The following is a 114,167-nucleotide window of genomic DNA, read 5'->3' as shown; positions in this document are numbered from 1 at the left end:
ACTGCACATTGTTTACTGTTTTCGGACAGGACAAAGCTGCTTTGGTTTTCTGGTCGTTTCCTATGCACATAAATATGGTTTTAAGCGGTTGTGTTGTCAGCGTACTTGTGGTGGTTCATCATGGCCGCCAGATGGCACCAAAGCACAGGAGGGGAAATGTTTCGGACATAATATTGAGAATGGCTGGATAAATCAATTATCCTCATTTAATCAGGAAAATTACTATAGATAATTCTGGGTTGAGCTAGAGACTCGACTCTAAACCACTGAGAAACACAGCTTTTAAAAAAATACTGCCCTTTAATTACAATATAAACCATCCATTGTTTCCTCTAGTGTGAGTCAGTCCTCTTATCTCATTTAAATGCTTCAAATAGGCCTGTGTTTCTCAACATCCTCCTCTTTCATTTGTAAATTTTTTATGTTGAGAAGGAATAAAATATGCATGCATAAGTGTCACACTTAGACAGCGTATTATTGATGATATTGATATTATTATTGATGCACTGTGGGCCATTCTCCCCAGTGTAAACACACTTACCGTGATAATGTTTATCTGCTTTATTGTGATGGCAAAGAGGATAACAACATGTACAACATAGTGACTGTGAAAAACGTGATGGACTTGAAATGGTTTAAACAGGAACAACAAAGTGGACCACACACACACACACACACACACACACACAGATGCCCATAAAAGCAGGGCCGTTGCCATTGCAGTTGCTCAAAGTTGAGAGGAAATGTTGCATGAATTTATTACTTCCTGCACAAGAACTCTTGCCTGATATTTCTGATAATAATATATCAGCTTGTCTTGAATTGAAACGAAACTGCATTTTGAGAGCGTCTTGCCTCACTTGAGAGGTTTGTGTAGATTTTTCTGTGGAAATTTGATGCAGCAGCAGCCAATTATGCAGACAGGAATTGTTCATATTTTAAAGCAATGGTATATCAGTTAAAGAAAGAAAGACCCTTTCATTTATAGGAGGTGTTGGGTCTTGGTCAGAATGAGTTCTCTTTTTGATCAGAAGATTGTGTCCAACATGCAAATTTCTAAGTCCAAATTAGGTCTAAAAGTTATTCTCCTTCAGGTGGAAAAATAACAACCAGGATTCATCAAAGTTGGCAGTACATTAGAGCTTTATTATCTTGACAGACAAACAAAGCCCAAGCCATCCATGGGAAGACTGAATTCATCCTCACAAAGCTTCTCCTTATATACTTTTGCCCTCTGTCACAAGTCCTGCCCACCTTCTACCTTTTCCATCCATGACATAATGGTGTAAATTCTACTCTGGAAAGACCCTAAATCTTCACCAGTCTGTGGGTCCCAATTATTTTGCCTTTGTTGGGCCCATGCGCCATCCTACTGGTGTCTTACTCGCCTAATTATCCTGCACCGTCAGGCCTATGTTCTTATCACAGAACCCACAGGCTTCATGGCCTACACCAGTTGGCCATGACATTTTCTTTTTACTCTCCTTTCTTCAGGATTACACCATTAGAACCTAGTTTACTGTACTTCTATTTTTTAAAAACCATTTATTACCTTTTCCTTACACCATTATGTCACAGATGTCTTTTACTGTATTTTTTAAAAACTTTATAAACTTTATAATATGATAAGAAACTTGTGTTACAACCACACACATACATTTGGTATAATCAGTGCTAATTTCTTTGCTACACAACTACACATTCTATATGTTCCACACATTAAATCAAACTTTTACTAAAAAACCATGGTGCTTACTACTTCATCAACAGTATTTGTATTTGTGCTTATCATGAGATCATATAAACTTAAAACATAATGCCTTCATTAACATCCTTGTGAGCTTATATAAATCTATTCTACTTAACACTCAAAATCATCATTACTTAAAACATAGTGCTCTCTACTTGATTTCCAGTTATTTGTGTGAACAAACCATAGTGCTTACAACATAATATCCAAACTTTTGTGTGATTAATTGATTACTAACTTATAATATGCACTAACCTACACTAAATTTTATACTACAGAGGAACAGCTGGGGTGTGGATTGTTCTGAAATCTGATTGACCTACTATCATATGAGGTTACCACTACAGATACAGTGTATTCCAGGAAAAAAACAACAGCACAGTGTTGCTAATAATGCCATTTTCTTGTCACTGAAATTCAATTAAAGCAAAACTGCACCCAACAGTAGGCCTCCCACAGAGGAGTAGCTGTGATGTATTAGGTTTGTTGTATGCTGGCAGCTGGCAGTAGGCTTACAGTGTCTCACCACACATGAATCATAGAGGACATCCTGTTCTGCCAACTTAAATCCACTGGCACCTTTACTAGCCATCTCATCTAAATGCTGCAGGGCTGTCAGTCAGGGTTTGTTTGTCGGGGTTTTTGTGGATTTAATTGATGGCTAGGGGATGACACGCAGCAAAGGGCCACAGGTCAGAGTTGAGTCAGGCTCAGCCTTGGCACACGGGGCGCCAGCTCTACCAGGTCAGCTACTTGTTGCACCCCAATGGATTCGCTATTGTAGACACCTGACAGTACGTTAATTCTCCCCAGCAAACACTAACCTGCCGATATGTTTAGGCTCATATCTGTTTCTAACACATCTTTAAAAACTCATTATTGATCTCAACAACAATGAGATTATGTAATGGCTGATATTTGTGTCCTTGTCCTTATTTCACAACAGGGGAATCACAGGTGGAGCTAATGACTAATACTTATGTCTCTGTTCTAGCAGTCATTGCAATGTAATGCAGCAGTTCATTATCTTATTACACTCGTATTTATCACGTCAAAATGCTGCTTAATTCTAGTTTCCCTTAACATTTATCCCCCTGATGCCCACTAGTTTGGGAATAACTAGTTGTTATTTGGCACATTTTATGTTGTGATATTGACAATGTGATGCAATAGTCCAGTAGTTCCTTATGAGCAAAGTCTGACCTCACTCGCCTGTTTCAGGAGGTCAGAGGTCAGTAAACTTTTATTTAAATTTAGTTTTTAATATCCAAAAAGCTGCATTGCTCCTGTGCAAAGCAAGTGAGTAAAGTCCATGTTTGCAGGAAGGGATCACAGATAAAGTTATTCTGTGATGGGTGTACATGCATCCACTGTAGATTAGACAGTAAGTGGCTGTGGATCAAAGTGGTAGACTAAGCACGTTGGCTGCACTAAAGTACCTGTCAACCACCACAGAATTAAACATTTTAGCAACGAAAAAAACGTGTACAGCCTATTTGTGTTTTATATCTTTACACAAATATGCAATACGAAGAAGAAAACGAAAGGTGCACCTCCTATTATTTGGGCCTCAGGATGTCGTGAGAACACCCACAGATCAAACTGAGTGAAGGAGGCCGATAATGGGCTTACACACTCCAAGATGAAAGGAGGGAGAGTGATGAAACAGAAAATGACAGGACAGACTGAGTGAAAATAGATGGAGACATGAGGCATAGACAGGGAAGCAGAATCTAACAGATACACGGTGGCACAAAATATTGCATTATGGGACATTCATAGGACGTTTATTGTCCTCAGTAGTAGCGACTTTATACCTCGTTGTAAATGACAACTGAAGCAGTGGACAGTGCATAAGGAAGCATGACAAAAAATACTTTACACGTCAGCCTACAGGAGCCAGGCGCGCTCCCGATGCTCCGTGAACTAACTAGTTTACAAAAGGTGCGCGTGTGTGGTGTGATAGCGCGGGTTGCGTTCAAATACTGTCAGGAATATGAAAACGATCCACAAACAGAGTGACCATACAGGAGTTACCTGCATGTTTTTAAGCTGCCACCGTATGCAGCTTCTTACATGTTGAATCCTTCATAAAGGAGTGCTTGAAAATAGAGTTTAAAGTTTTACACCACACAATGTAGGTCTCTTCTCCTTCCACAGCTACCTGTAAACTGGCAGGCCACGTTTGACATAAATAAATGTACCAAATGGGAGCCAGTTGCTGACATTTCAAAACAGATCTGAATTGCTTCCAAAGGTTTGTGCTACGCCTTCAGTTGTTGGGTGTTTTTATCTACAGTTAGTTGTATAACATTCAATGGACAGATTTCATGCACCACTATTACATTACTGTCGGTGCAACCAAAATTATTGTGCTCCCAATAACAAAATATCAACATATTATGTTCCCAAAATGTCATCCACTCAAATTCTATCAATTCTATGTGACCAATAACATAAATTAAAGCTGTACTCGATGTATACCAAAGCAAACATGTCAATAATGCTAATGTTACCACCTGTTTCTGATTAAGGTTAATTGGCTAAAGTGTTATCTGTTCTCTGTTTGCAAGAAATTAGATTTCTGCTAGTGGTTAAAAACTCCAGTGAGACCCTTTAAAAATGTTTCATAAAGCAACAATCGACAACAACGTGAAGCACTGCAGTATGAAGTAATTACAACAGGCACACATAGCACTATTTATCGCAAGTTTTCATTCGGCTATAACTTTCCAGCTCAAGCAAGATGAAGGGGGAAAAGTTCAAGGAAAAAAACGTCCTTAAGGCAGAGCTCGTCTCCCAGCTCTGCCTTACGAGGAGCCCCTAAAGGCAGCACAGGGAGGCGTTTCCACTGTAGCAGCCGCTGCGTCGCCTGCCTGTTCAGCCGAGTAGCCTGATTCCTCCTCCCATCCACCTCCTCCTCCTCTTCCTCTTATTTCTCACGGACCGCATCCCCTCCACCACCTGCCACAGCAGCGACGCAGCGATGGAGAGCTGCTGCGAATTCATTTAAGCCCACGGAAGAAGACCTGAGAACTGAGAGACTGAAAGAGAAAGAGCGAGAGATACAGGCTGAGGTGAAGACAGACACAGAGGTAGACATAGAGGAAGAGAGGAAGAGAGAGAGAGAGAGAGAGAGAGAGAGAGAGAGAGAGAGAGAGAGAGAAAGCAGAGTGACAAGCAGGAACACAGAAACATATGGCTTGTCTGATGAGCGGCTGTTTCTGAGGAGGACCCGGGCTAAAACTTATTCAACCACGGTGACATTTGATTCGTCCATCTCATTTTTGGACACTTCTTTGCCTACATACATATATATATATATTTATATATATATATTGCGTGCTCTCACCTGTGCGAGGCTGTGGCTGATCAAACACCTCAGATTAGTTTGTGCTGGGGCTGGATTGCGGCTGTTGTAACCTCCCTGTACGCGCACACATCCACACGCACACTGATCATCACAAGACGCGGTGCAGCCCTACAAAAGCTTCTTGCAAGGAGGAAATTGAATTAGACAAGTTATATCCCCACAGCACAGGAGGAGGACAAGAGTGACTGGCTCTCGGCTCTCCCTTCATTTGTTCACCGGCTCATCGTGCCTCCTGCGGGCCCACCAGGAGTCTCTTATACCCCCTCTCCTCTCCTCTCCTCTCTCTCCCCCCCTTCCCCTACACCGGTAACCATGTCTGGACAGACTGTGACCATCCCGGACGACCGGGCATTTGCCAGCTTCAAGGCGGAGTGTCTGTGCGAGGAGGGCTGGAGTATGAACTACAACAAAGAGGGCATCACAGTGTGGAGCCAGAGTCTGGAGGAGGGAAAGTCCGTCCACAAGATTAAGGTAAGACTGTTTAACCCCCCATCCTAGAGTATGTTAAATTTAATTCAAACTTAATTCAAACTAATTCCAAATAAAAGACCTACAACAAAAAGTGCCTCGCATCCTATGAAGTACTTGGCACATAACAAAGCTTTACAGGAATAATAGAAAGTAGTGAGCCAACAGTAATTTGCAACACAAAGGGAAAGAGAGGAGAAAGGAGACCCTGTTTTACTGTATAATACAGTTGGCAGTGAATCTAAATTCCCATATGATTTAAACTGCTGACTTGCTTTAACCACTGGCTTTGCTGCATGGTAGTTGCAGGGGCTTCTGCAACCCACTTACAGCCTGTTACATTTCAAAGAAAATGCATTTAGATGACACAGCATCCTGCATGTTGTCCCCTCTGCAAGCACATAAACAAAAAATAGCCCCAGTATGATGATAACATTGCAGCTGTAAAGCCTGCAGTAGATAACTGTTTAGTGACACATCCAGTGTGAGATTCACTCCTCTATTTATAAATGTGTATTGCGGTGAGGTTGTGAATTTATGCCTGTAACTGTAAGAAATTCCCTGTACTGAAGAGAAGTGAGAGGAGGAGTCAGCCTCAGGAGGCAGTTTTAATTCACAGGGGACACCATATTCCTTTTGTCAGTGAAACTATTTTTTCAACTCTCTACCCTAAAGCATATGAGTTAGTGCTGCGTATAATGCGTCAGCATACTTTAGTTGACTGCTTTGGAGTTGGTTTTGCATTAATTTAACACATGGGGAAGTGAACAAAAGCACACACTGAACTAGTACAACAGACAATAGAACTGACTTGGGCTGAAATGAATAGTCAATTAGCTGATAGGTCAAATGAATCGATGTGTGTGAGTGTCAGTCTTTTATTCAGTGGTTACAGCTTCTCAAATTTGTGTATCTTTGGGTTTAGTGACAAAGCATGCAGGTGAAAGACATTATTTTGATAACTTGTCATTTGTAATTACTTTAATTAACTAAATGATTAACCAGGTCTAGAACTGCTTCAGTGAACAGAACACATGGTGCATTAGGTGGAAAACAAATGTAGTTCCTGATCATTGTTTGGGTAAGGTAATAATGTGACAGGCATGTGAAAGTACTTGATCGGCAAACTTTGTTATCTAGTCAAATAGCAGTCGTGGCAGCTTGTGTCAAACGGGAATGTTTGTCTTGGGAGTCGGTGTGGAGGCGTCATGAGGACAGCGATGTCATTTTAAGCCATGGAAAAACTGCTGCGTACAAGCTAACGCATTATGTTTGACCACAGTCATTAATAATGCTTTGTTAGCGTTCTGGGGACAAAGGCCCAGAGGAAAAAATACATTCAGACTCGGCCTTCACAGCACATTTGTGGCAAAAACATATTGTCTCTCGAAAGAGGAAAACGTGATTAAAGGAGCAGTTTGAGTTTGCACACATGTTAAGACGCAAAGTGAAAGTTTAATACGACCTTCAGTTCTGCTTTTATATGGTGAACAACATCATTGAGATAGTGAGTGATGCAGTTTGGTAGGTCAGGTGATCTGTCTTACCATTGACTGGCTCAGGTTGCCTATTAATATATCAAATGTATATAAATACCTACTCATAGTACATTCACACAGTTATAGGTTAGAGGTCACATATAACTTCTTGAATAAATGGTGAAAGATTTTCATCCTAACCACTGCTACTACTCTATACTATAGATTTATATATAAAACATTATATCACCATTATACTTGCAGTTCACTTTGCCAGTTCACCTACAGTCTCCACTACAGCTTCAAACCTGACTGACTGGCAATTTAGTGCTTAACTGGCTCAAAACCTCTTGCAGTGTTGTCACTTTCACTTTAAGACAGATTTGGCTTCACAGCTGACAGTTTTGGGAAGGTTTCCTTTCACATTTTCAACCTTTACAGTACTTACTGATCTGACCTGACATAAATATCTGCTTACTGCCACTTATACGTTATTCCCATAGATAGAGATGGGAATTCAACACATTCTCCTCTGTGTAAATGTGTGTGTACTTTCCTGCTGGTGTATCCGGATCTGAGGAGCGTCAGCCAGCCACCAGGTGTTTACTTGTTAAATAGGGGGTGTGTGTGTGTGTGTGTGTGTGTGTGTGTGTGTGTGTGTGCGCATGGGTGTGTGTGCGCATGGGTGTGTGTGCGCATGGGTGTGTGTGCGCGTGGGTGTGTGTGTGTGTGTGTGTGTGTGTGTGTGTAGGGGCTCACAACAGCAGAGGACTTTTCCCAGCCCCCTCTATCTATCTTTGTACCTGTGAGGCAGTTACTGTGTGTGTAGCGTGGTTAACAGGCCAATCAGGATTGTATTTTCCTGTGTGATTCCTCAGACTATGTCGTGTGTGTGCTGAGAGGTGTGTCATGTCTGCATCAGCAAGGGAATAAAGTGTGTTTGTGTGTGGGTGTGTGTGTCTGTGTGTGTGCGCACAGAGGATAAGGTTCTGCTTGTTCATGCTTTTTCATGCAGGACAGGTGTGTTTCCTTACGACAGCTCTGCAAACAGAGAGATGTAGAAAGTGGACACACACACAGACACACACATTTTGAGTGGGTGAGGCTTATATATACAACTGAAACTTTATCTTTATGTAAATATGACCGTTACAGGAGCTTGATTTTGCATGGTACATCATTATCTATGTGTCGTTTCAAATCTACACAAAATTATTACATTAATTGTAGCTGTATGTAAATATGGTAGTGGTATGTGTGTATCATGCTCATAGGTGTGTGTGTGTGCGTGTGCGTGTGCGTGTGTGTGTGTGAGGGAAGGGAAGGAGCATTCAGCGATGCCACAGATACAGCTCTTCTATTTATAGACAAAATAAAAGCATGCATCTTTGCTGATGCATGTCGAATGATTAATGTGAGTGTTGTGTGACTTAACATGCTCTTCCTCTCTTCCTGTATGATTTTCCCCTCTTTACTACAGCATTAAAAGCAGTAAAGAAGAAGTGACAGAGAAAGAACAGACTGGCAATCATCATTATCATTAGCGGTCCAATTATCATCAGTCTCATTATTATCGTAATCTTTGCGGCTGCCATATTCATCAATAATGACTTTTATATCACGGTGTAATCGCAGCTGTAATCACTCACACTAACCACCCTTATCATCCTCATCATCATCATCATGATATCATTTGTCAGCTCCTGACTCCACACACACACAATGAACAATGTGTGGGTGTGTGTTAGTGTGTAGGTGATTTTGTTTACTTTTAATAGTTTTGACAAACTGTCAGACAGCTCACACACACACACACACACACACACACACACACACACACACACACACACACACACACACACACACACACACACGTATATATACTGGAGACTCCTGGGTTTGTCTTCACCCCCGCTGACACACAGGGAAGCCCGACTCTGAATCATACATTCACCCTCTATTTTCTTTCTTTATTTATTTCCTAATTGTCTTCCGCAATCATGTATCAGCACCCACAGGAGCAAATGAGAGCTGACAGGTTGGTGGGACAGAGGGAGGGAAGGAAGAGAGTGGCAGTGAGAGAACGAGAGTGGGTGAGACAGGGAATAAGGGAGAAGTGGGTTGGATGTGCGCCGGTCAGAGTTGGGTATTGTGCGTGGGCAGTGGGCATGGTTTGGACTTGGACCAGGCATGAAGAAAAGGCTCCACCCACACACACACACACACACACACACACACACACACACACACACACACACACACACACACACACACACACACACACCCCTATTGTTTGTGTAACTACTTGTCCGCCTTTTGTCTCCCTCTGTCTCTGTTTTATCTTTATGAACTCTCTGTCACCCACTTCTCTCTATCTGCGTCTCCTTGCTTCATCTGTTGACTTCACTGTATTAGAGCGTAATAGAATTACGCACACGTGTACTTAGCTGGCTGTATGTCTTCATCCTGTACTGGATGTCTTTCCCTTCCTAGAGTTCTCTTCTTTCGTCTTTTCATTTGGTTTTCCTTCTTCCTCCTACTCCTGTTTCAGTTTGCCCATGGATACAACACATCCATTATTCTCTCTGGTCTTTTCTGACCTACAGGTCCTCAGCCAATCTGTCTACACACACACACACACGCACACACACACACACACACACACACACACACACACACACACACACACACACACACACACACACACACAGACACACACACAGATATCAAGTATAAGGCCTTACTGATACTGGTGTACTGTCATTATTTGCCAATGGTGGCCTTTTGTAGACATTTGCAGTATCTGTTTTTTCTTCTGATGCACATCAACAAACAGGGCTTTGGCACAGTCAATGTACACTTTATTTTTTTTTAAAAAGCCCATCCTACTGTGTATGTTGTTCTAGTTCCAGTATGGATAGTTCCTATGGAAGAGTTAGATAATTGATTATCTAACAGAATATTTGTAAAGGTTTTAACTATTGTCTTTATTCGGCTGGCATTGCATTAGTTTAGACAGATTGCAGAGTCCCACTCATTTTACCTCTGCTTACTGCCATCACAGTTTAGCTCGTATTGAGCTCGTAACTAGTCGTGGATGCAAGTTCATGAATGTGACTACGTAGCAGGCTGATTTTGAAACAAAATATTACAAAACATATATTTTAAATTACATTTCAACTATCTCATATGTATTTTTATTTGCATACCACTAGAGGCAGCTCATGTGATACCAGTGGTACACATACCATAGTCTGAAAACCAGAGATCTTTAGTATCTTCCAGATATCAAATATGTGCCTTGATTTATTTGGGATCTTTGAATCTTTCAGACATAACTCGCACTCTTGATTGCTGCCCAATTGACCTACTCATCTGATACCTTAGTATGAATAATTAGAGTCTAACAGGACATTTCCCCCCAAATGATGTATCAGTCTACCTCTTAAACAGAAGCATAAATTAGCTACTAGGATGTCCTTAATTAAGATAATGATAGACCAGCTAACTCTGATGTCACATTCATGTCTTGCTCTCTGCACCCGTTCTTCACTGCCTTGTTCTCAGTGAGAGTTTTGTGTTTGAGGGTTGTCATTTCAATTGAGCATTTTCACCTTCCTGTGCTATACAATGTGACTGGTTGTGAAGCCCTGTGTTGTTGTGGCTATGTCTAGGGCTATATAAATAACATTTATTTAAACAGCAGTGGTGTAGCAACAAGTGAGCATGGCTCTCACATACAGTTCACACGGGGACAATGTTGTATGTGTTTAATTTGGATTCAAAGGTAGTAAAATAACATTTAACAAGTGGGTTGGAAGCCAAAATGGGACACTGAGAGTTATAATGGTATCTGGTCCCCGGACAATAAACCAAATTTGGGTCTTTGCCTGGAAAAGTTTTTCTGAAATGGTGATTTTTTTTTGTGAGTTCTCCATCCTCACTTTTACCTACCCACTTTTCCTCCCCTTTGTCATTATTTCCCTGCATCATCTGTTATTTCCTCCTCAGTGAAACTTCCAGCTCCAAAGAAGTAAAGAAAATGCTCTTAATGATCCTTTTATCCAGAATTAGTATTTGATTTGAAATTTGTGTGTGTGCGTGCGTGCGTGTGTGTTAATAGATATCTGCTGTAGTCTCTAGGGATGGCAATGTCATCTGTTGGTTGGTCGGTCCACCATCAATTAGCAAATGTTAGCATGCTAAGATGCTAAACAAAGATGGCAACCCTTATACCTGCTAAACAGCAGCATGTAAGTATTGTCCGAGCATGTTAGCCGTACTGTGCCTAAATACAGCTTCACAGAGCTACTAGCATGGACACCCATGACTCTTAGTCATACTATGTTACTTGTGGATCTGCAGAATCATTTATTAATCTTTATATGAGTGAATGAATGATTGAATGAATGAATGAATGAATGAATGAATGAATGTCTTTAAATGACAAGTGCAAGTGTTGTGCTGTTACACCTATGGTGTGTGCAGACTGTTTCACCAGCTATTATTATTATAGGCTGAGAGGAGTCCTCCCGTTTTAACAGCTGTACAGCCAAATGTAGAGTGAAGTTGGTGATCATCTTCTTAAATTAAGCCTTCAGGGAACAAGGGGAAGAAGATAGTGCAGACTGAGCTTTAAACCCTCTGGGACGGTTTGTAATGGGAACTAAAACCATCTGGGACAGGCAACTACTCTCGCTCCATTTCTTTCTCATTTATTCTTCGTCTCCGGCTCTGTTTTTCTCTCTGTCCCTCTTGGTGTCTCACTTGTTCATGGTGTCTCTTTATGTCACGTGTCCTCCATTGCTGTGTCCTTCTTTGTTGTTGTTATTAAGACTAATTCCCCCTGACAATTGTAACTGTAGTAACAGGTTTACTCCAGGGCTGCAGACCTGTCTTTACACTGGGTGCATGTACAGTGTCATCTACTGCAAAACCTGATAGGCAGGATGGGTTCATTAATAAGCTGTGACACACCTACACCAAACATCCAAATCAACAAGTATGAATGTAGACGCACTTAATTCCCCTTCGATGTTATGACTATAATTTAGCTTAAATCTCTAAGTAGATTTTAGGATCCAAAATGCTTCCTTGCGTATTTTGACCTACATTACTTTTTGAATAATGTTTTAATGAATCTGGGTTGCAGCATGAATAGAGTCAATCTCATCTTAAAAATGTGTATATCTTTCATGCGTTTGTCCAAACAGCAGGGGACCTGTGGAGACAGACTATGATTTCGTCTATCTGTCTGTCTTTTACTAGCTGTTTTTTTCCATATAACAGCTCATGTCTAGTAATGAATCATCTGTGGTCAGTGGCCTGTCTCTTGATGCTCTTCTTTTTTTCTCTTTCTCTCTCTGTCACACACACGCACTCACACACTCATGCACGCACACACACACTCACACACACACACACACACACATCTCTTTCTCTGCTTTCTCTCACCATCTAATGTCTCCCAGGGACTACGGGTGGAAAATAACAATTTTCAAAAACCCAGTGCAATATATCTCTCTTTGTTATATACAGGGTTAATGTTTTATTGTGCACTGTCCCTGTTCAAATTAAAGAAGATGTAATAATAATAATAATAATAATCATCAGTTGCCATATTTGTGTGTGTGTGTACAGGATCTCTCAACAGTTATATTAACACACACCCTCTTCATTTATTTGTTCTGTTTGCATATCAGATTAAGTATGGATGTTTAATTTTGTGCTCGTCTTTGATGTGTTCGACAGGGTTTGTTTTAGTTTCACACCCACCTTTTGTCGGCATGAACACCAACAAACTCAACTCTTCCTCAACAATGACACAGTACTTTGCTGTGCTTCATTACAAGCTAATGGATTTTCCTGCTTCATAGCTTGCATTGGATATAGCTCTGAAATGTTTTGCATGTTGCGATGGTTTTGCATGATCAGTAGAAGCCGATCAATGTGGGAGTTTTAAGTGAGATACCGATTTTAGAGGGAATGAGAGTGGATCTTTTGTGTGTGGTCTGTCCAACAATTCCGCAATTATATGACTATACAAAGGCACTCGGAAGGCTGCTTTCTTGAACAAATAACTTTATTAAAGAATGTTATGTGGGTTATTATTTTCCTGCCTTTATTTGAGAGCATGCAGCAAAAAACTATTTACAAATGTGAGTGGAGAGTTGTGTCATTGTATCTTAAGCCGTGTGTTCACAATCACAGTGTGTAAAATAATCTGTAAATATGTTCTGAAATTTGTGAGTGTGTACAGGCATCGGCAAATATGTGTTCAGTATCTGTGTATGAGTAATCAGAGTTGTAAATGTGCAGACAAACCTGTAAATGCGTGTATAGATCTGAAAATGTGTGGACAAATTTATAAATGTGTACACAGATCTGTAACAAAAACATTTCTCCTCACACACACAAATCGCAACACACAGATTTGTGTACACATTTTCAGATCTATATACACATTTACAGATTTGTCTACACATCTACAAATCTCAATACATTTGCAAATCTGATTACTCACACAGATTCTGAACACACATTTGCAAATTCCTGTACATAGTTACAGATTCTTTTCCACATTTACAAATCTAAATACAGACACACAGATTGACAGTTACATAACTTTCCACTCACATTTGTAAATAGTTTTGCTACACACTCTTGAATAAAGATAGGAAAATACCCTAATAGAATATAATAAACATGTTAAATAATTTAACATATACATTGCCAACCCATTCTAGTTGACATTGCTGAGAGCTACTTGCCACGTAACATATCAGTCACATTCTAATCATCAGTGAAATAGCACAAGTTATGATCTATAAATCTGACTTAGTGTATGAAACACTTATGTTAACTCTGTGTACATTTTCTTTATTGCCTAAAAATGAGCACTGTTTTTCTTTCTGTCTGTCTCTCTTTCTCAGTGTCAGATGGTGTGTAAGGACGTGTCAGCTGAAACCATGTACGACGTTCTCCATGACATTGAATACAGAAGGAAATGGGACACAAACGTCATTGAGACCTTCGACATCGGGAAACTTACGGTCAACGCCGATGTCGGTTACTACTCATGTATGTTGCACACTCGCATGTAAACGTGCTATTTCCAAAAAGCGTCTGCATTCATTTGACAATAATATAGTTTGTGAAGGGAAGCAGAGACACCCAATGAATTGCACATTGATCTGTAAAGATTTATTTTGTTTGTTTAACAGGGAGGTGTCCAAAACCTCTTCGGAACCGCGATGTCATCACACTTCGCTCTTGGCTGCCAATAGGGAAAGATTACATCATCATGAACTACTCTGTCAAACATGCCGTGAGTATAGCCACAAAAACGGGGGGCTTACATATGCTCAGCTTAGGCCTTATCCACCCCTCTTATAACTCCATGTGTGTTCAAAGGTGCATTGTGAAACAAATGCCCTGTTTTTAAATGAGCGCACATTGGCTGAGCCGCAATGAACGTTGATCCAGTTTAGCGAGCTTAAGGGCGTCATGTTGTGTGAGGAGGAATCTTGAAGTGTGTGTGTGTGTGTGTGTGTGTGTGTGTGTGTGTGTGTGTGTGGTGTGTGTGTGTGTGTGTGTGTGTGTGTTGTGTGGGAGAGTTCCTTTTCAAAAAAATATGCTTTCCTGGAGTGTAATCTTGGGTTTAAGTGTAGGATAGCAGATAGATTCAGTTGAATACGTTTTTTTTTTTTCCGTTTGGCTTCCAGTCATGCTTTAAAGGAAAAATGCCAACGGCCAATAAAACAAACAGACTGATTAAAGACTGTGTGAGTGACTTTCAGTTTGGAATCAGGCCCAATCCTTAGCCTTTAGTTTGGCTATATTTCTGTGTTTCTTGTCCAACTGGAAGAAGAGGACTATCTCTTGTGAAAGCTTATACTCATCACCTCACTCAACACTACAACAACTGATCTCTCAGTTATTTCATTACCTGGTTTATAAACTGGTTTTAAAATAGTAAAAAGTAAAATTGCTTTCATGATGTTATAAACACCATGTTTTGTCTAACTAACAGTAAAACGATATTTAGTTTACTATCACATAAGACAAAGAAAGCAGTGAATCTGGAATATGTACTAGAAAATGACTTATTTGATAAATCAGTTATCAAAGGTTTTGTCAGTCAGCTGTATCTCTCTCGAGCTGCCTTCCTGTCTGCCTGTCTCCTCTCGTCTTAAGTCTCATTTTCTTTCTCTTTTGTCTTTCGTGTTTCCCCTCATCTCTTTTCCTCTCTTGTCTTTTTCCCTAATTTTTCTCATTCTCAGTTTCGCTCACTAATATAATGTTTACAAAAGGATAAGACCTCTCATGTGACTGTTAGCTGTTGACTTCCGCCTCGCCTTCCGCATTCCTGCATCAATAAGTGGTTACGAACATAATAGTGTGTGTGTGTGTGTGTGTGTGTGTGTGTGTGTGTGTGTGTGTGTGTGTGTGTGTGTGTGTGTGTGTGTGTGTGTGTGTGTGTGTGTGTTATTGAGATAAGCCAAGGTCACTCTTGTTAGTCAGTAGAATTTGAGAGCTTGACTTGTGGAGTGTAGCTTAAGGGGATATTTAATAGAGTGCTGAGTTCATGTGCCCACTGCTAGGAGTCTGTCTGGGGTCTACAGGCAACTGCATTTGACACCACGTTCATCTGCGCTCTTTTACATAATTACTAAAAACTGCTTTTTCAGTCATACATTTGGAAAAGTTTTCAGCAATCAGTCTTTGAGATCCATCTTCCACTGACCTGTAGTAACTGTTGATTGCTCCACAGCAATTGCCATTGAGCAGATTGTTATCGAGTCTCACTTGGACTTGCAAGAGAGGTCTATATATTTATATTAGGGCTACAGCTAATGACTACTAATGACTACTCTATCAGTTCATCTATTAAGTACGTTTTAAGCCATAATGGTTGCCTTACTCCAGGGTCAGTTGGTCCATCACTTTGGACTAGACTGAAATAAACTATTAATATGGATGAAACAGACATTCAGGGTTGCCATAGGGTCCAATTATGGTTTATGACCAAATAAAAATTTCAAATTCAAATTTCAAATTCAAAAAACATTATTTACAGAGACCCAACAGTTCCACCATGAGCAAGCACTTGGCGACAAGGGCAAGGAAAAAGTGCCTGTTAAAAGGCAGAAACCTAGGACAGATCCTTCGGCTCTAGGTGGGTGGTCGTCTGTCTCGACCAGTTGGGGGGAGAGAGAGAGAGAGAGTATTGGCAATGGCAATCTAGCAGGACCATGGCAGGAGGCTCCACCAGGATCGATAAGAACCTGCGAGACGAGAAAGCACAAGAACTCCGGGGAAGAAGTGAAGTTAGTAACATGCATTAAAGGGACATGAATGAGTGCAGAAAGAGAGAGGAAGGGAGGAGCTCAGTGCACCATGGGAAATCCCCCGATAGTCTAGGCCTATAGCAGCATAACTAAGGGATGGTTCAGGACTCACCTGATCCAGCCCTAACTATAAGCTTTATCAAAGAGGAATGTCTTAAGCCTACTCTTGAATGTGGTGAGGGTGTCTGCCTCCCGAACCACAACTGGAAGCTGATTCCACAGGAGAGGAGCTTTAGCTCAGAGTGAGGCTGTGTCTAAGTATAGCCTCACAGAGCTGCTATGGCTGTAGACTCTTATCTTGTTGATTAATCATTAGATATATAAAATGTCAAAAATAACAAATATCCTTTCCAAGTTACCAGAGTGCAAAGTGATGCCTTATAATAGTTTGTTTTGCCTACACAGCCTACACAAAGTTAAGTAAATGTCTGTTGATTGACTGATTGATTGATTGATTGATTGATCATCAGTTACCCAAGTTTTAAGATATCATAAGATAAGAAGTTTCCTGGTATGGTGAATGGGTCGAAACTCTAGAGAGACACCTCATTGGTGGCTAATGCTTAAACTTTTCCTTTTCTACAGTAGCTCAGAACATTGTGATGTTGTCCTTGATTTCCCAGAGGCCTGCCAATGTAATGATTCACAAAGGTTTTCATTGTACTGCACAAAACATGCTGACATTCCTACAGTGTAACCTAATAGTAGAGAGGTGCAGGCACCAAAATATGAGTCAAAAAGAAAAGACAAAAGCTGTTATCTGAACTTCTCCCCTGATAAAGGTTCTTAAGCCGACTGCTGCTTAGTGTGCTTCTTAAGTGCTCCGCAGTGTGCCTGTCCCAGTTAGCACAGGCTAACCAGTACTTCATCATCATGAATAATAATATTTGGATATATAGTCAAAGGAGCCAGCAGTGGAATAGTATGCTGGAGCTGGCCTTTACTGCTGTGTTAGTCACAGAGTGGACTGGATTTGCATCAGAAAGATGACTGTGGAGCAGAATATCAGCTTGACTGGCAGCAGAAAAACACAACACAGAAAAATACCCTGGTGCATACCATGCACAACTTATGTCAGCCATTTGATAGATGGTCACAGAGAGCTAAAGACAACATTTTGGGGTTTTTTTGCAGTCATTTTTGAGTCTCTCTGCTTGTGCATGTGTGTATTTTTTGCATTCGTCCATGTCATGAAGTCACATACGTGATAATAAAAGAAATCTGGAGGAACGGGATGCCTTGTCCTGATACATGCACTGAATGAGGACAGTGTTAATTTGAATAAGAATCTGTATATAAGTGTGTGTGTGTGTGTGTGTGTGTGTGTGTGTGTGTGTGTGTGTGTGTGTGTGTGTGTGTGTGTGTGTGTGTGTGTGTGTGTGTGTGTGTGTGTGTGTGTGTGTGTGTGTGTGTGTGACTGTTTTCCTACAGAAATATCCTCCTAAAAAGGACATGGTGCGAGCTGTGTCTATTCAGACTGGCTACATGATCCAGTGCCAGGGACCCAACCGTTGTATCCTCACATACATGGCCCAGGTAGATCCACGAGGTAACTAATACACACACACACACACACACACACACACACACACACACACACACACACACACACACACACAGACAATCAACAGAAACAACACACAAGGACAACCTTTCAGTTCATAAATAGAAGTACATATACAAAAGAAGGCCGAAGCACACCGGTATACACACACACACACAGACACACAAACTCACACACTCAACCCAGGTGTTCGACGCATGCTCTTCTAATAAATGATTCATTGCCCTGCCTTTATGTCAAAAGGAATCGCCATAGTAACCATATGAAGGACAGTCTGTTTCACTCTGCCGCCTCTCTCTCTAGCTCTGTCTCCCTTTCTCTCTCTCTCTCTCTCTCTGTGTGTGTGTGTGTGTGTGAGAAAGAGAGAGAGGCATCAGTTGCAGTGAGTTGCACTTTACAGTTACAAAGCTTCATTTTGATCCTGGATGACATGACATGTAATAAAGCAAATTTTAAATCCCTTCTTCCTCATCCTCCTTCTACTCTTTTTCTCTCGCTTTCATTCTCTGTCATCATCGCACTTTTCTTCATTGTCCTCTGTGCACTGTCTCTCTTTACAGGTTCATTACCCAAGTGGGTTGTCAACAGGTCTTCACACCTCCTCGCTCCTCGTGTAAGTAATTTGCAAATTTACAAAGATTCCGTGAGTGTGTCATGTGGTTGTCGACGTGTTAATCTACAGGCACTTTGAGGTTACGAGCAGCACAGTGTTTGTCAAGATGAGGACTGTGCAGACCTTATATGCATGCATGACTTATAATCTCCTCTACGCATTCCAGAAACATACTGTTTATGTATTTGTTTGTCTGTGTGTGTGTGTGTGTGTGTGTGTGTGTGTGTGTGTGTGTGTGTGTGTGTGTGTGTGTGTGTGTGTGTGTGTGTGTGTGTGTGTGTGTGTGTGTGTGTGTGTGTGTGTGTGTGTGTGTGTGTGTGTGTGTGTGTGTGTGTGAGAGAGTGTGTAATTGTTGAAATAGGGCAAAGAGAGCACCCTGGGATGGAAGAATCCCTTGATGATAGTCAGAAAATAGCAGCTCAGTGAGATGCACAAATCCTCCTGACAATAACCACACTGATGATTTCAACACAGTAAACACAAGAATTCCTGTCTGGGTTTTGCAGATTAAATAAATAAATAAATCAGGATTCATTTAAAACTTAAAATACAGTTCACATATACATAGAAATATTACCATTTGATTTAACATTTTAAATCAATATTCCTAAATTAAACCTAAGTTCTATTTGAATTAAACACACTTGGATGTTCTGGTACTATGAAAACTGTATGAAGGTACTTGATGATCTGACTTTTGTAGTTCTGCACAGGATCCCTGAGTATATAACGGAAGTTTTTTTGATGATGAATAAAGATACAGTTCTCGTTTCTTACTTTGCGTCATTATTATGTGTTATCTATTTTGTTCTTTTTAGGCAATGAAGAAGATCATAAAAGCCTGTTTGAAGTATTCAGACTGGAAGAAGAGACACAACCCTGGCTTCAAGCCCTGGCTCTACCCCGAACAGACTACATTACCCAGCATCCCTCTCTCTGAGCTCAGCATCCAGCATGCTGAGAGCCTGGAGAATATTGATGAGAGCTCCCTGGCTGAGACCCAGGAGAGAGAAGACAGCGACTGACACAAAAACATACACAGACACAATCATGTATTCATACACACACAAACAGTAATGCAGTCTTACATGCATGCCTGATCCACATCCACAATTACACGTGCCGGTATGTATATGTGATTCTGCATGTAAATATGTGTGTGTATATACATGCACGCACATACTTGCATACATACTGTACATGCAATTGCATGTGCAGGCATACCAACAGGCCCATGTATGTAAGCATTCATGCACACAGACTCATACTTGGTCAACTCCATCTACTTGCATACATAATGTATGAACACATACATACACGGACATGAAACATAGATGCACTCACAGATACACACCCACCCACTTATAAGGGGAAGCGAAAATACGTATTTTTACAAGTCAGTAAACTGATATTCATCCTATGCAGATTGTCATAGCAAAATATATTTTCAGTAAGATTTACTGGTACAGTCTTACCAAATAATCTGACATATCAAAATATGAACAACAGATTTCAGAACTACACTATCCTCTTTTACCTGCAAGTTATTTCTATCTAATCTAATGGGAGGACCACTCTGTGCAACCCCCAATGATTGTGTATACAGTGAGTACATACACACCTTCATTTAAACTACATGTAAGCACTCACAAACTCAGTTTGTGTTTTTCTTCCCATTGTTGTCTCCCTGTCAATCATTATGACTCCATCGCATTTTGTAAGCACATGATAAATGCGCAGGTGTGCAGAAGGCAGCTGGAACCCCCATCCCAACCTGCAACCCTCTCACACACACACACACACACACACACACACACACACACACACACACACACACAGACACACACACACTTACTTACTTACATACATACCCACATATTTCACACTCACACGTACTGTCTTGCTCCTCTATTTGAGAGATGTATGAATGTATGTAGAGTTTAAAAAATTAAATACAGATTCCTACTAAGGTTTTCAAATTCCACTGGCGATCTGAGTCTTTTTTTATCTGTGTGTGTGTGTGTATTTTTACATGTGTCAACGCCTTTGCTCGGGTTGATGGCTGATGCTGCCTGCAGGTTTGCATGGTTGTGCTGACACTAAATGAGGTATAAAGAGTCGCTGACCTGATTAACTGGTTGATCTGCTGTCATTCACACATTCTTTTAGTGGCACACAGATACACAAAACCATTTGTTATAAAATGGTGCTGCCATGATTAGAAGAGGGAAACACCATGATATTCAACCTATTGGTAAACAGTTTTTCACTGGTTGGAAAGTGTGCGCAGTGGCCTAGATCAGAATTAGGAATCCCCCAATCTGTTGGCATGGCAACTCTGAGATCGACTCAGCACCAATGAGAGACATTGAGAGATGAGAGCTTGCTTGTCACAGAGCAAGGGACTTATTGCAAGGTGTCCACCCCTTCCTCCCTATGTAGAATTAGACTAAAGAGCATGTATACTGGAAATGCACCACATGTACAATTTCTGTCTCCCTGTGGTGGGTTAATTGCATAACATAAACTCACACTAACATGGCTTTAAGTATTTCTAGAGGCGGCATTGAACATTTTTTTATGCATTTCTGTAAGAGGAACATAGCATTGTACTCTATATGTAACGTAATGCCTTCAAATGTTTGGTTTTTTGCATGTCATCCTCTCTGACGGTTCCCTTTTTACGACATCCGCCTCTGCATAGGAACCACCTAATGAAATATTAATGATGAAGCAAAGAGTATGCGAGAGATGCAAAAAAGGCATGAGGTGTATTGCGGCTCCAGCCCTTTTTTTTTTCTTTCCTACAGCTGTCCTCGTATAAAACGATCCATCCATTCTCAGAGTCTTAATGAGGCCTCTCGTTCAGCCATCATCATCATTATGTGTGTGTGTGTGTGTGTGTGTGTGTGTGTGTGTGTGTGTGTGTGTGTGTCGGAGGAGGAAAAGGGCTGCTTGTGCACAAGTGTGTGTGTGAACTGTGTGTCCCAGTGGCATCCCTATATTGTCTTCCACCCGCCTCCACAGCAGGAGGAGACATATAAGCAGCATGACGGCCGGCTTCCCTGTGTGTGTGTTTCTGCATATGTGTCACACTGCCACCCCCACAGCAACCCGGCCCACCAGGGCTGAGATCCTGGGGATGACTCATCACCGCCCCACCTCCTCCTCCTTCTCCTCTCCTACTCCCTCTTCCCTGCATCTCTTGTGTTCTCTCCCCTACTCTGTTTCTGTCCCTTTATCATCTGCTCCTCGTCCTTTCCTCGATTTCTCCTCTTCTCCGTTTTCTCTTCCCTTCTCTCATCCATCCTTTCATCCACTTCTCATCCAGGCCTCTCTTCTCCATTGATCCTCCTCTTTTCTTCAGTACTTTTCCTCCCCTCCTATTCTCCTCGTCTCCCTCTAAACCATTTGTTCTCCTTCATGTATTCCCATTTCGCCTCCTCTACAGCCTTCAGCTTTATTTGCTTTCCTGTTTCTGCTCTTTTCACCTCCCTCTCATTCGCCCTCAACTTTTACTCCTCGTTCTTTCTCTGCCACTTCTCACCTTTTACCACCTGTTTCCTCCATCTGTCACCTTTCATCTCCTCTCCTCCTTCCATCTCCTTTCCCCAAGTTAATCTTTCTGACACAGCCCCCTGATCTTTATCCCAGGTCGGAAGTGAAATGAGTAACACACTGCCAAGTCACTGACTTGTCACAGAGTCAGTGTATTGTTCATCCAGGCTCCTGAACGCTAAAATATTACCCTTTTACTCACTGACTCTTTGGGGCAACAGGGCCTCTGACTGTGACATGAGGGAACAGGACTGAATCACATTCTCTATGTTAAACACACAGGGGGCGAAATAATAGGCATATTTCCCCTTCAGCTTTCTAAACAACACGATGATCAGTGAAGGTTTTACAAAGCATAGTGACAAATGTGACCTTTTATATTCATGTAGACTCGCAAGTGGGATATATTTAGTTCATAAATGTTTTATGTTTGGAGTCTCCTGGTACATCATGATACATGGTGTGGCTGTGATGGATTCCAATTTGGGGCAGCGTATTACTTTTATTGCATGCCAGCCTCCCTCTCTCTCAGTCGCTTTCATCTCGCTGACTCTCTTCACTGTGAAACTGCAATCAAAGGAACCATCTTTAATAATTTAGGGTCTATTTAGATGCAACATTCTCTTTCTGCTGTAAATGCTGGTTTCCATTTATTACTTGGTGCTTCTTTTTTTTAATCATGATTCTTTTTAAAAATGTCCTCTCCCTTCTGCAGGCTCGGTATCTTGATGGTGAGTGGTTGCCCTCTTCTGGTTCCTATGGGAGCTTACAACTAACAACTCAGCCGCTTGTCTGAGTCAATAGCTGCTGATCTGAATGCCACATCACTGCCACCTCCATAAAAATATATATATCTGCTCAGAATTTTTTCTAGTCACAGTCACGTTGGTGACTAGATAGTTTCCAAGATTATACCTGTTTATACCACCAGGTGGGCTCATGGACTGGACTGGAAGCTATGCAATTAAATAGCTTCTTCTCATTTGACTTATATACTTTTACACTTTTTTGTTTTGATTTTGTGATTAAAAGTATGTAAATAATTTCACACCCCCCCTCCAAAAAAAAAACCCCAACCCTTTTTGTATTTATTTCCTTTCTTTGTCTATTTGTTATTTAAAATAGTTAACACTATTCCTCTCCAAGGAATCAAGGAAGGAAAACTAGTGTGTCTTATATACACTGTGTGTATTTTGTCATGTTGTGTGTGTATCATTGTCAATAGTGAGTAAATAATGACATTTTCATTTTCTGTAGGCTATTATTATTATTTATGTGACAGTACTTTTAATATTTTGTAATAGATGGACTAGCAATATGTGTGTATTCGTTACAAATACAGCCTCGTGTGAGCTGTAATTCTTCTCAGTGCTTAGTAAGTGGGATAATATCTAGTTAAAGGGCATTTGCATGAAAACAGACTGGGCTGTCCATGGTTTTTCAGTGGTCACATGACGGCCGCACGGAAGTTTTTGCAATTTCGCTATCAAGTTAACCACAACTAGCAAGCGAATTACCGGAAACGCATAGCGATAATAGCCTTCAAAATAAAAGGCTACATACTGAACGTATATAAGCGTGTATTTATTTTGAAAGGTACAGTCCGAACTGTCACGCTCCGTGTCCGTTAACTTAACCCTGGCTGTCTGTCGCTGCTGCTGCTTTTCGTCCGTGTGAAAAATGTTATCCGCTATTCGGCGTCGCAGTCGTGGCCACTAATTTTTACCTCAAAAACCAAACGGCAGCGTACTTCAGTGAGTTGAACACTTGGGAAGACTTGAAAAGGGTAAGTGAAGGACAAGAATTCAAAACTTTTCTTCCGAGAGAAACTTTCCCCCCCCACCAGAGCAGCTGATGAGAGTAAAGTTAACAACATAAATCCACACAAACGCCGGGGTGGAGGTTTCAACTGAACACTGTTGTCTAGGTTACATTCACGCGCTGACCGTTAGACCTGCGGTGAAAAAACAAAACAAAACCGTTAGTTAACGTTAACTACAATAACACACTCAGTTTATAGTCATAGTCAGTCATCTGGTGAATCAGGCTCTGGTTTTAACAGCTTATCCATTAATGAAGAGGGGGAAATAATTATCGACCAATAATTGGTTAGTGTTAACTTGTTGGACGGTTGTTTTTCTGAGCCGCCACAGAGGAAATAGGCTGCGTGCGACGGGGCTGTTTATCCCCAGTGGAATTCGTTATTCCTAATCTGGCTTTAAACTGGATGAATTGACTATTAAATTGGCGTTTTTAAACTAAACTCGCAGATAGAGTAATTGGTGCTCGCCTGTCGGAAAAGAGCCTATCATATATTTTAGTGTGCTAGCAGGTGGACTTGTGACAGGTGGTCGTCCAGGCCAGTCGGTATCAGACAAAGTGCAGGGCTTTTGAAGGTAGGACCCTTTCACACCACCACAGCCGACAGCTACAGTACTTGTGATGGTTGTTTTTTAGACGCTTATTTCTGCTTTTTGTGTGTTGCTTTTAAGGCAGGGCTCCTGCATGTGTGATTTCATGCTTAGAGGTGATAAGGTGTGATCAATACTGAAACTGTTTGAGTAGCGTATGCTATCAGATAACTTATTAAGCTAAGTGGAAACTGTGATGTTTGTGAAGCCCACTCTGTGTCAAGTACAGTCGTAGAGGAAGACTTTTTGTTTTGCATGTGGTTCTAAAAGCCTTAAAATAGACATTTTGCATGACTGGCTTGCTCAGTAGACCCTTATATGTAACGTTAGTCAATACATGAATTTGTTGGAAAGTTCAGGGTTTTCACAGAAGCAGAGCTCTTGAACCATGAACATTATGTCTGTTGTGGTTAAATAGATGTTTTTCTGTCCCACAGTTGAAAAGCTTTGCGGTATAAGAGGAAAACTTAAGCAGGACGTAGGACTTTCCCTGTGCAGTCCTCATGTTAAGGCGTTTAAAGCAAGGATGAAACAACCTATGTGCATTTTGAAAAAGCTGCGTCACTTCGAAGAGCAACACTAAATGTGATCCAGTTGGCAGAAATAGCTATCAAACCACATACCACAAATACGGACATATTGAATATTACTGAATACACCTATGGCAAAACAAGCCAAGTTTTTGGCTTTTAAGTGCACACTGAGAGCATCATCATGTAGTGTTACAGGATGTTGCTTATCAAACCAAAGATTAAAGTATCGCTCTACCCCTCAACCTAGGATTTTTATCTACTTGCTATACTGACTTGAGCCAATTCAAATTCACAATCTTTGATTTTACCTCTACCTCTTATGTGAGGTCTGAATTATTTATTGGTTATTGACATCAAGTTGCAGCCGAAAGCTTTGTCTACCTGTCCCTGTCTTTATATATCCCTCTTGTGTCCACCACGTTTCGGCCTTTTTTTACTCCTCCATTTGTTTCCCTACTCCTGTCTGTCTCATACACTCACATGATTACTCGCTACTGAATCACTCCATAATGAGGTGAGAGGATATCACTGGTTCAGTGGACACATTGAGGACACGGGGCTAAATGAAGAACCCAGCTGTGCAAGAACTGATAACTGGAGGCTGTGACTAAAATGACATTTTCACAAGGGAAGAGAAAATTTAATTTTCTGATGAATTTGTGCATCTTGTGAAAATGAGATAAGCTTGACTTGGAGGAACTTGTTTGGTTTTATTCATACAAGGAACATAATTGTTGAAAGTGGAACATTAATAATGTAGAGTTTGGTTTCTTAAACCTTTTCCACCCAGTTGTAAGAGCATGTATATGCTGTGAGATGTACCATCAGTTCCCACTTTTGGTACACCGAGCTAAAACTTATGCAGTCTAATACGACAGCTCTGCAATGAATCCAGGCTTCGTGGAGGGTATAACTTTCAGTTTTAAAGACGTGCCGATTCAAGATTATGGTAATTTTGGATGATGTACTTTGTGGTGCTGTTGAATTGTATTGTGAAATACTTAGAGGTGTTTCAAATAGTTTATCCGACCAATAATATCATTGAAGGTAGACAACTTTCAGTATATCTCTGTGTAATTCATCAGTATTTTGTTGGATTTTTTGCTAAAATGTTTTTTTTCAGCAAAAGTGTTTTTAGAGCTCGCTTAATGATGTGTATGAGTCAATTCCAAAATCAGAAAGTCAAAACTGAAGGTCAAGTAATAATTATGATTTGATTTCATGAATAGGAATATGTGAATAGTAGTTCAGTGGGTTAAAACATGCTAAACATAATTTATTATCTTTTACATTTGTTGCTGCAGTGGGTCAGGGAAGGGGGGGAGGGGAGAAAACATTGCCTGGATATTTCAAACCTATGCTGTTGTAAGTTTGTGGTATTCAGTGTGCTTGTGGTAATATCAGCTGACATCCACAGTTGGAGGAAAACATGATGACCAAACATTGTTGTTTTTTTTTTGTCACAAGCTGATGACTTTGGTCCCATTAATTGACTCCTAGGTTAAACATGGTCTGTTACCATGGGAAACATCCTCCTGTGAAATGTTGCACCCTGGAGAGTAAGAGGCTTGTTCACTATAGGACATTGTTCAGAGGCATTTCTTTACTGGCAGGACTGAGTCACTATTCAGTTGTAATTGAAAGTGGGCTGAAAGCAGCAGTGTGCCTGGTGGTGGGTATATGAGTCATGTCCCATGCGTATGAATGTATTTTTCAGTAATCCTTACAAGGACGTCACCTTAGTAGAAATCTGAGGGTCTGAGGAAAATTTTTCTTTTGTGGCTACGTAACTACTTGTCCCAGGGAAGCAAATAGTGAATCATGCAATGAAATCAAGCCCATCCTGCCGCAACAGATCATAACTCACAGTGCTACCTGCCCAGCAAAGTTAGCATCTGACTAGTGAACATTGTGAATATTTTGCACATACATTCATCAGGTTGCCTGAAAGATGACTTCAAATAAATTTTAATTTGCTCCATGTCTGCTGGATGTGTAATAGTAGGCAGTGTCGAAGCAGTTAACATGGTGAAAGTTAAAAGCGTATGTACACACTACAGAGCTGACACTTTTGCATATCTGTGGTATGACAGCTGCAACACATCTTAACAAGTTTTGGTTAAAAAGGTGGCGACTGGGCGCCCGGTTAGCTCAGTGGGTAGAGCTGGCAACCCATGTACAGAGGCTTAGTCCTTGCTGCAGTGGCCCAGGGTTTGAATCCAACCTGTGGCCCTTTGCTACGTGTCATCCCTTCTCTCTGCCCCCCTTTCCTGTCTATCTCCAGCTGTCACTATAATAAAGACAATAAAAGCCCCCCCCCCCAATGCACACACAGCAACATACAGATGTGCTCCCATTCAAATGGTAAATAGATTAATAGAATACAGATTTGATATAGGTACTGATTTAAATGCCTGTATTAAAAAACAATACTCCTTACTTGTGTGTATCGATCACAAAATATTTCTATATTGATGGTTTGTTCTACCCTTAGTTGTGGTTTTGGCACATATGAATATAAGTCTCCTCCTCCTCTATACTTTTCTATGATGTAGAGAAACTGATCATTTTGTTGTTGTCCAATCTGTAAGAGTAAAAGAGGACTTTCTCTGTCCTTGTTTTACAATGGTATTTTTGTTGAAGTTTGTGACTGAAAATGGAGGTTTTGAATTCTCCACATTCCTGGTCTGTTGGTATTTGTCCTACATCATGGTGACCGATTTAAAAAAAAAAAAACCCATTTCCCTTCCCTTGACCCTCAAGAGAAATGGGTTAAAGGAAATTGTACTTGTTTTGGAGTATTTAAAGTAGAGGGGTTGTGTGGTCTTTAGAAAACTGATGCTAAGCTGAAGCTCTGTAAAAAAGCTTGCAACACAGAGCAGCAAGGTTACAGATCATCAGATTGTTATCATTCAGCACCCTTTTGTAAATGAATGTTTAGCATTAATTAGACTAGGTTTTCCAGAATGTCTTCATGAATTATTAGATGTCATGATAATCCCGACTTCATATGTGTGTCTCAGAATGGCCGTGCGTGCAATTATTTTTTAATGCTCTCAAGATCACAATTTAACTAGTGATCTTGAGCAAACAAAAGTCAGATTTCTTGAGATGACGAGATCATTTATGACGAGAAAACAACTCTTGTTTTCTTAAGACCAAGGCGTAATTATGGAAAACTTGTTTGGTTCATTTGATCACTCCTAATTTCAGCCTTTAAGATCACTGCAATGATTGCTGGGAAGGATTCCTAACTACTGTACCCCTGAGATTTAATGTAAGCTTATAATTTCCTGGCAGTGTGAGGCAATACTGAGAAAATATATCAGGAGCAGATTGAGATTTCTTTTCATAAACGTTTTCCTGGCTGCTGGCTCATTTTGGTCAGTATGAAAATAATTATTATCTGGCATTTCATTCCTCCATGCATCATCCATTATGTTGAACATCTATAATACACCATCCATGCAGGCTGGCATGGCCCTCCTGATCTGTGACAAACATTATAAGCAGTGAGAGGAAACAACCTTTTGTTTTCTCATCACAGGGGTTGATTATCTTGTTATCTTGAGATCACAAACTTTGTGATCTAGAGAGGATGGCATTTAAAAAGCCTAGTTGAGAATTTACAGAACGACACTACAGTGTGATCCGTGTGGTTGTATACACTTAGTGGGTTTGACATGAGGAACAATTGTTATAAGGTTAAATAAATAAATAAAATAAAAAAATTGCCTTTCGTCATTGTTTAACAAAAGTCAAAATGTTCTTAAATTGCTGGAGCACTGTAGTCAGTGTGATTTCTGCTTACCCCATAATAAGAGTATCGAAGAAGTCAGCTTTCGTTTGATTAAATGTTTATGTGTAGCTCTAAATATTATGTTCATATTTATTTATTTATTATTTAATATTATGTTGGGTATGCAAAAGTGATAAGGAACTTGGCTGATGATCACTTTTGAACACCTAAAAATGAAATGTTAAATGGTTAATCACTGTTTACTGTGATATAACCATCGCTCTATCTGACAATGTTCTTCGAGACATGTCCTTAAAGCAAGTTTATTGAACATGGCTGTGTTATGACAAATAGTACAAAGAACACATTTTGTGCTTTGCATCCAGTGGCGCCTCAGACGTTAAAGTTAAGTGGAGGCAGTCAGAGCAACGTCTGCCAACACTGCTGACATCTTAATTGTCTGCAGTTGTTAAAGCGAGGAGATAAAAATACAACTTCTAAATGGATTTTTGATAAATAGATAAATACATTTTTTGAATAATAACCCACCTCCACTGAGTATGTTTTTCTTCTTGTTCCTACAGTTGGACGTTTGATGTTTGTGCTTCACTGTGCTTAATGATGTATGTGCAGACTTTGACACTAGAAGGATGTTTTCACCTTCATCTGCTGAAAGTGGAAAGATCTCTGTGCTCACTGAGAAACGGATTTTAACGTGCGGGGCCTACGAGCATGATTTGTGACATCACAGATAGTTTGGAAGTAATTTTCTCAAATTTGCGACTTATACGAGTGTGATGTAGAAACTTGAAGCCGCCAGTGCACACACTGAAGATGGACTTTACAGAAGGGATCTTGTGTCCAGCAGGAAAAGTAAAAAGAAAAAATGAACAAATACCCTTTTTAAGGATTTTAATATGGAAACTGTACTTCTTTTTTTTTTTGATTTTCATCTTCATCATCATCGCAATATGAACATGCCTGATGAACACAAAAGACTGCCTGAAACGTTAATTCATTAATGGAAGTAAATATAATAAAAGTGCCGCTAGTAAAACACTGTTCAACAAGCATCATCATGTAAACGTGTAGAGAAGCAATATCTGCTCCGTTCACTTTCTCTCATCCACTTCTGCTGTTTTACAAAAGCCAACGAGCTAGCTCAGCTAATAGTGAATTGCTACCAAAATAGAAGTTGTCTGCATGTTTATTTTAAAATCTAATTCTTGTTTTAAACCAAGCTGCTGGCTGAGACAAACCAGCCCCCCTCTCTACCAGCATTACCTCCAGGGAGAGAGTCGCATCAGAGGAGGACAGGATGAATGACTGATACTGACTCTATACTTCACTTCAGTATTTTGATGTCAGGAATATTATATATTTCTTTTATTGACATTTTAGATTTGTTTACAGTGAGATCTTATTGAGTGTTTATACTTTCTTTAAAACTCTCGTTTTATTGAAAATATTTAATTCTTATCCAATTCTGAATTTAAAGACAACCAGGCTGACATAGGAACTGTATAGCTAATATGTACTCTTTAACATTTGTTTATTTAATGCCAGTTATAATAATTTGATGTTTACAGGCTGACACTATAGCTTCATCATACTCTTTTAGATTTGTGACATACTGTAAGTGGACAGTTACAAACTTGTCACAATGAATGTGTTATGTATGTAAAGAGAGCGGGAAGGGAGGGCAGTCATGTGTTTTTGGTGTCAGTAATGTGTGATGTTGTTGCTGAGGTCTCATTATAATGTTCAAGTTAAAATGTGTCTTCTGTTTTTTAGACACGTCCTTTTACTTTTTGCTGTGTTGTCTTTAGAAATAACTCAACTTGTGTTGAAATAACTCAACCTCTGTCCGAGAGAAAGATAATGTGCTGACGTCAGCCAGCATTGACCAGTGCAAACGGAGACAAAGTGTAACCTCCTGGATATCCGTGTGTGTTACATTGAAAGGGGATATGAGGCCTGAAACACAATTTCTGAGGCCAGCCCTACTCAACAACTTCACACACACAATATTATTAGGTGAGCACTTGTTTTAGAGAGTGTGACCAGACTCAAACAGTGGGCCCCCACCATGCGTTTCCCTCCTTCGTGTGTGTGTGTGTGTGTGTGTGTGTGTGTGTGTGTGTGTGTGTGTGTGTGTGTGTGTGTGTGTGTGTGTGTGTGTGTGTGTGTGTGTGTGTGTGTGTGTGTGTTTGCCTGGGCCACAGAATGCCCCATTGTGAAGGCTGCACAGAGACCCTGTTATTGGCAGCTTTCTGAGTGGGAGGGAGGGAGGGAGGGAGAGATGGAGAGATAAATGAATTGAAAGCAAAGAGAGCAAAATGCTGGTTGGAAACTGCAGAAAATTAAATAAAAAAAGCCCAGGAAAAAGGAAGTCAGCAGTTGATGAACAGTTACACTGACTGCACAGAAATTATGAAGCACCTAGAGTTTTCTGTAATATTATGTGCTTTCAGGTGAAAACTCTGACACGTTGACATTTTTTAAAATATGCGTATTTCCCATCTTACTGACAGACGAGAAGATCAATATCAGTTTTATCTTTCTGTGTTTATTCGTTGTGCTTAGCCTAGCGAAGCACAAACACGGGAAGCAGGTAGTCTCAATCAAAAGTGAAGTGAAAAAATAGTCCTTGAAACAATTCCAGAAATGATACATCTTAGGTAGGGAACTACTGTAATCATGAGTACATTCAAGAGTTGGTCTGGCTTTGTTCTGAGTTAGGACAGCAGTGGAAAGCTGGTAGTACTGAGATGTAGAATTTATTCGGGTCCTTTGCAGGACCTCAATGCAAAGGGGAACCTGCACTTTCTTTCCAGGAGATGGTCTAGCCTCACAAAGACCAAAACTAACGGTGTGCTTGTTGTCTGTTTGAACTAATTGACTGAGTGCAAATACCACTCGGGCTCATTTGTGGTATTTCATGATACCTGCGTGTACAGTTACATTTATGATGGGAATGGGAAATATATATCCACACATAACTTCTGTTTCCCTGTCATTCCCATGAGGCCCTCCATCCAGTTTTCACCAGATTATTAAGGTGCTATAATCACAAAATAATTTGACGAATAAAGTACAGAGGTGTTTTTGGCTGGGTTTGGCTCCTGCCACCCCAGGGCTAAGTCAGCTAACGTTAGGTTGAGAACCACTGTGCTACAGGATTGATTTATTTGATTTAAAAAGAAAAAGAAAAAAATAAGTCAAAATAAAAATAAATATTTCCTAAGTAAGATCTGCTTTAAAGTTTAGAGAAAAAGATCTGATATGCTGTTGTTTTGTCATCGACTGTTACTATTGCAACAGCCTCTTGACTTGCCTCAATCAAAAACTGAGTTTATCTCACCTTCTTTATATTAGCATTTAACACTGTGCCTCTTAGTGCTGTTCCTTAAAGTCACCGATTCACACATTCACACTGTACAAGAATGATTAGCTGCTGAGGTGTAAATTATATCTATATGTGTTGAAATGTATTTTTTTGGTGTCTTTAGGTCATGAGTAACATTCTAGTGAGGAGTGAAGACCAATTGTGTTTCTGAGTTCCTCAATTTAAAAATAGGAACTGTGTTTGATCAGAGAGCAAGATTCACACTGTCCCTGTGCCCTGTGGTGTCTGCTCTGTTAGAGGAAACTCTTGACAGGAAATGCACTCTTTTCAACATTTCTCGGACTGGATAGTGTCAGTTACTGTGTGCTCAGCCCCCACTTCTAGTCACCAGTCTGGTCCATTAATATTTAAATAATTAAAATTTAGTACTGTACCATTTTGTGTAATCTGTCACTATTCTCGTCATGTGTCTGTGTACTACAAATTAAATTCACAGAATATTTATTGTGTTGTGTTTATAAGTGAAACAATATGCTGCCAGCCTCGGTTTTTTAATTAAATTGAACCACTAAAGTGCTAAAATATAATATTGTGCTTCATGAAGATAACAGAATGTTTTATGATATGGCACATAGAACAAGCAACCCATCCCGACTAAAACCACACTCAATATTAACGTTGTGTTTTGCTAATATGAATCACGCCGACGTTGACAACGTTAACGTAACGTTACCACGTTAAGTTACCTGTAACATCAGTGAATTACTCAGCAGTTAGCTAACCTAACAGTCTGACAACGTTACAGTCTAAATTATGGATATGAACACAAACATTACGTTTGTATGGGTGCTGGCGGGGAGCAGTGCAGAGAGCTCCGGGTCAGTAGCTTGCTTGGAGCAAGGATCACAGCGCAAATTTGAACTATATCGATATATGCGATATGGTCTAATTCCATATCACATTTGAAAATATATCGATATATTTTTTATATCGATATATCGCCCAGCCCTATGACCAGCCATGTATCCTTGAATGCTTGAATGCAGTTTTATCTGATATTCTTCTTATGAAAAAGAGGAATATTACTAATAATTAGTAATGCTGTAAATGAAACTGCACTCTTTCTTATTTGGTAAAATATGGACTATAGTTCTCAGGAGCAGTTCTCCAGCAGGGGGATTAGGCATATTAGTAGACCTTGTATTGAACTGATCTGGCGGTCAAATGTACATATGCTTAATGATAATAATAATGAATAAACATATATCTTAGCCTAGCTACTATTCACTATAGAGTGTGTGCGTGTGTGTGTTGAGGAAAGGCTGTTTGTGGCTCTGCTTGGGAAATCGGCAGCTTCCCTTGTGGTCAAAAGTACGAGGTAGAGAGATGTTATGAGACAGTGTGAACACAGTAGACGTTTGATTAATGATTATATTCAGAATTCAATTTTGCAGATGTTTCTTTTTGATAGCTCCAGTTTCATGCCTCACAACGATTCTTGAGCTATTGCTTACTGCTTATCAGACAGGTTGGCATTATGTGAGTGCAGGGAGCTGGCACTGCCTGCTGTTTGCTAATCAAGGCCTGACATTGTGACTGATCTGTATGTGAAAACTTAAAATCCTCATACTTGGACAGTTTGAACACTGTTGTGATGTACATTATTCCTATCCTAAGACATACTGCAGTGAAAAACAAAAACCTAGAGTGGATGTTCCGTTAAGAGAGTGCTAATGGAAAGGGATGGAAATGCTTGGTAGGAAGCTGATCTTGAGTCCACTTATGCAGCCTTCAAGTGTGCGTTAGAGAGAATTGAGTGAGTCTGTGTGAACGTGCTGTGTGTGCCAATACTTGTTGTGTCAATTACACTTCCTCCCATAGTGGTCTGTTGTGTGATAGTGCTACATAACTGCCTGTGTGCTGGCTTCATAAAAAGGAAGATTTGTGTTTTTCTTCGGTTGATACCGCAGTGAGATAGTGATCAGATACTGTATGTTTGCCTCATATGTATAATACATGAGTGGAATACAGGTAGCAGTTTCCTTCTAAGTTATACTGAAGTCGAATATGATCATCTGACCTGAGCAGTTTGTGAATACACAATTTGTTTTATAATTGTTCAAGCTGTGTAGAGACACAAAAGTGAGCAGAAGTGCTGTTAATACAGTAACAGTTCTTATCAAAATAACTAAGCTGCTAGATGATCTCACTGACATCAACATAGCTTCCTCTTTCACAGAGGTGATTGTCCTGCACCCTGACATTTTATCACACACAACTTTGAGACTGCTGTTTACAGTCTATAAAAATGACCACCTCTTGGATTTATGTCGTCGTCAGCTTGCTTATTAATCATTACTGACATTCAGGAAGCTAAATTATTATTGCACTTCTCATCATAACATATTTCCCAATGCAGGAATTTCTTAAACTAGTATAGTATGTAGGAAGTGATTTTCGTCATCTAGTCTATAATCAGACTAATATGACACATAATTATACATTTTTAGGAACTAAAACAAAGTTTACAGTTTAAATCGGGGGAAAAATCAGATTCATGCATTTTTAGTTGTTCCTATTGAAAGCCCCTGATTACCAGCTTTTTCCATGAATAGATTATTTTTGGTATAATGTTCATATTTTTTTTTCTTCCACAGGTTGCGTAAGCCATGATCTGAGGTGTGAAAAGTCTGCATTGTCTGACTGGACGCTGGAGTTACCATCACTCATGCTGCACGCACACACACCAGCAATGTCTCATCCTGAATCCTGTACGACTGTGTGGGACTGGTTATGTGTGCTGCGTCTGGAGCAGTATTCTGAGGCATTTCAGAGCGCCGGGCTGGAAACGTTACGACAATGTCGCAGCCTCACACAAGATCAGCTGGAGCAGATGGGAATCACCCTGCCAGGTCACCGGAGACGCATCCTGGCTAGCCTGAACAAAACGCATGGTAATAATGACACACAGTCTGACACACATGCTCACCCTGTACAGTCTCAACAAGATCAGAGATTGGAGGAAACGGGACATGTAAAAGTGTTGCAGAGAGAGAGACCTGTGCCGATCCCAGTGGAAGAAAAACCTGTTCTTAAGGAAATGAAGAAAAGAGATGAAGAGACATTGAAACCTACACCCAGGGAAAGAGAGAAACCAGTCCCCAGAGAGAGACAAGTGTCCAAGATGAAAGAGGAAAGTGGAGGAGGAGAGAAGAAGCCAGTTCCTGGACAAAGACAAGTAGTGCCTAGAGGAGGAGGAGGAGAAGAGGAGGAGAGGGATGGGGGAATAGATGGAGAGAGAGAGAGACCTGTTCCTAAAGAGAGGACTAAGTTTCGCCCGGGTCCTACAGTGGACTGTCACTCCAACTCTCTTGTCCCTCCAGTGTCTGACACCTCTTTACCCCCTGTCCCCCCACGCAGCACCCTCAACTGCCCCCCACAGCCGTTCACCTCTCCCCTGAGCCCCTCACTTCCTGCTCGAACCCCTGTCTCCCCTAAACGGGACAGACCCGCACTTAAAGCCCCGGCTATACAGAGCAGATCTGTGTCCCAGAGTTCCTCCCCCACCAGCACCCCTACACATTCCCCGTCACAAGCACCTCTCCACCCTCCCAGTTGCCCCCCTGCCCCAGCTCAGCCTCAGACGTTAGCCATTCAGCCAGCTGGCCAACATTTAGGTAGTGATGAAGGAAGAAAGTCTTCACCTGTCTCCCCCATCACTTACCCCAGTGACGACAGAAATGCTCCACCTCTCCCTCCAAAAGCAGGGGCAGTACCCAAAGGCCCTCCACCAATCCCACAGCGATGTCCTGCACAGTCTCCCATAACTCACAGGTAAGGGTTATTTTTTTAGGGATATTAATGCAGTTTTTAATGCATGTTAAGAGTGTTTGTATTTGCTATAATGGGCTGACTTTTAGGACTTGCCGTACACTGTCTGTAGCATTTCTCTTATGGGCCTTGTGTCAAGTATGTAAACAGGAGTCGAGTGAAGTAGTGGGACTGCCCCTGTCCTCTTTTGTGAATCTAAAACTGCCCTTCTTTTCCTCTGACATTGCCTGTATCTATCTAATATATGTCATAAATGCATCCATCCCTGGGCCACTCTGCCCCTACAGGATGATGCTGTTGCTTTTCACACCCTTAAAAGCACCTATACTGCACTTCCCACTGTGTACTGTATGCATGTTAACTTTGAGCAGAAGATTGTGAGTTTCAGTAATATGCTGTTCCTCTGAGTATGCAAGGCTGCTATACTGAAGGTAAACTGACAAAGAATTATGCAAATAATTGTCAGCGATGTGTGTTTGTGTTGAGTAAGTTCACTGAGAAGTGGTCATGGATTCTCTTCTCCTCCACCTCTGTAAAGTAAGTGTTATTGATTCGTAGGGGATTAGGCTGCCATCTATTGGACAAGATGGAAAAATGCATCTCTTGTTTCAGTTTAGACACAAAACATTTTATTGGTGACTTTCAAACACTTCCTGAAATTAAACTTAGACACTTCCTGAAACTGACAGGCCGAAGCACATTGAGTGACTGAGTGGACCTAAGGCTCAGTGGCCTGTTGAGTACGGAAATATGTTGAGTGCACATCTATGAACCAATTGAGCCTATCTGTGAGGCTGCAGTCTGTTATGTGGTTTCTCATACCTCACCACTGGAGGTTGTGCATGTGTGGGTATTTTATTTTTCAAAGGTTCTGAGGTGACCGTTTCTAACTATTGTATTGCAATCCTCAATATAAAATCTTGTTTTTAACAGGGTTTACATGATACAAAGCACTAGGAGGGTTTTTTGGACTATGATGCTTCAACTCACAAATGTTACTCCAGCAGTCCTTTATCATATGTGTGTTTGTGTTCCTTTTGATTGCAGGCAAGATTAGAAGTACTTTCTTATTTTGGAGTGTTTCGTCACCAGCAAGGGAACTAATGCCTTACCTCAGGCGGTGGAGTAGTTATTGTATGAGTAATGTATGCATGTTCTCTGGGGGGAAAAAGTAAAGGGAAACTAGCTGCACAGAGAGGGAGGAAGTTATAATGGAGAACAACACAGAGCAGTTAAAAACTCTCCTCCTCATTAGCTTCTGTGAGTGACACCGGGAGAAAGAGAGAGTGTGAAATAAAGATAGAGAGGCAAACAAAAGTGATTTGTTACCAGGAACTACCTTTAGACTTTTTTAAACTTCTACCAGCAGACATTCACACGCTCTCTTGTGGCTCTCTTGTTTCCTTGTCAGTATGCTTGGTTGCCTCCTCCCATCTTCTAGTTAACTGGTCATTTCCTCCTCCTTTTGTTTTTTATCTCCTCCGATGTGTTTGTGTGTGCGTCTTTAAGATATTTGTATCAACATGGAAGAGGACTTCTTTTGAACAAGCACGGACAGGTAACATTGATCCTAATCATATCTCTGCGCGTCTTTTCTCAGTCTGTACTTGCCATGCTCGCTCTGTCCTTATTATCCCCCTCCTCACTCTGTTCTGTGTTAGTGTTACAAACAAGGAAGCCTGTCTTTCTATTGTGTTCATCTTCTCTGCCATGTTATAGCCGTGTTAGACCTGTTTTCAGTGAATAGAAAACAAGTTGGTGCACATTTGACCGTGTTTATGTTGCTTTGTTCAACCTTGACCAGAGTAAGGTAGTTACAGATGTCCTGCCATGTCCTGGGGGTGTACAGGTTTAGGGAACTGACAGCAGCATTGGTGTGTTAACTGCATGTCTGTGACAAAACTAGTAAGATAGGCTTTTGCAAAGTTATCCCTGGTGTGTTTAGCTTTCATAGAAATCAGGTGTTTTCCAAGAGAAAAACTGTGCTCTTATCTTTACTGTTAGCACACCCTATCAGCAATAAGACACAGACCGTTTTTCAAAGATAAATTATAAATAATGTACATTGGCTGTGTGGCACAGAATACATTAGCTGTCTGCTGGTCTTGTATGCCAAATTGCAAAATTTAGCTTGTTTCTAAAACCACAAAAGACAAGGGAGCCAGGTGGTAAACCCATATGCTAGCTTAAAGTGCCTCATATCTGTTAACACTGTGACAAAGGGGTCCATCAGCTATTGTCAGTTAATCGAGGGATGAAGTGTAAAAAATTGCCCCAAATAAGTTCACATACACATGGTGTGGGAGGAGAAAAGAATGGTCATTGTTTCTTCGGTCTAATGTCATCTGTTAGGTAGCAGAGAGCCGGTTATATATAGCACCTAACTTGTCCCTCTCTCAGCACTCTTCCTCTGAGAAAAAGGAGGAACTGTGTCAACAGGTCAGTTTCCCGTCATTGTGAGTCTTGTGTATCGTTTTCTGGTTTATTATTAAATAGAGCTAATGAATAGAATATACATTTAGAGTTTTGAATTTATAGTTAGCTACTTCATAAATATGTTTCTCGTGCTGGAACCCAAGTGCATGACGAAGCAGTGTAATATATATTCAGGCTGTCTTTGTTGTATACATGTTTGTGTTCTTTGTCTTGACATGGCACCGGCCCCTTAAACTTAAAATAAAACTAACACAACCGAGCAGTTTATTTTTATGTTAGTTTGATCCCATAGACAATTAATGACGAAACCGTTTTTTAAGTTTTGACAACTACAAATTGAGTATGTTGCCTCTATAGTACATTAAATGGGATAGAGCGGCAAGGAAAATCTTTCTTCTTACTAAACGGAAGATTTGTTTGGAAACAAAGGGAAATTTTATTTATGTTTGGTCGGAAGCTGTTTTCTATGATGTGTGACTTATAACACGTTCTTGCAAGTGTGGGAGCTGATCATTGTGACTGTAATGAAGGAAATTCACAAAATACGGAGGAATAATGAGGAACTTTCACAATACTCGATGGATAGAAACCAGGCCTATGTGCTCACTCTTGACTTTCCTGTCAGCATGGAAATAATGTTGTGAAGGAAGTTTAGCATTGTGTGAAGGATTCCATTTCACAATGGTAAGTGTCTTCATGAGTAACCGAAAGACAGAAAATAATAATAAAGTAGTAAGCTAGAAAATCTGTTAAAAACAGCAGCAAATGTACTGTATTGTGTGGTTCATTACAGTGCTGTATACATAGTATATGGTAGCATATGTATTTGCAAACATACATATAAGTGTGAATTTATATGAAGGAATAAATTGCTGATTACAGTAAGAACATGTTGTGATGCATACCCAAAATACAACAATGCAAGAGATATTTGAATATCTAAATATGTGTGTATATGTATACTGTGCTTATGTGCATTGTCTTCACACCCAAACCACTTTAATAAGGGTGCTGGTTTTTCAGTTTGCATTAATGGTCATCTGTTCATGAGCAGATATATTAATATTTGATGAATCAATGTACAATTTCCTTTCAGCGTCAGGCTCACTGACCCTGTGGGAATGTGTTTTATTGAGAAACGCAATCATATTATTACTGCTGCCAATATTACAATTGCACTACATGAGTGGTAGTGGGAACAAGTGGAGGAGTTAAAAATCCTGAGGTATTGTAGAATAGTGAGGGTAAGATGCTGTGGGAGACCATCTCCCAATTCCCTGCATGCATTATATACATCCATTGTGGCCCTGAAACAGCTTGGGATCACTCAGGAAGAGCTAGAGGAAGTAGCTAGGGAGAGGTACGAATACTAATACTAACACTAACACTAACACCATTGAAGAAGCGTCGCAAAATGAAAGGATGGGTAGATATGCGTGTCACTATGTGTGCATTTAATGTGAGTCCATGCCTGAACGCACACTAGAGATAAAAAGGCCAAGTAATGGCCAGAGTAGCTAGAGGTAGGGCTGGGCAGACGAGGAGCCTGGTTTCCTGGTCCTGCTGTGGCAGCTGTGGCTGTTTGAATGTAAAGATATATTGCCAGAAAGTTCATATTGATAAAAACTGTATCAAGGGTCAAAGACATCAGTTTCACGTTTATAAAAAAAAAGCAAATATGCATTGTCTTGCACAGTTTATAAAAAAGGATTCTAATTCGATAATGAAAATATAAGACGAAATATGGTCTGAGGATTAAAGTCATGTGTCTTAAATTTTATTTAGTTAAAAAATCATATTGTGAACCCAGTATTGTAAAATGTATCAAATTGTGAGTTGAGTGTATTGTTACCTCATCTGCTGTTTGACTAGTAAAAAGGTCAAACAAACCTGCCAATAAAGTGTTTATGGTGCCATCTGAAACAGCGGTAATCATGATAATGACAGTAATAGAAATTGTTGGTGGTATTGTTACGATGAGAATGTTTCTCCAATCACCGCAGTACATGTACAATCGGTAAACCAGCACATCTCTAATGCTCACATACATACTGTGTTTGTGTGTGTTTGTGGGGGGGATCCAGAGGTATGCTGAGTTTACATGGAGATCCTGCAGGATGAGGCAGGTTCAGACTTGTTGCTTACACCAGAAGTAGTGAAGGAAAACGAGGCAGTCATAAGCAGAGCGAAGGGACACTGTATTGCCACAGCTCTGGGATCACTTCTCGTGCCACTGAAGAAGACTGCGGCTCCAGAGCAGCAGTCAGTAATGTGGACTGAATCAGGCAACTGGAATTGTTACCTGAGTGGTTTTCTTTTCTTTTTCTTCATGCATTTCCTGTGAGAGCTCTGTGTAACTTTGTTGCCTACCAGATTTTTATTTTTTTAATTTTTGCATTAGGTGCGCGTAGTAAAATCTCAAATGCTGTTATTTTTGTAGTTTTTACTATGGAATGAGAAAAGACAAGACCTGAGGGGAGAAAGGGAGAAGGGCTTTCTTCCCAACAGAGGATGTATAGAATCAGCCGTCTTTGTGGAATTTTTACCCGGTCTCAGATTACCTCTGTGTCCGAGGACTCATCTCCTACTCTCCAAACCTCTATTGACTTGTCTTGTACCCCTTTATCCCCCAGCCCCTCTCCCACTAAGACAACTGCTGATGAGATGCAGAAAGACCAAACTCCACAGGTCCCACCTCGCATCAGGATACCACAAACTGTCGAAAACACACAACAGACAACTCAACTTGACACTCAGCCGGCTCTGCCCTCCAAGAGGGTCTCCCAACCTCCCCGTGAGTATTATGATCAGCATATAAAACTTATTATATTAATGTATTCTTTTATTATAGAAATAGGCAATACCACAACACTATGAACTGTACAAAAATAGACATTGCTCAAGTTCTGCATTAAAGGTCCAGTGTGTATTTAGTGGTATCTGGCAGTGTAATTTGTAGTTTCAGATTGCAACTCACTCGTTTAATCTTCCCTTACTGGTCACGAGAGAGAAAGATATGAATGGCCCTATCTAGAGTCTAGGTTTGTCCCTTCTGGACAACTGTAGAAACATGGCACTTCGACATGGTGGCCTCCACGGGGGGTGAGCCGCGGTGTCTATAGATAAAACGGTTAATTCTAAGGTAACAAAAACATATTTTCAGGTGATTATGCACTGATAAACACATAGCTTTGAATATTAGATTCCATTTTTGCCAATATATATTCATTAATATTACACAGTGGACCTTTTAAATGATGCTGAAATATCTAACACATTCAGCACAGGATGAAATGTAACAGGAACCTACATTCAGTATATGCAGGAAAGACTGCTATGTATCGCACTTGATCCATTTAGACAGCAGAAGGACTTGAGTGAGGATTAAACCAGATGTAGTTTGTATTGTAGTTTTCGTTATATCCACTGTTTCTCAGAAAACATGTTGTTTGTGTCCATAAACCGAACACACTGAATGTCTTTTTTTCAAGTCCAGCTGGTAAAAAAAAATTGTGAATCATTTCGAAACCTGCAATGTTTCCTTCTGCTACTGGTGTTTCCTGAAGCGAGATAACCAGTTAATGCAAGTTTATCCAGGTAAATTAGGCTTCATTTCACCAAATTAATTTCTGTAAAGCAGTTTTAAATAAGACTAGTTACCATGGAAACGTCATATTAGCCTGCTTCCAGTCTGGCTAATTTTCAAGCTTAGTTCCACTTGAAGCTTAACCAGTTATAAAGTCTGCCCACCAGATGAAAACCCAGTGGTATCTCCAAAGCACCTCCTCTGCTGTCCTTCTTTACTGCTGTGAACAAACAGTGAGTTACAGTCAAACTGCAGTGTGTCAGATTTGTCACAATTTGACATTAGGGCCGCAGTTATTGTTTAACTAAAATGTAGAACTCAGACTTTAAACGATTTATATAACAGTCACACACTCAACACAAGTGCGTACAAATATATCTTGCTTCAGGCTACTTTTACATGAGCGAATAGGTTATTCTGATCCATGGCTGTAGCTTCATAGTGAAAGTAGCATTTTCACTCATGTCACAAATGTCATGTATGAAAATTAAAGAAATGAAACGGACTGTGTCTGTAAAAAAAGTAGTTAAAAGGTCCAGTGTGTAACTGGAGGATCTATTGTCAGAGGTATTTTGTTCTTTATGTATAATCACCTGAAAATAAGACTCGCTGTGTGGTCACGAACACTGCAGCTTTCTCTTTACATGCCTGATCTCCTCTGTGAGTTGGTGTGATCTATGCTTGATGTCTCAGATCTCTGTTTTAAGATCATGAGTGTGCATTTAGTAAACCAGGTTTAATTCAGTCAGATCAGCTGGCATTATAGAACAGGTATTACAGTTTTGAGGCCCACTTGAGGCTGGCGTTTCAAGTTTCAAGTCTAAATATATTTGAACCCATGTAGTACCACCTGGGCAGTTTAAAAGTTATGTTTCACATAGATGATTGAGGTGTTTTTTAAAATATATTTATTTATTTTGGGCTTTTATTGCCCTTACTTGATAGTCACAGCTGAAGAGTGACAGGAAAGGGGGGAGAGAGAGGGAATGACACAGCAAAGGGCCACAGGTTGGTTAATAGAAAAAGCCTCTGTGCAAGTTATGTTTGTTCAAAGTATTTTGGACTGAATGTTTCAACTTGATATTGTTTACTTAATCTCATATGCTGGAGGGAATATGACTATGACTAATATGTGTCATTTAGTTGTTCAACCTGACAGGCTAGTTCGGAGAGAGAGAGAGAGAGAGAGAGAGAGAGAGAGAGAGAGAGAGAGAGAGAGAGAGAGAGTCCTACCAGACTGACTGTTATATGCATAGTAACACTCTCAGCTGTTCGTCTCAGACCATTTAGTTTTTGTACACAAACATAGATTAACGCAGCTAACACTCTAAACCCTAAGCGGATAACTTGAGTAACTGGTATAATCAGTGCTGTTATCAACCACTTGTAACGATGGAAATATGTCTTGTATAATAGCTGAGTGTTGCATTATGGTTAATTGAGGCTTGTCCAAATATGATTGCGTGTTAGTACAGATTGTTTGAAGTTTGTTAAATTCTGGGAAGAATTTTATAGAAATAAATAGTTGAATATTTCCCTCTTGTCTTGATAGGACATCATTATATTGTGTATGTTCTTTTTGTTTCCCTGCAAACAGACTTAAAGCCAACTAAAGCTGTACAACCTCTACTTCTGTTCCCTCCCTCAGGGTTGAATTCACTCAATGATAATTCTGATGAATACGAGGATCCAGATTTGTTTGTCCCCAGTGGTCTTCGAATGAACGCACCAGACACGGTAAGTGAGAATGTTTCCTCTTTTTTTTTTTCACACGATTCTTCCTCTTCTCATCTTTCACAATGTGAATGACGGCTCTGTCCTCCAATAGGATATGTCACTGCAAGTGCCCGGACAGCCAAAGAAACGATACAATTCTTTGTGCAGCGACGATGAGATGTTGGATGATGATGAGTGAGTCATGCATCAACACACAAACAAACTAGCCTATCTAATAGGCAACAAATAACCACCATAAATAGATTTACCCACCAGAATTGCTCTCAGGCTTTGTTTGCTCATTCGACATTAACTTTGTGTTTAAGTATAACTTATGCTTGAAGTGTCTGTGCCAAAAGGTTGTGAATATAATGATCTGTCTTGCTAGTATAATTTAGTGTATAGGCGTGACTATTAGACTGAGCGGTTTGGATGTTTTGACAGTGTTGTCATTGTTCAGTGTAGAATGGTAGAATGGTATTATGAAAGTGTTTGAGAGCTTGAAAGAGTGACAAAGGGTGAATTGAGACATGCTTGATCCTGTCACATTCAAGCAGCAACCTGGTAACAAAAACTGCAGTTCCTCAAACGGCCACTTGAGGCCTGCTACGGAATTGAGTGAATCTCCATAAGTCCCAAATTTATAGCAGAAATAAGCATGTTTACAGCCTGGTACAAAATGTAATTTTGGTCTCTAAGCTAAATTTCCCTTATATGGGTGATTTTTTTTTTTACACATAAATTATATCAAGGCTTAAAGTTATGCATAATTAAGGCCAAAGCCGCTGTGAGTGACAAGTAGGTACCGTCACAGGTGGCTATTTTCAGTAATCAGGCTTTATTCAGTCCGCCCCTGCTCCACCCACGCTCCACATCTTTGACTGTCAGAGTCAAGACTGCCAAGTCTATTTCATCCACGATTAAATCTCCATACACAGGAGCATGATAGTACTTTTTCAACAGTGGTATTTATATATTCTACCTGGCATGTTAAGGTTTAGAAAGTTCAGAGCCTTAAAGCACTCACTGATTTTGCCCTGGCAAACTAATTGTGAATGTAACCAACTCTGCAAATCCTAATGCTAGAGCAAACTAAGGTGTTTTTTGGTTTGTTTTTGAAATAGTAGTTTATATTGTTTGGATACTAATATGCCACGTCACAATGGGGCAGAAACATGTTGGTTATTGGTCACGTCACACAATCAAGTAATAAATATACACAGGTGTGTGTGGTCATTGTCTTTGGAGCACGAGGAGACGTAATGGTTCTTACCTGAAATGGCACAATATAGATAAACAATAGGTTAAATATTGCACAAATACCAACTACTCACTGCAGAGACCACATTCTGCAATGTACAACAACTGCGAGACAGAAGCAAGTGAAAAAGGATAACTAAAGGTGTGCACCTTAAGAACACTTTGTAGCTCAGCCATTGAACTGGCGCAGACCTCAGCAAAAATGTTTTACCAGTGATTCTTTTTTAATGTGTATTGTATTAATACCAGCTGTTGTGTAACTGTAATATAAAACTGTGAAAATGGAGTGCACAGGTCCAAACCAAACTAAACTACAACACACCAGTTAGATGAAATCTATCATAAACAGAAACTTATTATTGGTGTCCTACAGAAACGTGTACGCCTTTGGTTTCCATGGGGACACAAAATGTATGCTTGTTTGTTTCCTGGCTGATAAAGTTCAATTAAATGGCAATTACATTTAACTGAGATTAAACGATTTGTTTAGAAAGAATTTATACAAGATTGTTATCATACATTAATTTCAGGTTTATTTCTGGAAATATAGTTTACTATGTCTTTGTGTGTCTGTGTGTGCTTATTTCTGTGCACATAAGGCCTACCCTATGGCAGGATGGGAGCATTAGCAACCTCCAAGGCAGTGTCTACCTGCCAAACTCTGGCAGACTGTCATCAGCCTCTAAAGAAGACAGCTCTCAGCTGGATGCTGTCATCAAGATGGGCTGGCTGGACAAGAATCCACCTCAGGGGTATGGATGCCAACACATAAGCACACATTCTGTTCTGCTAAAAAGGGCATCAACCAATACTCATATGCCTGCTTGTGTACCTGACATACGTAAGATCAAGGTAGGGTTTCATTGTGAGATTCTTAGGGCTGTTTTTATACCTCAACAAATACAACATAGCATTTTTTTATGCCTTTCATTCTGTTATTCACAAAATTACTTTTAAAATTATACACTTGCTCGCCATTAAGTATTAGGCTCACTATTAATAGTTACAATGAAACATAAAACATAAAAAATGTTATACTTAAAAAACACATCAAAATACTACCCAGTTTTACAATGCAAAACCTTGTATGTGCTTCACACTTCGAATGTGTTTGTGTGTGTGTGTTCTCGTACGCAGGGCCCTTTATTATCAGAGACGATGGGTAAAGCTGGACGCTGACTACCTGAGATACTTTGATAATGACAAGGTAACAACAAACAACAATAACTCCATCACATTAGTCACTATTATTACTGGAACTCTACATCAAAAGCAAGACGTGAGCAGTAGGCAGGCGCTTACTGACTCATCCACTCTGTTCAGTCCACACCAACCCCGACTTATGTTCGGCCATCACGGTCATCAGAACCATCTGTCAGCTCTTGAAAGGACTGCAGCCGGCCAAATCACCACGCTGACTGACAGCAAAAAATTTGTTTTTTATTTTTTTTATTACTGATGATGACTGATTGATTTATTTATAGATTGTATTTCCTTGCTTTCTGTGTGGATTGCCAAATCCGCTCACACTTCCTGCATATATGTTAGATATGGATCTGTTAAACAGAGTCATTATTTCTGTGTGTGTGGTGTGTTGCAGGAGGTGTATTCTAAGGGCATCATCTCTACTGCTTTCATCACTAATGTGACCAGTGTGGGAGAGCTGAAGTTTGAGGTGGTCACAAGCAATCGAACATTTATCTTCAGGGCTGAAAGTGAAGGTCTGTCTATTTTCTCTGGTCATCTCTGTGTGTGCATACATAAAGAAATAATGTCTCTTACTGTTTGCAATATGTCATACCTGCATATGTTTTATATATACACAAATGTGAATGTATATTGATTCACATGTATTTATCCATGCATTTCTTGCTAAACATGTTTATTCATATATGTGTTGGCACGTCCATACAGTCGAGAGAAACGACTGGGTGACTGTACTGCAGGACTGCACCAGGGGGCGCCAGCCGCGCAACACCATGAGTCCTAGCTCTCCTTTGACCCCAGACTATCAGGGCTGTCTGGAGCTCAGAGGCTTACGTTCAAAACTTTATACTGTTGTCGCCTCAGATAAAGTCTTCCTCTACAAAAACAGTGAGGTAAGGATCTTCTGTGTGTGATTGCAGATGAGCAGTCAATCAATATAGAAATATATATTAGATAACTACTTATTTTTTAGTCTTTATTTTGCAAAATAGTATACAGAAGAAATCTGAGTGTTAAATAATGAAAACTGCACCAAAAACTAGTTATGTTGAGTGATTAAAACTCAATATATGATCCATAAGTGACACAGAAAAAAAATATTATGTATCATTCTGCCATTTCTGTTTTTAGCTTTTTCTGCACATTCTGAAAATGTTTAATTTCACAGTGTTATACAAGTCAAAAGTCAAATCGAATATCATCTAAATGTAAGGTTAAATTTGTACTCTCTTTCCTCCAGGACTATCGTATAGGTGTGGGTATCACATCCATCGAGATGAATGTAGGAAATGTTAAAGACACAGATCGTCGGAGCTTTGATCTTACTACACCTTACCGCATATTCAGGTACTGCATGTACACAAAAATGCAACATACAGACTCTCTTTGCTATGTGTGTATAGTAAACTTAAACTATTGACTTACGTGTGTGCTTTGTCTGTGTATCTTCTATAAGTATCTTGTGTACATGCATACATTGTATGCACTGTACATAGTCTGGTTGTTTAAGTTTTCCCATAAGTGCAAACATAATCATCACTCATTGTCTGACTCAGTTGGTTTTGGTGCTGGGATACTTATGGGAAACTAGATCATGTTGTTTTACTGAGAACTCCCATCGTCCAACTATCCTCAGAGTCCTCAGCTGGACATCTTTTGAGAATGTGAAAAGCCCTTTGTGTGTGTGTGTGTGTGTGTGTGTGTGTGTGTGTGTGTGTGTGTGTGTGTGTGTGTGTGTGTGTGTGTGTGTGTGTGTGTGTGTGTGTGTGTGTGTATGTGTTGGTGTGGTGTGTGTGGTCTTTTGGCTGACAGTGCACAGCCTGCAGTGCAAGAGCTCAGCTTGACAGGATGGGGAAATCTGAAAAGACTTGTGTATTTGTATAAGAGTTGGACTGTGTGTCAGTGTGTGTCTCGCTGTAAGTGTGCATTTTTGCAACTCTAGTCGTTTGAGAAGTGTCTGTACGTGTGGGACAGAGTGACCAACGTGTTGTGAGATGGATGAGAAGAGGAAGGATTCAGACATGCGAGACTGTGTCAAGCCACAAATCTGTCTATGTGTGTCTATGTGTGTACATGTTTGTATAGTTTCCAGTCTTGGACTCAAGTATATTTAGCAAAACAAGAGCAGAGCAAGAGTCAGTACTCAGTGGGCTCATGAGCATAAGGAAAAACTCTCTCACACACACACACACACACACACACACACACACACACACACACACACACACACACACACACACACAGAACCACACAGGGCAAACAGGCTTTTTATTTCTGTCACTTGGTAGTTGTTATCAACACCATCATGTCAGCGTTGACACTCGGCCGTGTGTTTGTGTCTCTGCGCAGTTTCATCGCAGAGTCGGAGCAGCTGCGAGAGCAATGGGTGGATGCCATGCGGGATGCTATAGGTGAGGCCTTGTCGAATAGCGAGGTGGCAGAGCGGATCTGGGCGGAGCCTAGCAACAGTTTCTGTGCCGACTGCGGGGCTCCCAAGCCGGAATGGGCTGCCATCAACTTGTGTGTGGTGGTCTGCAAACGATGCGCAGGTTTGTGTGTGTGGTTTGGATTCATCCGTATTTTTGTTTACCTATGTTTGTGTTTTTTTGCAAATAACATTGAACAATGTTTGACATTGTTGTCAGTCTGTTTTTGATGATTTACATATTCATTCAGGTCTTCAAAATGTGTTGAGAATCATACTGGGGATTTGTTGATTTATTTATATATTTGCTGTGTGTTATAAAACACAGGTATATGGATCATAGGTCAAATATTTATTCGCCTCTTGTGGTTGTGGCTAAGCTCTAGAATTTCACAGTATTGTTACACGGTCAAAGGTACACAGGATGCAATTTGTCTTCAAAATGTGTGTGTGCGTGTTTCAGGACAGCACAGAGGACTGGGTCCTAGCATCTCAAAGGTTCGTAGTCTGAAGATGGACAGAAAAGTCTGGACAGAGGAGCTTTTACAGGTACACACACACATACACACAATCTACCTAAAGGCTTATGAGACCTGGTTGTTGGTCATTGTTTTTTTTATACAGATTAAATGACATGTCAAGATCATACAATATTTAACTTAGCTACTTATTCATGACATTTGTTTATGTCATGGCATTCATTTAGTTGCTTTAAGCCAGACAGAGATGTTATGTAGTACAGTCTTATACAATAGCCGTGCAGCTAATCTTAGTGAAGCTTAGAATGTTTTGTTGACACTGTGTCAGGGATTTGGATTCAACTAAAGGCAGTAGTTGTGGTTGTAATGGGCTGCATTGTTTTAATTTACACACAGGAGGGTAGAGACTATTAAAAACTTAATGCAACTTAATCCAATATAATGCAATAAAAATAATAATACTAAAAATGTACACATATACATGATAAACACTGTATATTATCACACATGCTTCCTACCCTTCTTAATGTGGAAACTTCTCCTAAACCCCACCTGGGATTTAGGTGTTCCTGTTGCTAGGCAACGAGCGGGTAAACAGTTTCTGGGCAGCTAACATCCCGCCAAGTGAAGCTTTGACACCCTCTAGCTGCAGCGAAGAGAGGCGACGCTTCATCACCAACAAATACCGCCAGGGCAAATACAGGAAGTACCACCCTCTGTACGGAAACCAGAGAGAGCTCAACAATGTAAGTTGCTTTGATTGTTTGCTTCAGAGTCAGAGTTAGTCAACATACCTTGGGAAAGAAAGGCTTTCGTACACAGGGAGGATTTATAGCAGTTGAGGTGGTTGGTTTAGCAACCCACTATGACTAAGCTGTCTTTTTTTACCCATCATGCTGACTTCATTCATTTGTTGGAGACCGTTCCCTTTGCCTCACAATACTCCGGCTCTCTTAAACTTTTCTGTAGCAGCTGTGTGCATAACTTCATAGAGGGTCGTAGGCTTAGTTGTGACTGGAGAGTGTGTGTGTGTGTGTGTGTGTGTGTGTGTGTGTGTGTGTGTGTGTGTGTGTGTGTGTGTGTGTGTGTGTGTGTGTGTGTGTGTGTGTGTGTGTGTGTGTGTGTGTGTGTGTGTGTGTGTGTGTGTGTGTGTGCACAGGCATATACACACAGGCATATACAGTACATCTGCTTGCTTACTACTCAGACCATGACCCAGATTCCAAGAACAAAGAAGTGACCATATATTGTGTATTTTTAGGTCCTTTGAGTGTTCGTTCTTGTACTGACCTGTTAAGAGTGATTGACTGACAGAAAGACAACAAAACAGACTTTTTCTATGGAGCCAGTTAAAAGTAACATAAAAAAGAAGTGAGACCCTTGATGTAAATGCACTTTTTGGAATCTAATAAAGGAGAGCATTTAATCATTATCAAGTAAATGTGAAAGCACTCAGCATGCTCACCTTAAATGTCTGAAATAGCAAATATGTTGTCACCATTGACAGTATCTTGAATTTCCCTCGGGATAAATAAAGTATCTCTATCTATCTATCTATCTATCTATCTATCTATCTATCTATCTATCTATCTATCTATCTATCTATCTATCTATCTATCTATCTATCTATCTATCTATCTATCTATCTATCTATCTATCTATCTATCTATCTATCTATCTAGTATATATTAGGTTGTCACACACCTCTCCAATCAGTGACAATAAAGTAGCCAGTCTACAATTGACTCTTTCACTGGTTGATGTTTTTTTCTCCTTTCCCAGCTAGTTGACTAAGACAAGCTACATTTGTCACTTTACCCCGAAGTGGGGCATTCGAGGAACTGATTTGAACTCACTGTTGGACTGAAATGCAGTTTCCTAGATCAGAAAAGCTGGCCAAATTCCTGATGAAGTCCAGTGTTTTAAGCAGAGTCTGCCAACTGCAATAATCTAGATAACTGGCTCAAAGTGGAGTGACTGTACTGAGACTTCAAGATGGACAACCAGGTTATCTGTCCTTGTGTCATTGTCAGTGGAGGGCAGAAAACATATATACCTGTGCCCTCTTGAGATGATGAAGCTGGTTCGTAAAAGTCAGAAGCAGGACATTTTAGAACGGAGGATTATATATTGTGCCTTTGCTGTGCTCCACTGTGTGCAGTAAATGTCATAGTATTTCAGACGCGGCTTGGTCACTCATTAGCTGCTTAACCCACTTACCACAAACAATGTGCACTGCTCACAGACACTGAGTGGGTGAGTGAGTCACATTTAGCACCTGACTGTGAGTTCTGTTTTTCTTCCCTCAAGCGTTCAATCTTATCTGTGTGTGTGTGTGTGTGTCACTGTGTTTGGGATGTGCAGAGGGAGATAAAGGAAGTTTTCTTAATGTCTCACACACACCAATCACTGTTTGTTTTGATTTAAAACCATTTTTGTTGAGCTGCTGGTCCTCCCTTCTTCATTCATTCCTCCTCCATGATAGCTATCTGTTTTTCCTGTTACTGTTTACTCTCTTGGGCTGTCTCTTAAGAATGTGATCTCTCTGGATTTTGAACTACTTCCCGTCATTTGAAACAAATATTTACTGATGATTGCTGATCTACCTGTTCTTCTCTGTCTTCTCTTCTCTGTCACCAAATACTTAAAGTTCTTCAGCTCTGCATTGCTACTCTTTCCACTTGGGTGTGTCTTGAAAAATAATTGACTCTGCAATGTGTTTCTGTTAACCTTGCAGTTATGTGAAAAGGCATTTGACAGTAAGGCAGTGTATGTGTGTATATGAGTCTGAATGGAGGAGAGAAAAACCTAAGTTGGTGTGCAAGAGTGTCTTGGGCCACATTCAGGTGTTTGTTTATCCAGTCCTGGCTTTTTATCCCCACTTCTCGATTTCCTTTCTTCTTTGTTTTTCTTTTTTTTCTGAATGTGACATCATTACTCACTGCTTTAGCTGGAATGTGCTGTAACTCCGCCTCCCCCTCGCTTCTCCTCCTCTCCTCCTCATTGTTTGGCTGGGACTGCTGAAGAAAGTTGATCTCTTCACTCCTGGCTCATTTTCTTATTTGTAAGTGGGTAGCATTCCCTCAACTTTCTGCCAGACTAAAGCACCACAAACTAGATTTAGTTTTTGTAATTTGCAGCTTTGTGTGCGTGTCTGTGTTTGACTAACATTCAAACATAGGAGTGATTGAAAGGAACTGAAAATGTACAGGTAAGGTTGTGTGTGCTGGTGAGCTGTATGAGAGGGTAGTGAAAGTGTGTTGTGTGACTGTATCTCTGTGTTCTTGTAAATTATGTCTGTAAAGAATGTGAGTGTGAATGTGTGTTTTAATGAAGGTAGGTTAGTGTGAGTTTAGGAATGTGTGTCAACGGACTTTGGATCTCTGACAGTATGTGGATTCAGTGCAGTTGAACAAACACATATTTGAGCGTGTTTATGGGGCATAGTTTTGTCTTGGGACTGTAAGGACAGCTGCACTGTAGCTCTATGTTAGTGAGCACATTAGAGTTATTGTGTGTCTGTATGTTTTTCACTGGAGTGGGCTGAGATACGTTAACATGCATATTAATGTGGGTGTGTAGGCATGTTTGTGTGCCTTTTTGTGTATTTTTTGTCTGCGTTGCTCTCTTTCTCTGTGCTTGTGAGTGTGTCCATGTGTTCTCAGAGTTAGATGAAGGCTCACCTCTGTCAATGGACATCATTGTCTCACTCACTCTCACTCACTCTGTCCCCTCCTGTTTTGTTTCCCCTCTCTCTTTGCCTTTTGTCCTCTTTTACACTAGGTAGTCAGCTATTGATGTTTTCAACAGTCTTTCATTCATTAAGTGGGTTACATATCTGTTTGTAAGAACATAGGGTTCATGTTTTTCATAATGTGTGTTTGAGCGATTTTTCAGGGAACCTCAACTTCTTCTTTTTTTTGAAGACATTTATCTGTAGTGTGTTAAGAATGATTAAACATTACACTGATGTTTGAAACATTTTCAGTTGAATTGACATGCTTGAAATGCTGTGTTGAAATGTTTGGTGGTTTCCTTTATGGTGTTTGTGAGAGAGCAAAGAAGCCAAAGAGCACTGGGTGGAGCATAGAAATATGTTTGACAGAGAAATGTTCAGTATGGCATCGGGTTCTTTAAACACTGAGAGAAGTTTTGACAGTTTGAGAGTATGTGTGCCAAATTTGATTTTGGGACAGTAATCGCAGGTGAAACTATTGTCATGTGTCTTTGTTGCATTTGTTACAACAAGGCAATGAGTATAAAAAGTTAGTTAATATCATCCCACCTGGACAACCACTACCAAAGACTGGTGCGAGTGTTCTTGAGCTTGTTTGTTGTGTCTATGTTGACTGTGTGCTTGTGACAATCAGCATGTTATTTGTACTTATTAGAACAGACTGACATAGAGAGTCAGTTGTAAAAACTCTTTATGGGCTTGTTGTTGGGCTTTTATAGTTTTGGAAAGTGGCTTGCTTTCACAGAAGAAAAGCTCCAACTTTCCTTTCTTTCTATTAAATTCCCTGCTGTTCCTCATTCTTTTGTCTCATCCTTCTGCCTTTTGCCAACCCTCTCATTTACTTATTCACACTGTTGGATTTTAAGTCATAAATCTTTTTTCAATTGTGCAGGGAGATGGGATATGATGCTTTTCTGTTTCCCAGTGTTTTTTTTTCCCACTGTCATCTTTGTCTGTCTTTTTATGCGTGTTTGTATTTTTGTTCCCTTCACGTCATATTCATTCTTCTCCCCCATCTTAATGAGTCTGAATTTTCACTTACACCTCCTTCTCCATCTCCCTCTCTCTCTGTAAACTGTCCCTGGTGAGGTAATGATGGAACATATGTGGGTAACTGCTCTTTCTCATCTGGATTTAATATATGGACGTGTGTACACACATATATAAATGTGGGTGTATCTTTGGTTGCATGTTCAGTATATGGTCAAATGGACAAAGCAGAGTCGGCTGCGTTTGTGTCTTTGTGTCTGTTCTTAGGGGGGGTCCCAGTGTATAATTTTGAGTTTGTAGCCAAGTACAATCAGTCTCTGATTAATGTGCCTCAATGCAATGCTTTCATCTTCCTTTCACAATATTTTTCTTTCTTCTGTGCCCTTCATCTCTTTCTTTTCCTCCAATTCTGTGCCATATAACTGCAGAGGCCAGATGGAGGCCTGTGATTTTAGACACACCCAGATAAAATCTTTCTCTGTCTCTCTCTCTCTCTCTCTCTCTCTCTCTCTCTCTCTCTCTCTCTCTCTCTCTCTCTCTCTCTCTCTCTCCCTCCCTCTCTCTCTTTCTCTCTCTCTCTGGGGAAATTGGGAAAGATTCTTGAATTCCCTTCTCCTCTCTCTCTTTGTGTGTGTGTTATTACATTACTCCCTGTTTCATAGGCAGCAGATGTTGGAGGGCGTGAGGTCTTCAAACACTCAAACCCATTTCCTCATTTTACTTCGTTCTGATTGGTTCACTTCCCTTGATCAGAAGGCACACGGTTGGCTATTGATACATTACAGGACACTGACCTACATAGCTTTCACATGTATGTCCACATGGGACAGAGGGTTGATTTTGTTCATTTTTACTGGAGCACACAGTCATTAGGCTAAGGAATGTATCAACACAAAACGTCACAGTGCGCTGATCTGTACTTGTTTGTAGCAAGGTACTGTTTCTGAACTGCAATGTGCCTGTGGTCAAATTACAGTATATCATGATATGGCTTGGCCTGGCACTGTGGCTAATGTTATCATGCAGGGATCGATCTCAAGTATTGACCTTTCTGGCTTGTAGCTTCAGCCAGAACAGATACACAAGATGGTCATGTCAGTGTGATGGTTAAAGTGGATCAGATAGGAGTCAGCAAATGGGCAGCCATTTTCTCTCAGAGCCCCAGTGATGAAGAGCAGGCTAAACCTGTGTTTTTGTTTGTAGTGTACAGTTTGTCCAACTATGTTGCTGTATTAAATCTTTCTGACTTCAATTCATATATAGTGAAAAGCCCAGAGAACAACATTAGTTAACTTTATTATTTATTTTATTATTGTGGTGAGAAGACTTACATAAAAATAGTGGAGGAATACAGGAGACATAGAATGAATTGTTTCCCAGGCAAAGAGAACAAGAAAATCGCCAGATCCGAGTAGAAAAAGGTGAAGATACAAAATGTCAATCAAACCCACTCCAGAGACTGACACGGACACATGGTTTTCCATTGATCCAGTTTTCCAAGATGCTGCTGTACTTTTCCTACTGTTCTTTCATATTGTAGGTATTCAGACTGACTTAAATCTTTTGAACTCTTTCACCTCCTTCTACTGTTCCCCTTTACCCTAGTTGGACTTGTATTTCTTCTTCAACCTTGATGACAGATGTCACTCACTGTACTGCATCTACTTCTGTTAAAGCACCACTGTGTGTCTTATATTAACCCTCCTTATTTTTAGGGGATTATATACTAATGAAAACATAGTTATGCATATTACATTCCATTCTGCCAATAGATCCTCCTAAATTTTACACACCGGACCTTTAATGTGAATTTAAAAAAAAAAAATGTTTTATTTAAATTTAAATGCTCTTTCACACATAAAATATTTAGTCAGGTCTACTTGAAAATGGCAATATAAATTGTTCCATCTATAAATAAAAAGAAACTAGTGAAAACTACGACAGACTGTTGCAGCCATTGAAGTGCCTAGAGTGCAGCTTGAAATAACATTACCAAGCCTCATATACCAGCTCTATCGTCATGTGATCCATATGATGAGATTATTGGAGTGTTCATGTGCATGTGTTCCACTCCAGATGGCTGACTACAAGCTTTTTGTTCAGATGATTTCAGTGGTCTGTGTGACAGAGAAATGTGTGTATGTATGGGTCTCTTGTGCAATTTTAATCTTTGTTAATTGGTTTGTTAGTCTGTATGTGTGTGTAGAAGCTCAACAGTGCTTAAATAGAGGAGGGGTTCTGTCTGTATGTGTAACAGAGTGCTGTGGAATTTCTCAATCAGATCCAAAAGAGCTTATTGGTTTTAACAGACTTACTGTGTGTGTGTGTGTGTGTGTGTGTGTGTGTGTGTGTGTGTGTGTGTGTGTGTGTGTGTGTGTGTGTGTGTGTGTGTGTGTGTGTGTGTGTGTGTGTGTGTGTGTGTGTGTGTGTGTGTGTGTGTGTAATTGCATGAGTCTGAGTTCCTCAGCTGTAACAACACTACATCCTCCTTTTCTCAGTCATAACATTCTTCTTTCCTATTCCCTCCTCACTCTCCTTCCTCTTTCTTTACATTTGAGTTTACAACATTTGGACAAAATGTGTTTTTTTTATTACTTTAAGGTAAAACTACACTGTAGTTTTATCTTTGGTTGTGCTCTAAGTGTTGTCCAGTTCAGAAATCTGTATTTGTTTGTCATCATTGGGTTTAAAACCTGGTTATCTCCAAATAATTTGGGCTCTGAATGTGGGAAGATCTTCCTCTTTTTATGTTTTGACGTTTATATGTTTATTTTTAACTTCCAACAAATTATTGTTTTTCTGTTTTTCCAAAAGATATACATACTTTTTTTTTTATTTCCCACCTAATGTGTGTGTATCTATTTTAACTTTGTGTTTTTGGTCAAATGGCTTCATGTTGCACATTCAAAGGCTGTAATTAGTCCACTTTAACGGTAAATGTAACACTTCAGCAACACTGAATTGCATAAGAATTAATAAAATCTATCTACAAATAATTGTGCAGCCCTGCCTAAGGAGTAGCAGAAGTTTCTCAGATGAGTTAGCTTTACCTTTACTCTTAGATCAGTTTTCATTTCACCAGCTCTCCTCTGAAATTAAGCAAAAGGTTCATGGGGGCTTACAGACTAATCACTATAAATTGGCTCCAGGTTGCTTTGTTATTAAATGTGCATAGAGTGGATTCAGAGACTGCTCAACACTTGGCACAAGACTTAAAACAATTGAGAACACTATGTTGGTAGTTTCATCATAATAATAAGCGCCACGGATCCTATAAATCCCAAAATAATTACTTGAGTTTTTCATTGACAAAACAATAACAGAGAAGACACTGCAATCATTTCCACTTACATAGCAGCGTTGACAGGTACTAGGCCATCTGAAGCAATCAGAAAACTCACTATACTGTTGGTGGTTCTGGATCAGGAGAGGGTCTGCTGCAGGTTTTAATGCCTGCCTACACAGACACACTGAGTTTGACCTCAACTGTTTCCTTTTAAAACATAGCTGACAGAGGATCACAACACATGATTAAAGTAGCTGCAGGACCATAGTACAAAAGTCATGAGTTTATTATCAGTTTAGTATTATTCTTTCTTACTTTATTTTATCTGTTTTTCTTTCATTTCTCTCCCTCCCATCTGTCTCATTTCAGTGTCTCCCTTTCCCATTGATTTTCCCTTCTAACCAGACTGGTTTTAATAGTATTTGTAACACTATTGTTATACTATCAAAATAGTATTCTTATAATGTGTGCCTTTGTGTTTTGATTTTCTCTTCTTCTCTTCTTCTCCCAAGGCTCTATGTATAAATGTGCAGTGCAGTGATGTTCTGGAGACATTAAGCCTGATTTTCTGCGGTGCAGATGTAAATTGTTCAACTGGTATGGCGAGTTGGCCCACCCCTCTCTCCCTGGCCAACGCACACTCACAACCTTTACAGGCAGAGTTAATTAGCCACAATCTCAACACAGGTACAGTACAGTATAACATAATATAACCTTTCTTTTTAATGATGCTTACATAAGGGTTGAGCAGGGTTTTTTATAAAATTGTTTATCAATGATATGCGACATCTAAATGTCACATAACCAAACATACATTTCTTCTGTCATACCTTGGAGCGTTTTGAATGTTTTCCACATAGACTCTTAGTAGATGACAGCCTGTATGATTTTTTTTTTGCACAAGAAGATTATTTAACTTTTTTGTTTGTTTGTGTGTTTGTTTGTTTGTTTGTTTGTCCTGCAGAGCTACCACGGTTAGAAGTGGGCGGAGAAATGGAACCATGGGTCACATCACATTACCCAACAGCACCTTGTGTGTCTCACAATGGCTTCCTGTTCAAGACGGGATCTATGGCGCGAGCTATCACAGAGCGCAAGGCCAGAGAGGGTAACTAACTAACACTTAACTACACTCACTACATTATGCACGATAAAGAACACTATACAGAAAACATCCAAAATTACAGTGTCTATAGATGCCATTTGTATGATTATACTTCTTAATCTTATCCTTGGTAAGTCTTAATTTGTGCCTCCATGTAGAGTTCAGTCGTCGCTGGTGCACGCTGAATGATGGCACTTTCAGCTACTATGAGAGCGACAAGAACTCGAACCCGAACGGAGTGCTGAAGGCTTCAGAGATAGTGTGTTTGGCTGTCGACACTCCTGAGAAACATGGGTATACACACAATCTGATCCATGAACACTGCTATTTGACACAAATTACTTATTTTCCTCCCTTCCTTTTTTCTTTTTTTAATCGCCCTATGTCACACTTCCTCCTAACGTCTCTTTCTAACCCTCAGGTATGAACATACCTTTGAGCTCTACTCAGAGTCAGAGCGTCTCTATCTGTTTGGCACTGATGACCCAGATAGCCACAAGGAATGGGTCAAGTCTATTGCCAAGGTAACCACCAAATACATATTGTGGTGTAATTCTCACAAATTCTCATACTTTCTCTAAACGTGGACCCTTACAAAAGGAAGATTTTATATAATTATTGTTCATGTATTTGCTCTGAAAATGGAGAGCTCTGATAAGTGGATGGTTTGCTGTTCCAGCTATTCTAATGCGGGAAATACTGCCTAGTGGTCAGGACAGAGCTAGCTAATGCTGACTTGTTTCCTGTGTCACTTATTTTCCTTCAGAACAGCACTCCTTACAGCTGAGATAATTGTCAGCTGCATGATGCTGTGAAATGAAGCAAGAGTTACTTTGATCGTTGAACTTTGAGCCAGTATATATGTTTATGCTGACATAGATGCAGCGTGTGTGTGTGTGTGTGTGTGTGTGTGTGTGTGTGTGTGTGTGTGTGTGTGTGTGTGTGTGTGTGTGTGTGTGTGTGTGTGTGTGTGTGTGTGTGTGTGTCTGTGTGTGTCTGTGTGTGTGTGTACTCAAAATTCTGTGATTATTGTAAAAAAATTGGATGCGTCTATAATCAAGGTCATGCAGCTTATATCTAACTGAATATCACAAGACACATAAATGCCAGCATGATAGTGTAGATGTATATCTATGGCTACATGTAGCTACAGTGTGACCCGGCCCACTCACTCCAAGTTTTGTACAAGATTTCTTCTAATAATTTAATTAGTATTGGCAGAGGCTTTCTGCATATATTATATTGCATATATCATATGCAATGTATTACAAAGCTACAATGTCCCCTTTTTATTTGTAGAGCTTCATCCCAGCCACTGCAGAACCTTTACTGAGGTTGAGCTTTGTGCGGATTGGGCGACTGAAGTGTAAAGATGGCTTGAACCTACAAACATCCAAGGTTGGCTGGTTTGCTCTGGTAGGCTCCACACTTCATGCCTACCTGGCAGACAGCCAGGGAGAGGAGATCCACCTCCGCAAGCTGAATGAACTCTGTGAGTGAGACACAAAAACAAAAATACATGGATACACACACAAACTGCACTTTTATTGTGTACATACTTTATTCTGCTCAGTCATTATACCAGGAATAAACATTGAAGCAAACACATAACGTGAGGTTTATTTTGTTTAAAAGCATGGCTATCTGGAATAATATGATTACTATGTATTTGTATATTACAGCGATTCAACAAGATAATGAGGTGCTGGTTCTGGTGGAGAGAGGCAGGTGAGAGGGGAGAATAATTACAGATTGTTTGTTACAATGGTGATGCTTAAAGGGAAAAAAATGTCCCACTGTGTTAGGCCACTTTTCACAGTGTGCAGTCAAAAGTGTTCCTTCTTTATTCAATAATTTTTCTACATTTTTTTCCCTTATTATCCCTTATTTTCCATCTCTTCACGTGTTGAATGTTGTTGTCAACCTCTCTCTCTATTTAGAACTCTGTACATAGAGGGAGAGAGGAAGTTGGACTTCGCCGGCTGGTGTGCGGCTATCCAGGCGGCAGCAGGGAGTGGAGGAGACACACTGAGCCAGCAGCAGCTGACAGAGACAGACATACCTGTTATAGTACACAGCTGCATCGGCTACATCACACAGTGTGGTGAGAGACATGCAGAGATTCACACAGGCAGTGACACAAATACATTTAAAGAGTCACTGCGTTTCCTCCATCACACACTGTCTTGACATACACAGGCTTACACACACATATACATGCATACAACTTATGCTCTTCTATCTCTGCCACACATACACACCTGTATTTACATCACATGGGTCTTTATTCACAGCCTACATTGCTGTATGTAATTGAACTCTTTCTTTCCATTACTGTGTGCGCACACTTGGCACTTTCTGTGTGCGTGTGTGTCCTCATGTGACTATAATTGCAGGAGATCTGGCTCTGCGAGAGACCAACGGACTGCAAGACAACAAAACAACTCTGTTCCACCTCCATTTCTCCCCTTGCTGCTTTTCTTTCCCTCTATTTTGTATTCTTTTCTTTATCCTTCACTCCTTATTCTTTGTCTTCCTCCCACCTCCACCAGCTGACCTGCCTTCTGTCATTCTAATTGTCTCTCTCCTTTCTGTAAACCCCTGTTCTCTCCCTTTGATATTTCCCTCCCTTTTCATCCTTTCACTCCTACATTTCCCTCCATCTACTGTATGCACCTACATGCACAACTGTGTACAGGGCTCTGTGTGTGTCTCTGGGAGGCTTCATTATGCTGATATCCTCTACTTTCCTGTTGGTAATGTTAATCTCTCTGGTCAGCTTTCCGGGAAACCAGGGCAGAACTGTCCCTGTTGTTGCCTTCATGCCAACATCTGACGTAATCGTCCTTTATGTTGTGATCAAGTGCAGGAGTTTTCAGATATGTTAACAACATATAGTGAATTATTCTGGACATTTGATGTTTTGAGCCATATGATAAAATATAGTCCAAGTGATTTGTGTGTCATGAAGGAAACTACATTGTAATCTGGTTTCACTTGAGAGATTTGACACACTTGTTTGAAACAGGCTTTTTTTTGACTCAGTGCTACTAAAACCAGCTAACAGAAGAACAGGACAAAAATTTTAATGAACAGGAGCCCTCTAGTGGACATCATTTCCACTGAGTCATTTAGTCACTGAGTCACAGTGGACACAGTTGTAAGCATGTTGATGTTCTGGCCCCAACCCCCCACAGCATTTTTGCAGATGGGCCGTATTTTGCCTTCAGCAGTCAGTTGACTTTCTGATGATTGATTAAACAGCCTTTGAAATCACTGACCGGCAACATGTTTCAAAGTTTTAGCCTTTTGCAGAAAAATTAAGCAGCTGAGTTTTGCCATATTTTACAAAACAATCTATAAGAACATAATTATAGAACACCCAAAATTAAACAGCTACCTATGCTGTCTATGTAAGTAAACTCTAATGTGCATTATTATGGGTTATTGATCTTAAAACCCCATCTCCTTAATGTCCCCCTTTTAGCCTTTTAGTTTTCAGCTGGAATACCCTGTAATTTATGCTTACACACTGTGAGTTTTTAAAGTCTTTTGAGTTCAGTTGATATTTCTGAATCTATACTGGACCATATGATCCTTCTGTTTAATTTGAAATATAAATATAAAGTTGGAGGAACAAGAATATATCCTTTCTTAGAGTTACTGTATGTACTTTCTTTGCAACAATTTGTTTTCTGTATATGCTTATCAATGTTATTTTTTCCAGGCTTGACTTCTGAGGGGATATATCGTAAGAGCGGTGTGAACTCCCGTGTGGCCGCACTGTGCGAGAAATTCCGTCATGATGCTCGCAGTGTTCGTCTGAGGGAGGGAGAGCACCAGGTGGACGACGTCTCTAACACACTCAAACGCTTCTTCAGGGAGTTAGGAGAGGGACTGTTCACGTCAGAGGATGGCAGTACCTGGCTCAGTACTGCTGGTAAGTCAGGCTGTGACTGAGGATGGATCAGTTCACACAAATCACAAAGAATACGTTTCCACTTACACCTAGTGGTAGTTAATATTTATTTTATTTGTGTCTGCTGCCACTCCAATACAATGGATGTTAATAAATGTCCTGGGTTTTAAGCATAAGGAGAGGTCTCGTGGGTGAACAACTGTGTAAATTTTGTTTTGATATCAAGAAGTACTGGAAATATAATGGAAGCAGAATGATTTCAGTTGCCTAATCAGTTTGCCAGAGATGCTGCAGTTCTGTGTCAGGTGTCATCTTGTTGATGTTTTGATAGACATTTATTTACCATTTTCGGTACATAAACCTGAACTTGTTTGCGTGTCAGCAAAATATAGCCTTTGTTTCAGAGCACTACGATGAATCTTTCTTTCTCTCTCATCTCTGTATTGGTCTACATTTTTATATCTTCATCCTCCCTTTGACTGATAATTTCTTCTCTCATCTCCCTCTCTCCCCTTTGTTCTTTTACACTTCATGACACTCTCTTTGATCCTGATTCTCTGTATACTTTATCTCTTCATTCCCTCTGTATTCACTATTTTGTCTTTTCCTTCCTCACTGTCTCGTACTCCAGCCATTCAGGATGAAAGTATGAAAATCTCCCAGTACCAGCTACTGTTGAACAGACTGCCTCATGTCAACAAGGCTACACTACAAGCCCTTATCAACCACCTCTATTGGTGAGTAACACACACACACACACATAGTAGTCCTCTTTCATCTCTGTGTATGTCTGTTTATGCCCATATGTGTTTTCCCTGCATGTGTTTCAGCGTGCAGCGTTTCTCTGAGATGAACCAGATGAACCTCCATAACCTGGCCATAGTGTTCGGTCCCACACTGTTCCAGACTGATGGGAAGGACTACACTGCGGGTCGTGCCATAGAGGACCTCATACAGCACTACACGCTCATCTTTGAGGTCAGACAGGGGGATGATAAGAGTGCGAAACTCAGTCCACAGCTCTTAAAGGTTGAGATGTTAAAGAACATGGCATCTTTCATTGACTGCAAGCTCCATGCAATGCTTGAAACATGCATAGAAAACTTTGAGTCACTCCTGTTTTATTTCCAGTAGCATTTAAATGTGTATTATTATAATTTTATAAATAGAAAGTAATCTTAACTGGAGTCATTTGTGTGGTAATACGATTATGTTATTAAAGCACTTTCTTGGTTTCCAGAGAATTCATTAGATAAGGAGATGGGAAAAGTAGAAGGAACTAAGAGAGGGAGTGCTTAAAGTAAAATCCCTGGAGGCATTCTCAAAATGTACTTGCACTTGTACTCTTGAAAGGTTAACCCAACACACAAGTTGAGTGTCATACGAGTGGCAATAACTCTAATATAATTAACCGATGATCTCTAGTTTCTGGCTGGTTTATCAGCAACAATGAGTAAATGACGAGGTTTGAAATGCCAGTGGGAATTTCTGCTAGAGATCTAAAGCTTGTCATGAGGCTTTAATTACAGTGATATGTCAGTTGATGATTGATTAGTTGTTTCCATATGAGTGAATGAATGTGTGCATACTTGTTTGCAGGTGGATGAGCAGCAGCTAAAGAAGCAGCTTGAGGAGATCACTGTTATCATCCAAGTGCGAGAGAAGCTCAACACAAAGTTTCCTGTGAGTAACACAGACTTTATTTAACGCTATATACACATGTGTGTAAATGCTTGTATTGCATTTGGGAATCTGATGTATGCATGCTGGTACTTGTTATCCTAATGCTGTTTTTTTCTTTCTGATCTTTTCTGTGTGTGTGTGTGTGTGTGTGTGTGTGTGTGTGTGTGTGTGTGTGTGTGTGTGTGTGTGTGTGTGTGTGTGTGTGTGTGTGTGTGTGTGTGTGTGTATGCATGTGTGTACTGGACACATCAGAGTACTGAACCTGGCGGACACTTCATCTGTACTGTGTACCTGGAGGAAAAGAAGGACACAGCAGAGCAACATGTCAAGGTGACCTGCACTTCAGCAAATGACACAATATTACTTTATCTTATGTGGTGTGCAATAAGTGCTGCAGGGGAAAACTACTTGGCTGAATTAGTATGGAGCCACACTTTAGCCCTTGCTGAGGAGAGAAAAAACTCTGGAGTAACTGTGATTCTTCTCCCCTCAGATCCCTGGTTCTATGACAGCAGCAGAGCTGTCCTGTGAGGTCCTAGATCGGCGTAACATCCCTGTTAAAGACAAAGAGTACTGGAGCTGCTGGGAGGTCAGCGACAAGGAGGAAATGGGTGAGACAGATGGGAAGAGGGTTAATAGTTGATAACTGTTTTCATGTTTTTAATAGATGCAGATAGATAGACTCTATATATAACTCTTCTAGTTTGGAAAGCAACATGGGTTCACATGTAAAATTAACATGAAACATGACAAGGCCCACAGCGAAACGAAAACAGTGACTCAAAGCTTGTGAAGTGCTCACCACTCAACCTGCAGCCTGACCTACTCAAAGTGACACACTAACTCCAGAGGCAAAAGGATCATTCTCGGCAATGCGACTGTGTGTCGTGGTTTGTTTTGAGCCTGGTATGTGGTCCATCTGGTTCCCCACCGGGAAGTCTGTAGGTGGCTTATCAAATGCCAGTAAGACTCAACTAATCTGGCAAATTTCCCATCACTGGCCAGAAAACCTACCTGCTGATGGCATGGAGGAATGATACTGAGAAAATGAAGGACATTAGAAAGAGTACGAGTAACAAGAAGAGCTGGAGGAAATTCTGTCAGTCACTTGTTTACTACAGACATCACTTTTGTATTACAATAAGAAAAGTTGTTTTTTTTTTGAGTTCAGTATGTAGGCGTATAAGCACAAAACTGACATAATTGTAAACTGAATCTGTATTTCATTGTTCGCTAAAATAGAAGCTACTAAAAATATTAGTCATGCTGTCAAGACCTTGTGCCTTCTAGATTGTGTAAACAAATGATGTGAGGTTACTTCAGTGGTGCTGTGTGTCACTGTGCTTCCCCCAGAACGTCCACTGCACTATCAGGAGCGAGTCTTACCCATCCTTCACTCCTTTGGCACTGACTCCCATCTGCTCATTAAGAAACATGTCGCTATGGACTCAATGATCCTCTACCTGGGTAAACACGCAAATCAAATCACCAACTAAATGATTCTTTTTAAATCACTGCATTGTTTGTCCTCCACATCACTTCATTCTTACTAATCTCTCCATCTGTCCTCCAGCTAGTAAAGTGGATGCATCCAAGCATGGGATGATGAAGTTCAGAGAAGAGCGAAGCATCTTGGGATTGGGACTTTCCACTGGAAGTTTCCATGACCGATATTTCATCCTTAATTCCAACTCTCTCAGAATGTACAAGGAAGTCAGAGTAAGTTTGATGGATCTACTCTGGACAGTTTTTTTGTATTTTCACAAGCCATCACTAGCTCATTAACTACCTTTTTATCTCTCTGTGTCTTTTAGAGTAACCGTCCAGAACGTGAGTGGCCAGCAAAAAACCTAAAGGTCTACCTGGGTATTAAGAAGAAGCTCCGTCCTCCCACATGGTGAGCACATGCAGCGTAGCACTTACGCCACTTTCTTATCTTATCTCACGACAACTGAGCAGCAAAGCAACAAGTGGCTGCGCTGAATGACGAGAACTGTGATTGTTTACCAAGAAGACTTCACTGGGCACATAAAATTTACCAATCTGCTTCCTTGGCTCATAAAGTACTTGAATATTTAAAATATTCACCTCTTGCTGTAAAATAATACATTTACAGACTAAATTTTAATGTTATTTTCATTCAACTGTCAATGCTCCTGAGCTTACTTCAGAATTAATCAATTTAAAATAGGTTGAGTGCCAACTCTGTAACCCTACTTGCTCTTCAGCATAATGATTTAACAATAATAATGAATGACTAAAGTTAAATAATTAATTTTCCAATTTTAGATACATTTAATGATTTGCCTCATCTGAAATGACTTATGGGGACTTTTAACGAGAGTGACCACCAGGGGACAGTCAAGCCCAAGAATCATAAGCTGCTGGGACATTTATAACTGTACTGCTGCAGTTGGACTAATGTCTGTCTATCTTTCCGTCTGTTCCTTTGTCTGTTTCCAGTTGGGGACTGACGGTGGTGTATGAAAGTAAGAAACAGGAGAAGCCAGAGAGACAGCAGTGGTGAGTAGATATCCAGTACTGTATGTACAGCATGTAGACCTTTTATATACAAAACTTAGCTGTCAGCCCAGAGCTGGCACAGCTCAAGCCAGTCCTGCTCATGTTGTCAGTCTCAACAAGCATACATGATTTATTCTATCTGTATTACGCCCCAACTCAGGATAGATTTGGTGCAGTGGTCTGCACTCTGAGCTTCATACCTACATACAGATGAAATCCACTGCCTACATTTACATGTGTCCAATATTTAACCATTGACAAAACTAATATAATACAATAACAATAGTAATAACCTGGTAAGAAATTTCATTCCTGTTCTACTGCGACAGTTAAATCATCATACTATAGTACAACACTACTACAGCTTTTTATCTCTCTGCAGTAGTACACAGCCTTCACTGCAAACTTATTGAGTCATTCTGGCATGACTGCTGTCAAATCTTTCCCTTAGTGGCAGTATGATCACATTTTTAACATGCATGTAAACATGACCAGTGTTAACGAAAGCTAGCGGTTTCTCTGTAGGCAGAGAAAACAGGTCACATCCCTGCATGAGAGTTTGGTGAAGGAGGCATATAAAAGGTCAGCTCCACCCAGGAGGGAAACACACATGAGTACACCTGTAACCATTCCTCTATTCTAATCCGGGATCTGTTCACATAATTCTGTGTGTGTGCCCACATACACGAGTCGAAAATGTGTATACATCCATGTGCATGCTCCGTGTGTGTCCGTGTGTTCATGTTACAGTGGGCTGTGCACTGTCAACAGCAGTAGACATCACCACTGTTGTAATGGGACTGCTGTTCTCGTCACGCTGTAGGCAGTATCATCTCTCTGTTACGCTCCATCGGCACGTCGCTCACAGCAAAACAAAAACACACCTGAGAGTAAGAAATGTGGAGAGAGAGAGGGAGAGGGAGGGAAGGAATGTGGAAACAAAGATAAAGGAGGCAGGGGGAGAAAGTGGGAAGCAAGGAGGCAAAGTGTCAGGCTGAAGGGAAGAAACTGTATACTAAGTAAGAAAGTTTGCATTTACTGCAGATAAGAGAAAACTTAGCGAGGAGAAGAGTAGTTAGAGATAAGTAAGAAAGTGAAAATATGGAAAACTGAATGTATGATGAGTTTCCTATATGGCTGACTGAACCTCATTCTCCCAATCTTACACACCAACCTGCACTTAATGTTGCTTAGTATTATCCCGTTATTGCTTCTATCAACTTAATGCTCTCTAACACTTAATTTTCTCTTTTTTGCACTATTTTATCAGTATATTCTTGCAGCCACTTACTTACTCACAGGCACACTGATACATTTTATGTAAATTGTATTCCGTGTCTTTATGGAAACCATGATGATAAATGAGCAGCATTTATTCTTCTGCTGCTGATAATGCTTCAGATTAGCAGCCCAGTTAATTGCATAGAAAGTCAATGTATTGTAGAACATTATTGAATACAGCACTGTAGGTATTCATGCTAGAATAGAGTGACTTTCCTCCTTCAAAGCCCAACAAGCACTAATGAGGTCTGTTGGCCCTCAAAGGCAAACCAGGGAACGGGAGGAGCTCTGAGTGAGTGTGAGGTATGTCAGATCTCTTGACTGTAGGTAAATCTATATCTGTGGTGTTCACTATACTGTATGCTGTCTAGTTCTGAAGTCTGCATCAGTGTTTTGTTGTGTCTCAGTGGACAGCACTTGAATAATTGTTGTAGTCTAAATCTGTTCTCATAACAATAATAATTGTATAAATAAAGCCTATTTATTCAGCACCACAGCATGGCTGATGACTCAGAGGGCTATGTGACGGCAAGCTGAGTGGCATTAAATATGCACGTACACACGCAGACATAACAGAGACACAATTACACTTATCACGGACACAGGCGCACACACTGAACGCTGAAGGTCCCAATCAGTGTTCCTCTTTGTTAGGAGTTTAAATTAGAAATCACACTCTGTGTTTACGCTCGCGGCGCTACTATGGGGCGCCATAAGAGAAGATGTGTCAATTTTAGTTAATATCTTTGACTACCCCTCTCTTTCTTCTGGTTCTTTTTCCAAATTTCCCTTAGTCTCTGACTGCCTCTCTGACTTCTTCTCCCCCAAGACCACACACACACACACACACACACACACACACACACACACACACACACCACCTCCTGATTTTTATCACACTGTCTCCCTCACTTCATCATCCTCTATTTATTTGCAGGTATCTCTGCTGTGACACTCAGTCAGAAATGAGGGAGTGGTATGCTACTTTTCTCAGTATCCAGGTGATCTCTATCACACACGCACATACACGCACACACACATATACATACATATATACACATAAAAACAATAAGTTGACTGGCTTTAGTGCACTCAAGTTATTAACTTGCTGTAACTCAACTATTTGTGTGAATCTTGACATTTTGTGTCCACTGACCAATAATCTTTAAGACCAGACCAATAGTTTCGGAAGTAATCCTTAGCATTAGTGATAACACAGCACTATCGGATGGAGTAGACCTTTAGGGGACAATTTAAATGGCATGACACAACTACATGCTTTAAACCTGTTGATAGCATTGTAAAATCTCTTTTTGCTCTCTTTCCCTCCCTCTCCTCATTAAAGTACGATGGCGACGTGTGGCCTCAGGATGGACTCAAGCAGACACGGGTGAGCCGCGTGTTACCGGACACGCGTCATGGTAACGTGTCTCTGATACCACTGCGTGGCAGTGAGAATGAGATGCGGAACAGCGTTGCAGCTTTCAGCCAAGACCCGCTTGCTGTGAGTCAACCTACCAATCACTGGGACTAATCTTGGCCAAACCAGGAAGCTTGATCTAAAAGCTGCTGGCCAATCAGAGACATTCATTCTATACAGGTGGTCCAGACCCTCAACCCTAATCCTCACCAAGGGGAGAACACATTTGTACTGAATGTGTGCCTCTTGTGTAATATGTGCTAATATCTAAAATTCTAGATATATGATTGTGCATGGATAAACTCTGCATCAGTCTTGTAAAAACATGCACATTAATTCTTTGACTTTGAGTTATTTACTTCAGCAAAAAGGAGGACAGGAGTTGGGGGTTACACCTGTGCAGGATCAATGATCTCTGTTTGATGATTCATCTTTGATTAACTCATCATGGCAGGATCTGGGTTCTTAAACTGTGGGTTTTGACCAAAAATAGACTACAGAAGCCCTGTAGTCCTTGTGTTTTCATGAGCCTGGCTTCCAGGATGAGAATAAATTACAAATTTGTGTCTGGGTCTAAAAATGGTTAAGAATCCAGATAATGTGAAGGGGAGTAGACAGCACCATCTTCATATTGTAGGAGGTTTGGACTGAGAACCAACAAAACTGAAATTCAGCAAGAGTTATTCTGGTGAGGCTCTGCCAAAGCTTCAAAACACCGAAGAAACAACAGAAACAAAGACTAACACATTCGAAGTGAACTCATGCCTACAGGCAAACCATAGTTAACACTGTGTTTCACAGCACTGCTGCCGTATCAGCTCGTAGAGTTGTGTACTTGGCAGTTCAGAGTTTGACAGACATCACCGTTGATTTGTTGGACTACATTTTAAGCGCACTGACTTCAAACCAGATCTCGTTAACAACATCAATATCACCCTCTCCATCTGTTCTCTTTTTTTCATAGAAGATTTCAGTGCAGCCATCCAAAATAATTAACTCAACACTCAGTCTTGGTGCTAGGGGACCAAATGTCCACAATCTGATGATGCTGTTGTCTCCTCCTGCTGTTTCTAGCCATCACATGCCTCTCATTAGTTTGCTGCCGATTGCAGCAGCACATAAGAATTCAACTCAGTCTTTGGCAATAACACCATTCCAGGGTTGCTGTGTTGTTGCCTTCCAGATATTTTCTGTTGATCCTCGTCTGTTCAGTGTATTGACTGGATACAATTTTTTTGTGAGAGGAGGTGTGATTGCTTTGGTGATGGGGCAGCAGCAGGATTTTGCAGGATGTTTGTGTATGTGGGGCTGGAGGAGAGAAATTCACTGCATATTGATATGTCCAATTTTCAACGTGAATTGAAAGAGTAAATGTGGAACACTGACCGTGTGTGTGTAGGTGCGTGCGTGTGCGTGAGAGAGAGAGAGAGAGAGAGAGGGAGAGGGAGAGAGAGAGAGGAAGAGAGAGAGAGGAAGAGAGAGAGAAGTTGACTTCTCCAGTTTATGACTCTCAAGGTTAATCCAATGATGTTTTGAATTTTAATTTCACATCTCTCCGTCTCTCACTCAAAACAAGTCTTCTTCACCCTTGTCTTTTTTTTTAGATTCACTCTTACCACCTGCCTACGTCTTTATCTCTTTCACCCTACATTTCCCTCCTGTCTTCAGTCCATCACTCTCTTCACCACCTTCTGTTTCTACACCTCCGGGTTTCTCCATCTGTCCATCTTCCTCGCTGTCTTAACCGCCTCTGTTGTTTCTCTTACAGCTCTTTAGAGATGTTCGATAAGGGTCGCTGCAAGACAGGTAAGACAGTTTCACACTCATACAAGCTTTAAGGTGAATAACACATACATTCTACCATATGTGGCATTTTTATATTAAATATATTTGGGTTCATATATCAGCAGTATTTATTTAGTCTGTGTGAGCTGCATCAGGGGCTTGTGAATGTGAGTAAATTACAGTAAATGGGAACTTACTTACAGTTAGTTACTGTAACTGTTAGTTAGCATAGTAGTATCTGTATTCATCTCCTCTTTTGATCGGTGCTTATTGAGTCCACATTTTGTCAGCAGCCTCATATCTGGTTGCCATGGCTCCGAGACATTTGCAGTCTGGATGCAATTTTTAAGCTTGACCTCCCTAGGGGATTTTGAAAATGCTGTGAAACTGGTTGTAGGTTGAGTGACAAAATTGGCATGTTTGTTTCACAAAGTAGTTTCAGTCCTCGGTAACAGATTAAAAAAGAACATATACAAATGTCTATGACTAAAAAGGATGTGACAACACTGATCTGAATGCCTAATGCTTTGGTTTTCTGCTCTTTAAAGGGCAGACGGTCAGCCTCAGATGACCTCTGAACATCCGGGTGAAGACATCATTCTCTACTGTAAGGTCCACAATGACGGACACTGTTTGTGGATTATGGCCTTACACTGCCGTCTGTTCCTTCTGAATATGAACTGGACCATAATGGACAACAGGATCACATGAAAAATTAACCTCCAATGGTGCACAAATGACTTTTACTTTACTTTATGTCCAGTAAAAGCAGCTGGGAGCTGTGGCATTAAAAATGGAAGAGAGACAGTTTGATGGACCACAATCACCCTGAAGATTTCCTAACTGGCTTCCAGCTCATGTGACAAGTCTGCCCCCAACTGCATTGCATTATGGGACAGAGGCATGAAAGACATGAAGAGAGAAACTTTATTTTCTTTCTTGTTTGTTTTCAGAAAAGAATCTGGTTATTCTAGGCAGTAGCGCTTCTAGGCACACTAGTGCTTAACATATATATATATTTTTTTTCAAATAGAAGTTGAAGTTTATTCACTTGCAGTTGTCGCTGAATCTGATTTATTATGTTCTGTTGTTTTTCGCTCTCTTTCTCTACTATTGCTCAAAGAATTGTTGGGATAGTCCTGCAGTTGAAAATTGCTCTTGTAAGCAAAGCTGATGTCATAGGAGACAGTGACACTGATTTTATCCCCAGTTCCACAGGGACGGAGAGAAAAGCAGAGAAAGGACAGATGATGGATCTGTGTCTGTTACTCCACAGGACATTTGCCAGTACTGTGCAAAACCTCTGCCAGAGTTGCATATTAGTCGTCTGCATATGTGCACCAGTGTGTATACAGTATGTATGATTGTGTGTAGGAGTGTTTGTGAGTGGAAGTTTCACATACTTGTTGTATGAAATTGTGTCTTTTGGAGAGTGAAGGAAGGAGTTGTGCTGAAAATATCAATTTTCTCAAGATTAAAAGAAGAGGGCAAAATGTTTTTTTCCACAAACTGTAAGACGTAATATACAGTACATGGGCAGTTTTGTTATTAACCATCAGTATTTATGAAGTTTTAGATTATGATTTAGTCATATTGGGATCAGTGTGTCTTTTATTTGTCCATTATACATAGATTCTTTGCAACAGTATATTGTTGTAGTCTGTTCATCAAAACCCCAACACAGGGCACAGGACTTCCTATCTGTAAGCACAAGAAACAAATTAAACTACATTATAGTCTCCTATCATGTAAATAGTCAGCCATGAAGCAATCTGTATTAACTGTACTAATGTGTCAGTTAATTGTCAGTTGCCTTTGTACCACCTGTAATGTTTTCCCCTTGTAAAGATTTTTCTTTTTTTATTTATTTGGACAGCACAGGACGCTAGCTGCTGTGCTGCAGCTGCTCCACCTCTGCTGATCGGCATGTTCAGCTAAGTGTTAGTTTTAAACACCTTTTAAACAATGTGTGTGTGTGTGTGTGTGTGTGTGTGTGTGTGTGTGTGTGTGTGTGTGTGTGTGTGTGTGTGTGTGTGTGTGTGTGTGTGTGTGTGTGTGTGTGTGTGTGTGTGTGTGTGTGTGTGTGAGAGAGAGAGTATGTGATTAGCTGCCCTCCAGCCCAGACCTCAACAGGAGTCTAGAGAAGACTGTAACAGGATTACACTTCCTGTAGAAAATATTCATTCCCTCCATGTACTTTCTTTCATGTTTTATTGTTTTCAGCGTTGAATTACTGTAGATGTATGGTAAGGGCTTTTGACACTGACCACCAGAAAAAGTGAAAGCAGATATTTAAACACAAAATAATTGTTTGTACAAGTATTCAGACTTTTTAAAACAATAAGTTATGTTGCTGTGCTCACAGTACGCTCCCACAAACGTTTGACTGAATTAAGGTTTGGGCTGTGCAACCTCAACTCATCAGACAGAATAATCCTAATCCACTTTGTCTGTTGTCTATATGCCTTCAAACTTCTTTCCACAGCCATAAAGCCCCAGTTGCACTCTGGTGCCCTGTTTACACACGTTGTTACACAGTTGTGTTCCAATTATGCCATTTCCTTTCCATTATTTTTTATGTTGGATCTTACTCCACTTAAATGGGTAATTTAGTTCTCTGGAAGTATTCTTGCATCCTTCCCTCACAGATATGAATGTTCCTTTGTCGTCATAGCTTTTATAGGAAATTGAAATCGGGGTGTTGGAGCTTTCACATGCAGGTGTATTAAACTAAGTTACTTTTCACACCTGCCTTACTCACAAATGATCCCCTTTGCACTTGACTGCAGCCATGTTGGGTGAATGCAATTATTATTTCCTGTTTTATCTTTTTTATGTTGATCTCTATCAAAACGTCGTTAGTCCACAGTGATTCAATGTTGTTAAACAGTAAAGTCAAAGTCCAACAGGCGGTGATGGATACTTTTTATAAGCAGTGTACATTCTCTCTCCGTCTGACTGTTTTCTTATTCTGTTACTCTGCATTTTACTGATTTTGCATCTCTGAAACTCTAATAAACACATTCAGCTAGTGGTGTGTGTGATGTTGTGTCTTTCTGAACATGCATAAGACTGCAGTACATCCTCACATTCCTTTTACTCTTAAAAAGGTTGACACCCTCCAGCTCTGCTCTGCCCTCATGGTAATCCACTTGTTTTTCTTCAGCCATTTTTTAAATTAATGTACAAACACACACCGTCAAACTCTAATCTGCCCTGCAGGGTAACTGGAAAGACAAGCTGGGCTACAAACACGTACGCAGCGCATTACATTTGCGCATGTACAGTAAACAAATATATAAGGACTGAAACTTTTGCAAGGCCTGCGGTTTTCATGACAATGTCATGCAACAGCCATAAATTGGAAGCCTATAGATGTGCTTCGAGGAAAAATGTCAGGAGTGTGTGTGTGGGTGGGTAGGGTGCAGTGATCATAGGGAGAGCCCTGAGGAGGTTTCCTCTGTGTGTGTGTGTGTGTGTGTGTGTGAGAGAGAGAGAGAGAGAGTGTGAGTCACAGTGGTCCACCAGTTTTCCATGCATTCTTCTAAGCAGAGCTGACACATCAGGGTCACTCTGTACCTCGAGACACACACCGGAGAGCCCCACGAGGGACTCGCACACAGGAGGCCTTGACTATACTGTTCACACACACACGCACAGGAAACCCACAGGGTAAGAACACACACAGGAAGATGCTTAAAACACACACACACACACACACACACACACACACACACACACCAAAATGGCCTTTACTACATAGGTCATAGCAGCAGTTACATAAAGCAGAGGATGGAGACAGATGAATGCAGTTCAGAGAAAGAGCATGAATGGAAGACGGAGATAAAGTCAAAACTGAGGAGATGAGCTTCAGGGGCGGACCTACAGGGTGGCAGGGCGTGCTAACTGCCAGGACCTGCCAGCCCACCTGCCAGCTACCAAACATAAATAGTAAATTTTCATTGAGCACAGTGTGCCACAACTCCTGAACTAGAGGAACAACAGGAGGGACAATAGCAGCCACTAGCCTCTCTCAGAAATCTGGACATCCACCTGTGTGAGCTAATTTCCTTCATTTCCACTCAGAGCACACAGCAACACGAGCAACGTGAGTGAGTGACACTTAAATTGGCTCTCACTGCCTGCTGAGCTCTATCAGCAGACGTGGAAGCTTCTTCTCAGCCTGAAACGAGTCAGCAAAGAAAAGCATGTGTGGGTCTGAGTGCGTAAAGACAGACTGCCATCAGTGCATGCTCGAAGATCAGTCTGTTAGTACTTTTACTCAAGAACTGTGCTTAAGTACAAATTTGAGGTACTTGTACTTTAGTTAAAAAAATCTGAGGCACTCAAGAGGGTAGTGATTTAGCCTTTAATATCTCCAGCCATCAGATATTAAAGGCTTTTTAAATTACTATCTTCTTGAGTGCCTCAGATTTCTTGTACAATTCTAAACTATCTGATCCCTAAACTGAAGAAGCACCAGAGGGACACCCTTTTTGACACCTGAGCAGCACTTTTGTACATTACTTGAGTATTTAAATTTCATGCAACTTTATACACCACTACATATCAGAGGCAAATATTGTACTTTTCACATTTTTCTTGCAGTTTTAGTCGCAAATTTCTTCTCAGATTTACAATTTTTCATACATTTCCTGTCCAGTGAAAACCATTTGGTGATTTTGAATGTAAATCTTCTGATAAACTGAAGGATTAAGTGTTCCTTTAGGGGTTATTCTTAAGTTAAATCAACAATTTAAAAACCTTTTTAGATTAGCTTGTCACATAGCTGAAAACAGGGTGTTTTTTACAGGACAGCAACACTACCAACATATGATGATCTTATAGAAAATGATGCATCACTGATTAAACTACCCAACAATATACAAGTAGTTAAAATGCTCAACCTCCTTCTCTTTTTCTGCTGTAATGTTGGTACAGAAGGGGAGTTCGATTTGATTTCCCTCATGAAAGTACCACCCAGTGGTCTTTAAAATCAAACAATAGCCTGACCTTCTCTACAACAGCAATGCTTTGTTTACAGCGCTCATTAATCATGTACTGTACTACAGCTATCTGTGGCATACTATAGATTATATTTATTTGTACCTTGTGTCCTTCATTGTGCCTTTTCCATTCACCTGCAGTGTTAAGCTGCATGAGGCATCAGTCCAGATTTAGATAATTACTCTGTGCCCTCTGCTTCCTAACCCTGCCAGCACCGGCTGCCACCCCACCTCTTGTAAAACTTCCTAATCCAGCACTGATGAGCTTTAGACAAGTTTAGCAGATATATAATCGATTGAACCTGTTTGTTCAGTTCATATTCATTACACATTTTCTCCTTTTTGGTCCCAGACAAAAATCATTTCAGCCTCAAAAATCTTTGTCGTCAAGGAAACCAGCCAAGCAGGCACAGATCACATCAAAGGTGTCGATCCTTGCAGCATTTTGACTATAAAAAGCATTACTGTCAGAGGTCATGCTGTATTTTCTTTAACGTTATGCTTCAGATCGGCCGTGCATCAGGAGGTTCACACGTTCCTGAAGCAGCATGTTCCTTTTCTTTCTTGTCTCTGTTGTCTCAGTGCTGAAGTTCAGTAGCACACATTGATTTAAGCAGCTGTCAGGGAGACTGAAGAGGTGTGAAGAGACGTGTACAGGTGAGAGGGCGAGTACAACCAACCTTCTGCCAAGCTTTTTGTTATTTGTCATGTACTGGATCCTCGAATAACTTGTCATTTAGATTAAGATAATGAGACACGGAAGATTAAAAAAGTCAGAGCAGCTCTATCATCTACTCATAACTTATTTTGGTGCAGGAAAAAAATGTGAACCAGTAGTCCAATCAAAGATTAAAAGGTATTAACATAGCAAAATATATTAGAATGGTACAGTATGCTTGTTTCCTAATTTACGACTATTGTCTGAATTGTGTATTTCATTGTATTTTTGAGATTTTACACAAAGATTGGGACTCCCACTTCATATCACCATCAGGAGAATGTCTTAAGATAAAAATAAGACTTTATTGATCCCACACTGGGGAAATTCCCTGTTAAGATGATGAAGAGATAACGGCAGCTGGAGAGATGAGAAAGCAGGGAGTTCATCCCAAAAGACTTTGTAGCTAATGAGCAGAATTTTGATGCAAAATGATGTTTACATTAAGACCTTAATTGATTCATTAATGCACACATTTATCAACTCCTTCAGGTCAGCAGCCAGATGCTAAATATTGATTTGAATTTACCATGTTTACCTATCAAACACAAAGCAGGCCTACAGCCAAGCTATACTGTTGAGACTCATATTTAATGTCAACAAAAAGAACTTGAAATAGCAAATGTGATGTTAATTTAATACTTGAATTATATTGTGATAAATTAGGGCCATCTCAGAGCATAAGTACTGTAACAGACCAGACTTAGCATTCACATGACCTAATATTGGCTGAACCCACAACAGATGAACTGTCGGAGAACTGCTATTGCCCAAAATGTCAAACACTAAAATACCTGGAATGCTGCAGAAACCGAGACTAATGTACATTTTAAAAAAAGCCTCTGTGCATGCCCAGAAGGCTTTCCACTACACCTACCCTCCTGGGATGTTACAATATCATCACAGCTTGAGGTTGCTTTAAAAAAAAAAAAATGGCATTTTGGATAGTTCATAGCAATACATACATTGCAGTATACAACAGGCCAACATGCATCTTACCACTACCCCAACTGAATAATAATACAGCAAACATCAGGATTTTTGTGCCTGTGTCCAGTCATCAAATCAAAAGTCCTAGATAACTTGTTTCCAACTTAAAATAACTTTTAATCTATTTTACAGTGAGAGAGGAGAGACGCCGCATTGAGAGTCTGTAGAAATTGTGTTTTACTTCATTCACATGCAGCATCTGATTCTCAAGAAAGTCAATAATTCCACCTGCATACAATAAACACACACTCACACACACACTGCCTCATTGACTTACTGTACTCTCTAACCTTCAAAATGAAATGTAGAGTACACACAGCTTCTCTGAGGGTTATAAAATCTTAAAGAAGCGTCGCTACAAGGTCTGTAGTGATATGTATTATGTAGCGGTGTTATTAACTAGTTCTGACAACAAAATAGGCACACCTCATGATCCCACTCTACTATACTTGCATCTTCTAGTTGTGTGTGTGTGTGTGTGTGTGTGTGTGTGTGTGTGTGTGTGTATGTGTGCAGTCCTTCTCGTCCCCGGAGCCCCTCCAGTGGGTTGTGGCTGTAAATGAAAATGGGGTTGGAGCGAACTTGTGTGATCTTAAGAGGGTTCGATGGTTTGCAGTGCCACGTGGAGCATCTCTCAGCTGGATGCAGTTAATCTGAGCAGTCTCCTTTTATACATTTCATTAACACCTTGTCTTCAGTCACCTCCAGCTGACTGGAAGACACACAAACTCTCTCTCGTACACACACACACACATACACACACTTCCTGAGTCCTGCAGCTCTTCTGCGGTTCTGCGAAAGCCGTCGTGCTCTGCTGCGTCTGATTACCGCCTTCAAGCCCCTCCCTTGAAGTTTATCACCAATTACTGGTCCTCAGAAAAAAAAATGGAGAAAAGGCCCCTTTCTTGGTCCCCATGGCAACCACTCTCCTCTTCTCCTGTTCTGCACAATCAATCAGACAACGACTGTCTAGCTGTCCTTCCCCAGCCCGGCTAAAGAGGAGCAGTGCAGGAACCGAATACCACTCTCAGAGGTTTGGTGTGCAGGCTATTTTTGGTCATTTTCACTCACAGTGTCTCTGTATGCCTCCATCTTGTCCTGTGTTTGATTTCTCTCTGCCCTTTCCTCAGTAGACTCTAACCGACAAAACATATTTTACACAGCAAAACAACAAACAACGACATTTAAATAATCTTCACCGTTATGGAGTCAAAAGATGTCCTTGTCTCTAATGATACATGAATATTCAGCCATGGTTTACTTATCCTGACTGTGCACTCATGTTTCGCCTGTTGCATCTTACAGTATTAAATATTTAAGGAGATAATTTGACTGGAAAGTACTCTTACTTACTTTCTTGCTGAGAGTTAGACGGGGAGGTTGGCCGCACTCATGTAAATTTGAAACTATACAGCCAGCAGCCGGTTAGCTTAGTTAAGCTTAAAGGCTGAAAACGGGGAAACAGCTAATCCAGTTCTGTACAAAGGTAACAAAATCTGCCCACCAGCATCTCTAAAGCTCACTAAAAAACATATTGTCTCCGTACAAAAAACTGAGGTATAAAAATGACAATGTGCCATTTTATGAATAGTTAGAAGACTATTTCTCAGCTGGTGTTGGAAGGTGGATTTAGTTAACTTTGGAAAATATGTTTTCTCTGTCCTTCTGTCTTTCTTTCTCTCTCTCTCTCTCTCTCTCTCTCTCTCTCTCTCTCTCTCTCACCTAACTGGTGGAGGCAGATGGCCACCCACCTAGAGCCGGGGTCTGTCCTAGGTTTCTGCCTCTTAAAAGGAAGTTTTTCCTTGCTGCCGTCGCCAAGTGCTTGCTCATGGCGGGACCTGTTGGGTCTCTGTAAATAATTTGATAAGGAGTCTAGACCTGCTCTATTTGAAAAGTGTCCTGAGATAACTTCTATTATGAATTGACGCTATACAAATAAAATTGAATTGAATTAAATTGAATTGGACAGAGCCGGGGTAGTTGTTTGCCCCTGTTTTAAGTCTTTGTGCTAAGCTAAGTTAACACGCTGCCGGCTGTAGCTTCATATTTACCCAGCAAGAATAAGAATGGCATCAATCTTCTCATTCAACTCAATATAAGCAAATAAGTGTATTTCCCAAACTATTCCTTTAGGTTTTTTTTTTTTTTTTAATGTTGAACTCATTTACATGCAGATCTGAATGAGTGATGGCGAACGGTATAAAATATAAATGCCTTTCTGTCTTTTTCCTCCATATGCTTGTCTCATATCTGCCTCTGTCTTCTCCTCTACCTGTCTGTTTGGATCTCTGTTTTTTTCCTGCTCTTTTCCTACTCCCTTCCGCCCCGTCATCTTTCTTTGACTTTCTCACTGGCAGCAGACACAGAGAAATTGGAGAACATTTCGTGTCTGACACCCAGCTTATCTCACAGATACGATCACCATGGAGGAGGAGGTGGGGAAGCAGGAGGACTGGAGGGAGAAAGAGAAGAAATGGCAGAAAGGGGAAAGAGAGAGAGAAAGAGGATGGCAAGGTGTAGAGGTATATAAAGGAGAAGAGATGGCACTGGAGGGAGAGGAGGAAAAGGGACCTTGTAAAGAAAACCTGGAGGGATGAAGTGAGGAAGAGTTTGAAGGCTAAGGAAGAGCATATGCTAAAGGTAAAGGAGAAACAGAGACGATAAAGATGAATTTAGCTTTTGCCATTTCATAATCACAAATGTTGTGTTTCAAAACATGACAAACCCTAAAAATCAAGAACACCCCTTCAGCTGAAATGAATGGAGGAGGAGAAGGGGCCAAGGAAGAGGAAGGGAGTGGTGAGAAAGATGGAGGGAGCAGGAGGAAGGGAGGGCCTGGGAGACGAGTGCTAATAGTAGATTAGTCACTCTAAAGATGCTGTGGGCTAGTGCACCACCAGTCTAGTGTGTGTGTGTGTGTGTGTGTGTGTGTGTGTGTGTGTGTGTGTGTGTGTGTGTGTGTGTGTGTCTGTGAGTTTACGAGTAAGGGTGAAGCAGGATGTGCATAAACTCTGATAGACTGAGGAATTTGCCCCTTAATCACTGTACAGTTTAATTAAACCTGATTGATTTGATGAACACACACACACACACACACACACACACACACACACACACACACACACACACACACACACACACACACAGTGACTAGTGGTGCACATATACGCACACACACAGCTCCTCAGAGCAGATGATGTCACTGTATTATATTGTAAAGGCAGCTGTAGCAGACTAGCAGTAGCGGTGTCATCTGCACACATTTCTCTCCTGACACAGTGGCATAAATAAAACTTATCTTTTTAAACATTTTGGCAGTGAATCTACTTTTTTTTCCCTCGTCTATCTTTCTGCTCCCGCAGGCACACAGATGACACATTGCAGTGTTGTGTTTGCGTATTTCACTGACGTCTTAATCCCCTCTTTGGCCCTCCCCACTCCAGAACAGCACACTGTTATTACAAACTCTTTATTTTAAAATCTAGTGCTCGCAGTTTTCCAAGATATTACAGTAACCATGTCAGGCTGGATTGTTGGATAAATAAAAGGATGAAAGGAGGAATCTAGAATATCTGACGTGATGGTGCAACAATAGAAAAAAAAAGATATATGGGAGATCAGATTTTAACCCTCACCAAAACATCACTTAAAATTTGGTAAAATGATTTACACTTACTGCACTGTCACAAAAAACAGCCAATTGTTACAGATAATCTGTGTGGGTTTGGGTTCGGAATACAGCTAAATTCAGTATTTTCAAATCCTTGCACATTTCTACTTTTTCTGGTTGAAAAATGCCTATCAAAGATTTTGAACCAAGCCGCAGCCTCAAGCATCTTTCACAGCGTGTATCTTCATGCACACCTGTGTGGTCTGTGTTGTTATAGCCAGTGATAACACTGTAGCAATGGATGCGCCACTGTGCTGAAAAATAAGACATAAGGATGGACACTGCACAGACAAGGGAGGTCTTTATGCATCACATGTCTGCAGTTAGGATCAGCCCTCTGAGCACAAAGCAGCATGGGTGCTGTTCAGGGAACGAGAGAGAAAATAGAGAGACTGTGCAGATGATCTAGCCACAGGGCCTTTTCCCGTGTGTGTGTGTGTGTGTGTGTGTGTATTCCTGGGTTATGGTCTCTGAGTTACGTAAGCTGTTTGGGAAAATGGCTAAACTCTGCACACAGTGAAAGGGGAGGGATGATGGTATCAAAAATACAATTTACAGGGGCTGAAAATAACCCAGATTGTATCCTAAATTACACAGAGACACACACACAGACAAGCTACAATAATTCCACAGTCTAATCCCATTATGATTCTCCAAACTTCTCTGCCAGTTTTCTTAATGTGCACAGAACTTTTGACGTTGTAACGTAATCCTCTTTTCTCTCCTCATTTCTCTCTTTTCTGCAAAATCACCACGCTCATCCCTTTCCCTTCCAACTTCATTATTGGTTTCACTGCGCGTGTCTCGGCTGTGTGTGAGTGCACATACGGTACAGTTTCTATGTGAAGCACCAGTCTGCCACTAAGCCGTAGAAATATATCAGCTTCTTCCAACAAATGCCACCATCTGCGTGAGACTCTGATACCGGAGTGTTGTGTGCTTACTCATCTCGCTTTGCACTTAGGGGATAATCCCCATTTTTATTATTTGGTACAGATGATACATGGGATTAAGAGAAGTGTAAAACACAGAAGAGACTAAATTGCTGTCATGGTTGGTTTTCTAGTATTTACCTAAATAGAATAAAAGCAAGATCTAGTGGTAGATTTAGGCCATAGTAACAGAGGGCACAGAGGTTATTTTTTTTCATGAAAGTCTGAGCTGTGTGTGAGGTTATCTACAATCCTTTAGATGAGGTGCTGTGCAACTCAGGAGTGTCAATGTGAATCAGATTAATTGCTGTCTTTCTGAGTGTTAAATGAGAAAATGTATGGATCTAGAGCCAGGAGGTGATTCGCTTAAGCTTAGCATTGTGACCACGTCGTGCTTTAGCAGGGTCTGCTGTGTGTTTTTTTCCCTCGCTGTCTGTCTGTCTGTCCTTTGTTTTGCAGGTCTGTGGGCGGGGTTAATCAGTGCACCTGGGAGCACCTGGCCACTCTCCCAGGGACATTTAAGTCATCCCAAGGCTTTCACTCTCTCTTCATTCCTTTGGCACCATGTTTGTTTGTTTTTTTTGCTTTAGCCTGGTTATTAGTTTGGTTTTGCACCTTACAACACCCTCATCCATTACTTATCCACTCATACATACTGACACACTGATACTACTGGCTAACACACCTCATCATTTCAGTATATACCGATCAGCCATAACACTATGAGCACTGGTGAAGGGACAAGACAGGTGAAGTGAATAACACTGATTATCTGTTTATCATGGCACCTGTCAGTGGGTGGGATATATTAGGAACATTTTGTTCTCAAAGTTGATGTGTTAGAAGCAGGAAAAATGGGCAGCGTGAAGATTTGAGTGACTTTGACAAGGGCCGAATTGTTCTTGTGGGGTGTTCCCGCTCTGCAGTGGTCAGCACCTATCAAAAGTGGTCCGAGGAAGGAAAAGCGGTGAACCGGCGACAGGATCATGGGCAGCCAAGGCTCATTGATGCACGTGAGGAGTGAAGGCTGGCCCGTGTGGTCCAATCCAACAGACTAGCTCAAACTGCTGAAAAGGTTCATGCTGGTTCTGATAGGAAGGTGTCAGAACACACAGTGCGCCACAGTTTTTTGGTATGGGGCTGGATAACATTATGACCATTGAATTTAGGCATAGCGGCATTGTCCCTTTGGGTTTTGCTGGTTTTGTAATTTTTGTAGTGTTTGGGTGAAAGTGGTCAGAGCTTTGTCACTGGGACATGTCCGTGGTTTTGGGGTGGTTGCCAATGGTCGCTTTCCCACAGCCAGCGGCCTTTGGTGCATAGGAACCCGCCGCAAGTAACAAACGTGAAGACTAGGGTGAGTTATGTTCGTTAGATCAAGTTAGGCAGGTCAGATAGATCTGTGCTCTGTTTTGGTGGGTATTGGACCCTGTAAGCACCGTGTTGGCACTTTACTTTTGTCTTGGTATTCAGGAGAATTTGTAGTAGCCTATCTGACTAGAGACAATACTGGAAACAGCTAACCTGGCTCTGTCTGCCTACCACCACAATTAAATCTCACTAATTAACACATTATATTTCTTTGTTTAATTTATAAACAAATAGTATTATAATTTCTGGTTTTAGGGGGAGTGAACCTCTCTGTGACAGCAAAACTCCAAGAAGTCACTGCACCTGTGACAAATTAAGAGATAATACACTCATAAGTCAAAAATCTATTGTAGTGTGCTAAATTTACTGTCCACCATCTTATTTGAGTGTGTAAATTCATCCACTACACTACATGGTGCCCTTAAAAACTCACAATGGCACTGAAAAAGAAGTGTCCATGTCATGTACACTACAATACAATGCAACCAAGGGGAAATTGTAGTATTTCCATTATCTCACTGAAACACATCACCTGATTAGTTTCAAGATTACTTATATTTCTTTTAAGACTATTTTGAACACTTGTATTGGTTTCCTGGCTTGATTTCTGCCATCTTTCTCTTCTTGTAGGAGGTTGAATGAGTTTCTTTGAAGACCTTACACTGCCCATTCAAGGAAAAAACATCTTCCCTCCCCCCTTACATATTGTATAATAAAATGTTTTTTGTTGAATGCAAGTGGTTACCTTGTATATTTTTCACTACTGACCGAACTCTTGGCTCAAATTGAACAGTTGCTGGTATTTATTCACTTTATGTGAGTAATTATGACCATAGATGCACAATAAAAATATGAATGCATACATACTGTAAATTTATTCTAGGTTATGGGAGCACTCCTCCTTCCCTCCTAAATTCACTACAGAAAAAGTGATTAATGTCTTTCTTGCCACTCCACAGAAAGAAAAGCTGTTATTGCTGCAAATATATTCACTGCTGTCTGTCTTGCTGCAAATCACTCAAACAGGTAGACAAAGAGGATTTGTCTGGAACTGTGGAGAGCTATGTGCACCACATGAGCTTGTGGTGGCAAGATCAAAGCGTGTCGTAGATCTTTTTCAGTGCCTTTCTAGTGAAGCTCTTACAGAGGAAACATAACCCTATCACTGTACTGATTTCTCCCCATTTTTCACAGATAGCATGTCAAGCTGCTTTTTGCCAAGAAATAGTTACAGCATGCACAGTAACTCCCCGCTTTCCCCTGCCCTCTGATGAAGACGCACCCGCTGTTGAAATATTAGTCATTCAGTAAACCAGTATACCATACCTCCGGTATACTTTGGACTATATCTCTGAAATCTCTCCTGATACAAGATTGCCGTACGAGAGCACTGGACAGGCCTTTTTCCTTGTGAGTCGGCTGAAGCATGTTTGACCTCCTTCATCTCCGTGCTTGCAGTCTTATTGCTAAGCTAATTGCCTCACCTTACATAAGGTGGAGACAAGAGTGGTATTAAACTTGATCTAATGAAAAAAAGCAAATAATCACATTTCTCAAAATGTTGAACTATTCTTTGAAAGTAGTCCTGTAGGGATAATAACAGGTGTTTGCATGCTGTAAAGAGGAAAACTGTAAGGTCTTCCAGTATTACTTAAGTAGAAGTGCTGCTATTGTTTCAGTTTTAATCACTGATTGATGCTAACATGCTGGAAAACCACTTTACGTGTTCATTATAGCAGAGCAGACAGAGCCAAAGCTCAATGAATGAATTTGTTTAATCAGAAAGAGCCACACAGACTGTTCTGGACATACAGGTGAACTGTTGGACTGTCAGTAGATGAGTTGGATCAGGTTTTTGGGGAGTTGCCCAACAGGCCCAGCAGGACCAAACATAATGAGGGTTTTGCTGCGAACACCTAAAGGACTCTGTCCAGAATGATTTCATCTTTCATCTTCCTGCAAAACTTAATGACATGAAGCTTGTATGGATCCCGTTCAAAAACCTCTATCACGGAAGTAGCTGCATCACTCTGTGGCCAGAGGGTGGTCGGTGCTTGTCATGGTGGCAGCCAAAGAGCTAAAGGAGGTGCTGACTGAAGACATAGACCTTCCAAGCTCGGTTGGTGTGTCCATAGAGGAACCAGCGGTCCAGAAAGAAACCATAGATGCATGCAGCAGGAGATCAAATAGGCGATGGATGATGACTCCTGGACAGTTACTTCCAGTGAGCCTATGTGATATGGATAGTAACTGCAGCATGAATTAGTTACTTTATGGTTTTCACAATATATTAGTGGAGGAGAAACTACGGTGGGCACACAATGTGTGAAAAACGCAAAACACACCTATAGATATAAATGGTTCATTCTAAGGTACCAAAACAAAAAGATACTTATTTTCAGGTGATTATACACTAATGAAAAAATAGCATGGTGTGCATATTGTATTCCTCCTAATAGGTCCTACTAAATGTTAAACACGCTCACATTTCCACTGTTGTTGGTTAGACACACAGAGGATCAAGTGAAAGGAACAGAAAAATTTCATTTCTCTGCAGTGTCATGTTGTCAGACAATTATAATTATAATCTGAGTCGTCAGTGGCAAAAATCTTTAATGGACGTAGTTTGACGTAGATGATGAAGGATTACGTCTTACAGCTGCAGGCTGCAGTGCTGCTGTCACTCAGTACTGGACCAAATTAAAAAATTGTTGTCCTCATCAGGCACTTTGACACAAAAACACTTGGAAATAAGGTCCAGGTGGAAAAATAAGTCCCCCTTTAAGGAGGGGTTTCTGTCAAGTATGATTACTAATTCTGCTCATAAGGAACACAATTATTGACATATTGATTGAGATGACATACACCAATCAATTCATACGCATTAGATCCCGTGTGTAACATTTGTGATCTATTGGCAGAAAGGGAACATAATCTTCAGAGGTATGTTTTCATTAGTAATAATCACCTATAAAAATCATTGTGTTTTTGTTGATGAGCTGTTTTTATCTACGGACATTGCAGTTCACCATGCAGTCCACCATGTTCAATCACCATGTTTCTACAGTAGTCCAGAACGGACACACCAAACACTGACTGTAGATAGAGCCTTTTTGTATTTCTCCTACACACTTCTCAGCCCGTTCTCATTCGCAGGTTGTCAAATACAGACGCGAGTGGTTTTCAGTCGGTTGGAATCAGCAACTTCACTAGATGCCACTATATTGAAACAGTGGGTGGTATGTTGCTGCGACTGAAAGTGTTCATATGGAAACATTACTGTTAGCTACTTGTAATTGTGATTCTAATCAAATTAATTTGGCTTCATGAAAATCATCAGCATTGACAGCAACTGAATGAACAAGCATACAGACAAGGTTGTCAGACACTGTTGTCAAGGAACCATCAAAAACATTTAGTTAAAAAAAAGGATCAAACACGCAAAGCAAACACTAATTTACATGCAAGTGTGTGAATGGGGGGGTGGCGGCGGGGCAGTGTGCGTATGCGGCACTCTTTTTGAAGTGTATTAATGGAAAGATAAGCACAACTGTCTCATATGATTTCCTTTAACTCATGCTGCTAAGTCAGCCAGCAGCCATCTGGCTCCCCCTGACACACACACACAATCACGCACACACACACACAGACACACACAAACACGCATACACACACACAACAAACTCAGTGGGAATGACAATCTGAGGGCATGCAGTCAGAGAGGATATTATGACAGGCCAGAGTGACCATAACTCCCAGCTGATATGGAGCATTCAGACAGTTCATACTCTCTCTCTCTCTTACAACAAACACACACTTACACAACCCTGACAAAGTGATGAGAAAAGCCTGGTCTTTATTTTATAGGCCTGGAGAATAACGTAATTTAGTAACTCCAATTTTTTATTCTCTCTTTTAGGCATTTGTGTAACCATCCAAGACTCTCAAGGGCTGTAAATCCACTAAACCTGCTCAGTCCATCGAGGACAAGGCACAGTTAAATAAACTCAAAAGCAAGACTGCGTGCTCCCGGTGATAGCTGAATTGTTGTGTTCCCCACGGCAGAGTTCAAAGGATATCACTGATCATACAAGCAAATGCAAAAACACAAGACATAGCAAGCCAGATAGCAAAAGTGGCTGGTTCAGCATCTGTCTGCGGCTTTTCATTTCTTTAAGTTCTCACTGACTAAAAGCCAGTCTGAAATTTACTCTAGTCAGGTGGCCTCTTTCCTTTTCTCTTCATAGCTTCCTCCGTCAACGTCCTCAAGGGTCTCTTCACCTCTGCCATGATGTCTGAAGAGGCTGCCGAGCCCTGTTATGTTGCCTGCTCACTTGGCTCCGGCACAACACTGGCTCCGCTCCCTGTCAGCTGTCCCCGCTGGCTCTCTCTCGCCCCGGCCCTGAAAACCTTCTCGCAGCAATCCAAAGGTCCTGTGAACACCAACGCTGCATGGCTAACCAAACTATCTAGCTGATGGCAGCTACATTACAGTTATCGGTTACCTCACCTTAGACTAAAGCAAGTAAAGCTTTGTGTCCATCAGGAAACTCTGTAAATCGCAGAGAGTTGAGGCGGAGGACGTCCGAGGGAAAACCAGAAAACATTTTCTCCATAAAACCTGAACTAGTTTCACCAAAATCAGTGACATAGTTGGTGGTGTGCAACAGTGCTCTAAATCATTACACATTTCTTGTGACCCAGCAACCAAAGTTACATAGTGCGCACAGAGTGCAGAGTGGGAAAGACAGAGGCACCATCCGGCCTATTAAAGTCAGTGTACCATCAAAATGATTTTGAAGCCGTTATTGTATAATAGTTGCATAATATTGCTTTAAAGCCCTGCACAATGTGTGGTGCTGTGCCTCTGGCTGAGCACCAAACATGATGTTCAAGTTGTTGATGTGACACAAGCGAAGCGAATAAAAGGATGAACCCTTGTGCTGTGAAAATGTTGACGCCCACAATGAGAAACTGTGGCAGCGACAGGCTCAGCACATGACTAACTGTGGTCAGCTGGCTTTGTGCTGACAGAAAACTCAAACACTGTAGGTTTTTGTTGAATAATGTTGGCAATTTTTCCACAACACAGCCTCAGAAAACTTTCCATTTCAAATGAAGTGCTGTATGACATTGTACAACACAAACCAGCCAGTCAACAGTTTACATTTTAGGGACTCTTTAATCCAGAGTGACTAATGGTGCTGACCAGGTAGGAGCATCACTATTGGATAATCTGTGACCTTTGATCATATAGATGACTAGAAATGCTGTATATCATAGAACGTGTTGGTGTACTTTAGATTCAGTGATTCAACTTACATAAAGCAACCATTCAGCAGTTACAATCTGTGGTCCAAGTGACTGCTTTGTGCTTAAATTTAGCACAGTTTACCAGTTCTGAGGGTTGATTTGTGATGAAACGTTTTAAACCCTTTCTGGTGCCCTGATAAGTTATGCATCAAAAGGACTGGCTGTTGAAATTATTAAAATATGCACACAGAAAATGGTTCACAGAAAGGAGTTGTATAATGTTGCACCAGGCATCACTTTTCTCAGTGTTTTTTTTCCCCCTGTATCTTCTGATATAATGTAATTAACTGGATGTTCTCCAGCGTAGTTAGAGGGGGCAAAGTAATGTCAGCACAGTTAAAGATCATAAGGAGATATGCAGGAATACTGTAAGCACATGCAGCACACACAGTACACATGTGCAGTTATATGACTGACTGCAAGTGTAAACATACATGTGGCCAAAACTTAAAATAGGAGGTTACATCTGTGTTTGTTATGTTATGGAGGCTGATGAAATTAACTTTAACCATAATGTAATGTAGAACCAGTGTAGCCCAGCTATCTGGAAGATTTTACAAAGGCGCATTCAGGTGGACTAGCTGTGCTTTTAGCCCTGAGCTAGCTGGCCCTTAACCGGAGCAAGGTAATCCAAACCTAGAGGATGAAGACTTTGAGATGGGGTTTAATTAGTTTTGGGAAAACTCGGCCCTGGGCTGAGACTAGCACTGGGCTACGAACTCACTGTGATAAAACCCGCAAAAGATCAAGTGAAGATGGCAGTGCCCATAGGGTTTCGAGTTAATGCTGTGTTTAGATGTCTGTGAGAAGAGGCTTACGTGTGGTGGGAATGGCCGGATGGAAGAATGGAGAAAGGAAGTGAAGGAGGAAGGAGAGGGAAAGACGAAGCTGGGATTGTGGGCTACAGGAAAGTATTAAAGCAAACACAGCAGGGATGGAGGGAAGAAGGACGGAGGGGAAGAGGGCTGGGAGCACAGACAGAGAAAGGAGAGGATTAAGATAAGGGGGATAGATAGGAGGAGTAAGAAATGTCTGAAAAGCATATGAGCTCAACAAGAACAAGAATAAGTAAGAATAAGTCATGTGGTTTGTGCCTTCCAAAATGACCCATATACCTGTTCATATAGGATTCATATTAGAGTTTTCCAGTCCGTCGTCTTTATGACTAAAATATAGGCAACTGATAGTACCTGGTTGAAGCAGCCATAATACGTATGTTTAGATTAACAATGACTAGTTGTAAATGAAAGGGGTTGATATTAGTTTCAGAAACTCCCTTCATCTCTTTGGAGCACTTTAGTGTCTTTCAGTTCATTGTTTTGGTTTTAAGCCATTTAGCGGCCTTGGCGTCAGATATTTACCTCATCCACCTCAGTTGGTGGAGACCAGAGCTAAAAGGAAAGTGAACATTAAACTTAAATTCATCAGGGGCTGGAAGAAATTATAATATTATTATTATTATAAGCCAGAAGAAATGCTAATGCAACCCTGTGTCTGCTGGATGTGTTGTCATCATAAGGATTTCTTCAAATGCCTGTTGAGGTTTTCCTCGATATTCCTTTTTTTTCCCTCCAAAAAGGTGGACCAAGGAAACTGCTGCTGCTTGTTATTTGTTGCTCGTTACCAAGCTGAGACCATGTGAGCAGAACAAGTGAAAGAAGAAGTAAAAGAGAGAAGTGTTGTTTGGACAAGGTAATGCAGCTTGCTCGGTAGGATTGTTTTCGTGCCAAAATCAAGCACTAACACTGTCAAGGAGATTGGGAGGGAGATGTCTGTGTGTATTTGTTGAAAAGGGAAGTGGACAGTGTCAAGCACGGTAGAGTGATACAAGCAATAAGCACACACAGAAATAAATAAATAAAAAAACAGCTTTGCCAGCCTTGCCCAGTCCGGCCCACAGTGTGTGATTTGAACCCACTCCAACTGAGAGAGCAGATAAATCTTTCCACGTGAAGGACAGGTAAGGACAGGAGATACATAGGCTACATTTCACTAACAACATGCACAACTCTTTTAGTGCCCCAATACCCCAATGTAGGGTGGGCTATAGCTCACAGCAATATCTCAAAACAAGTTCAATGCATCACAGACTGTTCGAAGATAGCATTATTATCACTGATATTATGGCTCAACAGAGAGCTATTTACCAATCAGGCCACAGGCACAGAAAGGATCATAAATAATTAAGCCTCTGTTCAGTCGGCACTTTCAAATTCCAGGAAGTATTAACGATTGGTATGTCCATAAATGTCAGTAAACACTCTAGGTTGAGGACAGAAGGTCTAATCAGGTTCTGATGTAATCAACTCAAGGAGCTGATACAGGAGCAACACTCTGGGGAACTCAATCAACTCAAGCGTGACACGGTTTCTTTTCGCTGCACAGCTTTGTTGAATCACAACAAGAGGATTTTAGCTTCACGGTCACTAAACTTATGTATTGATGTCAGGGGAGTTGTGTTGTCTTGCTGTTCTCCTTATCTGATTCAAAGACCTTGATTAGACCTTGCTAAGGGACACTCAAGACAAACATTGGTCTGCTAGTGACATTGATCCTGCTGAGCCATAAGCTGAAGCACATCTCACACTCTGTCTGGCTTATTATTGCCAGATTAAAACACACAATATATCACTGCTTTGCACTTTCAACACATATGATTTGGGCTCAGGGGGATGAAATGTCTCTAATTTTAGTCTTACATAACCTGACAAATCAGTTTTTAATGAAGGGAAGGCTCTTCAGGGTCACATTAGTGGGTTTCTTCAGTCTCAATCACATATTAAAAGATTTTTTTTTTTAATGAACAGAGCTGTGGCTGGCTGCTGCGCTCATCAGTCTCATTTTATTTACAGCAGCAGCTCTGCTCAGTGTGTTTGAGTACAGACTGGAACAACGGGAACTTCCCCTCTCATAAAAATAAGCTTCACTGCACTTTATTGCAGAGCATTGGTCAGACACTGCTGTCACATTACAGCTGCTGCCCCTCACTGTCCCCCTCTGTACTGGAAAGCCTTTAATCGTTTTTATTTCTCTCTGAGCACTGACAGTATGTTGGATTCTGGGTCTGATGTCCACAGGCTGATTTCACAAGTTCTTTAGGATTTTCCCATTTTTATGAGATAATTGCGACCATAAATGTTTACCAGCCATGCTTTCACTATACTGATTACTGTTGTTGGTGCAGGACAAAGGTAACATATCCATCTTCAGATCTGAAGGATCGAAGTAAGACTTAATATAATGTAATATAACCCCTGGCACACCATATTTACACCTAAAATGCATCCACAATCATGACCAAATTACAAGAAATAACATATAACCCAGCCTGAGTTCTGAACTAGTTGTTTTGTATGCTTTAGCCCAGAGGTTACATGGTGGTCTGAAACCCTACGCGGGCTCATAAGATTTAATTTCAGGTGTCACAAGATGATTAATGGGATGGTGAAAAAGAAAACAACAATGCTCAAATTTGAATTCATCTTTTGGGACCTTTGTTTTTTGTAAATGATTGCATTATTAACCCTTTAACTAACATCTGTTACCATTAAACGTTCTGCTCATTTTAGAAAACTATAACAGCTCGATCTTGAAGTTTAATATAAAATCCACCACAGTGAACAACCACCAGTGAGGTCCACTGCCGTCCCTCCACCTCCTATTTCTTAGGTGCTGGTTGTACCCCTGAGCCTCTGAACTTTCTGTAACAGCCTGTCATAGATGTCATCGGCAGCACTATAAGCTGCTGTGCAGTGCAACATTTGTTCAGTGTATTGTAGGGAGACATTTTGCATGGCAGGCATTTTGATGTTTCATAGAGGTAAAAGAACTGGTGTCACTGATGATATTAGTAATAGCTGCATTTTTAGGTGTGCCAGTTCAAGGCTCCTGCTGATGTGCATATTGACTGAGACACATAATGGAAGAGAAACTTTTATGATGAAGACGTTGAACAACAAATGAAGAGTCCCTTGGTCTAGACTTGCATATCGCAACAACTATTGGATACATTGCCACGGACATTCATGGCCAGTGAATGATTCCTAATAACTTTGATAATCCCTTACTTTACCTCTGGCATTATTATCAGGTCAAAATGTGCATTTGCCCATGACCTTCTCATCAGTCTCAGCTGCACTTTGTGTTTAATTAGCAAATGTTAGCATGCTAACACACTAAACTAATTTCGGAAACCGAGCCAAGCTGCTAGCATGGCTTTAGATTCTACATGCATATTTTTCATCATGTCGATCTAATATGGACGATCCCAATAGGTTTTCGACTTTTTGATGAAAATATTATGTTTTTGCTGCAGAAAGTCAAAAGAAAAAAATAGACTTTCTGTTGCTAACTATAAAGTTGATGTCATATCCCTGTCAGTTCAGTCAATCCCAGTGGAGGATCTGTCAGAGCCCACACTGACTGAACTGAAACCGGGGGCCTCAGGCACACAAGTTCTGCTGGACAAACAGACAGACAAATACATGTTTAGACACAGCTGAGCACCATGGATCTGTATGCCAACGCACCAGATGTGACATGTGCACACACATATACACACACTGGCAAACTTGACATGTCAATAATAAGGTTCACAGTCATCCTCATTCTGCTGCAGCTCTCCTCTCCTGACCCTTTCCCTTCATTCTCACTTCTGCATTATTCTTCCTCTCCCACCTCTCATGTCTTCTGTCACGCCCTCTTGTTCTCTGTCTTCTCCTCCTTAATGTGGCTTTGGCTCTCTCTGTCTTGTCCTCCCTTGTAATTGACAGCTCCTGCTAGGCGACCTAAGATGCCTCTATTAAAATTGCAGGGCTTCTCAGTCACATTGCATTGTCCCTCTGTATTTTCTAAGTACGTGTTTCACAAAACCAGGTGCCATATACCTTCGGCTGGTGGTTCCCTATGTGACAATGGAACAAGAAAACATAATCTTGGGTCCTAAATTGACCCCTTTTAAAATACTTTTTGGACATAAGTTTGAATGTGATGTTTGAGCACAATCTACATCAACGAAGTGCAGGCACACAGATCTGATTTTTGGACTCCTTCTGGTCTTCCTCTATTACAGTGAGATAGTCTGGCTTAAATCAGATAGTATCTGTTTAGACAGTGATATGGAGATGATCCACATGCCACAAATTATAAATAAACACTTTCTGTTGGGGTCAAAGCAGGCCTGTAACTAACATAGAGGACATTGAGGTTCAGTTCTTTATGTTCATTTATATTCGACACACAGATGACACAATTGATCAAATGAAGGACTTACTTAAATATAACACCACATGTACACCTGAAATACATCCACCATTTCATGACCAAATTACAAGAAATGTGAGTACAACCCCGCTGTAAGTTAGTTCTGTACTAGTTGTTGTGGTTCACAACAATGGCGGTCTGGAGCCCACCAAGCGCTCACAAGATGGATAATGACGGGGAAATAAAGAAAACAACAATGCACAAGTTTGAATTCATGTTTTGGACTTAAATCTTTGTTTTTGTGATATATTGCATAACTAACTATAACAGTACAGTCTTGAAACATAAGATATATGAACTCCACCACAGTGAACATCCACAAGTGAGGTCCATTGCCGACCCTCCTGCTTGTATTTTTGAGGTGCTGGCTGTGACAATAACTGTAGTCATATGATGCTTACCACAGGGTTGAGCTCATTACTGTCATCACTACATTTTTATTCAGTGTTGGATTTATCGATAACAAATTTATTAGAAGTTTCCAAGAAGACACTGCTGTTCAATGCTGGATTACAAACCTTCTGAGAGGGATACACGGCATCAGGAGCCAGTAGGCCTAATGTTTACCTTTCCTCAGCTTCACACCATTTCTTCTACTCTCTTCACTTTACCAGCAGTTGGGAGATAACAGACTTTTCTAGGTCTTCAGAAAGTAGCATTTATTAACTGACAACCTGTAACTGTACATTTACTGCGTGATTGACAATTTACTGCTAAACTTTTTATCTGTCCAGCTCACGTTCACTGTCTCTTGGGACTGTGATCAATACAAATATTAATCCCACTGTTTTATTTTATGCATGTGGGGGTGTGTTCTTTGACAGTGTTAAAATCTGAATTTTAAAAATAACTATATATCGCCTTAGTTACAGTATATCACAATATATTGAATCATAACCCTTGTATCGTGATACGCATCACACCGCCAGATTTTCGCCAATACGCAGGCCTGATGGAGACGTGTCAAAAGCTAAAAGGAAAATATGAAAGTGCAATCTAATCCAAGCGTAGCCCCACAACCAAAACTCAAAGCACATGATGGAAACCTGCTATTAACTCTTTACAACGGTCAATATCATATAGAGGCCCTGCACAGTCACACAGATGTCTGCAGTTATGGCTGATTAGTGCTTTCGGTCAGGTTGCAGTTCGGTGAAACTATGGAAGAGATTTCCTGAGGTTGCCAAACTCATTAACTAATAATGATGATGGAGATTATGAACAGATGCAACAAGTGTTAGGAGAGTGTCAGAGATGTCAATCAATCACAGTCTGTACATGCTCACGCAGCCCTGAGTAGAGGTCTAATCAGGCTAAATAATTGCAGACACCTGTGTAGGTAGGGGCACAATGGCTGTAGGCTACAGGGGGGTTAATCATTTCAGATGATGTTCACATAAAATACTTATTTTCTATAAGTCTTCTGCTGTTTGAAAATCCCTTGAATCTAAAACACCTGACATCTGAAGCCACTTGGGGGATATTTAAGGGGCCTGGATGTCAACAAACATGTCAAAGGCTCCTGTTTCACTATGCATTGCTCCTGTAGTGAATCCCTGCTGCTTCCTTGTGTGTACTGGAAAGGCCATATAAGGCAGAAGATCTGCGTTGGACCTTGAGACCTGTGTCCCGTGATAGAGACACACTGGAGTGGAGAGCAACATGTGGTTTACAATGAACCCCTGCCAGCGCGAGCCGATAAGATCTCCTGTGTTTGGGAAGGGAGAGGACACGAGCTCTAGTCCTGTCCCGTTGCTGCATATGTGAAGCAGGGTCAAGGGTGACTAAAGTTGAATTTTCCACAACTTTTTCATGTCCACGGAGTGAGTGAGAAGGCGCTCGTGGAGGAGCAGGCCTGACCCGAGGACGACTGCTGTCAGTGCACGCGGAGGAGTGACGCGCCTCAACTCCGGTTTGACTGACGCGTTGATTGACTGTTGATGTGTCCATGTGGTCAGTGTGGCGTTGAACGTGAAAATACCGGCTGAGCTCTCTCTCCTCTCTCTCCCTCTCTCTCTCTCTCTCTCTCTCCCCCCCCACTCTCTCTGCTCAGCCGTTATATCCTCGCTCGCCACAGCTCGAGTATCAGTTACCGGGTCCCGACCAATCCCCGCGCGCTGTCAGAGCTCGAGAGGAGACAGCAGCGGAGAGAGGCAGACAGAGACCGGAGAAGGGAGAGGAAGGAGCGAGAGGAGCACCCACACCCAACCGGCTATCTATCTATCCATCCATCGTCTATCCTCCTTCACCCCCACCCACCCCCCCCGCCCTCTCCTCCTCCCTCCCTCCCCACCTCCAGGCGCGCGGGGGCAGCTCCCTCCTTCCCATTCTCCTCAGCTCACCCGCCAGGTCCTCCTGACTGCAGCTGTTTGGGTTAACCGGGGAGGCGCGAGGCAGGATGCGCGATGGGACAAGCGTGCGGACACGCGCTCCTCTGCCGTAGCCAACCTCCGTCCTCCGAGATGTAAGTGTGTGTCTTATAACTATGTAAGCTGTGTTTTTACCTCGAAGCCACTTCTGCGCACAAACTGTAGAGGCACATGGCGCCTATTGATCCAAACACAGTGAGTGAGTGAGTGTTGGTGTAGTAGTAGAGTGAGTGGGACCTGGTGGCTGTCATTACTCCCCCCCCTTGACAGCACCAGTGAAGACCCCATGTGAGCTGTGCAGGCAGCTGTCAGTGTAAACTGGTGGGCAAAAGCCCTGTAGCTCGCCACCATCATCACACTGTAATATAACCAGTGCTCTAATAGTGGGTCTAGTCTGCTCTACAGAGAGTTTAGTGACCTTATCTTCCTGGGTATCATAACAGCACTCTGATAACCCTATTGGGACAGATATATCTGCTGTTACTGCTCTCCTAATTCAGTTTTCTATATGACAATAGTTATGTTCAAATGTTTTTGAAGGGCTGACTTTGAGTAAACCACCTTATCCTAAAATACTGGCTGGTCTGATGTGTTGTAGCCTCCCTGTCCAACAAGAAACCCTGTATGGTACCAGTTTCTAATACAGCACCCTTTATAAAGGGTTAATAATCTGTAACTAATAGCTTTATTAGTTGTTAATAAATCGTTTACTGATGCTTTATAGATCTGTTATAAGCTGCTTATCAGAACAATTTTTGGGTTCCCAGGTTGTGGAAAACTCTCTTTGACAGATTAGATTTACCTTATTGAATAGGACTGCAGAGGAAGTGATTGTTAGCTTATTAAGAATTAATTAATTGTTTAGCAACATACATTCCCCATAAAAAAGGATAAACACCAGCTAAAGGGATTTCTCACAATAGCATATCCCAACATTTGTTCTTATTAATGGTTTATAACTGATATGTTAAGCATTAGTAGGTGATTTATTAACAATTAGTAAAGCTAGTTTATATATATATATACAACTTATAAACCCTTTTTAAAGAGTTGCACCCTTTTGTTTTGAGAATAAACTTGAGAACAAAGGCTCCTTTTGTGCAGTTTTCTCCTTTTGAAGCCTCCTAACTGCTTCATCACAGAACTTAAAACGAGGCTGTTTTTCAGCGTGAACGTTTGTTCTCGACCCTGAGGCTGTTTTTCTTGTTCATGAAAAGCTGACATTTTGGAGAGATAAGTCGGTTTTACTGGACATCATTTGTGCCGTGGCTCAAAGGAGGCTGATGAGATCATTATAACAATTTAACGCAGTGTTGCATCCTATCTTTACGAAGACTTATATGTTGAGAATGTCTCTCAGAGAGGTGTTCATTAAACTCTGTGGTAACTGTTAAGGCCATTAGTTGGAGTGGTGTTGCTGTTCACTGCCTGTATGTTTGTCCTGACTTCTTTCACTGGCACCTGTCGGGGAAAAAAATTAACTTTAAAATGTGATTAAAACTGTGTTTAGCTAAATGTTAGTTAATAAAGTGGAGCTCTCCTCCTCCCATATTGAGGCAGGTTTCTTCTGTTTGAAATGAAGGTTTGTCATGTAAACACAACGAATGCTCTCAAATTAAGTGATGCATCTGCTGCTGATAGAGTCGAGTGATTGTGATCAAACAACATGCACATACTGTGTATATATATATATATATATATATATATGGTGAAAGCTTCCCTCAGGACATGTCTTGATGTCTATACTCTGTGTTTTTTTTAATCCTGTTAGTTCCTTCCCCCCTCTCTCATAGCTCAGTAGCATCATTTGTGGATAATAACATTGTGATGCCATTACACAGTGGTTGCACAAAATATTAGACTCTTCCGCATATCAAGTTCAACCCCATTTTTGTCTCAAAGTTGAAAAAATCCTGGTATATTGTTTTGATGCTCTTTATCTTCTCCTTCGGTATTGATTTAAAATTCAATAAGGGAAATCACTGGAGGATAATGGCTTTTATTCACCTCACCACTGCTTGTCAGGAAAGACTTAAGCTTCTTACTCTGGGCGTTTGTTGGCCAGTCTAGTAGAAAATAACCAGAGTTGTTGAGGAATAATGAATCTGCCAGGTGGACGTCAGTGATCTCTGACATACAATTAGTTTCAGTAGCTGGTCTCACCTGCCACCCTCAAGCTGGAGTCAGTTTCACTTAGAGACTCAGCATCGGTCATCAGTAAAGGTCATGAAGTGTGATGCTGCCACGAAATACACAAGAGCAGATGTCATGTTGGCACGCACTGAGATATCGCCCCCTCTTGTGATTGAACATCGAGATTAAAAAAAGATAAAACAAGCGAGAGGAACATCAGACCTTTTGTGGTTTTATTATTGTGATGATGTGGCTTTGAGAGCCAATTATTCATCATCAGAAATATTGACCAAGCTCTACAGTTTCAGGAATCACATACGTGCATTCTATCTAAGCTTAGACCTCCATTCACCTTCAGTTTTTAATGTTTAATGCTGTGTCTTTGTGTTGGTCTGTGTGTTTTAACAGCCTCTTGAGGAGGACACGCTCATATTCAGTGCACTCTGTTTATCTGCTGTTATCATCTTGCATCGGTTTAGCAGCCAACAGGCATCGCCCATGTAATCTGTATTTGGGTATGTGTATGTCTGTGCCAGCAGGTGTGCATGTGAACGGTCTTCAATTTACTGGATTGACGCCAGGAAGTTAGATCCCCAACCTCCTGCTGAACACATACACACACGCATAGAAATGCATAGAAGTACACAGCAGCAGCAGCAGCAGAGTTGTAACCCGACTCCTGATGAGTGAGCGTGTCTGTGTGTGTCTGAGTGTGTGTGTGTGTGTGTGTGTGTGTGTGTGTGTGTGTGTGTGGCAGAGAGAGAGAAAAAGGAAGCTGACGTTGCACTGTGTTATCATCAGTAATGGGCTCATCAATACTAAAATATTCAGAGAGAGAAAAGAGACAGAGACAGAAAAGAGTCAGAGGGAAGAGGGAGAAAGTGGAAGCCAATAGAAAGCGGAGAGAAACTATTGTGAGTTGCTTTTGCACGTGTTAATACGTGTTTGTGTATCTACAGAATGTGGATGCATCAGCAAAACATTTGGCTTGAAAGTTGTTTCCAAAATCCACTCATTTATTTCCATTTCCATTCCCTGTCTTTGAGTCCAGAATTGTACAACGTCGTGTTCAAGCTGCTGATGCACATAGAAGCCAGCAGTAGATAATAGATGATATTTAATTTGTTTTTTCATAAACAAAATCATAAACAGTTTTACATCCATTTAAACTAAGCTGTGCACATCCCTAAAAACATCCCTAAAAAGTATGTAATTATTTTTGAAATACTAAACTGGATGAATATTTTGCTCCATCAATTCTGTGCATAAATATTCTGAGGTGACTGGAAAAGCCTGGATGCCGTAAAACTCTTCTCGCTGAATTATCAGTATGAAAGATGAGCAGCTGTTTTAAAACATCTGTCTCTGTAATGAAAAGTCAGAGGTCAAGAATGTAAGAGAAGAGACAAGTCAAGTATGGCTCCCAAGGAGTTTTTAGGCAGCCAACTACCAGGGTTGATAGAAACCAAGGCAGGTTTACGATAGAGATTAAGCTTCGTAGAACTTAATACATTCAGCAGTTTTAATCAATTAACTTTGGGATTTGGGGTTTTGGTCTTAAGTGAATCTAATGACTGGGGAAGTGTTTGGTCCCTGATTGCACAGGCAAAGCATTCTTAATAAGCTACAGCTCAGATTTGTGCTTCTGGCCACACCATACTGAAAGAATACATTCAATTTCTCAGAAACATAGCTAAAAGAAACGAAAACAGCATACTATGACAGAAACCTAGTATCATCGAATTATCCAGGAGACTCTCCAGGATTTGAGTAGTGTAGAGGTTATCATTGAAAGACAACCTCAAACGCGTACAGTGGGGCACACTGCTTTCAGACCTTTCTAACCCTGCTCAACTCAGGTCTGGACTGCACATTTGAAAATGTGCAGCTTAAATAGAACCAGTCTAGATAGTTGTGGACGTCACATAAGGTGCACACGTCTTATTATTCATACATACCTCAACCAACACATAAACACACAGGGCACATATAGTATTACATTCACACATGGCCAATTTAAAGTCTCCAGTACATCTAAATAGCTTGTTTTTGGACTGTGGGAAGAAAGCACCTAGAGGATACCCACATACATTTTTTATTTAATGCCTAAAGTATATAATAGTATATAAAGTATATTTGTTTCAAACATGAACTACAAGTGACTTTTTTCCCATCTAGTAGATACACATGTGATGTACTGGGCAACGCAGCTAGAGATGCAGCAGTTAAAAATCATATTTTTTTATTTCTGGGGCTTCTGATGGACGTTTATACACCAGGAAGGTAGGAAAGTCTCTTTTATACTGAAGGGAAATCAGGAAGGCGTTATGGGGACTTCAGCTACATTACTGCACCAAATTGATTTAACTCAATGCAGTCAATAAATGCTGTAACAAGCCTTGAATTTTACTCTGTGTGTGAATTAAAGCCAGCGGGAAGGAGATGGATGCATTAATTAGGCGATGCCAACTAGCTGTTTAACATTAATGTTAAACAGAGTGTAATCTATGTAATGAGGTGTAATACAACAGTTCCTATCACTAACAGAGTGGAAATCCATTTTATCATTAGTTTTAGCTAAACGTTGTTTGGTTCTCCTTGACTTGTCTTTCAATCTACCAGTGATTTCCTGTTTTACCCAGATTCATGTACCACATTAATAGCTGTTTATTTAAAAAAGATCTGTGGATATCCCTTGTGTATACTGTGATATGTGATATGATATGTGGAGCTAATGTAGAGTCAAGGAGGTTGAGACTTGTAGACTTTATACTGTGTAGGGGGAATAACTTCAGTTGGTCGAGTTGTTCAGGTGAACTCATTTTTCACTCAAACAAAGAAACAAAAACATGATATGTCTCAGTCAGATTATTGACAGTGTTTTTAGTGTGTTATTGTTAGACTGGACATCAAACTGAGATAATCTGAATCAACATCATGCACAATCTAAACAACAGTGAGCGAGGATAATTTAGAAATGGGATCAAAACTGGAAATCTTGCATGAAGCATAGGAGCCATTAATTATTTTACTTTGAAGGAGCTCCAGGCATATGATGTACATAAGGAAGTCAAACTTTTATTTATTTCCTTCAAAACTTTCCTTTTATTTCCCCTTATTTCTCTGCTTATTTCACATATCATGTCATGGTACATGTGAGGGGTTGAACGTGTGCTTTTGCAGTGTTAATCTAGAAACTGTGAACGTTTTTTAAGCTATCTCTGCTGTTTCTATTGTGGGTTCTACACAGGAATAGAAAACCTGGCCAGCTGGCTACTTGTTATGACTGTTTCGCATACCTTATTAGGAAGCGTTATTTTAAAGACGGAGGCTAGAGTTACAGTTAGGTTGAGTTTAAGGCTTTGCATGTTGCACATACATTAAAAGTACAGTAGTGTTAAAGGAAGGTTTGGATTAAGTTCAGTATATAACCGTTATGGTAAGAATACAGCTCAAGGGAATGAATTTAAGTCAATACAATGTTATAAGTGTGTGTGTGTGTGTGTGTGTGTGTGTGTGTGTGTGTGTGTGTGTGTGTGTGTGTGTGTGTGTGTGCGTGTGTGAGTGTGAGTGTATGAGCCTGGAGGTGTCACGGGGAAATGAGCTTGACAGCTCCCATGGTTCCCAGCTTTAGTTCCAGCAGCTCCTGTCAGCCTTCTTATCTCTATGGACTGTTGCCACAGACAGGTGTTTCTGTGTGTGTGCGTGCGTATACAGACGTGTGTGTATGAGTGTGTGTGTGTGTGCTTATGAGTGTGTTAGTGTGTACATGTTACAAAAGTGTGTGTGTGTATGTATGAGTACAGTTGTGTTGCTGTCAGTAATCCAATGGACCGCCACAGCTGTGTGTGTACACTTTTACCCCTTTTTTTTTTGTGTTTTTGTCTGCGGCTACAACTGGCATATGTGTGTGTATTTGTGTGTGTAGGTGTGTGTGTGTGTTTGTGTGTGTGTTCTCTTGAGAGATTAAGGTGGGAGGTGAGGCAGCTGTATTGGGACACAGAGCTCTCGTTTAATTAGAAAACAGTATCAAGTGCCTACGTGTGTGTGGAGAGAAACCCTAATTGATAGGCATTAGCGGTGTGTAAACGTGTGTGTGTGTGTGTTTGTCCTCTTTGCTTGTAACCCAAGGAGTAAATAACCTTAAATAAATGTGGCGTAATCTGCCAAAAAGAACAAAGAGATAACATATGGGAAATTGGGTTTGACATCCGGCTTTAGCACTTGTAGTCGTTGTGAAAGTTTGTGTTTAAGGTTTGTTGTTCTGATGTGCCACTGATGCATTGATTACTTTAGTTTGAAGGTCATTTCAGTTTCAGTGGGAACAGCTATTCATCTATTTTAGTTTGTATATGTGCAGCTTTACTCGTGTTGTTGCAGGAAACTTGTGTGTGTCTTTCTTTAGACAGGTGGAAAGCTGCAGGGGTCACACACACACACACACACACACACACACACACACACACACACACACACACACACACACACACACACACACACACACACACACACACAGGGTTATTGTTACAGTATGAAAAGCAGAGAGGGATATAGAATCTTATGTTTGTCATCTATGTATTATGTATAATGACTACTATAGGCTTTATAAGGTGTGAGAATTAGCATCTGGTCACCTATAAATTCTCTGCACTTACAAACAGGAAAGTCATTGTAAGAGTAAATCCTCTAGTGTTATTTTGTATGTGAAATAAAAAGGGCCTGTTTGAAGCAACTGCTGAAAAGATGTGGGAGATAAAAATGACACAAGATGACTGAAGTGAATTATTTATGAATCTCAAATTCACACACAGCTCAAAAAATTCACAAGTTCACAGTGTAGTGAACAGAGATGACTTCTCTCACATCCGGTTTTCCATTCCTGTGTTTATTTTGTGCAGGTGAGGTAACTGAAATGGCCCCGTGGTCAGTGAGTCCCATGACTCCGTTTAGCTGAACATATTTCATTTTGTGGCCGTTTGCAGTGTGTGTCATTACTTGTGCTGTGGTGGTAGGTGGTATTATCTTTTCTAATGTTTTTTTTATTGCTGATATTACTGATATTCATCATGTGTCGCCACAGCTGTTGTCCCAGTTGCTGCTGTTGATTTTGCTGCTATAGATTTAGCAGTTTGTTGACCAGAGTTATATTGATGTTGTTACAGTAGTTATTATTGGGACTTTTATTGTTGGCATTGTTGAGCACTCGGTCTCTACTGTAGAGTAGCAGAATGTGTTTCTGTGCTCCGGTTCCTCTTGCCCTGACTGCAGGGCTTTTTCTTATTGATCGGCTCTATTGATTGACTCACACAGAGATAAAGCCACTGACAGGCTGTAAGTGTCACATTTGGGACATTCAGGGGTTTTGTGATGCTTGTAGTCCTGAATGAAATTACTCGTTCAACAGCATACGAACACACAGACTGTGGAAACACACACTGCACATACACATTACAATGGAAACACACACTCTATACCTCAAATACAGTAATCATTTTCACAAAATACTAATTGTATTTCTGTCTGCAGGCTACTACACATCCAGTATTTTGACATAAAGTCCATTAGCACTCAGCAGCTGGTTTTATGCTGATTGCCAAATGGAAACATGGTGATGTTTATTCTGATCACAAGGACAATAAACTATTGACTGTTTGTGTATCTATCTGTCCTCACTGTCTATATGTGGCCCCGTTTGTTGAGTGGTTCATTGGTTTACTGGTTTGTTATTATTTCCGACAGAGTAACTCTCTATTCTCTTCATCACCTCATTTGTGGGTCATTGTCCCCGTCTATCCATTTATCCTTCCTTTTTTTATTTTTATTCTCTCATTTCTCTGTCCCGACTTTCCACCTCTCCACCCCTGAAATCCCACCCGACAGGTGTGACAGGGAGAGGAAGAGGCTGCTGAGATGGCTTGATAGATGAAGGGCAGGTGTTTCATCCAAAGAATATTCCTGGTTGCCTGGCAACTAATGGTGTCACAGGTTACCCTACATAGGGGTGTTATTCTATCAGTCCTAGATGTAGTGTTTCCCTCCTTTGATCAGTCTGTATAGTCATCTTTTTACGGCCTGTGTGTGTGTGTGTGTGTGTGTGTGTGTGTGTGTGTGTGTGTCTGTGTGTGTGTATAAAGTTGTGTCTCAAAGGCTTTGTGACAAGTGTGTGACAAATGTGACAAGGCTGCTGCACATGGAGGTTTTTTCTTTCGTTCTCTTTCCTGGAAACAAGGTGAAATGACAGTGAGTGTTTAGTTAAACTAATCCAAACAGACTTTAGGATGCGTCAAATGTTTTCCTTCAGTTACTTTTTAGAAATGCAGATACATTTTGTTGAGGCACAATGCGTGATCCAAATATAAAAAAGCCAAAAATACTAAACAGAGTGAGAACTGTCACTAAACAGAATCTTATTTCAGGTTCTTGGTGTTTAATAATGCAGTTATTATAATATATATAATGTTAGTATTTTAAATCAGTAATGTTTGAAAATGTTGGTGTATGTGGTAATAACAGGGCTATTAAAACGTTTTATTTGCAGAACTTTTAATGGTCCAGTGTGTAGGATTGTAACGCCCTCGCCTCAACCTCCCATTACAAATATTGAAAATCTGTCTTGAACCAGTGTTTGGTTTGTCCATTCTGGGCTACTTTAAGAAAATGGCGATTCACCATGATTCTTATTTACGGGTGATTATACACTATTGAAAACATACCTATGAATATTGTATTCTATTTCTGCCAATGGATCCCCCTAAATATTACACACTGGACCTTTTAAAATAAATTATGATGTTATGTTTTTGAAGGTAAACACCATCATATTACAGAAACAATGTAGTGTGCTGGCTTTAGTTATTGTATTAAATGTGTATATAGTATTTATCTTACTAATTATAAATTAAACAGTTTAATTTGTAATTCTGCAGTTATAATATATATAGATGATTTTTGAGTTCCTAAAAACGTCCAACTATTACCAGCCCTCTGGACTAGTACAGTCCTGCTCCTCAGCTCCTCTCAGAGTCCTGCTGGTTTTCATTCTCACCATTTAATACAGACTCATTTTCACCTGTGACACCAGGTGATTGCACTTAACTCCAGCACAATGCCAATCCAGTCACTACAGCCGCTATCTGCCCACTCTCGCTCTGTCTGCGCGTTCCTCTGGTTCAGATACATTAAGTATCATTTCAAAATAAATAGCCTTAAGTGGAAGTAGGTTAAAGTCCTCCAATGCTGAGTCTGCATTGATGCAGGCTTACAAACCACACTCCTATGAAATACAGCACCTTTTTTTGTGTCCTGGGTGGAGGAAACGCCACATACCTACAAATGTGAATTCTGTGTGGTTGTTTCCAAAGGTAAAGTAATAAGTGGCTTTACCTCAAGCAAACATAGACTATTTTTGTGCACATATGACAGAATTAGACGTTACATTTTATTTTTGGAAGAAACATGTTATTGTATACCCGAGAAAATACACTGTTGAGTTAATTTATTCTTCCTTCTTTATTTGGGGTCGACACTTGTTATTATAGTTGTTGAAAACAACAACTTTAAAAAAAGACCATTTAAAATCACACTGTACCAATAAGACAAGAAATGGTAACATAAGCCAAATGTAAATAATAAGTGAAATGACTTCGCACATGAAACAATAAATAGCAGTAACCTATAATGAAAACAAAAACAACACATACACAGCACCAAAAAGTTAATAAAAATGGACAAAAAGGTTCCAAAACAAAAATTACTAAATAACAACTATGTGAAATTTATCAGTTTTTGTTTTAGTGACTCAGTTTTTTATCTGTCTGATGTTGGTGCGGAGCATATTGCATTTAATTATTTCACCCGATTGCCTGTTTGGGGTTCAGTGACTGTGGGAAAAAAACAAGCACCTAATCAGATAAGAAAAAAAAAATCTACAAAATAAGCATGAGAGAGAGTTTTTATTTATTCAGTTAATAATAATAATAATTTGTCCTCTCAGTAAGCTGTGCCATGAATATAATGAGCGTGCCATGTTGTCATTGGCCATGCACCTACATCTTTGTCAATGCTGTGCATAAGATTATCTTTAAGATAAATATTTATTTAATAACAGTATCCTTTACATGAGCAAAAGATGATTGGACACAGGAAATGGTCCTGTTCTGAAAGGTGAGGGTGAGGGGGAAGCTTCCTGGCATATTTATACCCTCCCCCTAAAGAGACCCTCCACAGCCACAAAACTCCACACAGAGTTACACTCGGCCACGGAACGGGAGGGTGTATAGGCTGGATTGGAATTGCCCCCGACCCCCACTGCTTTTCTGCTGCTCAGACTGGATATGGCAACTGCATCAGAGAGTAGAACCAGTACTGGCAAATACCAGTGTGCAGTCATTTCTGCAACTTAATGACTTAATGACATGAGACACTCTTGTCATTAAGTCTTGCCCTGACTGTATTGTGTCTAATTAGAGCAGCGCTCAAAGTCAGATTTGATAAACTGTCATCTTGATGTGGACAACTAAAGGTTACAGTCACATCCTACAGTAAACGTATAAATGACATAAACAGAAACATCACCATGTAAGGCTTTAGTTGTAAACAGTGAGGTCTTTAAACTGTCCTAAACCTTACAGTAACCCAGTGTTGTGAAGCTTGTGTACTGTTGTACAGCTGTGTTTTGAACAAGATGGGAGATGGATTTAGGCTTTTTGATAAGAGGGACAAAACGAGGAATTGCAGTAATCAAGACGGAAATGAATGTGAATGACCTTTCCAAGGTTGGAAGAAATGTCTTATTTTAGTGATTTGATTGATGAAGGTGAGATGAGGGTCAAAAATTACCTTCATATTCTTAGAAATGTGCTTGATTTTGGCATCTATGAATGCTCTTGATGGTAGACGTCAAGTCTGAGTCAGTTTCCTGTTAATCTGGAGAAAGTTTTGTGACAGCGCAGGCCAGGATACAGTGTACTGGTATGACTTTACTGGGTTTTGAAGGATATAGAGCTGTGTATCTTTGGATCTGTCTGCCATCCACTTCCACAAAAAGAGTATTAAGCCTAGTATCGATCGCTGGGGAATACCACAAGTAAAAGGAGTGCAAGGAGAAGATTGCTTTTGCGAAGGCTAATAAATAACCCATACAGTAATGCAACAACTAAAAGATAAATCAGAACAACCAGAACTTTAAAGCATAACATATTAACAGCCGCATGTTATTACTGACACTGGGAAAGAATGGCATGCTATTTTCATTGGAAAACCACATAGAGTTATGTTTAGCTGAGGTGATGAGCTGCAGACAGACCCGCAGGGCTGGGATCGTACAGCCTGCACATGAGTGAGAGACCAAAGAGATGTCCTCTCAGAGAAAACTGGTGGTTTTAAAAACACCGGATGGACATTATGTAAACTCTAAGCCAATTATGTATACCACACTGTCGCAAAGTGCTCTTGAGTTCAGTCATTTCCTCAACAAGGTCCACATACAGTTGCACACAAATGTTAAGTGCTTGTACCAGAGGCTTTTAAAATGCACAGCAGAGTAGTGTAAATCAAGTCACATTAATTGACCTGTGGCAGAGGCTGGATGAATTTACTTTAAGTACAGGATTTGTAAAAAAATATATAATATTTTACACATACGTAGTCATTTTAAGCATCAGGATCTCAACACAGCATACATCCTGTCAAAGAATGACTCCATACAAATGCCAAAAATAGAAGGTAACCTTCTACTGTGAGTAACAGTACGCCTGTGTTATGTTCTGAATAATTATGAAGGGAGGAAAACATCAGATTCAGATCTCTGGCCAAACATTTACACATGCAATACCATAATTTGAATTGCCCATTTAATGATCTGTTAAAGGACCAGTGTGTAGGATTTAGCCTCCTTGACTCAACCTCCTGTTCCAAGCACGTAAAAGAAATTATTGTGGCCACTAAATGCTCTCTCATGAGGCAGTGTTTGGTTTGTCTGTTCTGGGCTACCAGACACATGGCAATTCAACATGGTGGACTAGGAGAGGACCCACTCCCTCCGTTGATAGAAATTCTAAGGTAACGAAATGGGGATTATACGCTAATGAAAGCGTACCTATGAATATTACAGGGATCAAGTTTTTTTTTTAGCCCTCGATTCGATCTGAGTCATTAAATATTGAGTATCTGCCAGTTCTGATTCCTAATCCATTACTTACTCACTTCAACTACATAAAAGTTTGAATTAGCGCATAAAAGCTTTATGGGTAAAAACAGCTGTGTGACGAAAAACAAACAACTGGATCGGGTCAATAAAGCTCAATATAGACGATACTGATAAGTTAAAAAATGCCTTGATCTGCACCGATACCAGTCTTTGAGATTCAAGGACATTGATTGAATATTATATTCTATTTGTGCCAATAGATCCTAAATGTCACACACAGGACCTTTAATATTTAATACTGACAATTTCCCACAAAATGAATGCCAGTCGTGGATTAATTAGCTTTGGGACCCCAGAACTCCCATTGTCTGTGAATTAAATTAGCTGCAGTTAACAGTTAGTTTTTATTTTCATAATCGAAGAATCTGCTGTTTATTTTATAGATCAATTGATTCAACATTTGCTCTGCAAAATGCTGCAGAGTAATTAAATATGTAATAGCTTGTTTTGTCAGACCAACAGTCCAGAATCTAACCTGTATGTGTATGATGTTTGTAAACAAGTGGTTTCAACTCATTATTCCTGTTTGAGCGTCCCTTTTCCTTCAAGAACCTGGAACTTAAAATGTTTTTGTTATTTTTGGCCCAATTGCATAAGCACAAATTAATTTAGGAATATGTTCCATGTCAGAACAGGTTCAGTTGCATTAATGAAGGTCTTAAAACTAAAGCTTGACACAGAGACTTTTTTTAAGACAGGGCTTCAAGATCAAGGGAATGAATGCACCGTAAGACCCTTATCATGTCAGTAATATGTACTTCTATTGTAGAGCCTGTATTCCTAAACAAAATTACATTGAAGTAAGTGACACCAGTCCAAACAATGAACTTGGCGATCTGAGGTGTCAATCCAGCCTTGGTTACAACTAACGACAAACATTTGAAACACTAAACTATTTTCTGTTGTATTTTCAGTCTTATCTTCATCACAACTCCACAGATAACAAATGCATGGTGGATGTACACCCACATGGATATTATATGTGTGTGTATATATATATATATATATATATATATATATATACAAGCACACCTGTTGTTTTTACCAACACCAATGTTTGTGAGTGCTACATTTATAGTATTCTGGAGACAGTTAAAACTTGAATATTTAGGGTAAAAGTGTCTCTTAAGGTTGGAGAGTGCCTTCGTTTGTTTGACCTATTGTGTCACATTTTAACACACATGCATATAACACAGCAGTGGAGAGACCATAAACCGCTCCCAGACAAACGCACAAAGGTTGTCCTTGACCCATACTTTTTTTCCAGCGGGAACACACGCTGCCTTTGGCCACACGCACACACACACACACACACACACACACACACACACACACACACACACACACACACACACACACACACACACACACACACACACGCATAGTGTCACATTTAGTTTGAAAGTCTTGCAGAAGTGCAGCCTGGTAAGACGGGTTGGAATTAATTTGCATTCAGACAGTACTTCCTCAGTTTGATTGGCTGCTCAAGCAGCAGCCTTATGATATGCTAATTACTTGCTAAGGAGCTGCCCTACCAACAATTTCTGTCTCTGAAACTTTTCTAACCTCTAAATGATAACACACAGAGACAGACACCAGTAAACACACACAAACACAAATGACCACAGACAGACATGGATGAAATGTGCAGTGTGAATCTGAAGTCCATAATTAGAGTTTATGCTCATGTTGCTGCCCTGCTGTCAAGACCAATGAGAGTCTTGGTGTGTGTTTATTCTCAGTTCATGTGCCTCTATGTATGTGTGTGTGTGTGTGTGTGTGTGTGTGTGAGAAGCTGTCTGTCTTTTTTATAACACGTACATCTGTCTCTCCCCATTTTCTGTGTCATCGATGGCCCCAACTGGTCACCTTTTACGCCTATGCCATCATGCCTCTAGACTACACACACACACACACACAACCCCCCTCCCCCCCACACAAACAAACACACACAAAAACACAAAAATACCCAAAAAAAACTTTTTCTTCCCCCCCCTCCCTCTTTCTCCTCCCTCCTCCTTTTTTTTTTTTCTTATTCAAAAAATTCCCCTTTCAAATCAACTCGAGCAAAAAATGAACAATTTCTACTGCCAGCAGTGGGTCTTGCAGGCATGTATGTGCTGTTTGTATATGCGTGTATTTATGCATTTCTGCACAAACGTACCGTAAATGTAGATCCATGTGCAGGCAGCTGTACATGAGTGCTTTAAAAGAAATACCAGACATTATATGAAAGAAGACTCGTCTCTAGTGTATTTTGCTGTTTCTGCACTGTTACAAACGGGGATGCTGCATGTCTCCAGACGTTTGCTCCTAGTTCTAGCGTGTTTTTCTTCACATGGAGCTGTACAGGTGTACATGTGTGTCATAGTTTTGGTGATGTCTACAGGTGCAGCCTCCTTCTCAACATCAAAGTCACTATGGAGAGAGTTTTTGTATCTTTTGATAGCCCTAACCTCTGTGTACTCAGGAGAGCAGGGCGAGTTTAAGTCTTTGATGGGCCCATTGCACCTTTTTAAAGTCTTCTTTGAGAAGCTTCCTCATGGTGGAGTGGATTGATGTCTAAGAGGGGGCACACTTGCTTTCATCTCTTTTGTCTTTTTCCATCTCTCTTAAAACTGCCTTTTCCGTAATCTGTTTTTTTCTTTTCTCTTTGCATCTGCATCCATCTGTTTCCCCCTCTCTCTCTTCTTGACTGGCTGCCTCTTTCATCGTTGTCTCTTGCCTTTTTCGATAAGGACGAGAGGTTGTGTGTGTCGCACTGTCGCCTGTTTTCTCTGTTGTGAGATTGCATCGGGGTAGAGCTTGCCTGGTCCTTAACTAGGCAGTCTGGGAAGCGACTTTGATGTCACCAACAATCTGAAGCCAGTAATGAGGAGGTGGATTTAGTCCTGATTGGAGCCGGCCTTCTTTGAATCCTAGTTCCGCCTCATGTTTGTTGATAGTGTTTGGGCTGTTGTGACTTCTTATTTCCTGCCGCCCAGTTAATGATACTCCTCACTTGATCTGACTGATATGCTGGCTGTCAGGGAGGGTTGGTTTTCTGGGCTGCAGTGGAAGTAAGAAACAAGACAGTTGCCTAAGTTAAACTTCATACTCTCCTCTGTTTGGAAACATTTCAAAAACAGCTGCGCTTAATGAAACAAATCTGACAAAGTGAGCACAACATACGTAACTCCAGCTGTTGATAAAGCATTTGGCATTGAGGAGATGCTCTACTTTGTACATTTCTTACTTCATACTCCTCTGTGTGCAGACGGTTATATCAAGGGGAGCACAATCAGTCTGCATCCCTCGTTGTGAGAAAGACATCATCATAATTTGTTGACTTCTTGGCCAAACACAGCATCTGGTCTGTGAAACATCGCAAATATCAGAGTTGACACATTTATCAAATGAAATTTACCACAACAGCCAAAACCATTAGGCAGTGAATTAAACTACAAATCATTGTAATTGCCACTGCAATGAAAACATTTGAAATTCAAAAATATGTTGTTGGTGTTCACAGCAGTGCTAATTCTGCTGCAGAATGACATAAATGGCTCTGATGTATGTGACTGTTACTGTTTCTTAGTCTCATTTTCATGTTTTATCTTTCCTACCCTCATCCACTCTTCTTTCATTTCTCCTCCGGTCCTATATACCCTTCTCTTACAATGTGTCATTCTGTATCTCTGTCTTTCTTTTACTGGTCAAGATGTTTTACTGACTTTGCTGTTGTGTGTCTGTGGTAGAAAGGACAAGGGTAGTGGGGGCAAGGGATATTTTAAGGACCCTTTCTATTCTTTTTTTTCCTGTTGTTTTGTACATCAGTGCACAACATCAAAGTTTACCATGTTTCTCTCCTGTTTGTCCTTCCTCTTATTTCTCTTTCTCTTGCTTTCCCCCTCTCCTTTCACCTCCTCTATTTCTTTGTTCTTAATCTCAGTGCTTGTTAACAGCATGTTACGCCTCTTCTCTTAGTCACAACTTCGACAGATGATCCAGTTTTTTACTTTTGTAAATGTGGGGGAGGAAAGTTTTTACTTAACTGTTTTTTTAAAAAAGGAGCTAATCAATTTACACTGCATCCCGATTGGTCGTGGTTTCTTCTGCCAGAAGCCATGGTTTTCTGCAGTTTACATTATATGACGCAATGAGCTTAGAACAGGGGTGTCACACTTTTCATGCCTTGGGCCTCAAGGCAAAAGTTTATGTTCCTTGGTCATTCCTTTCATTTAAGAGACTAACTTAATGAGCGAGTTTTAAGCACTTTGTGCTGTACACTGGAATCTAAAATGATTTTACTCACCAGTCTGCTCTTGCTCTGTGAAAGAATGCAATTACAGTGAGCCTCCTTTTGGTATGGTCCCATCTCATATCATCACATTGCATTTCAGTAAGCTCCAACTGCTTGTCCTTCTACATCAACAGACATAGGCTATGAAATCGGGTTATTGTCCTTCTCAGTGGTTCAATTTGGTGATCGGTGCTGTGAGCACGGTCATGTATTTTTATAGGAAAGAAAATCAAGACTGCCAGTCAGTCAGGGTGATTCACAAGAGTGTGACCCTTTTCTTTAAAAAAACAGTCAATTTCAGATCTCAGAGGATATAACCTCTCCAGAATCTCCAACAATTAAGCCAGCACACATTGTGCATCAATTTCCATCAGGAAAGCCCGAAACTCCAGTGATTACGGTCTGTTGATCAGATAAGATTAATAGTTTTCATCACAGTACTCATCAGATCAGCCAGCTGGGCAGCTCTGAGTGCTTTCTGTGACTGATATGCCCATGTAGTGACCTAGCGTTCTCAATAGGAACTGCACTCAAATGTGGTCAGCGTGCCAAATATAACTTTTATTTTAAAATAACTTGCAAATACACGACCCGCCACACAGCCATAGTTTGGACACACCTTGCTCAGAATATGCTTCTGGTAACAAATATTAAGAGAAAAAATGGGTAGAAAAAGCAAATGAGATGCTGGTTATGTGCCACAGGACTTAAATTAAGTTGAAAAAAACAGAAAATGGTTAATCTGTTGGGTGTTTGTAATGCAAATGGTCCTTATATTAAATTATTTTTTAAATCTCATTGTAATAATTGTAATACATTTGGACACACTCCTTGGGTTTAAAAAAATAATTAGCTCTAAGAATAACACATACAAAGTTCTGTTGAATGCCTTTATTATGTATAAAGCCCCTTTGTTCTCACACACACACACACACACACACACACACACACACACACACACACACACACCGAGAATATAGTACCTCATATGCTTTTTCCTGCTGGTCTGCCCAGTCTGATACATAATACATTACAACTGAGACCTAGTGGTCTCTCTCTCT

The 114,167-nt window shown here is 40.5% G+C and overlaps 3 protein-coding genes across 8 annotated transcripts in view; all 3 read left to right on the top strand.

Moving 5' to 3' along the window:
- Window positions 1–4,629: 4,629 nt before the first annotated feature.
- On the top strand, window positions 4,630–20,580 carry stard10 (StAR-related lipid transfer (START) domain containing 10). Its single transcript, XM_051396941.1, has 6 exons — window positions 4,630–5,594; window positions 14,002–14,149; window positions 14,293–14,396; window positions 17,851–17,968; window positions 18,544–18,596; window positions 19,415–20,580. Exons 1-6 carry the CDS (start codon window positions 5,436–5,438, stop codon window positions 19,619–19,621), a joined length of 789 nt encoding a protein of 262 aa, XP_051252901.1. The 5' UTR covers window positions 4,630–5,435; the 3' UTR covers window positions 19,622–20,580.
- Window positions 20,581–23,807: 3,227 nt separating this feature from the next.
- On the top strand, window positions 23,808–73,886 carry LOC127361872 (arf-GAP with Rho-GAP domain, ANK repeat and PH domain-containing protein 1). Of its 6 annotated transcripts, XM_051396924.1 has the most exons (34): window positions 23,808–23,940; window positions 34,844–36,020; window positions 41,087–41,247; window positions 43,688–43,776; window positions 43,868–43,950; window positions 45,615–45,767; window positions 46,153–46,222; window positions 46,616–46,736; window positions 46,930–47,114; window positions 47,462–47,568; window positions 48,571–48,770; window positions 49,110–49,195; window positions 49,689–49,871; window positions 57,650–57,824; window positions 58,102–58,245; window positions 58,401–58,536; window positions 58,664–58,766; window positions 59,542–59,734; window positions 59,925–59,970; window positions 60,183–60,346; window positions 61,970–62,182; window positions 62,793–62,898; window positions 62,992–63,139; window positions 63,761–63,844; window positions 64,097–64,174; window positions 64,338–64,455; window positions 65,198–65,311; window positions 65,418–65,563; window positions 65,659–65,741; window positions 66,308–66,367; window positions 68,586–68,649; window positions 68,994–69,152; window positions 70,837–70,874; window positions 71,402–73,886. In XM_051396924.1, the coding sequence occupies exons 2-33, from the start codon at window positions 34,915–34,917 to the stop codon at window positions 70,855–70,857; spliced, it is 4,899 nt and encodes a 1,632-aa protein (XP_051252884.1). In that variant the 5' UTR covers window positions 23,808–23,940; window positions 34,844–34,914; the 3' UTR covers window positions 70,858–70,874; window positions 71,402–73,886. The 6 variants fall into 6 exon arrangements, with proteins under 6 accessions (XP_051252884.1, XP_051252883.1, XP_051252882.1 ...); XM_051396923.1 differs by lacking the exon at window positions 23,808–23,940 and having other exon boundaries at window positions 68,994–69,038; XM_051396922.1 differs by lacking the exon at window positions 23,808–23,940 and having other exon boundaries at window positions 68,994–69,069.
- A 22,516-nt stretch (window positions 73,887–96,402) lies between these two features.
- The window catches only part of LOC127362577 (cGMP-dependent 3',5'-cyclic phosphodiesterase), a 139,915-nt gene continuing 122,150 nt past the window's right edge, over window positions 96,403–114,167 (top strand). Inside the window, exon 1 of the mRNA XM_051398418.1 lies at window positions 96,403–96,579. Coding sequence (XP_051254378.1) covers window positions 96,521–96,579 — 59 coding nt within the window. The 5' untranslated portion in view covers window positions 96,403–96,520. The remainder of the gene's footprint in view (window positions 96,580–114,167) is intronic.

This window comes from Dicentrarchus labrax, unplaced genomic scaffold (genome assembly GCF_905237075.1).
Source record: "Dicentrarchus labrax unplaced genomic scaffold, dlabrax2021, whole genome shotgun sequence".
NCBI lineage: Eukaryota > Metazoa > Chordata > Actinopteri > Moronidae > Dicentrarchus > Dicentrarchus labrax.
The sequence above is the reverse complement of the archived record's forward strand: the minus strand, read 5'-3'. Positions and strand labels throughout refer to the sequence as shown.

Coding starts and splice junctions, on each gene's coding strand:
- stard10 (XM_051396941.1), top strand. CDS start 5,436: ATGTCTGGACAGACTGTGACCATCCCGGACGACCGGGCATTTGCCAGC. Junction 17,969..18,543: donor GGCCCAGGTAGATCCACGAG/GTAACTAATACA, acceptor CTCTCTTTACAG/GTTCATTACCCAAGTGGGTT. Junction 18,597..19,414: donor CACACCTCCTCGCTCCTCGT/GTAAGTAATTTG, acceptor TGTTCTTTTTAG/GCAATGAAGAAGATCATAAA.
- LOC127361872 (XM_051396924.1), top strand. CDS start 34,915: ATGCTGCACGCACACACACCAGCAATGTCTCATCCTGAATCCTGTACG. Junction 57,825..58,101: donor TAGCCACAATCTCAACACAG/GTACAGTACAGT, acceptor TTTGTCCTGCAG/AGCTACCACGGTTAGAAGTG. Junction 59,971..60,182: donor GTTCTGGTGGAGAGAGGCAG/GTGAGAGGGGAG, acceptor CTCTCTATTTAG/AACTCTGTACATAGAGGGAG.